Source organism: Anoplopoma fimbria, chromosome 6, assembly GCF_027596085.1.
Source record: "Anoplopoma fimbria isolate UVic2021 breed Golden Eagle Sablefish chromosome 6, Afim_UVic_2022, whole genome shotgun sequence".
In the NCBI taxonomy this organism is placed as follows: domain Eukaryota; kingdom Metazoa; phylum Chordata; class Actinopteri; order Perciformes; family Anoplopomatidae; genus Anoplopoma; species Anoplopoma fimbria.
The window spans coordinates 26,120,527-26,264,705 of NC_072454.1; the positions used below are offsets into that span (position 1 = coordinate 26,120,527).

The window sequence follows — 144,179 nt, forward strand, 5'->3', positions numbered from 1 at the left end:
TCGCCTCTGGAGAGTGAGTTTCCCTGCCGCCTGTTTTCTACCATGCCAGTCTTTTGTGTGCCAGTCACATGTGACCTCTGGGTGGTTAAATCTGAAGCCTGTGGGGGGGGGATCCTCTTTGAAGATCAGTGTAGACTTTATTTCAGCCGCTCTACTATAAGACTCCTTCTCTATTTCAAAAGGTTTTACTCAGTTTATTTCTTTATTATTCTAGAGGGAGACCTCCTGTCTTTTAAAAAATATTCTCTATTAGTATCAGGGTTGTTAATAAAGATAATGCAGACAGTATGGTTTAGAGAAAGCTGGTTACGGTTTGTACACCACTCAGAATACATAAAAACCACCAGTGATCAAGGAAGGCACAGGATTAGTACCATTTTGCCATCATATCCCCTCAAAAACACAAAACGCATCTCTGACATACTTTATTTTTCTTTTCTTTTTTGCCAAAAAATATAATGACTACACTAACTATAAACTATATATATATAAACGTAATCAAAACTATTCAATTAAAGGAACCATTTCTTTATCTCTTTGGTATGTTTGTCATCTACAGATATGCAATGAGGGCTGCTGGGTAATATGTATGTTGATGTCCAATGTCAAGTCTCTATTTGATCATGTGACGACACAATTAAAATATACACTAACTAGTTTAGACATAAAGATCTGTTCAGACTGACTAGCGGAGCACATCTGAAAGCCTTTCAAACTAAAAGCACGGCAAGGCCTCGGCACAATAGCGTGCACTGGGGCCCTTTCTAATTACCTCACTCCACCGATTCATCTAATTGATTTCTGTTATCTGAATGTAAATGCATGTTTTTAGTTTAATGGTATCAGAATCAATGTGTTGTTTGTGTACAACTGCAGAACGTAAATGTCCTCTTTAGGTCATTACAAACATTACAGCCAAATATCCAAACACAATAGTGAGGAGATGAGCCGGGTGTTAAGCAGACACCAGAGACGCACGAGGATCACAAGACTCAACTCAGGTCAACTTTACATCAAAATCATTCAAAAGTGAGATAGATATGAAAACAGATGTGAAAAGTCAAGTTATTTAAGGAATTTCAGACCAAAAGTAACTTGCAGTGAAAAGTCTGAGGAACTCATCAAATAGAGGTTGCTTTGTCATTTCAGTTCTGCACACAGAAATGAACAGTTTCATCACTGCTCCCTCTTCAACCTGTCCTCACCCTCTCTTAGCTAGTGTCAGTCACTGACAAAGCAACATAATGCATCTCTAAAGCCGACCTGCATATTCTGATTAAAGGTTTAGCACCTTGTTACCACTGAATACCTGTGACATCTGATAGGTGAGTAAACATCTTCCATGAAACAGGTCTGTCTCATTCCGGCCGGACAAACAACGCCTCGGCCCTTCAAAATGTTGCCTATATTTGTCACTGCTAACACAAGTGACGTTTTGTCTTTAAAGAAAGACTTGCATCTGTTTTTTATTTAGTGTTCGTGAGAATGATCGGAGCTTTTTTACAAAAGATTAGGAGACAGGAAAATGGGTCTTCTGCTGTCGGCCAGAGGCCATCCCTGCATCCCTGGGAAAAAAAGATGAGAAAATAAGGATGAGGTCGAGTCCCCCAGAAGAGAGATTACCTCCATAAGAGCACTGCCTCTGTGTTGTGGCTTCAGATTGATGAGCCTCTCATACAGATTTGTGGGTCAGAAAGATCACTTTCCCCCTCGTACACCGCCGCCCAGAGAGAACGGCTGATGTTACATTTGTCTCATTTTGTGTTTTTTGGATCTGACATTTCTGCGAGCCTCATCTGATAGAGCCGCAACGTGTTCATTACTTGCTGCGGTAAAATATTACAGGCAAATTGCAGTTATGGCAAACATAACCAGCGATCATGGATCTGTCACCTTTGCTGGAGGATTCTCTCAAGAAAGGTCAAAGTGCTTCATGTGCTTTTTTCAGTTTGTTCAAAATCAAGCACAGATAAAGCCAATAAGTAGTCACCACACAAGCAGCTAATATGTAACACTGAACTCTTTAAAATAAAGACGAAGTCCATGTCCTGTTTGTTTGAAGCAGCGTTACCTTTGCTGTAGATGTGTGTTGAGCCATTTCTCTGGGTTTTTTAAATCTAAAACCATCCACAAACGGGCCCCAGTGTGAGTGGGAGCAGCTCAGTCGGAGTACTGGCTCACAGAGCAACAGCCGTCCCTTTATGAGAGCAGAGCCCAGGTCTAGTGTAAGTAAGGTCCAGTATTTTGGTCAGAATTGTAAATGTGAGTCAGTCTTGGGGGCTAAATCTGCCGTGGCAGTGATGGATGGACAGACGGCCTGGTGTCAATGTGGTGCTGAGAGGCCGGCTGGCTTTGCAGCGAGGGGGGGGGTGTGCAGGTGATGCAAGCCAGTCATTCTGTCCAGTGGTCCCCCCCCTGCACTAACAGCCCACACCACACACACACACACACACACCCCACACCCCACACCCAGCCACACACACACACACACACACACACACACACACACACACACACACACATCAAGGGGCGCCACATGATTATATTTCCAAAATCAAGAGCCCTTCTTCCCTCCCTGTGAGCTCAATATGGCCAACAAGCTATCACTGAGCTAACAAGCTCAGTAGCTGACAGTCAGATGGACGATGAGCTGCTGTCATGGCTGTGATGGTGGCCGACTCACAGAGTTCCCTCTGTGGAACACAAGTCTGGGGAAGTCTAGAATACACATGAGCTGCTTTGGTTACGTTTCTGACCCCTGCTCTTCTTCTGCCATAGTGGATCTATTTCCTGGAGCACTTGTGGCCCTGTAGCAGCCACCACATCCACCTGACAGGCTGCTGGGCCGGGGCCCTGTGGGGCCTTAAAGCCAATCTACACTCTGCATAGAAGCATTTCATCTCATTTAAATATATATCTGCTGATGATAATAATAAGGGAAAAAAACATAATAATGGAGCAAAAATCCTCTCATTTTTGGGGATATTGGCGGGTCCATCTGGCAGACTGCGGGCATTAGTCGGGAATTATTCATAAACGCGTCGGGAATTAATTCCCGGGATTAAGAGTTGATTAAGATGTGTGTCACTTTGCGGTCTGAGAACTTATTAAGGGCCTCCTCGAAGAGGCGGCAGATGGAATTTCAGCCCAATGTTTGTAGATGTTAATTTCCTCCTATAACAGCCATTTGCATATGATAGAGAGAGAGAGAGAGAGAGAGAGAGAGAGAGAGAGACAGAGAGAGAGAGAGACAGAGAGAGAGAGAGAGACAGAGAGACATAGAGAGAGAGAGAGAGAGAGAGAGAGAGAGAGAGAGAGAGAGACAGAGACAGAGAGAGACAGAGAGAGAGAGAGACAGAGAGACAGAGAGAGAGACAGAGAGAGAGAGAGACATAGAGAGAGAGAGAGAGAGAGAGAGACAGAGAGACAGAGAGAGAGAGAGAGACAGAGAGAGACAGAGAGAGAGAGAGAGAGAGAGACAGAGAGAGAGAGAGAGAGAGAGAGAGAGAGAGAGAGACAGAGAGAGAGAGAGAGAGAGAGAGAGAGAGAGAGAGAGAGAGAGAGAGAGAGACAGAGAGAGAGAGAGAGAGAGAGAGAGAGAGAGACAGAGAGAGAGAGAGAGAGAGAGAGAGAGAGAGAGAGAGAGAGAGACAGAGAGAGACAGAGACAGAGAGAGAGACAGAGAGAGAGAGAGAGAGAGAGAGAGAGAGAGAGAGAGAGAGAGAGAGACAGAGAGACAGAGAGAGAGACAGAGAGAGAGACAGAGAGAGAGAGAGAGAGAGAGACAGAGAGAGAGAGACAGAGAGAGAGAGAGAGACATAGAGAGACAGAGAGAGAGACAGAGAGAGAGAGAGAGAGAGAGAGAGAGAGAGAGAGAGACATAGAGAGACAGTGATGAACACAGAGCCTTCTGTATAATATTCATCACGGCCGACCAAAAGACATATTCCACTGATTATCACTGTCCATGATAATAATAACAATAATAACAATAATAACAATAATAACAATAATAACAATAATAACAATAATAACACCGTCCTGTTAGGGGATGATTTAAACGAGGGGATCATAACAGAGGAACAGATTATAACATGTTATATAAATGATGTGTTGATTAACGGACGCGGCCTTACATTACATATATAATTAAGAGAATCTGATTTATAGGTGATTTTTTTTTTTTGTCCTTTTGCAGTTAATAGTTTTCAAATGAATTCAACATTTACAAAATTAAACATAGATTTGAATGTAGGTAAATGTATATTATTGTGCTGCTCATTCGGGCCCGTTTGAGCTCCTCTAGACGTGTTATGATGAGATTTTATAACATTATTTGGAGTAAAGTTCCCACCTGTGAAAGGTTGATTTCTGTCTGATAAACTAAAGTGATCAGTTGTCACAGCCTCGGCCTCTGTCCCGCAGGCCTCGGCCTTCAGGGAACAACAACCACTAAACACATTTACATTCTGCCCGAGGCCAAACGTCGACTTCCATTAAACAAATCTTATTTTCATATGTCCTTGGATCGGATGCAAAGGAGGCATTAACGGAAGGCAGGAGAAATCAAATGATTCTTCAAAGTACATTTTCCTGATTCTTTAAACATTATTATTAAATGAACAGCGGGTTTAACAGCCTGTAGTTTAATGAAGAGCCTTCAGTCCGATCAGGCTTTATATTATATATATAACTAGTCTGTAAACAGCTCGGTATTCTATTAGCTATGATTCGCTATTTATTTAAAGTTCGATTTCGATTTCCACAATTACAGTTTATTTATTAATGCATTTATTTTGAACGAGTATTGTTAATGTGAGTATTGTTAATGTGAGTATTGTTAATGTGATCCAGCTTCCACAATGTTCCAGCGGCCTACCGACGGGTCGGAACATAAGGAACATAAGGAACATAAGGAACATAAGGAACATAAGGAACATTTATTTATCATTATTGACAGACATGTACATATTTTCTAAATATCCACCCGCTGAGGAAGACCTCCTTGTGTATATTTAAGCTTTTATTTTATACAATTTAATTTGTATTATTGTTATTATTATTTTAGTTATCATATATCAACATTATCACTGTTATCATTATTATCATTATTCATGATTATTAAATTATTACTAATAATATTGTTATTATTATAGCATTATTATGTCAAGATTTTTTTTATATATCATATCAAGTCACTCTTATATATTAAAAGGTTACAAACATTATGTGTGAACGGATATTATAAACATAATAAGTAATATTGGGTGTCGTGTCTGTGTTTCTGTCCGCGGCCGTCAGCTGCCACCATCCACGGACAGACATTTATAACAGAAGTGTTAGAAATGTGGAATTAAAACACAGCAAACTTGAAATATGATAATACAGTTTAATGCTGCAGGAGAAACTTTTTTCAGTCTGTCTGTCCTCACAGACACAGACAGACACAGAGAAGACAGAACGCAGCAGCCTGATGTCAGATACAGAGAGGCCCACAGGACACGCAGCCTCTGTGAATACAGAGTTATACATCTATATATATTATATATTATTATTGTATTATTATTGTCTGAATAGAAGATGCAACAAACGGTTGAATAAGTCTCGTTGCCCGACGTCTCACTGATCCAAACCCTCAGAGCACCTCCGGCCGTTCCAATGGCCCTTTTTCTATTTCTTCCACATCCAGAGCCAGTCAACGCGTATCATTGGTTCAACTGTTACACTAAGTGTGCTGCTGTTATGGAAACATGATAATTGTTCCATAAAGAGTTAATAAAGACCTGCTTCAGCCACATCCTAGAGTTCTCTCGACCATTACGCACAAATAAAAAGAAAAGAGAGGGGAGAGAAAAGTGCGGTTATTTGCACTTACATGGAGTCCTGGCGTTGTTAAATTAATCCGTGGACAGGCAGAGAGCTGGTGTGAGTCCTGTCCTCAGGTCTGCTGACATGCACAAAAAGTTCCCCGCTGCGTCAGAAAGTCACAAAAAGGCGTCAGACAGTCAGTTTCCTCTTCTTCTGCTGCTGCTGTCAGACATGAAGGCTGCGAGCTGTGAGGCTTGATCCCCATACAGAGTGGGGGGGGGCATGCTAAATATTGTGTGTGACAGACAGGTCCACTGTAGGGACGGCCCCCTACTCTCTCTCTATGTCTCTCTCTCTCTCTCTCTCTCTCTCTCTCTCTCTCTCTCTCTCTCTCTCTCTCTCTCTCTCTCTCTCTCTCTCTCTCTCTCTCTCTCTCTCTCTCTCTCTCTCTCTCTCTCTCTCTCTCTCTCTCTCTCTCTCTCTCTCTCTCTCTCTCTCTCTCTCTCTCTCTCTCTCTCTCTCTCTCTCTCTCTCTCTCTCTCTCTCTCTCTCTCTCTCTCTCTCTCTCTCTCTCTCTCTCTCTCTCTCTCTCTCTCTCTCTCTCTCTCTCTCTCTCTCTCTCTCTCTCTCTCTCTCTCTCTCTCTCTCTCTCTCTCTCTCTCTCTCTCTCTCTCTCTCTCTCTCTCTCTCTCTCTCTCTCTCTCTCTCTCTCTCTCTCTCTCTCTCTCTCTCTCTCTCTCTCTCTCTCTCTCTCTCTCTCTCTCTCTCTCTCTCTCTCTCTCTCTCTCTCTCTCTCTCTCTCTCTCTCTCTCTCTCTCTCTCTCTCTCTCTCTCTGTCTCTCTCTGTCTCTCTCTCTCTCTCTCTCTCTCTCTCTCTCTCTCTCTCTCTCTCTCTCTTTGTACATGGGGCACACACACACACACACACACACACACACACACACACACACACACACACCACACACACAATGAGTGTAAACACACTCTCTCCCTCCTTCCCCATTGGCTCTCTGTCTACAGACACTCTCCTCTCTCCATCTCCTGCTCCCTGCAGCCTCCACCGTTCAGTCTTTATTTACTTGTAGGTTAGAACTGCAGACGGGACTTATGGCATCTTTCTTCTCATAGTTTTTCTTTTATTAATGTTATTTCATGAATGACTTTGATGGTAAAGCTATCTCTAGGCAACACTCCGATTTAAGAAAATACTGAGGAGAAATGAAAGACAAGAAACAAACAAAGTTTCCTGTTTTTTAAATTTGACACTTATATTTGAAAGGTAGCAAATGGATCGAGAAAAGGTTTAATATTCAGAAAAGATTTTCAGTTTCAACAATTGAAAGTTGAAGATCGCAGTTGAACATTCAACTGATGATTACTAAAAGCAGTAGAAATCATCCAAACCTAATGGATTATTTGAGCTGGATGGAAGCAGTGTAGAGTCACAGAGTGTCTTCACACAGGAGGCCTTTCAACCGGGCGTGCCGTCCATCTCTAGGTGCGTGTCCACAGGGGCATTTTTGGACTTGTGGTCACACCAATTCCCAGCACTTAACCAGAGACTGCTATTGGTGTCCTGTGTCTTTGACCAGAGACTGCTGTTGGATTGTGTACTTTTATGCCTTAAATATTGTTTTATTTTAATTTACAATGTTAACGACGTGTTTCAAACTGCGCTCCCAAACTGAGAAGAATTAATTTCCCTATAACTGTATTTGAGATGGCAGTTTAGTACAAACATCATTTTGAGGAGATAGTGTTTCCCTGAAACAAGAAACCAATACACGTATTTGTTTCTGTGCCTAAACATAACTAAGCATTGACCACGGTGCTGTCCCATCATAAGACAGCTTTCATTTTCAACAGTGATTTGGAACGGTTTTGTATGGAACAGACAAACGATGCCATCCAGTCAGTAAGACAATCACATCATTAGAAGTGTCGTAGAGCAGTTACAAACAATGTGTGTTGTCATTTTATTAAGAGGACTTGCTGATTGTGATTTGGGCCTTTCTACAAGATAGACACAAGATGATGCAGGATCCAGCTTGATATACCGAATATGAGCTAAGATGCATTGATATTGTTCCGCCATAGGCCAAGTTTTAGTTTGGTGAAGGCCTTAATAAATACATTATTTCTTGGAGACACTCCTGCGGAATAGAGGAAGATTTTTTAATGTAGATATCACTATAAACTAATATTAAGACAATTTCTTTTTGTATGACAAATGATTACCTTATTAAATATGCACTGATTTGCATACAAATTTGTGTTTCATTTTGTGATATATTAGAGTCAAAGGATTTTACAGAGGAGATTTTGGATATGTCTTCTTTCACTTCATAAATCTGAAAATATTGTCAACAGCCATGAAATAAAATCTATTTTCTCCATGTTTTTAGAAATAGAATGTTCTATGAATAAGTCTATGAATGATACATGATCAAACCCCTCTGTAAAATCCTTCTGAATATAGATAGGAATGAAAGTTTAAAGTTTGGTTTATGTAAAAGCTACATAAGTGGAGGTTTCTGGCTCAGAGTCTGAGAAAAAACTAATTTGTAGCAAACAGCCTTTAAAGATATGTTTTGTAAAATTACATACATTTTGAAGAAAAATCCTGATTTTGCCTGGTGTGTTTTGACCTAATACTAATGTTGGGCAAAAGTGGAATAACAACGACTTACACATAGTTTATAAAGTGCGCTACAAGATGAGTTTCACAGCTGTAATGCTGAATCGTGTCACATTGTTTATTACAATTCCACCTCAAGTTTATGAAAGACTACAATGAGAGTTGCTTCAGCAGTCATAGGAATGATAGCGGAATACGAAAACAATGATACATCCTCCACACTACACTGAAGTGTTTAAGGCTTTAGGGGGAAATGATGTGGAGTTCTCACCCTTCTCCCCTTAACCTGTGCCTGCATCTCTAAACTGATAAGTCACTCATCCAAATTGTCCCTACAAATAAAAGAAAACAACTTTATACGAGCAAGTTAAGTTTACTTGTGGTTACACAACATAACTGAAAAAATCCAGTTTTTGTATTCTCACAACTGCATGACTGTATTCAAACTTTTTCAGCTACGTCGGTCTGTCAGTCCGCTGGTCCACCACTGTGGTCCAGACTAAAGTATCTCAACTATTATTAGATGGTTGCCATTACATTGTCCACAGGCATGAGCATGGCAGATGGCTGTTGGGTGGATTGCCATTCAGTTTGGTGGACACATTTATCTTCCTTTCAGGATAATGGTAATAGCATCATCTGGTCAAAAGTTTCCATTTCTCCAATAAAAATGGTTTACCTGCAAAATGAATTACAATCCCTCCAGCCTCAATTGTACTTTGCTCTTAATGCTAATACTCAAACTTTAGCATGCTAACACACTAAACTAAGATGGTTAACATTATCATTGTGAGCATGTTATCCTGCTGATGTTAGCTAACAGAACCATTGTATGCAGCCGTACAGAGCTTCTAGCATCGCTGTAGACTCTATCTTTTTCAAAAGCTTAAAAATAATTATTTTTTAAAATATCTACATTTTCAACCCCTGACATTAAGGGGAAATATCTGTTGGATGCACATTAAAAGACTGTGCTTGTTTCTTATTTTGCCCTTTCATTTTTGTAAAAAGGAAAACTGGGACTTTTATTGTAAAGGCAATGGAAGTATATGGTAGAAATGTTGGGAGAGACACTGTTTCAAAGAAAGCTCTGAAACACACTTATTTGAATAGTGTTTACACATTCTTAACACAGCTGTGGGCTTGGAGATATAATGTTAGAGTAGACAATGCTAACAGTTGTCATCTTTCAATGACCTTTGCTAGTGATGCTGGAACTCTGAGGGTTTCAGAATCCACAGACAGAGAAGATTAGGTATGAAAATGACTAAAAACACGAATGCAGGTATATTTGTTTTTAAACATGAAGAACATCTGAAACCTTTGATGAGAGTCGATTGAGCAGAGCTTTATAGTCGTCAACCCCCGGTCAGAGCTGGCTGAAGCCATGCTATAATTGGCCAGTCCGCGTTCTGGGTTCAAGGGCGGGACTTAGCAAAGGGTAAATTATCCTAGCATAGCATAAAGACTGACAACAGGGGGGAACATCTAGACTGAACCAGCATCTTTAAAGCTCTCTCTTTCTCTTTTGTTTAACGCTCTGAGGAAGACTTGTGTAAAAATCAAAATTTATGGCAATAGCTGGAGGTGCATTTTGAGATTTATTTTCTTTTAGAAATAAAACAAGCATGTTTACAACATGGTAGCTTGAGAGGTGTTGTTAGGTGTATTTTAAGACATTTTGGCCTGAGCCAGATTAGCAGATTCCTCATCTATCCAGTCTAAAATAGGCTAATTCCTGCCTATAACTAAACAGGTAACATTAAAGATTAAATAACAAAAAAATAAAATAATGATCAACGTTAGAAGGAAGTGCATTGGGGGTACTTGCACACTTGACTTAGCTGGTTGTTTGCTACAGCCCTGGTATCATTCACACCAATAGAGTTTCAAAGTGTAAGGATCCATTTACTGAGCTCCAGGTTCCAGAGATAATTCTGAAATGCATTTTTCCTATAGACAGTTTTAAATGACTCCCATTTGGATCACTTCTGCAGCTTGGGTCTTGGCAGCTTTGCAGTTTTCTCTGAAATTTACTTTTAATTTCAGAGTCTACTGTGGATGAATTCAGCTATAACTTTGCAAGGCTTTGTTCCAATCTGGTTACAACACAAACCTTTAGGAAGCATAATGTTAGAACTTGTGATTAACAAGCCTCAATTTATCACGTCCACATCTTTCAAACAAGAATATACGCGCCAAATATGACACAATCATTTTGAAACACAAGGCATATGACATTGTCTATGTGTGTATGTTTCATAAATACCAAAATGCTGATTCTTTGTTTTCTTACCAGACAACAGGACAGATTTATAAAACTACACTACAAGGCAAAGCAGACACACAGTATGACATAAGCATCACTCACTGAAGCATAGGACCTTCATCTGGAGCCTGGCAAAGTGGCGTAAATGTATCATTTTGGTGTTTTGTCTTAAGGACTTTAGATAAGTGAGATGGTCAGAATAAATAAAATGTCATTGCTCTTATTATTTGGTGTCTGTAATTAATAATGAGCAGACCCAGGTCAAAGACACTAGCTCACATAAATATTTTCAGTTTGGATGAAAGAAATGTAATCAACAGAAATCCAGCTGTTCCATATGCAGCTGAACAGGGACAGGGATGTGGTGGAACAAATGAGGATATGCAACACAACTTTGTGGTTATTAAAGAGGATTTATTATAAAGATACTGTTTCTTTGATGACTAAAGCTGGTTCTTTAGGCACTGACAATTAAATCAATCTGAGACCATATGTTTGTTTAAACATTGTAAAAATCTATATACATGTGCATGACAAACAGAGTAAAGATAGTTGTTATTGCCTCCGAGGTGCAGACGTTCTGTATCTACTACTGTTGAAAATGTCATGAATATATATTTGCTGTTGAAATGTTGCAATTACAAATCCCACAGGTGATCAAACACTTTGCAAAGAGCAAACACAGGTCTGACACACAGACATTCTACATGCTTTAAACACAGAGCAGTACTTTGTGTGTACATGTTGAGCAAATAACTGCTTTTGATTCCACAGAGAGATAAGAGATTGTAGGATCTAAGCAGTACATGGAGACCTCCTCCAAATATAAAGGCCACACATACATACATTGTTTTGTGAAAGATTGTGAGGAGTTGTTAGATTGGTACATTCCCTGAAATCCTGTATATACTTGCATGACAGTAAATTCTTGTTTAATATTGAAACGACATAACAGAGCATACCAACGAAGCAATAAACATAGGATTAAACAAAGAACTTAAATTCCAAGGCATATACTGCAACCTCAGCATGCAAACACAAATACAAAGTAGACATAATCCCTGTAGTCCAGTATTAATGTAACTTTACCTCATAAAATTTGCAACGAAAGCTTTTTTTCATGTATCGCACCCTTACAGGTGTCCTCTTTCACAGTGTTCATGAGCAATCTGAAAGGAAAATCTTGGAACCGGGAAATTCTAAATGGCTGACATTCGGCCAAGTGACAGTAGTTTGTTCTTGTTGCAATTGGTGTGAGGTTGACCCAAATTTTAGGCAAAATGCCTAGACTAATATCCATCATTCCACCCAATAAGCAAAACGGAGCCTGAAAAAACAACATCAACAGAAACAGGGGGGAGAAATACTTCAGTCAGTACTGGTGTTACTGGAGAACCAAAAAGCATCAAAGAGCAGTATGTAAACCTTTCAGAGGCTAAACACACACAATACCATCCATTGGTTTTATAGTCTTAATGTGGATATAGTATAGTATTTCTTTAATAATACAAGCATTATACTTACCCTATACATATAATAATCTAAATTTGATTATTTGACATTTGAATTATTTTATGTTTCTCAAATTTAAAACAAATAATTTGTCGATTTTGAAAATAAAATGCTTTCTTTTGGTCTTTACTTGGTCAGAGTGCTCTCAACCACTCTTAACATTTTCTCTAGCGTAAAAGGATGCAAAAAAAGAAAACATTGTTGAATTTCAGAAATCAATGGTTACTAACAAAATAAGAACAAATCGTGAATGCAAACAAAAACAAGAGGAAATGTGTTCTTAAATTGATTCCTGCGTGAGGCCCAATCTGTCATAAGGACAGTCCTGGAGAGGACATCAGTTCATGACAAGGCTGACACATTTACGCTCACATTCACACCTACAGGAAATTTGAGAATCAACAATTAACCTATTTATTCTAACCTGCATGTCTCTGGGTAAAGAAGCTGGAGGTACTGGAGAAAATTTACTTGGATACATTTTGTATAATTCAACGTTAAGCTTCAATTTATTTCAGCATGCATACACATTAGAGTGAAGAAATGGCTTTCAAAGAAAAAATATGGGAGAGGTTCCCAAAAAGTCAACAAACATCCTTGTAACAAAAGTATGAGGCTGAGCAAAAAATAAGAAATCCTCTGTCTTCTCAACTCAATGCAGAGCAAAAGGGGACAGTTTTAGAAAGGTAAATCCTCCTCCTCAACAATCTGGGAATGTGTCATGTTTGTCAGGTTACTAGTGTCAAATCATCTGTTGCCACATAGAGTTGTTTTATTTGGTTTGGTAACTCAGGTGAACAAGACATCTAATGTTTCACTTCGGCAGCCAGTGTATAGTCCTATATCCAGTGTGTGCAAGGTTATGTAAACTAGTTCTTTTCTCAATAAATTGATAAATTGTTTGATCTGGTGACTTTCTAGGTTCAGTTAAACACTTCTATAACCTGAGGTGATGCAAGTGATGCTGATGACCAGTCCAAAACCCAAATATATTCAGTTTACCGCAGTATTAGTTCTACACAAGACGAAAAAAAGCAGACATGTTTTACAATGGAGAATCCTTAACTAAAGAATGTTTGTTATTTTTACTTGAAATTGACATAAATCAATTACCAAAATAGCTGACTGACTAACATCAATTGGAGAAAAATCCATCATCCACTCCTTGCACCCGTTTTGCCCAACCCCTATGCTGTGTGTCAAGAATTAACCTCCACGCTCAGAAACCTATTGGGAGGAATGTTCATGTTACCACTCCTCTAGATGTTCAATAGCAACCAGTGTAGATGCAGCATAAACTGATACAATCTAATTGCATTCTGTACATTTTTTATTTGTATTCTTATTTTTTATTTTATTCTATTTTTATTTTATTGTATAATATGTGTATTTATTATCTGTTTCTGTGTAGTTGAGCTGCTGCAACACTTGAATTTCCCCCATGGGGATCAATAAAGGAATATAATAATAATTCATTTGCTCTCTACATACAATACAAAATATTGTCCATACAATGAACAATATTGACCCCAAAAAAGAGTCACTCATGTCGTTGTAGGATGACTGAAGCCACTGACACTCAGCTGAAGGCCTAAACACACTGAGTCCAGCTGTCAGTGAGACTGCTCTCCATGAGCTGCTTTCGTCATCAGCCCGGCGCAACCAACCCTGCTACCTTTGTCCCGCCCACATGTTTCTGTAACACAAGCGATATGTTCCTTTCGAGTAATCCCTAATAGTCTATATGATTACACAATTGCACAAACGCTAACACGGCCTTACACTGTGATTGCTGACATGTCTTTGCATTCTAAAGTGCTATATTAGGCGTAAAGCGAGGGGGTTGTGTAGCCTGTCAATCACAGCTCCGTCATCAGGCTAGGTTGAGACTGCAGAGCTTTTCCACGTCAGTGTGTTTACCAAGAGCAGGCTGACAGCTGAGCAAGGTGTTCACTTATCCACGTATGGGCAGTCTATAGAACAGTGAACACATAAGAGGGTTTGGAGATATTAAGTTATCACGCAGTGGGATGTCCGATCTGTTCAGTGGGTCCTGTCATCGTAGTGAGCTGAACTTTGGTCTTCTTCATTCACTGTTGGCCGGCTAGCCTGCTAGCTTGCCTAACTAGGCTAGCATTAGCAACAGCAGGACTCCATCTTCTGAACACCAGCCACACACAGGTAATACAGTTGTTTCTGGAGAATCAGAAGAGCCTACTTGTATATTTGCCTACAGGCGGTTGTTGTTTTCAGTCAAGGAGGTAAATGACTGTTGTCTGAGAGGCAAACACGGAAGACCCTCTGCTCACAGCTAACACGCTAGCTAAGCGTTTAGCTGAGAGGCTTCTGGCAGGTAATGTATGCAACCCTAGAGCAACGTATTAACTATTCACTCCGCTGATAGATATGAATATAATAACGTCAGTAGTCGTGTATCTTCGTAGTCTGTTGTGTTTGTCCCACAGCACTCAGCAGTCTGTCAAGCTCGTAGTTTGGTGGAGAGCTAGCCTGTTAGCTAGCCTGTTAGCTTAGCCTGTTAGCTAGCCTGTTAGCTTAGCCTGTTAGCTTAGCCTGTGAGCAGACGCCACTGACTTGACCAGCTAGGTTAGTTAATCTAATCAACCAGCTAGGCAGCGAGCATCATTCTAGCTCACCTGACACTTAACTTACTTAACTGTACCAATGTAGTTTGTTTTCTGACTGTATTTCGTTGCACTTATAGAACATGTACAGAGAGTTGAAATGTAACTATGTAGCTCTGGTATCTCTAAACAGTAAAAGGCACAATGTTGTCCTATTCAGCTGGTTGTAAGCATTGACATCTAAAGGAGGGAAGGACCTCTTGAGTTCACTCAACCATGTGTTCGTTATATAGCCTGTACTGCAAACTGTTCCATAAACCCTTCAAATCTGTGATGTGACGTGACTATGCCTAGAAGCAGGAGGCCGGTTGGCCCCTGACCTGTCATTCACATGTAGTATAAACTTATGATCTGGAGGGGAGACATAAACAGTTGAGATTATTTTATGTACAGTTTGAATGAGTAGAAGGTGTTTATCGGAAAACATTTTGAGAATGAGCATACAACACAATGGTGTTCCCATTCCACAGGAACCCTGCAGAACCTGCTCATTTGTTCCTACTACAGAGTAGCTATAGTGAGACAGCACGCAGTGACTGTATGTTAATACTAATTAAATGATGATTTTTTTTTCTCAACGGGAGGTGTTTTTTGTTATATTGTCAAAAAATACATTTAAACAATTAAAGGTAAACTGTTTTTTTTCAGGCAGTTTTTTCTAATGCAAAGCCATTTAGGCTTGTCAAACATTTTACCTTACCTCACTTTCACTAGGTCTACTGTGACTGCTGTGTCGATGTTTACTGTATTATTTTAGAAAATATAATATCAGACTAAGACTCAATACCACTGATTCACACTGGAAGTGGTGGTTTGAAAAACTGAATCGCTAGATAAGATTCATATATATCATAGTCTTATCAGCTATAAGCCTATCACTACGTCTCCACGTCCAGACCTCCATCTGTCAAACCTCCATCCTCTTAGTATTTTGAATAGGCTGCTTACCATGAATTTAAAAGAAAGTGGCCTCTGCCACCTAGTCTCTACATTCCTAAATCCTCCTGTAAAGTAAGAGTATTATCTGGCATGGCTTTTCCGACACAAGGAAAAAGGTTAATCCAACCATTTTGAGGTGTACTGCTTGTCAAATATGAACAGAATGTCATTTTGATTCTGTTTGGTTATCCTTATTGGTTTTGGGCATTTTCAAGGTACACATGGACATTTGCTGTTTGTTGTTCGATTCTATATTCAATTGAGGTTGATAGTTCTTAGTTTGACTTTAAGCTTGACTTAATTTTGTGTACTTCTTGCAGATTTTCATAGAATATTAAATCTAAATGATTGCTTATCCATAGCTTAAAATGTTTTCCAATGTAGACACATGACTTGATGTGCCTAGACAAATATGTTTGGCATGAGAAACATTATCATAGAGTTTTACTTGATACATTGGTCTGAAGTACATTATTTATGGTAGCCAGCCAGTCTCTCTTGTAAATTCTGTATTTTCGTATAACCTAGTTAAGTTCCCCATATGTTTTACATACCAGATGTGGGTGTATGGTTGACTCAAACGTTTTTGTGTTTCATTATTGATTTTGTTTATTTATTGGTTGGATAACTGATCAACGCACCCACTCATGCACTCTCAAAGATTTAGATTATCTACCCCAGAGTGATGTTTGCTAGAATTTTGATTTCTATAATGGATAATGCAAGTTCTAAATAAAATGAATTTTCTGGAAATAGTCTAGGGCTAAACGTGTTTTAGAAATATTTAAGAATAAAAACTGACTGACTGACATTGGAAAACAAAAGAAGGTGTTTCTTATGTTTGTCACATGTAAAGATAAGATCATGTTCTTTGAGACAAGTAGTAGTAATGATTTGGTGTTTATTTACCTCACACCTAACATCACTGGAATGTAAATGCTTCTGAAGCATCAATCCACTCAATCCAAACGGACTCTGAGCTCAGTTACACTGTCCTCCGAACCAGCTGTCCTATCAGAATCACATCTTCTGAGAAGCTGACTTTTTTTTTTTTTTTTTTTTTTTTTACCAGGGGGAAATTCAATGCAGAAAAATATTTTTTAAGTAGTAGAAATGGTATTCTTCCTATTTGGTGAATCATCCCTTTTCCCCCCGTGTGCCCACTGTAGCTCTTATTATGCCCATAGCTAAACTGGGGGCCTTGATTCGTCATTATAGATGTATTACCAACGTATAGACTGAGAGCCATTTTAATGCTTCAGTTATAACAAACGGAATGAGTGATGAGTGATGGAAATTAAAAGACAATAATAAAACAATGCATTTTCTGTACTTGAGTGGTTATGTTGTGATTTGACTCAAATATAATCTGTTAGACATGATAACTATGAATCATGACATCTTGACTGTACAGTTATATAGAGGGACTATAAGTTATGTAGGTTTCTGCCAAAACCAACGATCTCCTCCTCTGTTTTCTCTCAGAAAAGCAGCATGGTGGACAAGAATATCTACATCGTCCAGGGTGAAATTAGCACGGTTGTTGGAGCTATCAAGAGAAACTCCAGATGGAATACCCACACTCCACTGGTAAGTTAAACCCAACTATTATATTTGTTCTTTTTAACTGAGTTAAGGTTAGATTTACTAAAGATATGAAAACTGACTGGCGGGTATGGTAAAACTTAACTTAACGCATGTGTACAGATTGTAAAGCCCTCTGAGGCAAATTTGTGATTCTGGGCTATACAAAATAAACTGAAGATTCACATAGTCACTTATCTTAATTTGGCATCTTCATTTCCAAGAACGTCAAACTGATATTTTATAACTCAGTTCATGAATACTCTGATGTTTTGATGGAAGTTATATTTTTAAAGGAATTGTCAGGGAGAATCACAGGGAGGACATTGCTATTAAGTCAATAATTCCTAATCTTTGTAGGTAATTTATGTCATCTAATTCCATATTTTAATCAGTGCTGGTGTAGGAGGGACAGTATATATCAAGTCTAACGACTCAAGGAACACATTTTTGCTGCTTCCTTTTCCCTAATTTTGTTATGGTGTTATTGTATAACATGTGTTTTGACCTCTTATTCGTAGTAATGTACAAATTAAGTCAAATCAGAATACAGAAACACCTCATTAAAAGGTAATTTTCCATTGATCATTACTGATGCATGTCAAGAACTTGACCTGTTGCAAATTTATGATTTTCTTTAAAGGCTTTTCAAGTCTTGCAGCAGCTTCCTTTGAATCCTCTTATGCAACATGGACGCATTATTTATACTGCTGATAACTCATTATCAGGAATATTTACCTGCCTGGTGATGCTGTACATTATACAAAACGAAAGACTTTCAGAAAATGAATGAACTATGTGTGTTTAATGTGCAATATGTGCATCTTATAAAACATAAGATAAAATAAACCAAAATTAGTCATAAGATAACCGATAGAAATTAGATTTAAGAAGTAATTTAAAAGAAGGCATCTAGTCCATACCACTGTGTCAAAAGCTGCACTCATGTCTAGTAAATGACAATGGAGTATCTCTGGTATCTGCATTCAATAAAATGTTATTTGTGACTCGGTGTAGCTTCTGTGCTATGATTTTTTTCCCCCAAAAAGTGACTGAAAGTTATCAAAAAACATTGTTTCCCTGGGCTTCCAGAGGAAATTAACAGGAAATGAAAGTTTGGAAACTGGTCAGTAGCTACTGTAGATGGAAGGGTTAATGACTGGTTGACTGGTTTTTTGAGAGGAGGCAGTCATGACATAGTCAGGGACACAGCCAGTAGAAAGGGTAGTGTTTACTGTATTGAGCAGAAAGGGGGAAACCACATCCCAAACTTCTTATAAAAAAATAAGGGGGCATGACATCAACTGGACTAGAGGATGGTTGCAAATGAAGTACAATGCCCACAAGTTTGTCAACAGAAATTGGGATAAAATAGATGAAATTGGGGCAGGAAATGTCGATGATGGAAACAGGAGTGGAAATCACGGACGTGATAGGATCAGTTTTGTAAAGAAGGATAATCACTGTCTTGCATTTTCTGTCTGTAATTTTGGCTATCATGAGTGTAAATGGACTGTACTTGTACAGTGACTTTCTAGTCTTCCGACCACTCAAAGCGCTTTAACACTACATGTCATTATTCACCCATTCACACCCATTCATACACTGATGGCACCTGCCCATCAGAACTATCTATCATTCATACCACACACACACACACTGAAGGCACAACCTACAGGAGCAGTCTCGGTTTAAATGACTTTCCCAAGGACACATCGACATGGACTAGCAGAGCTGGGGATCGAACCAATGATCCTCTGATTGAAGTACTACCCGCTCAATAACTGAGCCACAGTTGCCTGGCTCCGCAACATTGTTAAATGGCAAGGCACAAATTAGGCCTGATATCATATGCTGTACGCCTGGCATGTGGAAGTTGAGCTGAGTTTGTAAAGCACAGGGTTTGTACATGGTCTTGCAAGTTTGGAAAATGCTTAACTTTAACCGATATGTTTTCAAGGTTGGATTTACTCCTTAAGAATGCTTGTTTTTCAACATAATCTGTCACCTCATTGACACAAACACTCATTTAAATCTTAAATGTATTTATATTTGAAATGAAATAATTCTGTCGTCATATTTGTTTGTTTGCTGAGACGGAGTGCGGAGCTAGATTGACAGGGGCCTTGAAATTAAAAGGGGATGTTTTTCCCTCAACTTCTTGCCTTTGATGTTGTGCGTGCATGCACCAAGACCCGGGGAAGAGTGCCCGGGCTTTGAAGACAGTTTTTGTAATGGCCAAAGCTGTGATTACAAGTTCTGGGGCCGTCACGTGATGCCATTGGGCCCAAAAAGACATTTTGCCATAGACTTACGTTTGGAAAGAGACGTTTGTAACTCCATGGAAGATTTAATTTTGACTGTCAAGTATAAACACTGGAATAGCCCTTATTTAAAAGTTGTAAAATACACCAAAAGCTGAATCCAGTGTTATAATGAAATCTCAATCATTTGAGCAAGCCGAAAACTTCCTATAAAACAGCTGTGTTTTTGTGCTGCAATGGAGCCAACATCAACAAGAATCTAATAATGGTCTGATGCATATGAAACCAACCGATAAAACCATCTTTCCTACCACATACTGTATATCGCCTGCATCCGCTGTAAGAATGGGGCCAAAACACACACGTTTCAACACTAAGTTAACCATTTTAATTAATCAAATCATTATCTATCTGTGATAGATAATGAGATGATATCAAATCCCCTTATAACACACGATCACTTACATTTATATTAACTCACAAAAAGCAATTCAAATATGATTTGACACTTTTATTTCTGGGTCCTGTAGGAAGGAGATGTTCTTGGATAGACATTGGTGACACAGCTGTGATTTCATTTTTCAATATGATGATATCTATTGATGATTACTTTGCATCAGTGATATTGGATCATTGATTATAAATCCAGATCAATGTATCGTTACATCCCTATTACTTGCTTACCCAGTCCCCTCTATCCCATATAGTTAGTGAAAAGCTTAGCGGGTCATGTGACGGGACACTGGGTTTTCCCATGAAAGGTTCATGTCAGAGCTGTTTTCTTTTAAAATAAACACACGCTATAGAGGGCTGTCTTAACACCAGTCTTTCCCCCTGCTGCTGTTAAAGAACAACCCATCATGTCGTTTATTTGGTTTCATATAGTGTATTTGCCAGGTTTGCCCATACTCCCATCATGTTCTTATCATGTTTTTTTTTTTTCTCTGCCCAGGACGAAGAACAGGACCCATTACTAAACAGCTTTGGCCACCTCAAGGAAATACTCAACAACATTAAAGGTACGTTGGGTTGATGGAGGTTGGGTGTAAGGTGATGGGATCAGTACCAGTTTGAACGGGGCAGACAAGGCAGTTTGACTGAGAGCTTTCACACCAGCCTGGACAATCTGAACCCAACAGCTGTAGTCTGTACTGCACAAAGTAGGTCAGGCGTGTAACTTTTAACCAAAGATTGAACATTGGAAACTAACTGTTACTTAGTTGTTTTTCATCTCCCAATTTTCCTTGTTTTTACACATATCTTGAGTAAACCTCAGTGAGTTAGGACTGTGATTTTGGGCATAATGCATAAAGTGTTACAGGCCGATATTTATGATTTTAAGATCATTTAGAGCCAATTAATCTGCAGTATCAGGACTTGAACCATATGCACACAAATATTTTCAGCGAAAGTGGCCCTTTGATCAGATATGGTCTATATTTATGCTAGGCTTGCACTTACGGCTTAGCCAAATTAAATGGCCATGCTTGCTAGCTTAACAGAGAAGGCGTGCTTTCGGCAGAGCAGCAGTTATCTTAGATCTAATGCATTAATGATGCAATATCATGCAAGTTGCTGTCCAGAGGTACATCCTCTGTCGAAATGCCCGACATATTCTTTCACTCTTTCCTTGATGGGGACTTCCTCTTGACAAAACAACACTTAATAAATGAATCAAGAAAATAATCAGCAGATTAATTGAGTTTGTGACAACGAGAGTTCTCAGCATCTACTGGAGTAAAACGTAGCTTCACTTGGATCTTTTGGTTCTCTCTGCCATGATGTGTGTCTCACGCTGTACTGAGCCGGAGTAGCTGTGTGTGTGTCAGAGTAAAGCACAAAGATAAAGCGACAAAGAGAGGACGTTTGACACGAGGACATTTTGCTCCTTAACTTAACTTAACAGATAGCAGAACTGTTAACTCCATACCGCATCAATACTCCGGGTTTTAATAATTTAGAGCCGTTTCCTGTTTGGAACCAGATTTCTTTTGTGCATCTATATTCAGGAGTAGTCCAGCATTCAGCCCTAAGAGCATAAGTAGGATGAACAGAAATGAGGGTGAAGAAATGGGGTGTAATGCATGTGTGTAAATGCAGTGGTGGTGTCTGACAACACCCGTTCTGCTGAGAGACCCAAGCTGGCCCTGAGGACAATCCTGCATGTTGTCATGCCTTTGCAATGAGAGTCCTGGCAGCTCCCACAGCCCTACAGCTCCAGTTGTAGAAGTCGTGAGCAATGGGAAAGATGCAACACATGGAGCTGCACAATCTGAGCCCCCACCGCTGCTGCCTTCCTCCAGGGAATGCCTCTGCCGCTGTGAGATGGACAGGCACTGCTGGCTGAGGAGAAATCCAGCAGACTGGTTAACCCTCCTCTTTCCTTTTCCTCTCCTATAACCCCTTCAGCCCTCGTATCAGTAAAAGCCCACATTTCTCTGTTACCCTTACATAAACTGATTCCATTACAGTTACTGTATTTGTCCAGAATAGAAGTTGAATATCAATTAGAATTTTTTTCCCAGCATTTTTGGGGCATTTGCATGAAGTAATGAGTCCATGTCAGAATGTTTGAAAGCCTTGTTGCATCCTTAAGCCCAAATCCCCCATGCAGCCAGTCTCTGAGATGTTACATCCATGCCCTGATGGAAGACAAAATGGAGATCAAATAACCACAGTAGAGCTCAATTCTGTGCTTGACAGACTGATCAATTTGTTTTGTTTTTGCAGCAGCATAACAACCTAGTAGATCTCTCGCACAGAAACACAGCCATATTTTGGTAGAAGTCTTGCGGGTGGGCTGTGTTTTGCCACTGCTTCGAGGCTTCTCAGCGGCCCAGCTGTCTGCCTAATGAAAGCCCAGTAATTCCATTCACTCTGGTGTACCTCGCTGTCTCTAACAACTAAAGCCAACCTGCAAAAGAAATATGAATGAGTCCCCACAAGGTTTCTCAGTCCATCTGTCTCTCTCTGCCCTTATTTTTTCTTTCCATATTTCTCTGTTGCTCTCTGTCTAGCTGAGGGTCTCACTGCGCTGGCGGTCCTGTTGTGTTGTAACTATTGTGATTGACAGGAACATGTGCCACAGAGCTGGAGAGTAGTGCAGCTGGAAGAATATCATCTGCAATTTTAGTTGGGTAAATATAGCAGGGAGTCTTGTCAAGCAGAAAGATAAATTGTTCTGGGAAAGGAAGTCTTGTCTCTCTTTTGTGGAAGCAGAAAAAAAAAAAAAAAAAAAAAAGTTTCCATCTGAAATGTAAGGTCCTCCGCTCTCGACTCCGGAACAATGAGAGCACAGTTGGAGAAGCTTTGCCAACGACGGGCCATGTGTTGTGATGCTTCAGCTCCACCTTGTCCAGTCAGTCAGGGTAATCAGTCCCAGGAAGCTGGGGCCTTTCTTCTGATTTAAATGGGACGGTTTGGATTGAGCCTGATATCTAATGCCCCGTCCCTAACCTCATTTGGACCCAAAGAATTGAGTGCTTTCCACAGCTTCATGGCCAGGATCTGTCTTTAAAGCGTAACTGCTAAACTAAATGTATTTTTAAGCTGTTAAATAAACAATATGACTGTACTTTGATGAAACACATCAATGCTGGTGTTAAAATTGATATTTCTGGTTAAATGTGGCTCAAAATGCCATCTTTTGTTTTAAATCAGTCCTAATCTTCAAGGCCAATTCTGAGATAGAGTTGACCGTTTGGGACTTATCTACCTCAAGAAATAAGAATATTAACGGCCTCTCCTATTCTCCTCACTGTGTCTATTATTTCTACTTTTTCAGTAACCACAGCGTTGCATTACAATCACAGCACAAGCCTGTTCTCTCCTTTCTGCGGACTGGAAATGTACCATTAGCACATTACAACATGTGGTGAATCAGTGTCTGTCTCCGAAGATAATTTTTTTTTACTGACATATATATTACAATGTTTGATTGCCACAATTTTTGCCGTCAAATTTAGACATAAAAAAATATAGACACGAACGAAATGTTTTTTACACCACTTTATCGAGCTAGGTACCCAACCTTTTGTGCATACCATTAAACCCCTAGAAAACCTATTTGATCGAAAATTACATATACACCTTGTTCCTTAAGTCCATATGTTATGTCTATATATGGTTCACAGTTATATATAAGTTTGATTTTTATTATGATTTTGATCATTTTTACGACATTTTGAACCTTAATCTAACAAGCCTTTGTGGTGTGACATAGCTTCATCAGTGCTACTTGCCGAATAGTTCTGTAAACAGAGCAGTAACGGTTTGGATGACATGAGTAGCCGTGTAGGTTGTGTTATGTCTAATCCAGGCACTACACTGGAATTTAAAACAAGCAACTGATAGTGACACATGGTCTCTACGAATTTTGTTTCTGCATAGCATCTTCTCCCATTATCAACTACCGAATAAAATAATGCAGAAATACAAAAGTATTATTGTATTTGATGTTCTAACAACTGAAGCATTGTTTTGAGCCACAGATTGAGTCTTTGAATCTAACCTGACATTGACAGGGGGTCTCTCCCGTATAGAATTGTCATCCCACAGACAAATCTGTCTCAATCTCTTGTTGAATAATTCTGTGGCTTTATTTCATTGCTGGGCTATACCTCAGAGAGTAATAGAGCCTGGAGTGCAGCCTTTCAGTATGACATACATTTTATTTCCTCTCCTGCTCACCTATTATTTTTTTCCAGTTGCACCTTTTTATCCAGAAGTCACTGAGCCTCAGCTTTTTTCAAATCTTCAATTCTTTCCTTCGACCCTCCTCTCCCATCAACCCCCTCTGCTGCAGCGAAGGTCAGATTTTTGACAAGTCTGCACAAGAAACAGTCTTCTCCTAAATCCTCTCATTTTTATTCATACAAATACAGGTTTAGAGCCCCTTCCAGCCCCCCAGATACAAAGCCAGAGTGGCCTTTTGACTGACAGCTTTCTTCTTTTCATCCAAACACTAACGAAATTCACAAGCACAGCTCTAATTGACTCGAATCACCAGCACAGCACCAGAGGTGGATATCAGGGGGGCACGGCAGTGGATTTGCAGAATGAACATTGTGGAGGATGATTTGATTACTCTCCCGCTGACCTTTACAATAATTATCCTGCTTTCCCCAAATCAAAGCAGAAAGCAGAGCTAATTTGGCATGGAATAGAAGAATTATGACAAAAATAATATATTTTTAACCACGTAGTTTGAGGCCCCCACATGTAACGCCCATTGTAGGCACTCATCATTGATTTGATCTGTTGCAGTAAAGTGAGGGTGCTCAGTGGCACCGGTATAGTGATACTTGTGTTTTGAAAATGTTTCCTTTTTGTTTTCACACAGCCTAATCCATCCATTACTGACAACCTCACTAATTCATCACATTTTACCGTCATGTCAGTCATCAAGAGAGAATGCACACATGCCGTCTATGTCGGTGTTATTTCAAGGTCAAGCGCAAGTGTGTGTCGTCTTGGTCCCCAGCTGTGGTCAGGCAGGCGCTGGCGGGCCTCGGGGGTTTGCAGCCCCAGAACTTGGGATCTGGTTGGCCTTTTACCCCTCTCACCCCTCCCTCCCTCCTCCCTGCCACCTGATCTTCACACATATATCACTCCAAATTGAACCGGCAGAAGGCAGCTGGCAAATGCCGAGGAAGAGGAACCATAATTCATGTCGCTCAGCCACTTATGCAAATATGTTTACTCATGAAGGCATCCTGAGCAAGGAGAATCTGCCTCACGGCAATTCTTCACATGTCTGCTGCGTGGCCCCGGTGTCCCTTAGCTCTAAGCTTAAGATCACGGGTTAAAATCTCAGTCCCTCTGTCTGAGTTATTTTTAAGACATGGTCAAAAGACAATAAACAGAGTGGGCCGAGTTGTCACTTACATTAATGTCTTGTCTAGGCTTGACGTTGGCTTAGACAAAACGAATGCTATAATGTTTGTGACTACACAGAGCAAGATCATTCATTCTCTTTATTTTTTCATTTATTTCATTAAAGACAGCAAATAATGAAACATGCTGTTCATATTCATGTTGATGGCTTCCAATGGCAAAAGTGCAAATTGTCTCAAAGCCAAAGATATTCAGTGTATTAACTTAGAAGACAAAGTAAAGCAGCAATTCTTCACATTCACATTTGAAAACCTTAAACTGTTGGTATTTTGCCTGGAAGAATTACTTAATTAAATCTTAAAACTCAAGTTTTAAGATTTCATTTCCAAGAGGTCATTCATATTGGACCTTGATTTTGTCATAATGGCTAAAGATGTGCTTGCTTGCCTTGAATTTTTAATAGGCTCTTTCTCATATCAGAATAATTGACAGTTTGTTATGCTTCATCACATTGTCTGACGATTGTCCTTTCATTGACCCTTTAATGCTGACGATAGACCTGAGTGTGTCCCAGGTTAGTCTACTGTAAAAAGCCTGCTACACAGTGAGAATACTGCAGTATAGCTAAACAAAAACATAAAAACTGTCTCAACATTAACAGACTTGACTGCAACAAACACCAGTTGTGAAAGGCAGACATTTTGCACATGCTTATTTGGAGAAAATTATAAAAATGTATTTGTTGCACTTTACAAGACACATCAAATGTGGATGTCAGTATGCCTTAAAATGATGTACCCATTATGGGAATACGGGTACCACCAGGTACGTCTGTTTGTTTAACTGTTGCCCTAGTGGTTTTACCCTTTTAAATAACAAAATTGTATCAATCTTGGACTGTATGATTTTTCCACTGTCATCACATAGGCCTCGACTAATGATTAATTTGTCTATTAATTCATCTAACGATTCTTTTTTTCTTCATTGTTTTGTCTATTAAATGAAAGAAAGTTGTTAGAAAAAAGTCATCATTGCCATCCCCATCTTGAGTTCTAAGAGCTCAAGGTGACAAACATCTGACCCAACAGTCCAAAACCAAAGATCTCCAGGTTACAATTAAAAACAAGAAAAAGCAGCCGCTCCTCACATTTGAGAGGGAACTAGCAGCAAATTTTGATAACTTATCCAATCCATCACTTGGTCAATATAAATGTTGGTTATTCATTTTCTGTCGACTGACTTATTGATTTTTACTAAAAGTTAAGTACTGTTATTAAATTAAAAACAAGCCTTTTTAAATCACTTCTATCTGCACTGAGATGTGGATTATTGGAGATTTAGACCTCCGTTCCTAATTCATTTGACTGTTTTACAGTGTCACCTGTTACTCTTTAACGCATCAAACTAAATGCCACGAAATGGCATCGCAGAGAATATAAATACTATGGCTGCATTGGTGTGCAGTTATGATTGATGGTTGATGGGAGGCGCCGTGGATTATACAGGTGTTACACAGTGGCAAGCCTTTGTCTTACCGGCTGTAAAAGCCCCCATCAAAAGAGCTATGATTAATAGGAGTTGCTCCCTCTCCCCAGACAGGCTGCCACCTAGTACTGGTTAGTAGCTGTAAATCTGGCCAGTTAACAGTGCCCTAACCGGGGACTGACAGACAGGGCTTAGGCCCAGTGTGAAGAGGGGATGCAACTGTTGTACTGTTTCAGAGGCTCTCAACAATGTGCTGAGTGGATGGAGCGTCCCAGCAGAGGGCTATTAATCATGCCGGCTTGGGGGTGTCTGTTGGGTGGGAGGGGTTATCGGACTCAGGCATGGACAAGAGCTGAGGGTTAGATAGAAGAGAGGGTCCACGGTGCCGTGGAGGATCTGGATGTGCTGACAGGAACAGTGGGCAAGATGTGAGCAAAACAAACTAGCCCTCATGAGCACAGAGAGGGAGGAGGAGGAGGAGGTGGAGGGCAGGCTGGGCCAGAGCTCGGACACAACAAATGTGCTTCGCACTCACACATGCAAAGACCAGTTTCAACACAAATATAGATTTATTTTATTTTATTTGATTTTGAACTTTTGATTTATCCTTCAATCATCAGTGCTTCTTGTCACGTCACTGGTCAATCTATCACTTTAGCCTGATTGCATCAACACAGTTCACTGCTCAAGTTGTGATTATGCATAACTCATTCAGTGGCTTCAATACCCCAAAGGAGTCACAGGTTGGTGTCAGTTTGGGGCGGTAAAAAGGATCCGGTCCTTTTCATTTATTTTGCAAGTGTCAAAGGCAGACACAGTCCTTCTGCTGGATGGTGAAGTAGCATTAAAGTAACATTTAGCCCACTGGCAACTTTAAGAGACTATTTTCATTATAAGAATAAGGGACACTTGTGTATTACTATGTACAAACACTGAACAAAGACATTCCCAAAAAGCAACAGGTCACAACAGGCTATAAAACTGGATAGCATCTCTAATGCTATGAAACTAAAAATAATAAATACGGTTTGCTTTTTCCTTATCAACATGATCGGCACATCTGGGTGATGCATGAGCACGTTTGATGTGTTTCTATTCACATTCTACAAGAATGGTGGAGCAGTGCTGAGACAGTCCTCGTCCTATACACAACTCTCTCTCTCTTGCTGTTGTAGCTGATTGGAATTATCAGGTGGGTCTACCGGATCCAATTCAATTCAGTTTATTTTGTATAGCCCAAAATCAGAAATTATAAATTAGCCTCAGAGGGCTTTACAATCTGTACACATGCGACATCCTCTGTCCTGGAACCCTCACATCGGAACAGGAAAAACTCCCCTAAAAAAAAACCTTTAACAGGGAGAAAAAAGGAAGAAACCTCTGGGAGAGTGACAGAGGAGGGATCCTTCTCCCAGGATGGACAGAATGCAATAGATGTCATGTGTACAGAATGAACAGCATAACAGAGATACAACACATTCAATGTATATGACATAAATTATTCATATAATAAGAGTAGTAAGCAGAGTAACGAAGGAGAAAATTAAGACTACTTATAAAAGCAGCAATAACTATAGTAGAATTAAAATAATGATATAGGGAATAGTATTAGTAATGTAACTAATAATAATAATCGAGGTAGCAGTGGGTGTCAGCCGGGTCACAGCAGGAGGCACGGCCAGGGACCACAACGATTGGTGAGGATTTAATGTTTTCCTCTGCGCCACATGGATTCTGATTTAATGTTCTGTTAAGCATATTCTTATGAGGTGGTAATTGGGGTTCAGCACAAGACAGATAGCCCAACCCGAACCCACCTCACTGTAGCTTACTGCGGAGCTAGAGAGCTTTGAGTTAACTGTTGCTTTAATTACTCACACTGAGCTCTGAGCATTTATAAAACAGGGGGTATTGAGGAAGGGTCTGAGATGCATCAACACTACTAGCGCCCGCTCATCACCGGAGGTCTAATCTAAAAACGGACTTGAGCTCTGCACGTGGTGACATGTTGATTGGCCAAACAGCATTTTCAAGATCGACTATATAAGCTTGTATTGACAATTTCTGAGAATGCCAAGTGTCGGTTTTCAACGTGTAAATGATCCCTTACTGAAGGCAGAGTTAGTGAGCATCTGTATTATATTGTCATGACTGAGGTTTTCTGCTTTATATGCCCTGTTTGAGTAGTATAGGCGATTTGCAGTTGGTAAAATAATCTGAAGTAATCCTTTTCACATTATTTTACATCGAAGCCTATGTAGTGATTCTTTTAATTTTGAACCTTCTTTATTTGTTGCAAGATTCAGGTCGTCATCACTGTTTCAAGAGCTTTCAGTACCATGACAATTCAGCAATATCCATCTGCGCATGAGGAGTTTGAGTTAAGATAATTTTTTTCTATATTGTTCTGCTTAAAGTGACACATTGTTTTTATTGATTTAAAAGACCTTGCCATTGGCACACTTCTTTATCATGCTCATTGCTTGAGTTTGTGTGCAGTCCAAGTTTCTTTTTTTGTGCACATATGGTGAAAATAAATTGCCTTACATTCAAGGACTAGACGATTATGTCTGTCCGTTGCGTCCGTCAGTCAATCTTGCACATCGTCCCCGCAGCAGGAGCAAGTCAACATTGGTGTCATGCTTCACCCGAATAAAACTGGACAGGTCTGAGGCACAAGCAACATTTTCAACCCCTATCCTGCTGTAAACCATTAGGCTAAAATGTCTTATCTTTACTAACAATTTTGGAAACATTTTATTGAAATAACAGTATCAGGATACATGCTAAAACTAGTAACAAGGTTCATTCTGCTGAATAAATCTTGCTAACATGAATCTTGCTAGCGTGATAGCCACTTTGTCTGGTAGCTTAGCTTATCAGTTTATTGCTGGAACACAACACAACATAAATAAGGCTAAGCATGCTAATGTCACAGAACTGTAGTTTGACTTGTCAGGGAGCTGTATAATGTGGACAGTGCATAAGTCATGGCTAGATAACGGCGCCGCCACCATTCTGAGGACTGGTATGTTGCCATGCTGGTGGCTGGAAAATGTATTTGTGAGAACAGACTAAAATAGGTCTTTAAATCCTTTGCACTTTTGACAGAGCCCCGTAATTCCATATTGACAGTTATACAGGGTAAAGTGGGTTTCACACCGTCCTGTTGATCATTATCATAAACATACAATGTTCTGCAGGGTGAATCACAATGGAGAGTCAATGCTAAAGTATCGAGGACGGCGTTTATAATCTCCTGAGTAGAACAGCAAAGCTGGTCAAATCAAAGCACACAGTCCACTAGCTGTGGAAGCAGTGCTGGTATAGAGGTGTGTGTGGGGGTGTGTGTGTGTGTGTGTGTGTGTGTGTGTGTGTGTGTGTGTGTGTGTGTGTGTGTGTGTGTGTGTGTGTGTGTGTGTGTGTGTGTGTGTGTGTGTGTGTGTGTGTGTGTGTGGGGCTGTGCGTGTGTGGGGCTGTGCGTGTGTGGGGGGTTTGTTGTGGTAGAAAATAAGGGCCCATATTAGTATTTCAGAGAGGCACCGTCTTGCTGTCTTGCTTGTGTGGCGCTCACATCCTTAAGCCTTTGGTGTCTCAGTGTGAATCCCACACTGCCTTGATGGACTGGGTTAATAAACCTCTCAGCAACCATCCCTCCCACACACACAGGCAGACAGACCGAGCACACACACATGTGGAGTCTCTCGACACACACAGCTGCTTGTTATTTCATGCCCCATAAGGGTGCTGTGACCACGGACATTGTAATACACATATCCAATTAGCTAAGCATTGCATGGCACACTGGTCTCATGCTGGGATTCTCACAGTTACATACATGCTCTCTTGTGCTGGACTTTATTTTCTTGTTAGTCTCTAACTCTCACCCTGAACATTAAGTTGTATCATTTATTTGAGCAGATTTTAGTTGTTTCTTCCAGACTTTTTTCTAGTCTAGTGTTTTTTCTTCTTGAAGTATGCAGATTTTTAAATATTTAGCGGGGAGGAGAAATCTGATTGTCTAAATAGCCACAGCATTGTGTGCATTCTACCTGGTTGCCTTAATGATTTATAAATGAACATAAAAAGCACGTTTGCCACAAATTCAAGTATTTATAGCCTAATTGTTTTATACTTAAATTGTAGCAACACTCAAAGCTTACCAGCATGCACCTGCCCATATTCAAATGATATCTGAAGATAGAATGAGCTGCTAAAGCTGTTGCTAAGGGGATGCTGCTGAACTTTCATCAGAAAAAAACCAATGAGGCTATTTATTAAACCAAACATATTAAAATAAGCAGATTCTGATATGTTCAACATCAAAGCCTATCATGAAGGGATATGTGGCTTTTCTAAATATCCGCCGCACCCAGCCGACCTGCTTTGAGAGCAGATCTGCACCGCCCAACCAGCAAAATACGCTGTCTCCCTGCAACAGTAGGGGTAAGATGTAGGCTAAATAGTTGTTAAAATAATGTTGTTCTTTATTGTTGAATAGCAGCAAAGCAATTACCCCTTCATTAAAGACATGCACTCTCTCTCTCTCTCTCTCTATCTCTCTCTCTCACACACACACACAATATTTTCTTCTTATTGAAGTAACACCAGCAATTGTCCGACCAATGAGAATTGAGGAACAAGAGCATATCGACCCACCAATCGACCAACCAGAGGGTGTCAGCCTTATCAATTTTGTCTTTCAACTTATCATTCCGTTTTCCATTCATTGACTGATATAATATTAAAAGCGAGTCATACACAGCCATAGTTTTTGTCATCAAAGGTTTTTGTTTAGTTTTTATTATGGAAAAAGGTTAGCAAACATTTTTTGGCATAGTTTCTGTTGCTGATTTAAACACTGACGGCATACAGGCTTATTGAAAATGGCAGGGGCTGATTGGAGTGAAGTCACTTGACAAACTCTGCACAACATCCATTCGGTTGTCATCCCCCTCCTGTTGGAGTTAGGAACGGGACACTGGCACAAGGCACTCGCCTCTTGAGTGGACACCCAGAAATAAAAAAAGCTGTCCTATTTCTGGGCTGCAGCTGGGGCTTTGAAATGAGTGTGTGTGCCCTAAAGGTGACATGGGTCAAAAATGTCTTGTTGAGGGATGGTGGGAGGGTGACTGGCGGTCGGTAAGAGGAGGACAGTCCTGCTGCTGGGCATGTTTGAGGGGTGATTAAACAACTGGCCATATTTCATAGCACAAATATTGAATGAAAAAGAGGTGACACATTCAGCAGGAGTGCATTAAACCTGTTGACGCACCCCTTCTTAAATAGAGCGGGATCAGTGCCCCTCCACGGGGGAGGGAGCCGAGCAGGCCGGTGTGGCCCAGTGCAGCTGACGACGAGACATGCTAACAACCCGAGAGACAAAAAGAAGGTGTTGATTGCTCCGCAAGCAAAATAGACCTGCCAATATGTACGACCATGTTCACTCCCTGTTCTCTGGCCCACTGTGCTTTTCACAGCTTTGGACTGCACAGAGAGGTGGTTCAGACAAGGATTTATTTATCTAGTTTGGAAAATCTGAGCTCAAAGAACTTGTATTTGAATATTAAATCATTTTTGTTTGTGTGTGTGTGTGTTCAGAGAGATTAGGAATTTTTAATTTACAGATCAGTTTTGTTCGTTTTACATGAAGGTAATTAATTATGGCACTCATGGCTTAGACTTATGGCAAGATTTAATGTACAAATAAATTCAGTTTTTTTATCAGCCCAAGTGTCAGTTATTGGCACATTCCTAATAATTGCACAGCTGCAAAATGTCTGTTGAATACGAGCTCCAGCTGGAGGCTGTGTTCGTATGGTAAGAGTGAAACACAACGTCTTGCCTAAACAGCGGTGAGCTTTGAGGTACGACCAACTTTGGACCCACTACCTCTCTCTCCCGTTACTCTTTGGTATAAAACTACATATATTCAGCAGGGAAACTATGATGCTTTGGCTCAATTTTCACAATTTCCATTTGCGAAACCCAGTACACAAAATCCTATACTCCTAATGTTTGGTATATCTCATATAGCAGACAACATGAAACCATCTCTATCCAATGAGGTAATGAATGCATCATGCATCAAGTCCATCAGAGCTACACAACATTGTATCGTTATTGCATTTCAAAATGGAATGATTATTATTTCAAAGATTTACATTTGACTGAAAATCTCACAGTTGAATTGTCCCAGCGGTGGGAAAAAGAATTATGAAACAAAGGATCGTTAAATTTCTGGCTATCAAAGGGTGCTGAATGTCTGATTTACACAGTTGCTTGGTTCTCTCCCAATAAATCATGATCTAGCCTATTTTGGATTAAATATTAACCTATTAACTGTTTATAGAAATTAGAAAATAACTCTTTTGCTTTCAATCAATCTCATCATTGTTGGTGAATAAATCACCATGTAGACTAAATGTAGATCTAAATTTCCAGGACCATGGGAGGAGCGTCTTGGCGATAGCCTCAGAAAGGCTGAATAGCAACAACATAAGACTACTGTTTCAATATCGAATACATTTATCAATCAGTGCACTGGCATAAGAATTTAGCACTAGCAGAGGGCTTAATATATCATGGATTTATGAACCTTCCTGTAAAGTCAGATGGGGAGGCACGTAGAAACGGCTATTTGCAGCGCTTATAACAGCCTTTTCTGTTTCTGTCTCTCTTTCTCTCTTCCGTTGACTGTCCCTTTGCATCCTTGTCATTTCCCCTCTGTCTGTGCGTTGCTTATAATACCGAAAGTCCTTTTTACCAGTACAAAAAGCAAGCAGGCCAAGAAATCGTGTCCGTCATTCAGCAACACATCTACCTACACAAACGCAACACAAAACAAACAGCTTGGTTCATTATTCTGAAACCACGGCTAAGCTAATTTTGATGTTTTTACAGTGTATCTAAGCTTCAAACTATGACTCTCAAGGTACCCCTCTAGCGCCAGGTTTGGACGTGGCAAAGCTGACATGTAAGGTTCCACACGTTACATGCCTAGTGTCTTTTCAAAATAAACCTCTGTCTTCACAGGAAGTTAGCTTAAGCCAACAAAAACACTGTTAACTTGACTGGCGAACAACTTACGTGACCCCTGAGTGACGACTGAAGAGACAAAATGTCAAGGTTTTGTAGTTTCACACTGGACATGAATAGCAGTCTCCTGGACGAAAGTCCTGTGTTTCTTTGACCCATCCGCAACCCCTCCCGTCCACCATGCATGGACTATATTGCTCTTTATACTATGTCAGGTTCTCTGAGCGCCTAAAAAGACACCGGGGGGTTTACATTGAGTTAGTTGATAGTATAGTGTGTCAGTATCAGACGTCTAGGGGCTCTGTGATAACCAGCTCTGTGGAAAGAAAATGGCAAAATATCCCTTTAAAAGTAAGAGTTTGGTAACTCAGTGATTAACACTGATAGGCTATGGTACGGCAGCGCATGTAAATGCTGCCACTAGGAGCTCCCATTAGTTTCTCTTAATTTTAGTCTGAATTTGTTGTCTTTTCTTTTTCATTACTCGAGCACTTATGACATATGACAGAACACATTCATCATCATCAGAGAAGGAATTGTGGGCCGACCACCCAGCCAGACCTGCCCGACCAAACGCCAATGAAAGCGGAGTCTAGAGGATATCCAAGATTAAAGCTAAACTAACCGAGCTAAGACCTATGGCCATTTCACCACTCAGTCGGCTTATTTCCATTCCCAGGAATATTCAGCCAACAACGAGGGGACGGTTTCTGTTGTGCGCACATCTTTACCTGGCTCCATCGTAGCATTCAAACTCAAGCTGCTGTATGGCCACATTACCCAGAGAACAGGAATGCTCTACGTTTCATTTTAATGTTATTATTAGATTATAATTTTCATTGAAAGACACTACGCTAGAGCTACAGAGTGTTGATATGAACAAATGCATCCCCACAGGTAGTAATAATGTAGTGAATATCAGCTGGAGATATTTATCCCCAGATTTGTCCATTGTGCTTCATAATCCCTGTGTGAGAGGGGCAACACTCTGGGATTTGCCTCCTCCAAATCTGACCAGCGTCTGAATGCACAAGGCAGCTAGCAGCCATCCCAGCTATGCAGATATGCCTATGTTGGTTTTTTTAACTGTAAAAATTCCTGCTAAACTGGCAGGAGCTGGGCCGGTTATGAGTGGTGAAATGTTACTAAATTTACCACTGTGTAGTGCGGCTGTGGGGGTTGTCTTCTGGCCGGGTTGGTTGACAGAGGTGGGGATGGTGTTGTTGGGGGGGGAGGGGGGTCAGACACAGAGGTCAAGGGAGAATGACCTTCTGAACTAGTGGGCATCAATGTTGAAGTCAAGTATAGGTCAAACTAATCCAGGGCTCAAAGCACAGATTCCTCCAAATTTAACAAGACAGATGTATTGGTCTGAACATTATACTTATTATTGTACTCAACAGGGCACACAACAACTGTAACGTCTCTACTTTTTCATACAGAGGCTGGAGCATTTTTGGAAAAGGATCTGTCAGTAGTTTTTTTTTTTTTTTTTTTTTTTTTTTTTTTTTTTTTTTTACAAAATAAAAGAATGAATTGGGATTTAATGTTGCACAGATGAAGTAGTGAGAACAGTTTGCTCATTGATGATCAAGTATTCGGACTGGACACATTTGGATGGTTCCCACACTGAAACCCATGCGGAATATCTAAAATATTTTATAATATTTTATACAAACATCCATGACCCCCTGATAGTTTACTGATTCAGCTTTTTGAGACTTTTTGATTTGTAATGGACCTAATGGATTAAATTGTTATTTAACAAAGAGTGATTTTAAAAGAAAAAAAAAATATGAGTTATTTGATATTCGATATATGCAGGTACTTTGTCCAATCCAATTATATTCACCTAAATGTTGATTGATTATCTATCTGCCACATGAAAATAACAGCTGTAGACTAAATTGGGCTCAGGTTACTTTTCACAAGCTATCTTATCCAAATACTTAAGGTGCTAGTTATAAAATATTAAGTTTATAAGCATGAATGAATATATATATATATATATATATATATATATATATATATATATATATATATATAATATATATATATATATATATATATATATATATATATATATATATATATAATAAGAATGGAAGTTAATCTTGGAAGTTCTGACTCTTGAAATTGACTTGATCCGCTAAAGGGAAGATGTTTCAGTCTGTTGTAGTTATGTGAACCACAAACTGGTATTTTCCCAGTATTTCATATTTTCTCATCAGACCCGCCTACTAGTGTGCGTCCAAAGTAAAAAAATAACAAAGAAAAACATTTCAAAGAGGACACTGCTTAACTTAGCGGAAGACTGCGGCTGCACTTTGAGACACCATGGTCACTGCCTGGGTCTGTGATGGCGGGGAAACGACAGAACTGTAACATGCTCCTGCAAGCAAAGCAAAACAGAGAGGGACCTGTGGCACAGATAAGAGATGAACCAATGAAGACCCAGATTAATGATGTCGACATAGTGTTTCAGAAGGCTGACACTGTGGTCCACACTGGCAAAGGCTGAGTATTCAAATGTAGTAGAGACCTGCGTACTAGTCATTGGTGACTACATTCCCTCACAGCCCAACACTGAACTGTACTGTGGTGAGCTCTTCACCTTTCATCTTGGTACTCTAACTTAGTGACATTACAACCAGTTTCAGCTGTAGTTTCTGTTTACTGCCAACTTCCATGTCAGCGAGTTGTCATGCTAACACACGGAACTGACATGGTCAACATGGTTAATATTCCATACCAACCACAACCATTTTTACTTCTACTTAATCAGGACTGCTAAGGATCAAAACCACATTTTAGACCTCAGCTTTTCCTCGTCTTGCGGTTGGCTTTTCTTTATAAAGAGTTTTACAGTATCACAGGGTGCTAACATGACCTTTTATTTGTAAAAGTTGTTAGGCTATGAGGGATTGTGACTGTTGTGCCAGTGGACCCCCGATATAGGCTACAGCTGTATAGATGCTCAATAGGTGGAGTCGGTTGTCTCTAAATACATTTATATGGCCATTGTTGGACAGATTGTAAGGGAATCTCATCAGATGTGATAGTTTTGTTATATTATCTCAGTGATTTAGTAGAAATGTTGTCTCTTGCCAGTATTCAGCAGATTAAGGCAAAGTGTGATTATAGTATGTATATCGAGTATACTGTATATCCTATATCCATCTAATGCGTTTTAGCCATACAGACGGTATTTGTCACTTACGCCCACAGACACACCACCCATGCCATTTTCTTTAAAGGTGACAAAAGGGATAACCAATTGTTTTTCTGTTTATCAGAGGTGACATGACCAGTGGCGCAAGGGGGCGAGGAGGCCCTGTGTTGCCATAGCTAAATATACATCCCTGACAGCTCCATAATAGGTTCCAGGAAGTTCAGTCGAAAATAAAAACAAAGCAACATTTCTAGCTGATTGGCTTTGAAAGGCCGTTTTTCCTTGCTGAATGGGAAAAATGTGGACTTCAGCATTCCATGGCCGTGATGCCAGTCGGATTGGATAGGCGCAGCCTTGCGTGTGCAGAACGAGCTCGTGCGAGGGAGACACATTGCACTGCAGAAACCAACTTTATGGAAAAGAATTTGTCTACATGTTTGAAAGAGCTAACGGCACACACAAATAACAGAAATAGGTTGAGCTTTGCACATTGGCCAGCTTTGTGTTACACATTATTTTGAGTCTTTATCTCAATCGAGTGTAATTCGCAGACATTTATGATGTTGACACTTTTTGTAGTGTAGGACATTGGAGAGTGTGAGGCCCACCATTTTGTGGTTTGGCGCTCATCCTGGTAAAGTCTGTAGTGTTAGCCAAAATAACTGGAAACCAAATACTGTTTTCACTTAAAAGTTAAAAATGTTTTATTCAACACCAACGATTTTGCATCTCCAGATGAAAGGCTGATGCATGAAGTAGCGATGTCCCTAAGTTTCTCTTTTCACTCAAAGTGATTTTGCAGGAAGAGGTTAAATGAGAACACATTAAAGCCTGCTGTACACTCTTCATTTTTTGCTCTTCAACATTCTTTTGCAGAAAGCAAAACACAGGACAATGTGTTTACAAACACCTCGACTCTGTCACTTTCAGTGCAAAATCTAGTCATGAATTCATAAAGATAATGCACTCCCTGGATCCCATCCCATTTGCTCAGCTGTCTAACATTACCCCACAGTATCTGTGAGGAGCCACTTACTGCAGCATGGTTTAGAATTACTGCACTCCTGGCAAACAGCCTCAGTATTAGACTCCAACACCCCTTTAGTAAATGATGTTTGTATTCCATTTTTTTCCCTTTTTGCCTCTCAAGTTTGGTTAAATTATGTGCTGAGAGATGTTTTATGACAAACAGCAAGCCCTAGGGAAGTGCACTTTAAACATCAGTGAAAGTGAGCTGCCATGTGAACAGCAGTGAAGTAGCTCATTTTTTTCCTCTCTTCAAGCACTCAGCCTCCTCCTTGAGTTGACACACTGAGAAGAACAAGGAAACTCGGATCTCGCAGAAGAGAAGGCTTCACTGTTCCAAAGCTTGTCTGAAAGAATTTGTATGTGGATGTGCATATGAAAAAAAGCAAACAAAACAAAATGCATGGTCAATTTCTTACTGACACCTCCTTTATGTATAGGTATAGGGGTGTTGCAACAGTGGGACTGCTGGGTGGGGGGGGGCGGTCAGCCGGACAGACAGACAGACAGACAGACCTCTGGCACTGTTGCCCATGAGTTTCCCTAAAGCTGCTGCTAGTATGGCAGACATGCAGGCACACAGGGGAGTCATTTATGACATTTGTCGCCTTGGTCTGCTAAGCCAGCCCGGGACGTCTCCAACCCCTCCTGAGCGCTGCAATTCAGTGCCCCAGTGGGGATAAACCTGATAGGCTTTAATGTCACCCCGCCATGGAGCCTGTGTGGCATCAGTCGTCAGAAATGTCCCCTCTAAGCCTCTGTTGTTTCGAAAGTCACCATGTGTTGCCATGGAGAGGGCGACCTGCCGCATGTGGAGAGCTTACATGACACTAAGGCTTGCGCATGCGTGTATTCTCTGGAAAGAGCTGTTATGAAATGCAAGGCACATTAAAAGAAAATCCAGTGCATTGACACGAGCGTGACTGAGCCCAACCTTAAGCACAAATAACTAGGCTACAATCAAACTTCTTCTCCAAACTGTTTTTACCATTTAATTGACCCAAATGTTGCAAATATACAAATCCCAAACACTACTAAGTACCAAATGCCCCAAATTACACAATCTCAAATCTTAGATGGAAGTCACAGCACAAACGGGGAAAAAGAGGGACTAGACCCACATTTTGTCATTACCCGGCTCCTATGCCACGATATATACTGGAATGGACTCATTGAATGATGTTAAATTGAAAATATTTATTGTAATGAAAAACAATAACAATTCATGGAAAAAAAAATCTGCTTAAAGTGCTATGTATAAATTGAATACAAATGTTTCTTACATTAGTGACATAAATTGTGGGACAAAACATAATCATCTTTTCTCTACTGTTCCTTTTTTCTAATGTTTTTTTTTTTTTTTTTTTTTTTTTTTCAAATTATCATTAAAAATATTGCTCTTATTTGTATATACGTTTTTGGCGTTCCTACATTTACTTGGTGCACTGTAAATCATATCAGCCTTTGTTCTCACTGCACAGTGGCGTTAGCAGAATGAGGATAGCTGCTGGGGCTCAGGAGTGGTCACCGGATGGACCTTGAGGCTTTCAGCTGTGTATGCTCAGTCTCACATTCTGTTTATTTGGGTGTTGATCCCGGCTATACAGAGCACAGGCTGAGGTGCTCTATGTAAGGGAGGCTCTTTATTAATGTGTGTGCTCCGGACTAGCTAAACAGCAGGTAGTCCTGGAGATGGATCACCAGCCAGGCCTTTTCTTTGGCATTGATCAGCATGCAAAACCAACATTGTAATGTACATTAGCCTTGTTTGGGAACTGGCTGACTAGCTGCTGGCCAGGGGAGCACATGCTGCTCCGATGTCCCGTTAAAAGCAGCCTCCCCCTCTGCCCAAGGTAAACTGAAACAGCCCAGATTAATATTAATCCCTCTTAATGCTGCGGCTCATAATATAGTCATTAGGTGACTTTAGACTAAGCCATACTACCTAACTGCTGCCATTTATTAGACGCACACAGAGGATTTGCTGTCAATGCTGTGTGGGTATAAAGCGAGCATCATGTCTAAATACAGTAGTATCAGCCTGTTAGTACTGATGAGATGAGCTGTGGTTCCATTCATATGAGGGCTTGCACACTGAGGCGGGGATGACCGGGCTCTCCACTGAATCTTGCTTACCTGCATGTTGTTGAAATTCCTCAGCATGTTCTACAAGCACATCCCTTATTTGTCAGTAACATAGTGTGTTAAAGGAATAACATATATCAAATCCACCTACATATCCATCCAAACTTTTTATTGTCACTTTTTGAGTCTGTCCTAAATCTGAAATCTAAAATACCATTGAACACAATTCTTAGACTTCAAAGCACAAAGGGACTTTTATTAAATTCAGGGCTTCTTTGTTGATATATCGGCTTATTGTCATCCTCAGCCAGCCTCAAGAGTAGTTAAAGCCCCACCAGTGATGGTACAGCTGGCTGTGACTGTAATGTGAGGGAAATCGACCATGGTCCTCAGTTGGTTCAGTAGAAGTTTTGAAGGGTTTCACTCTGGAGTTTTGGAACTTTTGATCTGATTTGTATCAACTCCTTCGTGCTGTGGGTGGTGGAGGTGTGTACGGTCATGTCATGATACCTGTTTGAGTTGGCCAATTTATCAATATTGATATTGTTATATGGAACCAGGATATCAACCAGAATATTTTTAAATGTGAAATCGTCAGATGAGTCATGTTGCATCATAGTCACATTACTACCTACTTTACTATTCAATTCAATTGAATTTATAAGCCGAATACCACAAATCACAAATTTGCCTCAGAGGGCTTTACAATCTGTTCAGCATACGACATCCTCTGTACTTGGACCCTAACATTGAAAAATTAAAAACCTCCCCAAAAACCCCTCCAATGGTTGGGCAACAGAGGGGGGCCACCCTCCCCGGATGGACTCTGACTATAGTGGTGTTCTTTTAGAGCACATTAACCAGACAACTCAAAGTTTCATTTCGGCCTGTCGTCAAGTCACTTCTGGAATTAACGGCCATCAGGGAAGTTTTTCATTACAACTTGTGAAAGTGACAGTCAACGCTGTCTACAATGAGAGGTATGCTAACATTAGCCAAATGTTTTCCACATTGCTTTTTGCTCATACAAAAATTGAAACAAATGGTCTGATAAGAGACAAGTTATCTAAAGTTAATAAGTCCGGTTCATTTGCGTGTCACAATCCAAATGGAATCAAATCCATTTCTTTCTTTTTTTTTTCTTTACCTCTGAACCTTACCTGTTGTCCAGTTTATGTGATCTTGTGGCCATTGTAGCCTCATCTTCTGTTTCTTTGCAGGCTGGAGTGACACAAGACATCATCAACCTTCTAAGGTTTTTTATTTTATTTTGAGGTTCAGTTTTGCTGCGGTTGAACTAAGATGTTTCAATCATCTTAGTTCAAAAGTATTCTTCTATGAGTTCAGTCATTAAGAAGTATTCTTGCTGACGTTATGTATTTTGTGTAATGCATATCGTTCTGTAAACTCAAGACCCCGTACTGCACAAAGTTACAGGGGGGTGTCTGTTTCTGAGAACCACCACTTCCGGCACCAACCAGCGTAACTGTGTGACAATCAAGAATACCAAATACAGTTGGTACCGTGCGTATCTTAACATTTTGGCATAACCATTGAATAATTATTGGCTAAAATATCAAGCATGTCACATCTTTTGGCCTTTACAATCCTTGCGTCTTTGAGTTGTGTCAGCAACTCAAAGACACAAGGATTGTTGTTGTTCCAGATATGCGTACATTCAATAGAATTAAATGTACCGACATCCACACATATGTCATGCTGACTTTAATATAAATGTATAAAGCAGCTATTTGAGTCCAAAAAACCCAGTTAATGTAATAATGCTTTGTGATAGTGGAGTGTCCTGTGAGCCTCGTCCATGCCACAGCAGTTTTCAAACACTATACATCAGCTTGTTGTCGGTGACCGTGTGTAACACCCGGCAGAGTGAAGTTGCAGTGTGAGCCTCTGTGGCAGTGGGCATTGTGTCCTGTGTGAACATAGTAGACTCGGCCTGTACAGTGCGTGGTTTCTGGAATCTCTCCGACCCCATGGGAATGCCATTAGTGGGGAGCTGAAGGAGTGCAGCAGGTGAAACAAATAAAGAGGATAACTCTACACTCCCTCACGCCACAGCTTTGTTCACTGCTTTTTCTCTCTCTCCCCACATCTGACATATTCTTGCCTGCTTTCTCTCATCAGCTCCTATCTGTCTGCGTTCTGTTTTTATTTGATGTCACTTTGTGTACTTGTTGTGGAAATTATTACAAACACGGAAGTCTAGCCCTGACTTACTGAGTGAGTGATGAAGTCACACCATTGGTGTGTTGGGAGTTTCCCCGTTGGCCGTAGATCTTTCAAAATGAAAAAGAGCAAAAGTCCTCAGTTAAGCTTGGTTCATGCTTGAACGAGACCCCCGTGGTACATGAGCTAAGAGTGTGCACAGAGGCACGTTATCTGTTGCAGTTTTCTCCGAAATGCCAGGTGGCTTGCAAATTTGATCATTTCATTTCAGAGGAACGATGACATCACTTTTGATGCGTGCAGCCGTGTTCCAGGGACAGCGCATAAGCAAAGCTTAAAGCTTCAATGTCCTCAGAGGCTTCACAAAGTGACGCAGATGATCCTCAATTTTTGACTCGCACGTAGGTCAACCACATCATGTCATATCCTACTTTAAGAACAACTATTACTGGGTCCACTACAGAAAATTCCAAGTGAACATTTAATATCCAGGAATTTAAGTTATTGACTCCACTGACTAGTAGGGGTTTGATTCTCTGTGCACTTCACGATTCGTTTATGATGCAGAGGGCTACGATGCGATTATAAAACTAGTATGGATTCATCTTGATGCATTAAAATACATGTGGTAAAACTAAACATACAGTGATTCTTTAATCTTCCCGTTAAAGGTTTTTTTTTAGGGGAGTTTTTCCTGTGCCGATGTGACGGTCCTGGGACAGAGGATGTCGTATGTGTACAGATCGTAAAGCCCTCTGAGGCAAATTTGCGATTTGTGATTTTGGGCTGTACAAAATAAATTGAATTGAATTAGATTTAATAAAGTGCGCGGTTACAGTGACACAACATTCTATGGCAACGGATGTCACGCATAGCGTCCTACTACTATCCACCATTTCTTCAGTAATTCCAATACTTTACTTTACCGTCCAGATGAATGTTGTATCGTGCTTCCAAAGTGCCCAAAATAGCGCGAAAGCTCTGACCTCAATGACTGAGTAAGGACGTAAATCCTTGGGGAAAAAAAGTTGCAATGTACTTTGTGATTAATTTCGCCATTTCCGAGTTGTGCGGAAGAACAATAAGCTAAATGTTTCCATAATCGGCTGCTCAAGCTCCACCGCTCTCACTAAAACTCTGCTAGTATTTAGCCTAGCTTAGAACGTAAACAAGACGCACCTGTATTACGTGTGTTGCGTTCAGGGGCAGAGGTAATGAACGGACAGCCCGGTGTCACAGAATTGTTACAGGCGATCATAACGTTGAGAATTGAGTTTTAAATGTTCGATTATTGAGTTCTCTGCATCGGGTCATAATCGTTCATGAGAGAATCGTGACGCATCTAAGAATACATTTTTTCCACCACCCATACTGTGACTAGCTTTTAGAAACTTGGCCACAATTTAAAAAAGAAAAAGAAAAAGAAAAGCACTTTGACCAGCTAGGTTAGGCTAACCGACAAGGTTTCCATTTAGTTCTGTTTCCCTCTTGTTCCATTGCTTTAGAGGTGTCCAGTTCAATGGCCATATTCCGTGCATTTGTGTGAATTGTTGTCAATGCATTCTAATCTTTCTTGGCAAATTCTACCTTGTAGTTGCTTTACGGGTTCACCATACTTGTCTTGGGCTCCATCCATTATTCTTTCTTGCACTTGTGGATGGCGGTCCTCATCAAGAGGGGTGAAAATCCAGTCCGAGCCCCGAGCATGTGTGCTGGTTTATCCTGCCGAATGGATACCATCTGCAGCTTAACCCTCTACTGTACCCAACTTCTAGCTCTCCAAAACTCAATACCCCGACGCATGTGTCCCCCCCCTCCTCTCTCCCTCCCTCCTCCTGTCCTCTTCCCCTTCCTTCTTTCCCCGCCCAACAACTTAACCAAGACACATGCTGACATTGGCAAGGGTACATGGTTAGAGGATGGGATGGAAATTGTGCGTCTTGCTCTCCACTGTTTGTTTTTCTGGAAATAGAGGTGATAATACGAGCCTGCCTCATCTGAAGGGCACGTCAGTGTGACACTACAAGCAAACACTTATGCATCAATATGAAATGAAATGAAATGATTTGGATTGGATGGCTGCACTTTATGGCAAGGCAGGTCATTCGAAGAATTGTTTAAAGAGCTGATGTTTTGTCTGCTTCCATGAAGGACAAAGATATTTTACCATGAAAGAGAATTAATTTAAAGACTGTTCTTTTACACGAATGGAATCCTGACAAATTACTTCTTTGAGCTCATAGTGTTACAACATATTTCCCTCCTATACAGCACACATTCATGGTCATTTGCACTTCCTCAGGTTTGAATTTAGCATGATAAAACATCCGTTATTTATAAGTATGCTGAGCGTAAAGTATGTCCATCCATCATGAGGGGACAGCAGGCTGTGGAACACATTAAGTGGACGTTGGGGCTCGGCCAGCTCCCCGCTGGAATAATGTGGCCTCTGTTCAAAGTATGCAGCATAGAAAATACATTTTATGTACAGGATAACAGGTGCAAAGCAGCACAGTGGCTGGCAGGCCCCTGACCCAGGCAGGGTTTGGTGATGAAGTCATGCTGTGTGACCGCACCTACTTATTTTTACTGGTTCTGCTTCTTTTTTGTGGTGAAACACAATGCTGCTTAAAAGAATAGTTTTTGAACATAAGAAATAATTTTGCTAAAACCTTTTAGAGATCCATTTCTCCCCCGACAGGAAGGGAACAACATCCCGTTTAATAATCAGTTTCAGTAGAATCAAAATCAGCTCACTAATTAATTTGTTCCCCCGATACCTCCAGGCAGCTGCTGTTAGCATTAGCTACGTGGTTATATGGCGTCACGGGCAGACTGAACAAAAGAGAATCTCCACACTGTTGGGCCGACTTCCATGGCTTCACCTCTGCTGAGCTGAGATAATATCTCGCTGAGAACACAGAAGAAGAGCAAATATTCACTACAAGGTAGCCAGACAACAACAGTCCCTCAAAGTGCCATAGGTGCACATATAGTTTAACTATCCATCGTGACTCCATACAGCCACTGTAGTCAACAAAAATGTCATATTTAAAGGTGATGATTGAGATTGGGAGCACTTCCCAACAGATCTCAACATTGCGATGCCTGAGCCAACATCCAGTAACTAACGGTGCTAACTTGACTAACCGTGTTTACCTGAGGGGGAACCAGAATGTGGGTTCTACGCTCCCGTGACAACGCTGTCGTCTGGACGGCGCTATCAAATGTAACTGTTGTATCAGAGCAGTGAAGAGCGACGGCCGTGAGCTAACCAGTCGGGCACGCTCACATGCACTACCATGCACTAAAAGGCATGCTGCCGCTGGCTATGTGAACAAGGAGAGGAGAAGATGTGATGACACACGCAGAGAGAGAGACCGAGAGAGAGAGACTTAAAGGTTGTAGTTAAAATTGTTGCCTACATTTACTACTTTACTCTTTGTACAGGCCCTGTCACCTGGGCGTAATACCTGCCTCTAACGCATTCATATTCATATCCACACACACACACACACACACACACACACACACACACACACACACACACACACACACACACACACACACACACACACACACACACACACACACACACACACACATACACACACACACACACACACACACACACACATACATACTCACAGTCTCTCATCCCAGTGGCAGGAGCTCCAGTTTGCGTTCATGATCAGCATGAGGTCCAAAGGGCAATTTGAACAGAGCCTTCTGGGTCAGAGGTTGCAGCCGGTGCTGTGTGCTTGTTTGGTCTTCAGTGGTGTTGTCTTTAATATCAGTTGTAGCAAACAAAGAATGGAATGTTGGGAGTTCTGTGACTTTTCATTGAAAGATGATGAGGAGGCAGATCACACATACTTATGCTCCAATGATGATGCAGGTGAAATCTAGAGCTATTCATTAAAGCTCCATCTGTGGAAATGATTTGCTTTCGGATAAGTCATTTAAAATTGTGTCTTACTAGGATTATTTATGGGACTGCAGTAGAGTGTCTGGATGATGCCCCGGCATTAAAGGATGACAGTAGAGTTTGTTGTTGCGTCTTTTAACAGTGTAATTGTCTAATTTAACCGTTTTGTGTCGTGTTAATATTGTCATTAGTGTTATGTTGATTCGCTCTAACAATAAAAGGATGATGCTATTAAGGACTGAAGGATACTCACAAATCTACTCGCCTCTGAACCCAAATAGAGATGTGAAGTGAGACTAGTTATCCAAGTTTCTGTAAGTAAAATTCCTCTTTTGTTTTCTGCATTTTCTGATGATGCAGGTGACAGTTCAAGTTCTAAAAGCTGTAATTACTAATTAATATGCCAATATTCCACTATGCACTCATCTGTTTATTTGGTAGGAATTCATTATTATTATTTTCTTTACCTCTTGGGAGTACAAACATGCATAAAACACACCAACTTTTTGAGAAATGCTTCTTATTTCATAACGAATAAAACTCAAACAACAGCATTAGAAATACAGAACCAGAATCACAACCGGCCCGCACGCTGAAGGTTGAGTTCTCATGTGTTTTCTCTGAGATAAATATAATTAGCAACTGTTCCATTTGTTATTTTTCTGAAGAAGCGATGTGGAAGACATCTTTTGATTGATTAGGCTTCAGGAGCTTATGAAAGCTTGTAAGGCTGTTGGTTCTCTGCTTTTTGAACAATCTGGATACAGTGTTCTTGTAAATACAAATGCAAACTATATTCAATGTAGCCCTTCAGGAAATGCTCCCCTGCAGTAGCCATTACAGCCGCCCTTCCCCAGCATTTTAGAAAGTTTTAATTTCTCCAGGGCTTTCAAATTGCCTGTTTAGGTTGTGCAGAGGCATTGTTCCAAGCATCTATAAAATACCACTGTGGCCCAATGAAATGACCATATGGAGCTCCATAGCATTGTTTCATCCTAATTGCCCCCATCCACAAGTGTCAATTTCATTCAGGAGAATACAGGGACCGAGGGGAGAGAGGGAGAATGAATGAAGGGGGGGCTAAGGAGAGCTGACGTTCATCAAACTTCTCCCGACAGATGGATAAGAATACTGTAGTGCAGGACTTTGTTCGGCAGATGAACAGCAGAATTCTCCCTGGATTTCATTTAGCCTTGCTGGTCTTGTTAAGAGTGTTGCCTCTCCCCTCAGCATTGCAACCAAGGACCCTGACTCTTAATTTTAGCAGCTGAAGAGGTCCAGATCAATAACCATCAGTGTTTGGTTTTGGGCCGCTGCGTCGGTCAAAGGGGGTGGATTCACCCCTCCCTCACTGCTGCTCCCCTCTCTCTGCCTCTCTGTTGCTTTTTAGAGAAGGTGTCATTTAGTTTTGGCTATTTTCACTGAAAGCTTGTCAGCTGGGGGTCAGTGTTGGGGTTGAGAGCGCACAGGTTTCTGCTGCAGTGATGGACAAGGTAGTTCCTTCACACGTTTCTTCTGCTTCTGTCTACACGTATAGATGCATTGACTTTATACATGTTGGCTAAGTCACAGCCGCTATTGTACATCTCTCTGTTTAGTAGTCTTAAATCCTACAGTACGGTTTTACAATCCGACCTTCCTTTGTGTTTCGTCAGCTGTCACACAGGTGTTTGTCGCCAACGCTTCAACTCTCCTCTGTCCGTCTCTCCTCCTCTCCGCTGAGCTCCATGTGTGTGTAAGAGCACAGGCGGCGAAATACTCCCACCATGAACGACAGCAAAACGCAAAAATGAGAAAGCTTATGTCACATGTCTAATTTATGTGCACTCCTTGGGTTTTTGCTGTCAGCTGTGGTGTTTCACAGTGGACAGCACGGACAAACAACCACACTCACCACGCCACTGAAATATTAGACAAGCACATTCATTTCTTCATGCTGTTGTGTTTTTTTTTTTTTTAATGGATCACAAATGAGCTTGGCTAACCCAGCGGCTGCAGTGGTAGTATTCCTTTGTGAATGCCTGTAGCCCCACTGTACCCCGATCAAAATGACAGTCAGTGACTCCTTCACAGCAGCCTCACTACACACACGTTCCAACAGCTTTCTACTTTGGAAAATTGGCTTTTTTGTTTGAGCAGCATCAGACACAGAGAGTCTCTCTCTCTGCTTGTTCAGTGTTATTGTGCGTCAGAGTAAAAATGCACAGTAAATTCAGATCACATAACTTAAGTTCAACCACTTCAAAGGAATAATATTAACCACCATCACTTTTTATAGTAATACACATAAAGGAACTATATCAATCATTTTGAGTGGCAGTCTGAATTATGTGCATGACCTGTAAGTCCAACATGACAGAGCTAGGAGGGTAAAGATTAAAAAGCAATCTTGCTACCTGTCAGAACTCTGTCTCTCCCACACAGGTGCATAGAAATAATTTTTCCCGGCCTGAATATCACTGGCATATGTAGAGAAGGTGCTAGCACTGTAGAGCCCAGATGTTGTGATACACCAATTTAGGATTTTACAGTCGTATAAGCTTTGCAACATTCTCGTACTATTTGGACAATATCCAGTGTAGTTTAACTTGCTTTTGTTAGACAAGGAAGCTACTCAGTTGCAATGCCAGTACCGTAATAATCCTCTTCTGTTTCTGCCAAACCGGCCATCAGAAGAGATTGTTCTGTTTCTGCTCCTCCACACTGACTCTGTGGAAGACGGGCCTGTTTGCACAACCCATGACTCTTTAGAAAGCCCTGCAAAGATCTCTGGAGCCTCCACATTGAAATATTTGTATGATTTCATTAGAGATGGACTGGTTGTCTGCAGGTACTGTTTGTGTTTCATTTTTCGATCTTCCCTATGCTGTGTTTCTCCTCTTGTTTTCTGGACAATACGGTGCATCTGTGTTCTAAGCCTTTTCTGCTCCAGTGCCAATAGATGTGCATGTGTTAAAGATGGCCTCATCCCGAGGTGCTCTCCTGGGGGCAAAGTTCCACCCCCGCCGCTCCTCTCTCTCGTTGCTGGGGTCATTTGGAGAGGTAATCCACACATGGCTGGATACTCTCACTACAGCTCCTAACAGAGAGCTTGAGCTCCGGCATGGTAAAGGTACATAGGATTAGGTTCATGGTGAATCCTAATGGGCTCATTTCACAAACCTCTTTTTTGTCTTTTATTTTTTTACCAATTTAGCTGAGCTGGAGTTGGACTTGTATGCACTCTTATATCAGGACTTGTACCCAGCAGACTCAGCCCTTAGATGGCAACATGCACGCCTGGTTGAGCCCGTTTAATCCTGCGTTTTCTTTTTTCTCAGTTTTTATTTTGGTCAATGTCAGCCAGAGGTTAACCTGGTTATAGAATGATTGCCTCACCACGCCTGTACCCGGTGTTATTTATTTCACTCCACTCCACAAGCTCCGGAGATTGAGTCGCTGTACTGAGCCTGTATTTAGACTTTATTTAAGAAGATTGGTGGTGGCCACCGACAGACCGCTCCTGTCAGCCCCCTGTTCGCCGATGGCCAGCTGGATCAATACAACACAATTGAGTTTTCCAATCTGTGGTCTTTGGGAACGCAGCCATAGCACTTACAGGGTGATCGCCTCTGATGAAGTCTTCATCAGGATCTATTGACGGATTCATTTGAGCAACCTCCTTCCCCTCTTTCCACACTGTAAAGTAATGGGACACAAAAACCCTCTTTAAAAAGTTTTCTGCTAGCTGATGGACAGGTCTCACTCCCTCAGAAGTTATCACTGATATTTATTGTGTATAATTCACAAGTCTATGGTTTTTTTAAAATCTTGCAGGGGTACACGTGTTTATTTTTGTGCAGTTGTTGCTAAATGTACACTCCGGAAAAACAAACTGCTCCAAGCTCTCAGATTTTACAACAACTAAATTAAACACCAGATGAAAAAATATGCAATAAAGCAGTAAGTTAGAGATTTGCTTTTGAAAGCAAGGCCTAAAAGTGAACTGGCGGCCGATAAAAAGACTGTAAATTTCCAAATAATTTCATATTTGATTTCTAAACAAGCTGCAGGGGTATTGGATATCACACGCTAATGCGAGGCGGTCACATGTGCACTCTTGGAAATGGTTGGACACTCTCCGAGGCGCTTTTGAAGTCCAAGTTGTTTTTTTCTTGTCTGGAGTGGAGCAGCTCTTAAGAAACCATAATCCTCACGGTATTGCTGCAGCGAGCACTCCTCTGGCACAACATTTCACAGCGCCATGCGTGACTCCACTAATTTTCCCTGTTGTTGTTTTACCTGTTTTGTATTTTTGCCTCCCCCTCTTGACCCCCTTTTGCTCTGAATTCTCCAGAGAAAGAGAGGGACGATTGAAGTGGGTGGTTTCCCAGAGAGGAATGCCCAGCGAAGCTTCCTCCTCTGGGAACTGATTACAGAGGAAGATCTGTTGGATTCTATTGGCCTTTGTATAGACACTAATGGGTCATTATTGGAAGTTTGTATAAAAAAAAAATATATATATATATATATATATATTTAAGGCCTTGTTTTAAAAAAATAATATAAACTGTTTTAAAAAATGCATTTGAAATCAGTTCAAACCAATTACTCCTTTTTACAACTCTGTATCTAACTAGTAGCTCTGAGTGTTAACACGAGCATGCTAACATGCTCTCAATGACATGTTAATGTTATCATGCTGATTTTTTGACAGTGCTCAACATTACGTTTTGTGTGTTAGCATGCTAACATTTGCTCCGCTAGCACTTAACAAAAAGTCTAGTTTAGGCTGATGGGAATGTCATTAGTTTTGCAGTATTGGGACATTCAACTTTGCCCTGATGGATGGGCAAGATAAAAAATCTAGGCTCACCAATGTTAAGCATGAATGTCAGAACCAAATTGTATGGAAAGTCATTAAGACTTCTTACTCTGAGACCTTATAGTGCTGCTAGAGGACAAGTCAGCGGCAGTTCTGGCAGTTTACCATGACAACAGTGGCTGATTGGCCAAATATAATACTTTTTGGAGCAATACCTACGTATCGGCCAATACCGAGTTCCAATCCAATACCAGTGTGTTAAAAAACAAAAATATGTATCTTATTATTTTAAACAACTATATACACCTCACCCTGTATGGGTGTGATATGATTGCAGCCATTGTTGTAAGGCCTGGTTAAACCCTTTGTGAAACATGAACAAATCCATACAGAGAATGAATGCCATTGAACTTTTTAATGTATTTTCTAGTTTGAAAGTCACGATTGCATATGAACTTAAATAATTCAGTGCTTTGCTCTCGGCTCCTCCAGTCCGCATGTCAAAGTGTCTGTTGGCAAGATCCAGAACTCTAGATAGGTCCAGAGGGCCGTGCCATCGGTGTGTGAGTGTGTGTGAATGAGCATCATTTTTGTATGGGTGAATACTGACATGTTTTGTACAGCAAGTTCATTTAACTACTTATCTTAATATCGGAAAATTCTTCATAACCCCAAAGCAGCAGAGAGCTTTCAGCCCCGTGTGAAGTTAACTCCTCATTGATCGGGCCTCCTCAGGGCAGCAGTGCTGTTCACATAGATATGGAGTGCAGGGGGAGAGCACATTATACTCGTCACAGCACACTCTGTTCCCTGCTTATTTGTGTGTGCAGTAATGTCTGAGGTAGAGGCCCCCACAGAGGAACCCCCATGGTGTGGCTCTTCTATGAGATGTAGAGATGCTGGGGATGCAGGGGAGCAGTAATGATACTTTATTTGAAAGTAAAATCTATCTATTTTTATTGTTTAGGCTTTAAAAAAAACCAATCTATCTGATATTGCTTTATGTTGAGAGCTGAAGCCATTTTCTTTCATCTGGCTTTAAAAAAAAATGTTGGGCCAGTTTCTGAGGTTTACTGTCAATATAGAACCACAAATCAGCATCCTCTACAGCAGCTGCTGGAAGAGATGGAATATCATGATTTGAAGTTAAATAGCATATACTTTGTGAGCACAGAAAAAGCGACAGCTCTCATGAAAAAAACAACTAATGCAGCAGCGTTAGTACTTCCATCATTGTCACTTGGTTCGGTCCGTGTCCTTACCTCTCACTAAAGCTCTCTTCTAAAGTCATAGGTCTGAAGATTTCACTGATCTCATATTGTGTGTGTTGTGTCTTTCCCTTTCTCCAGAGCTCTCTGATGTTGAGCCAAACGTTTTTCTGAGGCCCTTCCTAGAAGTGGTTCGCTCCGAGGACACCACCGGACCAATCACAGGCCTTGCCCTCACTTCTGTCAACAAGTTCCTTTCCTATGGCCTTATAGGTAAGAGATCCTCATCAGAATAGAGAGGAAAAGTCCTGGCCCTGCTGGTTGTCCATTATGGGACCTTTTTTCTGATCAAATATGTACAGTAGTCAATAGCTATAAAAATAATTATTTGATCCTGTTTGAAATGTACCATGAATTACAAATGTGATGGTTTTCAATTTTGATGCCGAGGAAGTTGCATTTTGTCTTAAAACACCTAATTAGGAAAACTACACGCCAGGGTAACAGATGTGCTGGTGGCGTGAATTGTGCAAGTCAAGAGATCTAGTACACTGACCGGTTTCACACAAAACTAAAAGATGCTACAAAAACAATGGTGGCAAACTGTGACTTTCTTGATTTATAAATTATCTTTTATATTGACAAATATCATATGTGTTATTCAATGCGATATTTAAAAAGAACAAATGTATTTTGCTGTTGACTACTGTACATATTTGTTTAAAGAAATAAGGGGGAGAACCAGCATGGTTTCATGTGAAAATGAAAATGAACATAGTTCTTTTTCCAGGAACCTGGTCCAGATATGGGTCTACTTTACGTGGCCATTATCTGTAAAGGTCCACACACAACCAATGACAAAGTTCTTATAGAGGAGTTGATAGGGGACGGTCACACGGAGACCTACCTGCAGAACCAACCTTTTGTAACCAGATGAGTGATGACCACCTTAGATATGTGTCGGTATGGCTACACAAAAAACTAATAACACTCTTTAAATGTAGGATTCTGTTTTTCAAGTGTGTTTCTCTTATCCTGCACTTGAACCAGTCATTCATTTGCAAGACTGTTTTGTTAAATCAGATGTCATCTTTGACTAGTTTGGTCCACCTCCTTAATTTATTTATAATAATATTATAAACTAGTGTTGTATGCTGGCTGATGTCGTGTATCTGGATGTCTTTAATGGTGGATGTGTATGTATTAGGAGAACATCTTTTTAATGCAATGTGTCTGTAGGGTAGCCTAACTGTACTTGTACTTGCAAGCTTCTTGCCTGGCGTCTTCTGAAACGTAGGGTCTAAACATCAGGTGTTGAGTCGATGTCACGTTGCTGTCAAAACAGCTGCAGCCTTCGCTTAGCTAAATATGAGCTAACAGGAGCACTGCGCTCTGTATAAGGAGCTTCTGGGAATGTTCCTCTCATTGTTGAATGTTCCAAGTCTTTTTACTATTTATGTTACTATGTTCATGTTGGAACTGCAATTTCTTTAAAACAAAACCTCGTGTGTTTATGTGAAAGTTCTGTCTGCCAAGGCTCACACAGATGTCACACTATCTGGTCAGAGATCACCTCACAGATCGCTCCCCGTGTCGCTCTAGACCCGACACCAGCTCCCCTGATCCCCCCACCCCATCCCCACCCCCACGCCATCGCACCACCACCAGCATTGTTCTAAGGGGAGCACAACTGTGCCGATGCAGCATGCTGACGAGTCTCACTCTCCAGTTGTTTCCGAAGACGACACAGAAATATGACGATAGTTCCACAACTTTATTAAAGCCGTCGCATCTCGGTTTGACTTTTGTTCCGCAACAGCACAACGCTGGCCTCTCCTCCCTTTACTCAGCCATGCTTCCATTTGTCGTGGTAGTGTGGGTGGGGTAGGGCTACGAGCATCTGATATTGAATGTGAGTTCAAAGAGTAATGAAACCCGATCTGAAGAATGTGTCGTACTCTCCCAGAGAACACTAAAGACATAATTTCTCATGAAAGTGCAGAAAGACCAGATTTTCAAGGAGAGCTGCACTGTAGACATTTTAAGTCAAGTCTGCAAAATATCACTTAGCTTTCCAATGATAATGTTTAATGCCCGTTTTTGGTCTGTGTTTTTATTTTAAGTACCCACACTATTTTTACATTTTGTGTTTGCAGAATGTCACACACATGATATATTTCATATTTGATTGCTACATTTTCTTAACTGAATCGTTGTTGCTGACAGTTGCAACTCAAAATGGAAAATATATTTAATTTCCTAAATTACGGTTTCATTTCCTAAATTAAGTAAGGTAGATAGGATGGATGGATGGACAGAGAGATTGCGGGGGGATGGACAGACAGACTAAAGGCTAAAACTAGGACCATATCCTCCAACTTAAACCTTAACTAACTTTTGGTTAAACTTTACATTGTACAATGATAGTACCCTATAATATACTGTACTTTAGTCCTGCAAGACCACTAATAATGTAACATCCATTCAGGCCACCTCAACAACCATAATCCACACACAAGGAAACGGTACCATTAAAACACTAAAAAGTTAGGTTGTTATTTTTTTATTTCCTTATGTTCCCATAGTTCTAGTTCAAAGCAAATTATGCAAACTATTACATAATATTCTATTTATGAGAACATAGATAACAAACGTATGTGTCTGAAGACAGTACTAACTTTAATTATCAGCACATTGTTAGTACAAGTACCAGTTAGGATATATGTAATTGTCTTCAGAATAGCAGAGTACATATGAGAGTACAACAACACTGGTCTTGTCAAGTACTGCCATCTCCTGGCCAGGAACAAATCATAAACCAAGTGTTCTATGAACTCTTCTCATGACTATCTCTTCTGGATCTAGATTTTCTTAAACAATGTCACCTAGCATTGGGTTTTCATGCGATGCCTCCTTCTCCAATGCGTGTGTGTGGTATGTACCTGCAGTACGGCAGAAGCTGTTTGGAGTCCTCCTGTAAGCAGACCTGATGTCGCTCCTTCATACTTGCTGAATGATTTATGTCACCATTCGATGTCTTGTAAGCTCTAAGCGAAGGATGGAGTGCGTGTTGACGCTCTCAGTCCGTTTAGGTTTGCACACATCACACCATCACGCCTCTCTAAGCCTGCAGTGAGAGAACCGCCTCCAGCACAACACTCGAGTGTTGTGCTGAATATGATCCTCCCCTTCAGCGTGTCACCTCGAACATGTCCCCTGTGTACCTCCAGCATGTGCCCTGCACCATCCTCTTTTTAAATGTTTTGCCTATCCAGGGCCCAACAGAGAGAGAAAATAAATGGTCTCTCACACACACGTTCACTCATCGCACCATTTCATTTATTTTTTGGTATTCCTCTCAATCTGTGGCCTGAGGTCTACTGGCATGGAGGGAGCAGTGAACTAAGCCTCATTGCTGACAGATATCCAGATCTCTGCTCCATCCTCTTTTCCCTCTGCTCCTCTCTCCTCCCCTGTTCCTCCTTGGTTCTCCCTCTTTTTCTCCTGCCCAGCAGAGTCAGCAAAGCCCCTCACTGTGCTGCTCACAGCCGCATGCTCACTAGCCCACACAGGGCTCAGAGCGAGGCTCAGCTGAGGCTTAAGCTGCAGCCACTGCCAGAAGAGATGAGCTTAGAGTACAGCTGTAGCCTGCCTCTGATTTTAGGACTGAATAGATTGTAATTCTTAAATAAAATGGCTGTTTTAATAGAAGAAAAAAGGACATAATAAGCATGAGAAGAAACACCTCCTACTCAAACTCCATGAATGAAAAATCTAAGAAGACGACATCACAGTCAAAGTGAGAGAAAAATAATAGTAATAAACGTTTTAAAATAAAGTCGAAATACTACTGACTAAAGTAGAGAAAACGTCTGAGTCTGAGAAAGTACTTTGATAGTGTGATCAGTGCTAGCTTGGCCTTTTTTGAATTCCCCTCTTTGCAGGTCCCTTAACCTAAACTAATACAAAACAGTACTAAGTACCTCTTTCATGTAAAATAACACAATGAAGAAGGAGAAATGGATCATAATCTACAGGCTCTACATTAAGGACCTCCAGAGACGGTGAGATGTCCAGAATAGACATGACATTACAGAAAAGGTTTTAATATGAGTGAATGCAGACAATGCAGGGTCATTACATTTAGTCTGTCTATTCAGAGCAATCTGTTTTTAAGAGTTCAAGGTTTGGGAAATGAGTAATAATCTGCTCAAAACCTGCACACTTCAATAAAAATGTCTCATCATAGCTTTTCCTGTATTCTTAGTTCTGATTGTGGATTTGCATGAAGAGATTTGAGCTTAAGTTTTCTTTTTGTTTGTTTATAATACTTTGTATTCACACGTGCAGTGTTGTTGAAAGCTCGTCTGTTCAGAACGGGCTGAACGTTTGGTCTGTGGTGTTGCTGCTCATACAAACAACTTCACACTCATCCCTGCTCTTCTTCTGGTCCTCAGCAACACACCTGACATGACATAGATGAGACACACACACACACACACACACACACACACACACACACACACACACACACACACACACACACACACACACACACACACACACACACACACATATATATATAAAGGCTCCTCACGGTCAGGAACACCATTGAAATACACTCCGGTTCAGGAAAACACACCGGGGGCAGACTTTACTGCTAGTTTACCTGAACCTGTTCGAGATTTATTGGGATGTTTATATATGAAAAATACTGAAACTCTTTTTCCCTTGAAATAACTTACAAAGGGCCCCCAAAGCACGTTCAAAATATACAACTCAACTGAATACTACTGTGTACTTCTACTTCAGAGGAAAACATTGTAGTCCTACATTTACCTGACAGAGAAATGTTACTGGTTAAGTTGCAGATTAAGATTCAAAGATGACAATTAGACAATTCAATTAAAATATGATGGATTATTATTCATTAAACTATTCAGGAGTGTTTTAGAATTGAAAGCTCTAAGTACATTGTGCCGATAATGTCATGGCTACTACACCACAGCTGTGAGCTGAGCTCAGCGCTCACTCAGAAGGCTAAACTATTAGAGATGGAAGGAATCATTGCTTAAGATTTAAATATTATATATTTACATAGCAACTCGTTTAGCTATATTAATGTTCAGAATGTTAACTACAGCTCCTTTAAGAAACATGTTGTATTTGTGTTGTTGTGGAGAAGTACTACACTACCCACAATTCTAAAGTGTCACTGCGACATCTCTGATTGGCGGACCTTGCTGTTACCATGGAAATGTTTACTGCAGTTAGCTTAAAAGTTTTTCAAGAGTTTCTATGAGGTGGCAAATCGCCATTAGCAAATGTTCATGGGATGAGTAGTTCCTTCACTCTTAAAATATTTCTGTAGTTATCTTAGTTCCATGCTTTAAATCTGTTTTTAAGGATTCTTTACATAAGGAAACTCAATTGAGTGACTTCTGGAGCCGGAACTGTTGAAAAAGTAGGCGGTCACAGTTGAGCTGTATCGTTTTATGTCTATGATTGTTCTGTTAAATGTTCTAGTTATGTCAGCCCTGTTCTGTCAGCCCTGTCAGCCCTTAAGATATTCAAAATTGCTTTTTCATGGATTTGTCTGGGGGACCAAACACATCCATGAGATCACGTTTGTTGCGTGATCTTTGTAAAAAATAAATGCAAAAACGCCAACCCTTAACCATCAAGACAACCAACTCTTTTAAATATATGCATTCTATGCATTTACTATTGTGCACCCTGACGGTGTAGCTAAAGATGAGATCAGAGCAGCCTGGCTGAAAGGTGATCTTTTACGATTCAGAAAAAGAACAGGTGAACAAACTGATTTTCTCCTCTGGCGATGGAAAAAGCAGCAGCCCCTTTGTTTGGTTTCTAAAGATGCATTGGCCCTCATGCAGAGTGCAGCCTGAGAGCTTTTTGTGTGTTGCTGCTCTTTCTGCTTGCTCTCACTCACGCCACGTCTTTGAATTTTTGTGACCAGAGTTTGATAGTACTTAAACTGCTTTATGTGGCAGCTGGTTCAAACCCCTATTGACTTTGCCCACATACCCTCAGGCGCACACGAACACACACACACACACACACACACACACACACACACACACACACACACACACACACACACACACACACACACACACACACACACACACACACACACGAGCACATACACAGACACACACACACATATTGGGCCTCTCCTTTCCGCAGTGTTATTTTAACAATGCACCCCCCTAACCCGTCCTTTGGACGCCGCTTGTATAGACTGTGTGCCAAGAGAAGGATTAGTGTTTTATATCACTTCTGACATTCTGCCGGATCCCCCTGTGGCTCCAGTTTCTGTGTCTGGACATTGGCTGATTTCAGCACTGCTTCCACGCTTGTTGTCGCCCTCGCCTCTGGAGGGATGTTGGCATTGCTCCGTCTCAACAACCCCAACCACGCATGCACCAGTTCTGAGCAATTAACTTCTGACTGATATACTGTCTACACTTCAGGTTGTCACAACAGCTGCCAATTACCAAAATCTCCTGAACATTTGCAACGTAGTTTCCTAAGAAGTAAGATCATTGATCTAATGTCTACTAGAAATCCCATCTCACACTGAAACTCTGAGCTGCTCATCTTCTCCACATATCTGAGTCTTCAGTTGACTGGCTGCATTCTTCTTTTACTCCCTTTCTCCCTCCCTCCCTTCATCCTTCCGCTCCTTTTTCTCTCCCCCCTGTGCTTATTAGTTAATGAATTGCTGCTCCTGAGGGCGATGGGAAAGGAAAACAGGCCGGCTCCAGGCAGAGAGCTGGCCAGCTGCTCGGGTTTCAAAAACACTGGCTGCTGTTGCTCCGACAGCCAATTTGTCCCAGCCTGCCCCCAACAAAAGGCCACATCTGGTCATTAGATCCCAGGGTTTGAAGGACAATGTGGACAGGTCGTACCAGATTTGTCTACTTTTGTTTATGTGTTGAGCCCTTGGAGCTGTGTTCTTGGTTTCTGAGTTTACTAACAATCACGGCCTAGGTTTACATTACTGCTGGAATGGCAACTCATCCAGATTTTTGTCATATCTGGCAAGGGATGGTTTTAATTGCCAAAAGTGCACCTATTCATTTAAAAGTTGAATTGACACACTTAGAGTAGGCTTCCAACGTATGCACCACAGCTAGTGCTAACGGGGCTCCAAATGCACCTCAACTTTGAGCTTTACATGCACCGTACAGTAACTGAAGACACGGAAAGCGCACGGATAGACAAGACAGAGCCGCGCACACTGCGGTCAGCTGAGCTGTTGTTTACAGAATCATGGTTAAACCATAGACTGTGTATAAGAAGTGGACGTAGTCATCATGACCTTACCTATTGGTTTTGTGCCGTTACGAGTTCAGCGATTTTGCCATAGCCATGTTGGATCACCGCAGTTGCCATGTTGTTGTTTTTTTTGCAGCCAAGGAACAGAAGTTACCATATTTGGAATGCGTAGGAGTGATGTCTATTGACATCTATTGCATTCTGTCCATCCTGGGAGAAGGATCCCTCCTCTGTCGTTCTCCCAGAGGTTTCTTCCTTTTTTCTCCCTGTTAAAGGGTTTTTTTAGGGGAGTTTTTCCTGTGCCGATGTGAGGGAAGGACAGAGGATGTCGCATGTGCTCAGATTGTAAAGCCCTCTGAGGCAAATTTGTAATTTGTGATTCTGGGCTATACAAAATAAACTGAATTGAATTGAATTGAATTGATGTAGAATTGCCGTATACAGCTCTGGTAGCGGCAGCGACCTGTCAATCAGTGTGTAGCCCCGCCCTAAAGCATCCCCTGCTTTATGGTCTGTTTGACTCTAAATGGACCATCATTTACTAAATGAACATCATGCTGTATTGAAGAAGACTTGAAACTAGAGATTGAGACCATAAACTCATGTTTACAATGTTTACTGAGGGAATAAATCAAGAGAGAAGTAGAGTCATTTTCTCATAGACTTCTATACAACCAGAGGAGTCGCCCCCTGGTGGACAGGAGAGAGAATGCAGCTTTAAGACATGAAGCATCGGAATCACTCTTCAGAATCTGAAATTGGTGCCTGAGTTAAAACAGCCAGTGCTTAAGTTTTGATGCACGTATATTTGTGCTGTTATGGTAGTATCGCTTGGAGTTGCCAAAAAGGATGAATTTCAGCAATAATTTCTCAGCTAAATAACAGTTATATACCATCAGTAATTAAAACATCAGCAAAGAAGTCTTGTATTTTAGTAAAACAGTTTTTATGAAAGGTGTGTCCTGAAAAATGGAGGATTTATTTTAGGGACTTGTTGAAATTTTCAATGGAGTCCTCTTCAAAAGAGTCCTGCAGGAAGAGTCCTAAAACCAGGAAATGAGTCAGCCTTTTTTGTACTTCTGGTTCACCCGTAGCATGGCGTCCTTTCAGTGCTCTTTGCTGATAAAAGCTCTCATTATAAAGTTAGAATTTTCTGCGACAGCCTTTTGAGTGAATGCCGTCTCCTGTCTGTTTGCAGATGCTAACCATGAGGCAGCAGCAGAAGCCATCGAGAACATGGCAGACGCAGTCACACACGCTAGATTTGTGGGAACGGACCCTGCCAGCGATGAAGTCGTCCTCATGAAAATTCTACAGGTAAAACACGTTTACTGGTATTAAACACAGAGGTCTTACACTGACCTGATGAACCTGACAAATATTGTTCATGTTGTCCCCATATGTTACATACATGTTCATCCAGCACAGTGAGACCTTTGTTAAACTTATAGCTTACGTATTGTTCAGACTGAAACAGTGAAGTGTAAATTTAAGGTCATGATAATTTGTGGTATTTCTGGACCCTCAAAAACGAACAGGTAGTTGGAAGAACACTTTTCTGAGGTCCAGGTCTCAACAATAGCAAGACGAGACTGACACGACTTATTAGCTCTATATTTCTCAGCCTTCTGACTATCATGCATATTTTGATATTTATACATATTTTGCTCAGAATAACTGCAAAAGATGTTTCACTTTGAGAACAGCAGATTTAAAGGAGCAGTGTGTCAGATTTAGCTGCATCTGGTGGTGAGGTTGCAGATTGAATCTGACTGAACACCTCTTCGCTCACCACCTCTGGCTCAGAGCGTGTAGAGAACTACGGTGGCCTACGTTGAACATGTTTGGAACATAAAAACACAAAAGGCTCATAGAGCCAGCGTTTAGTTTGTCCGTTCTGGGCTGCTGTAGAAACATGACAGTGCAACATGTGCACTCCGTGTGGAGAACCGCTCCCCATGGGGACATGGAGGGCTCATTCTAGGCTAACAGAAGCCTAGAACACCAAAGAAAACAGTGTTATCAATATTATATTCCACTTCTTCTGTTAAATCTCCCTAAATCCTACATGCTGTTCCTATAAAGGTGACATATTGTGCAAAAAGTACTTTTTCATGGCTAATCAACATAAATATGTTCCCTTTAGAGCTGCAAATGACAGCTATTTTGCTAATCGATTATTTGATTAATACAAGATTATTACTTTGATGAATTGATCATTAATCGGATAAAAAGACGAATTTTTTTTCCAGCTTTTTATTCAGAAAACAAATCTTATTCCTTGTCATCATGTACAAAACTAATTAAATGAACATTTTGGATTGCAGCCATGCACTGAGAATAAGTGCAGGGCTGTTCTTATTACTGAGATGATTATACTTAGATGATTTCCTAGAAACAAATGCGCACATCTCTGGTCAACACAAGAGTAAGTGCTTTTGTTTGATTCTTTGTGGAGAAACCTTTTTAAGTTTTACGGATCATTGCAAATATGTTGACGGAGAAGATGCTTAAGACCAAAAACACTGACCAACCACAGCAGACTGGGCTTTCCAGGCGGGGGGCCTTAAAGGGCCAGGCGCTTGGTTGACTACATGTGTATTCCAAATAATGTGTTTTTTAACATTAAAGAGTGTAAAGATTTTGTTGTTGAAGCCAAAAATAGAAGCATGAACATGACAATTAGCACAATATGTCCTCTTTAAAAAAATGTCATTCAATTTGCAGAGGCAAGCACAAAACACACACACACACACACACACACACACACACACACACACACACACACACACACACACATATATATATATGTATATATATGTATATATATGTATGTATGTATATATATATGTATATGTATATATAGAGATATATATATATATAGATATGTATATATATATAGAGATATATATATATAGATATGTATATATATACAGTGGGTACGGAAAGTATACCCCTTTAAATTTTTCACTCTTTGTTTCATTGCAGCCATTTGCTAAAATCGAAAAAGTTCATTTTTTTTCGCATTAATGTACACTCAGCAACCCATCTTGACAGAAAAAAACAGAAATGTAGAAATTTTTGCAAATTTATTAAAAAAGAAAAACTGAAATATCACATGGTCATAAGTATTCAGACCCTTTGCTGTGACACTCATATTTAACTCACATGCTGTCCATTTCTTCTGATCCTCCTTGAGATGGTTCTACTGTGTTTAATTAAACTGATTGGACTTGATTAGGAAAGGCACACACCTGTCTATATAAGACCTTACAGCTCACAGTGCATGTCAGAACAAATGAGAATCATGAGGTCGAAGGAACTGCCCAAGGAGCTCAGAGACAGAATGGCAAGGCACAGATGGCCAAGGTTACAAAAGAATTTCTGCAGCACTCAAGGTTCCTAAGAGCACATCCATAATCCTTAAGTATGGGATGACCAGAACTCTTCCTAGACCTGGCCGTCCAGCCAAACTGAGCAATCGTGGGAGAAGAGCCTTGGTGAGAGAGGTAAAGAAGAACCCAAAGATCACTGTGGCTGAGCTCCAGAGATGCAGTAGGGAGATGGGAGAAAGTTCCACAAAGTCAACTATCACTGCAGCCCTCCACCAGTCGGGGCTTTATGGCAGAGTGGCCCGACGGAAGCCTCTCCTCAGTGCAAGACATATGAAAGCCCGCATGCCAAAAAACACATGGAGGACTCCCAAACTATGAGAAATAAGATTCTCTGGTCTGATGAGACCAAGATTGAACTTTTTGGCGTTAATTCTAAGCGGTATGTGTGGAGAAAACCAGGCAAACCTGCCCAATACAATCCCAACAGTGAAACATGGTGGTGGCAGCATCATGCTATGGGGGTGTTTTTCAGCTACTGGTTGCAATTGAAGGAAAGATGAATGCGGCCAAGTACAGAGATATCCTGGAAGAAAATCCAGAGTGTCAGGATCAGACTGAAGGTTCACCTTCCAACAAGACAATGACCCGAAGCACACAGCTTCTCGGAACAAGTCTGTGACCATTCTTGACTGGCCCAGCCAGAGCCCTGACCTAAACCCAATTGAGCATCTCTGGAGAGACCTGAAAATGGCTGTCCACCAACGTTCACCATCCAACCTGACAGACTGGAGAGGATCTGCAAGGAAGAATGGCAGAGGATCCCCAAATCCAGGTGTGAGAAACTTGTTGCATCATTCCCAAGAAGACTCATGGCTGTACTAGCTCAAAAGGGTGCTTCTACTCAATACTGAGCAAAGGGTCTGAATACTTATGACCATGTGATATTTCAGGTTTTTTTTTTTTTTATAAATTTGCAAAAAGTTCTACATTTCTGTTTTTTTCTGTCAAGATGGGTTGCTGAGTGTACATTAATGAAAAAAAAATGAACTTTTCGATTTTAGCAAATGGCTGCAATGAAACAAAGGGTGAAAAATTTAAAGGGGTCTGAATAATTTTGTACCCACTGTATGTATATGTGTATGTATATATATATATATATATATATATATATATATATAGATATACATATACACAGACAGCACTAAGTCTGGACAATATCACCTCATTTGACAGGAAAGTAATCAAATGACCAAATAATACATAAAGTGCATTCCTAATGGTAATGCTGGGCTTAACTCCAACATTCTTTCATAAAATATCAACAGCTCTAGTTGTGGGAAGAGGAAACTGAGTTCACTACTTTGCCATGAGTGTGACGAGCATCTGTAAATGTTTCTCTCCCTGGGCACAGATTCAGCAGAGGAGTGCATAGTTTCCCTTCATGTTCATAATAAATCCCAGAGCTTGGGAAGTGAACCACACATGTTTAAGCTCCTTTTTTAAAAAATATGCATGCAGCAGAGCAAGTATGAGTAGGATTCCACTAACCAATTCCAGCGTATGATTAGTTTTAATCTCCTCATCGAATGACTTGTTAGACGAAGCTGATTGACTTGGATTTAGAGGATGTAAGGACAGTCATATGTTTCAGGTCCTGAGGACGCTGCTGCTGACACCCGTTGGAGCCCATCTGACCAACGAGTCCGTTTGTGAGATCATGCAGTCCTGCTTCAGGATCTGCTTCGAGATGCGCCTAAGTGGTGAGTCTCAACAAACACTCATCAATCTATTTCTGATATGATTGTCATTTCTAGGAAAAGACTTCCAAGCTTATGTTGGATTATTTTACTTCAGCTACATTCACATCAACTCTTACTACAAACATTTAAGCAACAACTATGGGTTGTGTGCATACACAGTGGTTCACAGCCTGAGGGTTCACAAGATAAATATGAAGGTTAAGGAGATGACTGATTGGATCGGATTTAAAACAAGCGCTGTGACTCAAAATTATTTTCATAATTGTCTACCACAATTTCTATTTATTAAATGATTAGATTTGAAATACTAATACCTTATACCCCTTACAGCGTCCAACATGCTCAAATCCAACAATCCAACAGTGAAAATGACTTAATTAGTTAATACCTAATGTAGTAAGGGTATTTTCAATGGGTCAGATGATTTGTTTCATTTAAAGTGGACACAAGCCAAAATGTCTTGTACTGACAATAAGAAATGAATTGACCCTTTTCTCTTATAGAACATCTTATTCACTCTGTTTCATTAACTGGCACACTGGTTTCACTTCGGTTTGGGTGCATGTGGTGTTCTTTGCATTAAAATGGTCAAATAATGAATGATTGACAAAATAAATTACAAATATCTAAACAGCCTGCATGAGTTTAAACTCTCTACCAGAGTTGGTACTTCTCCCGCTTCTGCTCTTCTAGCTCTAGCTTATTTGGACTAGTTAGTTAGTTAGTTAGTTAGGTAGTCTAAATGTGTTTGTCTCTGCTGTACCTGCTCTTCTACTTTATTGTGTTTGTTTCTAATGTCTGTTTTTCTTCTGTGTTTGCAGAGCTCCTCAGGAAATCAGCTGAACATACACTGGTTGACATGGTGCAGCTACTGTTCTCTAGGTAAATGAATGGGACATTGGTGGAGTGAGATGGGTGCAGTGTTAGTTTAATGTGCAAGACTCAGTATGTTTACGGTAAGTTTTTTCAGGCCTCCGCGCTGGTGACCGCCGTGTCTGGAGGCTTTATGTTTTTGGAGTTGTCTGTGTGTCAATCCTGTCCGTCCGGTCCACTATCACAAATGTCTAACAGCGCTAAATTAGACATGACATTTGGACATACATGATGTAAACTGTAACTTGACTGGTTGGAAACAAACAACTGCGAGGCGGTAATTGTGATTTGTGCTCTGTTAAAATATAACAAATCACTAAAATTTAATTTTGGGTACGGCTTCAAAAGTGTTGTTTTTTTTTAATCATGAACAGGACAGTAAAGAGCAGTTTCAAAACTCAAATCTTAGTTGAAGCAGGCCGGACTGCTGCTGCACTCCTTCATCACCTCTGGATTAGAGATTGTTGGTTTTCTGCATACATCCCTCTCTCAGGCCTCATTATTCCCCTTGAAGCTCATGAATTTCATTTTGCACTGTGCACAGGGTCAATGGGCCACTGATTCACTAATGCCATAACATGATTTCTCCTTTGCCATTTAGCATAAGAGCTCTTTTCTATCCCACCCCCCCCCCATATGCATCAGAGTGCCAGTCACATTCAGTCACAGACGAGGGGATGAACCAATTGAGCTGCACAGCACATGATCTGCATATAGATGAAGCCAGTCTCTGCTTCAACAGCACAGCTCCCAGCCCCATAACTACTAAGACGCAGATCTACACACACACAGGCACACATACAGAACTAGCTTTGCCAGTGACTCCAGACATCAAGCATCATGAAAATCAGAAAAAAAAGACTATAAAAATAATTCTGCTCTTCTGAATGTGAAGTGGCAAACCTGCAAAACAAATAGAGCTCGATTGGTGTTATTCACCTTCTCTGTGAAGGCGTGTTTTTCTCCAGCAGGACTATTTGACGCAGGATTTGTCACAAAGTGATGGGTTATCTTCCCTCCAGTTAAGTCCAGTGGTGGTTTTTGCCAAGCTTGTCACCATTCACCGGTGCTCCCTCCAAACATTCTTGGGCTGTTTTTATTTTATTTACTGTCACCTTGTTATCACTTCTTATCACAAAAATTTACTGTGCGAGCATAGGATTAAAGAAGCCTGGCATCCACAGTGGTAAACAGAGGCAACGCTGCACGTAGCAGCAGATGTAAATCTAGTTTGGGCTTTTTATTACATCCTTCTGATTCTGCTCTCACACACACACACACACACACACACACACACACACACACACACACACACACACACACACACACACACACACACACACACACACACACACACACAGACACACATCACTTTCCTCATGTTCAACCCCCAGCCCCTCACTTGTCCACAGACCCTGGATAATAGAGATGTGAGAGGGTCCCTCCCCCCCCCCACACACACACACACCCGCATCAGAGAATATTGAACAGCAGCTCTCTTCAGCTCCTCAGAAGCAGTCTTAGATTGCCTGCTGATAGTATTAGACATGTTAATCTGTTGGATCCACAGATCATCCAATAACCGTGCTCACAAGACAACACTCTATTAACGCTGAGGTAATGTCAGGAGGGGGCCACCCAATCCTTTTTTGTGTGTGTGTGTGTGTGTGTGTGTGTGTGTGTGTGTGTGTGTGTGTGTGTGTGTGTGTGTGTGTGTGTGTGTGTGTGTGTGTGTGTGTGTGTGTGTGTGTGTGTGTGTGTGTCTGTGTGTCTGTGTCTGTCTGTGTGTCTGCGTGACTGGTGGTGACATCTCATTTTCCAGCAAAGCTTTAGTGTCCACAACAACCTATTGGTGTGCGCACACACACACACACGCGCACACATAAACAAACACTCTTGCGCACAGCAGCCAATATTGCTCATCAAATGCTGGAAAAGTTTATTTATGGCTCAGGTTCATAACGTTGAGACTCCCACCGTGATGTTGGCTCTTAAGCAGCCTCTCAGCTTAGCACACGTTCTACATTCCTTTTGTATTGTTTCTTATGTTTGGGTTATGGTGCTGCCACACCACAGAGCTGCCACACAATTTTTAGCATGAAATAGTTTACCAGCTCAGTTTGATTTTGTTTCTAGTTCAGACATTTGCATCCGTTTTCTCTCTGACATGGAAATTGCTCCCTAGAAGGTTGATGTTGGGATCTTTTTTTAATCTAGCATCTGAACCAGCAAATGAAAGGAAGGAACAACGTAGATTAACAGCTACTGTCTTTATCAGCAACATCATGATTAATATTTGAGTTACAAATCCATTATTACGATATTCCTGGACCTATAAGGATGATGCTGGGACAATAGATTTATGTCAGAAGGTTTTTACCCAAAAGACTAAGTCTTTACTCAATTCTCTGGGTCTTTTTTTTTTTGTCTTCCAGACTTCCACAGTTCAAAGAGGAGGCTAAGAGTTTTGTGGGTGCCAACATGAAGAAGGTAAAAGGACTGAAATGTTGAATGTGTTTTTGATCTGCTCGCTATTTTCGTGCTCCTTTCCGAATTTTCTCTGTCTGGGGTTTTCTCATTATCATTGTGCCATTTTTAAGGTTTCTGTCTGTTTACTGTGAAATCGGGTTGTTGATAATATATATTTTAGCATCACCTAACTAAATGCAAAATGTGAACTTGTCCTGATACCAAGATCACATTATTCCTGCATACTGTAATCTGTGGTACTCTGTTTACTCTACAACATCTTATGTAAAATGTTCACGATTGATTTTTAATGACTCTGGATAAAACTTCACACACATATTTATGGTCGTCCTGCTCCTGTCACTTCATAACATTGCAGCCCCTTCTAATCACTTTTCTGTCCATTCTCTTCACTCTTGGTTTGGGAACTTTTAGGTCTGGGTTTGAGTAGCACAGAACGTCTTCCCTAAGCTGCTTAATAAAAATATTATGGGACTGCCCCCAATGCAGTCAATGGGACATTCCCAAGCAGGGCTTGGCTGAAAGTGGATTTTCATTTTATTTCAACAACAAGCTGCACACTGTATAAATACTCCCTAACTCAACCTTCCCCGTTTGATCGTGTTGTTTGAATGGCCGACGTGTTGCTGTTATACATGTAGTATTTATATTAGACCTGAATATGGAGCTGGAGGCAGTTGCTCCAGCAGTTTTGCTTTTTTGCATGGTCTGTCTGCCCGTCCACTCACACTGCTCGTTAGCTGGCTGCACAGTCTCTAGTGGTTAGACCCTGTAGCGGCTGTCTGTGGAGCCCCCACCCCCCCACCATGCACAGTGTATGTTCCGGTGTGTTTTGTCTTGGTCCCACTGCTGACATGTTACTCATCACTAATCAAGGGCACCTGCTCGCTCCCCTTCTCTTCTGAGGCTTACAATATCTTGTGGAAAAACAAACGAGTGCAGGTAAGGAAGATGACTTTCAGTATTTAGGCTGGACAATCTCTCCCTGTAACCTTTCCCTTGTCCTTTTTTATAGACCTCACTAACCTCCCACTTCTCTTAACTTGGCTAGAAGGGGCAATGTGCTGTTTTTAATAGATTCTCCTCTGTTATTGAAGAACAAATCAACTGATGTAGATTAGTCTTTATCAAGTTAACATAGTTGACTATGACATGTCTGTGCTTGTGAATGCTCACATTACTTTAATAGTATTATTTTATATTTAGTTTTTGATTGAATCTTTTTGGTTGACATCCTCATGCACATGTCACAGCTGCTGTGTATCATGCTACCCATGTACCTTCTCGGCTGTTGCAGGATTGAGCATGTCTCAGTAGTTTTTAAATCAAGTTTAGAAAAGGTATCAAAACAGATTTAAAAGAGTCTGAAACTATGGTTTGAATAAATTAAGGAAAACACCTACACTAAAACAGAACCTTTAAAAAAAACACTACACCACAGCAGAGGGATAGCAGTGGCTCTTCTTAGCTTACAATGTTTGTGTGCATGAACATACAGTGCTGTTTTTTCCTGTATATTTTCTTCTGAAATGACCTGCTGCTTAATCCCCAGCTGAAGCTGGGCTGGTTTTCAGCCATGATCAAATAAGATGTTCTCTTTTGAACCACACTCGGTATCTTCCCAACAGGACGTGAAGATACTGATACACTCATTTCTCACAGAACCAGGGTTACACTGATAACCAGAGGGTTTTTTCTTAATTTAGTTTCTATGTGCATCTACCCTTCAGGTCCCAGTTATTTTATACATTATGAATATGACAGGTGTATGTGTGCTTCAGATATTTAAAATTAGAGGTATACAGATTTCATTTGGAGCAGCCCTGGGACAGTTCAGTATGTAGCTTCATTAATGCAGATAGAGGGAAAATATATACTGGTAACCCACTTTTAAGTACAGTACTGCAGAATAAGTTCCTCATCCCCTTTGTGTTTAGGCAAAGCTTAGAAAAAGCTACAACTAGCGTAAACATGTCACCCTTTAAGCTGGAGGTCTGTCACTAGCAATTCTCATAGCTACGTCTTTTATTTTCTGAGAAAAAAATAAGCATTTTAAGAGAGACAAAGCATCCTCTCTGATCATGGCCTTAATCTGTAGTGAAGGTCCAGTCGTACAGCAAGTTTTGAGAAGCCCTAGTCAATGATCCGCTCTGTTTACTCCAGTTGAAGATGCGCGCCGGGGGGATGAGTGAGTCATCCAAATGGAAGAAGCAGAAACGCTCCCCAAGGCCGCCTCGCCACATGGTCCGAAGTCCCTCCGGTCAGATGGACTCAACCCAGTCCAGCACCCTCAGCAACAACAACCTCTCAGGTAAGAGATGCACTATGGTGATAATACACCCAATCCTCAGCTTTCAGGACTGGTCAAATTCTACAGTTTCCTGTTCTCTTCTTTTTAAATCCTGTTGGGGTCAAAGGATGACGTGCCCTTTTTCTTGGTGAATTGTCTAATGATGGCCCCATTTTCTAGCAGTGCATAAGGAATCTGTGGTGGAACTTTTTGCACATATTGCTGCAGATTTTTGCAAGATTGATGAAGTGAAGAATGTTGAAACAATCATGTTACACCATTGAATGTCTGCATCTCTTTCATGTCAGGTGGCGTCCCCTTCATTGAGCAAGGCTTGTCCACCTCGGGCCTACCAGCTTCAGACAGCGCTGCTTCGTCCGTTTCCAGTCCTACAACCACAGACAGCGGCCTGGACACCTGTTCCAAAGCCACCTCCAGGGAAGACCTCTCTGACCTGGAACAGTGTAACTCATCGGCCACCACCCCTTGCACTGCCACCATCCTTCCTGAGCCTGAGCCCAGCTCACCCGATGCACAGGTAGGGGTGTACGGTTCTTTTGAATGTTATCAACTTTTTCCCATCTCCATTTTCACCTAATGAATCGTGACAATTGTTAGTGACTCTGTGTGTATTCAAGTAGCTCTAATGAGATCATCTACCATTTCTTTGAAGCTGATATGTGTCTTTTGCTTTTATGACAATTGATGATTTGTGATCTTCCATTTGTGTCTAGTCTGAGGACAGGCAGGTTGAACCAGCTCAGTCTACCTCAGTGGAGTCCATCCCTGAGGTTCTGGAGGACAAAGACTCAGACGGCACCTCTATCCATGATATGGACTATGTCAATCCTAGAGGAGTGCGTTTCACACAGTCCACACAAAGAGATGGTAAGGATGCTGAGGGATTTTATAACTCTGATCTCTCTCTACTTTTTGACCTGAAGTCTGTTTTATTTTGCATTGCTGCATTCCACTGTTCCATTGCATGAAATGATGGCTCTCTTGATGCACAGTGTACAATAATAAGTGCATACAAGTTGACTTTGACAGCTCCACTTCGTACAGCAATGGTGTTTTCTTTTCACGCTGAGAACATTGTCTTGAGACATGAAGGCTATACCCACACTAAAGACGTTTCCGTTTAAAACCGGGGTTTTAAAATGAAACTGATCTATGTCCACACACGTCTCTCACTCGTTTCCTCTCGGTTTTCTTGTTGTCTGTTCTCACGCGTAGCTCTGCCAGGTGGCTGAAGTCCCTGTCGTACTGGAGAGCATTTATGCTCTTGATCGTTTACAGCTTCTTTGTGAACTTCACAATAGTTGTGCGAAACAATAATCCATTGATCAAAAAGGAAAGTACTCAGTTTTGTGTCACAACAGCTGCTAGTATCGACAACAAGGTCAGCAGTGCATGTTATCCGTTACCCATCTTAAATTAACCACTAATAGTCGATTGATCAAGGCTGTTGTTTGTTTTCTCCGGCAGCATGACGAATCAGGGGAGGAAACGTCATGACTGCTAAGACCCAATTAAGTAGCGAATGCAGGTGTCTATGTCATCATTTTCAAAGGTCTACGTTTCTCCCCGTCCACACGACTCAACCCGAGAGTTTTCAAACTAACCAAGCATCGGTAGCGTGTCCAAACCCCTCAGTTTTTTGTGGGTTAAAACTCCAGAGTAGTGTGGCCATAGGTGTAAATGTAGCAAAAGATATGTGATTTAAAATGGAAACGACGTAGTGTTGATGTAGCCGAAGTCCTTTCCTAACCTCTGTGCTCCTGCTGTCTCTCCTGTAGGAGCGTCTCTCATCCCTTATGGCCTGCCATGTCTAAGGGAGCTTTTTCGCTTCCTGATCTCACTGACCAACCCACATGACCGCCACAACACTGATGCAATGATGCACATGGGTCTGCAGCTGCTGACTGTAGCACTTGAGTCGGCACACATCACTAACTACCAGTCATTAATGGGACTGGTCAAAGATGAGCTCTGCAGACATCTCTTCCAGGTGAAGTACAATGTAGAAACCAATGCTCCATGTGTTTTTTTGTTTTCAAATTGGCAATGGTTAGATGGTTTCTCTGCATTAGTGAAAGTTGCTATGAGAAATACTTTTTTTTTCTGAAAGCTTTGTTAACAGTTTTTTAATTCATCACCTCTGCAAATTTCTGCTTTCACTTTTGTCTATCTTGGAATTCTGCTATCTGAACTATTTTAACCATAATATAATGGAGTGTGTTGGCTACTTACAAGCTAAATGATTTGGTCCTGGTTTCATACCAGGAGGACCAACACCCACACCTCTCTGTGCCATCCATTATGTGTTTGTCAAGCTATTAGCTGAGAGAAGTTTGTTGAATCCATTCAGACAATCATTTTGCCTTCAGTATTTCATTCCAAGTCAAAGTAGGAACAAAGATTCAGTTACAGTGAATGGTTAAACTGTCATCAAGGACAAAAAAACCTACTTTTATTCGGAGAAAGCTGGACACATTTCCCATATTCATATTTAAATGTATATTTTCTGATAATTGTGTTGCAGTTGCTGAGTATGGACCGTATGAACCTGTACGCTTCCTCCATACGGGTTTGCTTCTTGCTTTTCGAAAGCATGAGAGTACATCTTAAGTTTCAGCTTGAGGTAAATACCTAACTAGCTTGTTCCTTACATTGTGTTTTAGTCATCAAAGATCTTTTTGCTCTGTCAGTATAAATGGTAAGAGTGATCCTGAGGAGCTAATAATCATCATCATCATGTATGTTCTCAAATGACAGATGTACCTAAAGAAACTGATGGACATCATCACGTCAGAGAACATTAAGATGCCCTACGAGATGAAGGAGATGGCTCTGGAGGCGCTGGTCCAGCTGTGGAGGATCCCCAGCTTCGTCACTGAGCTCTACATCAACTATGACTGTGACTTCTACTTCTCCAATCTATTTGAGGACCTCACCAAGCTGCTGTCCAAGGTAACACCCATATGGCATCACTTTTAGCATCTTGCCATTTAAGGATTCCTCATCATGAATTCTCTGTTGTACAGAAGAATTTGGATAAACCAACTTCAATTCAAGTGCTTCCTTTCTATTTTTAACACTTCTTTTCATGAATCTTTAATAATTGACATTCATATAACATTTTTTGTGTCACAATTTTTTTTTGTACAAGAAATAATGTGTGGGTTGGCGAATAGTTTTGCTCTCCACTTTATCACTTGTCATTTTAAAGTTAGTGTTCTTAACCACTGATCTGATGCATTTAAAACATTCCATGTTGAGGTGATCTGCAGGTTTAATTTATTCTTTACCTTTTAATTCACAAAGGACTTGAATATTCTTTCCCGCTGTAGACTGTAACATTAGTTATACACTGTCATTCAAAGGTTTGGACTCTCCTGCCACAGAGCTTGACTGTGTCCAGTCATATGTGTGAGAGTAGTACTCTGTTTGTCGGTGTTTTTTATCTTGTAGAAAGTCTCTTTAGATAAAATGGGACAAACCCTGTCACAGGTAAATAAAATATGTTAAAGTAGTTATTAAATGAAAGGAGAACATCACTATACGAGCTGATTCAAACTTTGATATGGAATCAGCTGAGAACAGTGGATTGTGAGTGCTGTAGGCTGTTTGAGTCTTTTTTTTATGTGGTTTATTTTTCGGTCAGCTCCATCAGACCCTTTAGAAAAACTTATTAACTTTTTATTTAACTTTCTATCTGTTTTCTTGTTCTTTGACCAGTATGACTTGCAAAAGACTCTGAATTGCATTTTTATGTGTCATTTAAAAGGTCTTAAAAAGTCCTTTTTTGCCATCAGAATGCGTTTCCAGTGTCGGGGCAGCTCTACACCACCCACCTCTTATCACTGGAGGCTCTGCTCACAGTGATCGACAGCACGGAAGCCCACTGCCAGGCCAAGGTGCTCACAAGCACTGCTCAACAAGACCAGTCAGAAACACTGCTGGCAGATGGAGAAGCTACCACCACAAACGGAACAGACACTACAGCTGGTATACACGCGCCTGCACAAATCTGTTCTATACACATTACTATTTATTTCTAATATTAATGATTAATACTAAATCGAAAAGAACGTATTTTGTTTTTGTCTACAGATTTTAATAGACTTGACAGCACCGATGATCTTCCACCAGCTGAGGATGCACCAGTGTGTCCACCGACCAGTGGACATCTGATGGCAGAGAAGATGAGACTGGGAAGACAGGATCAAGGGGACAATGACTCTGGTGAGACTTTGATCTTATGCACAGTTTTACTTTAATGTCTTCCTTATCATTGAAATGGAAGCAAATTTAAATGTTAATATTTTTCCATCCAGCTGAGAACAGAGCCTTGAAAAAGCCTCACCGTTTCTCATCATGTTTACCCGATTCCCAAGAGTTGATGGACATTAGAACGAAGAAGAAGGTGAGCAATATTGAATGATTCAGATTTTTCAGATCAACAACCAGTTATAAACTCTGTTACTACGCCTTTTAAACCGCCTCTTTTTATCGTGTTTCCAGCTGCTGATCACAGGCACAGAGCAGTTTAACCAGAAGCCCAAGAAGGGGATCCAGTTTCTGCAGGACAAAGGCCTGCTGAGCAGCCCTTTAGACAACAACCAGGTGGCCCAGTGGCTCAGAGAAAACCCCCGACTGGACAAAAAGATGATCGGCGAGTACGTCAGCGATCGCAAGAACATGGAGCTCCTGGACAGCTTTGTCAAGTATGGTGAACTTCCAGAACTTTCATTTGTTTATCATTTGAGAGTGATTTTATAATCTGGTATTACGGGTGTAGAGGTTTCGGTTTCCATCAAACAAGGGACTGTGTGATGTTCATAAAGTTCTAAAAGACGTTAGCCTGTTTTGGTAATGTGGATCTATTTTGGCAGCACATTTGGCTTCCAGGGGCTTCGTATCGACGAGGCCCTGCGGCTCTACCTGGAGGCCTTCAGACTCCCAGGAGAGGCTCCTGTCATCCAGAGACTCCTGGAAACATTCACCGACAACTGGCATGTAAGGCACATTTGCTCAACTTTATTCTAAGTCTTTATTATAATCTATCAGCACGTACAGATTGTTAGAGGACAAGGTTCTTGGCACAACTTTCCAGAGCTGTGGACCTGACTGTTATACTTCTGACTCAAGTCTCTACAAAGGTGAACTGAGAATGGATCAGAGGTCTCATTAATCATTGTTGCGTATGCACAAAGCTACAGCTGAAAGAGGCATACGCCACTTCCCACACAAAAGTTGTGATCTGTAAAAACAAACTTGACGGGAGACTGTCACAACTGAATCTCTGACCCATGTGTACGAACATTTAGGTGGTGAACTGAAGCCAGACTGTAGAAACGTGAGAGGCATCATTACAGGTATAATGATGCCTCTCAACAATTAATTTTACTTCAGATCATATAGATACTCTTTATCATAAACATTCAAACCAGGAATGTGTTAGTTGCGCTTGCATTAGTGAGCTATAACTAACCATCTCAAACTTAATATTTCATCAGCTCCGTCTGCTCCCCTTCAGCGTAGAGGAGAGCGTCCAACTGATGAAATAACTGTAAGATAACGTTATACAGCGTTAAAGAATTGCAGAACAGAGTGTCAATAGTTTTCATAGATCATCAAGTATGATTTAAATTTTTGGGGAGGAAAATTACTCAGGCGACCACGACTTTATTGATTTATTAATTGTTAAAAGATACAGCGTAGTGTATACAGACAAACTGAAAACAGCTATCTGATGCAACTATCAGAGCTCACTGGAGTCACCATGGTAACTGTCACACACTCTTCCTAATCCAGCACAACTTCATCATCTGCACATAAGGATTGTGGAAATTAGCAAAGTCTGGAAATAAAGCCAGTGATAGCTCTTGCACAAACACACTCATTATCAGTCCTAATCATAATGCCATAACAAAACATGAATAAATATATTTTGTTCACCTGTCAATCTTCCTTTTGATGGGTGATCTACCCAGTCAGGATGTGACTAGAGAAACAACCAATTCACTATGACTTTTGACGTGGAACGACCAAACCCAAAGATATGCAGTGAAATAAGTCACTGTTTATCTGACAGTGGATATTCAGAATCAAATCAGCTTTATCATCCCGAAATCCGTTTGGTCCAGTGCTTCATACAAATAAGACCACAGCATTTCTATAAAAACACATTTGATCACATTGAACAGAGACAAGTAAACAATAAAGCCCAATGAAAACACTCAATGGATTTTAAAATCCACATAAACATCAAATATGATATAAAAATGCAAGTGACCAGCTAAGAGACCTGTTAGTTAAGATGCATGTTCTATAGGCTCATGGCTTATTTAGATTTTGTATGTAGAGGTCTCTTTCCCCGGTCAGGTTGCTGCTGTGTCTGAGATTGGAGCGAAGGGTCTGGGTCTGGGTATATATAAATTATTCCCAGTTTTTTGTGGATTAGTGTGATGTACACGGTAGTCGCTGTTTTCCTGCTGTACTGATTTGACATAGCGACCTGTTTTGGTCCTATTTGTGCTCCTTACCACTGATACAACCAAAAGACAGCATGTAGCATTAATGGTCTTTTCACAGCTCTGGCTTAAGCTAATAGTATCTTAGATGTAGCCTTTTGTAGTTCACTTTTGCAAACTTGACATCAATGAGCCATTAACACATTCAGTGAGGTAACAAAATCTTGGGTGGCCTGCTTTAAAGGGAGCCTTACTTTGCTGCTTTTCCTAATTCCATTATCACATGCTCAGGACAACAAACAGTACGTTCACAAATGGGCTTCTCCTTCATCAGATAATTCCAGATGTGTAAAGGTGGTGAAACTATGAATATGAAACCATGACACTTGATTGACCCTGTGGGTTATAATGGGAGGATGACATAAGTGTTAACACAGACACACATATACACAATGATCGGCCATCTCCGCAGGGGGACATGTGACTTCTGAAAATAGCAGAAGGAGCCATGTGACTTGGAAACTATTTCTAGTAATGTCCTTTTCTTAGGCTGACCACATCCACACAAATAGTGGCCTTGCGAGAGTTGATGAGTAATTTTAGGCAGTGACTCCGTAAATGACTTTTCCACTCTGTGGTCTCACTGTGATCATGTCAGCAGCATGTGCAAGGCGAGATTCAGTCTGGAAACAAAGTCACCTGTCCTGAAGTAATAGACAGGGAAACAGTCTCTCTGTTGGTGTTTGGTTGACACATGTGATGATGTAGCCTGCTGTTTATCCTGTGTTCTCTTGTGTGTACTGTATGTGTGTGTTTGCAGAAAGTGAACGGCTCTCCCTTCATGACCAACGATGCAGGCTTCGCCTTGGCCTACGCTGTCATAATGCTCAATACTGACCAGCATAACCACAATGTCCGCAAGCAGAATATCCCCATGACTATAGAGGTGAGTGATCTCTCTCTCACGCACACACACACACACACACACACACACACACACACACACACACACACACACACACACACACACACACACACACACACACACACACACACACACACACACACACACACAGAGGTTTCTGCAGAAGGCCTTTCTACTTTGACATTGCTTCTTGAAAATTACGGGGTTTTTTGTGCTTTGAGCAGCACAAATGACATTCCATTCTCCTCCATTTCATTTTGTTGCAGTCCAACTTTAAGAGATGCTTCTTCCAAAACTTTTGTACAAATAAACGGCCAGTCTCAAGTCCCTCAGGGAGAATGAGAAAATGTTTGTGTGTTTGATGGTGTCCTAACCAGGTTGAAGGCACACAGACGTAAGAACATGGTAGTGATGGTGGAGCTGTGAAAAGTCATTCGAAAAGTAATTATTGAGAAATATAGTCAGAACTTTGAGGAATAGGTCAACTAGAAATACTTGTGGTGTAAGATAGAGACCGGGCTAGAGTTGTTTTCTATCCTAATAGATAAGTGTCGCTCATGATTGAGGTGTCCAGGAGGACTTTTTGTTCCTGTCAAAACTGCATCAGCATTAAAACTTGAATGACACTAGAGCTTTGTACTTACTCGCGCTTGGCGCCGTAGAGCGAGCCTCTGCAGATGGCACCCGAGCACTGAGCATGCATGGAGGCGTTTATACTGTATGCGCTGTGGGCTGCATTATTCTCCAAAACTCTAGAGGGCAAACGAACAAAATAAACTGTGAAGATTCAAAAAGACAACGAGTCTCTGGCCATGATTATGTCATGTTCTGGGGGGCGTGCATCGCGCCGGCTTTACTACGGCGAGGATTAACTAAGCCTTAGATGAATCAAAGCTGTGTTGTATTCATATATGTATTTTTCTGTCACTTGGCATGCATCTGTGTCTGATGGTATGACATTCCTCTGCTCAGAAAGCCAACAGCTGTAGGCAGTGGTTTTCTGTCTGAGAGGAGAACTCATTGTAAACAGGCAGGGGGGAGGTCCCTTCTCTGTCTCTCCCTTCTCTGTCTCTCCCTTCTCTGTCTCTCCCTTCTCTGTCTCTCCCTTCATCTGCTGTCTCTGTTTTCTCTGTCTTTGATTGACAGCGACTGAAGACTAAACAGAGCCTCTGGGGCAACCCGTGATCAGTTTGTGGGTGGGCCACTCTCACTGACCAACACTAGCAGGCACTTGCTTTGCTCTCTCCGTCTCGCTTTTTTTATGCACACTTACTTTGTAGAAAGGCTCTTTCTTGAGGGGAGTCATTCTTCATCATACAGCTGGTGTTGCGTGGTGTTTAAATGACCCCTACACATTCCTGAAGGGTCAGTTGTGGTTTGATGAAGAAGGCTCATTGACCTCCAGGCTCAGACAACAGGCAGAGGCTTCCACACAATAGTTTGGTGAGGGCCAATAAAAGTGGCGCCAAGCAATGCAGTTACTTAGCAGCTCGCAATGCGTAGTATTCAACAGAGCATGTGTCGGCAGTGGGGTTATTTTTGAAATGGGGAAACTATGCCCAGCATCACTGTGTAAATCAGATCCTATTTCCAAGGATCTGACAATGAGATGACATGTGTTCAGTGAGGTACAGGTGAGGTCAGTCTATAATCTTCAATTAGTCAATAAAATGCAGCACGCTGCTGGGTTTTTGCAGCCTGTGTGTACCAGCAGCTGCTCCAGGAGCTGCTCCGAAAGTGAGTGACTATATGTGCGAGTGTGAGACAGTGTGAGTCCCTGGTACTGTATGAGCATGACGGATAGAAATAGATGATAGAGCTCTGATCCTCGTTGGCCTCCTGCTGTCTGTGGCTCTCTCTCTGCCGGTGTTTATTTCTCTGCGTCCCTGCAGAGGAGCTCCTGTTTCCTCTCCTCTTACCTGCCAGCAGGACAAACCCCGTCTCGTCAAGGCATAAAGCGGAGCCTTGAGGTCGTCTGTCATCACAGGGTGGTTCTGTTTATTTACAGGAGGCTCTTGGATCTAATCCCTGTTTTCCTAGCGCTGCAGCTAAAGCATATTAAGTAACACACAGCGAGTGTGTTTCCACACAAAGCCCTTTAATTGTTGGTTGCTGGATGCTCAGTTAACGAAGCACTGAATGCCAGAGGCTTGGGTGTCTGAGCTAAGCTCCCGTGTTGAGATGCATTGACTGACACGTTGATGGTGGAGACATGACCATTTGTCTCCCAGAATCATGTCAGGTGTTTGAATAAAGGTCTGCCCGAGAAATAAGGCAGATTATTCCATAGCTAACTGCACTGTTTTTTTTCCCCCCTTTAAACAGCAATTCAAGAAAAATCTGAAGGGAGTAAATGGAAATAAAGACTTTGACCAGGACATGTTGGAGGATATCTACAATGCTATCAAGTAAGCTGCCATCACACAATTGAATGTATGTATGTAAAGTAGGGACGCACTGTAAAACCCTATATATTCATATCAAATCTTATCATTGGTGAATCTGGAAATGAGTATGTAATTCATTTTTGTTGAACAAATGATTGCTGGATTATTGCAATTTTGCAGATAATTTTTTTGCAAATCCATTAATTGTCAAGTTTTTCCAGCTCTAATGTCAAACAATAAAAGCTGGAGTTAGATATTCTTTGATCAGGTTGTTCCAACTTTAGACTTTTGCCGTTATTAAGCCAACGGATTTCCTTTACGACAATCATGTGAATATTGCTGAATGTGAAAGGTTCTTCCAGCCTTAATTCATAACCTGACATGAGTGAGATGGTGTTACAGCTGAGATGTGTTTCCTCTGTAGGAATGAGGAGATTGTGATGCCAGATGAGCAGTCAGGGTTAGTGAAGGAGAACTATGTGTGGAGCGTGGTGCTACACCGCGGAGCCACACCCGAAGGTGTTTTCCTCCACGTGCCACCCGGCAGCTACGACCACGACTTGTTCACCATGACTTGGGGCCCCACCATCGCCGCCCTTTCCTACGTCTTTGACAAGAGCCTGGACGACAACATCATCCAGAAGGCCATCACTGGCTTCAGGTATATGAGTTGAAAACAGTCTTCATGCTGAAGTGGTGGAGCAGGAAGATACTTTGAATAAGGACTTCAGAAGGTAGAGCGATTTGATCCCTGGCTCCTCCTGCCCACACATCCAAGTGTGCTTGGACAATGCACTGAACCTAAAGTTGCAAATTACAGGCCAGCGCCTTATATGTCTGAGGCAATATGTTATTGGCTGTTTTAGGTGTCCTGTGTTTAACAGTGTAGTCATATGTGTTTCTGTCGTTGCAGGAAGTGCGCCATGATAGCAGCTCACTATGGCTTCAGTGATGTTTTTGACAATTTGATCATCTCCCTCTGCAAGTTCACCACTCTGAGTAGTGAGGTGAGGCCCTCTCAGTAAAAGCAACAGCATGTTGTGCTAATGTGGTCCAGGTTGTTTTACCAGTATTTAATGTGGACATCAAACTTCAGGTTGCAGTTAAAGCTGACATTTTTCAAATGGAAACATAGGTCAGTGAAATATCATTTTAAGACAGGATCCTATCCTGAACTCCAAAGAGACATTAGTAAATAATGAAATGATTTGATTATAACTTGAGCTTAGAACAGTGACATCCTGATATGTTGTCTTTAATTTCTGTACATTTCTGTACTTAATGTGGCTCAAAAACACAGACAAGATTTTGAAAAAGCAGTGATAAACATCCTTTCTCTTATTTTTCTTTAATTTCTTTTTTTTTCACGCAGGTTGCAAATACACACACATATGTAGATATGTGTGTGTATTTGAAAAAATCCCTCCTTACTCTTACAAGCTCATATTCCTTTTTTTTCTTTTGTTATATTAAAATAGAAATATGTACTTAAACTGCAACAGAGAATTTTGCATATTCTTTTAATTTGATTGAATTCATCAAATTATATAAAATGTTGCATGTAATTAAGAATCAGTCCCTTTTTATTCAGCTGGTCATATGCTGTTGCAACCAAACATCTTTCAGCTGTAGAAGGCAAGTGCTGCTGTTGAAATGCTAGTTTACCGTGACAAATACACACACACACGCACACATACATACATACATACATACATGACACATACGTATTGATAATGGCAATAAAGACTTCATGTCCTCCTGGTACAATAAATAGGACCTATTCATCTAACACTTACTGTAAATGATTGAAAGTAATGATGTGGTGTGTGGAAAAAAAACTCTCCTGTAACTAAAGCAGTTAAGTAATAGTATACTTATGAAGACAGTATTTGTGTCCTCTTCCTGTGCAGTCAGTGGAAAACCTTCCAACAGTGTTTGGCAGCAATAATAAAGCACAGACAGCAGCCAAGACGGTGTTTGACCTCGCCCATCGGCACGGCAACATCCTGAGGGAGGGCTGGAAGAACATCATGGACTCCATGCTACAGCTGTTCAGAGCCGAGCTCTTGCCCAAAGCCATGGTGGAGGTCAGGACTGGGAAACTCTAAACACTCTTTCCACTCTGTCAGTGCTTTGTGATAACTCTGCAGATACTGCGGCTTGTAGAAAGAGACTGCATCCTACATGTTCTGCTGCCATCTACTGTTCAGTGATCAAACACTATGCTTGTTGCCTCAGGTGGAGGATTTTGTGGAGCCAAATGGGAAGATTTCTCTTCAAAGAGAGGAAACGCCTTCAAATCGGTATGTGCACATCTCATCTGCCATCTTATGTTAACATTAGAAGCTAATGGGAAAATGATGTCAAGGTATAAGAGAATATTTTTTCAGCTAAAGCTACAGTGCTTTGTGTTTGTGTCATCACTCCAGTCATGTTTTATTTTTATAAAATAGTCTTTAATTCCTAGCATAAGAGACCAACTTTATATAATAAGGAAATTGAATTTCATAAAACAATCCTGACCGAAAGGGCCAAGAATAAAAGTTAACTGTCTCCTATGTTGCCCGTCAGAGGAGAGTCGGCGGTGTTGAGTTTTGTTAACTGGTTGACGCTGAGTGGAGCCGAGCAGTCAGGACTCAGAGGACCGTCCACGGAAAACCAGGAGGCCAAGCAGGCTGCCATCCTCTGCATAAAGGTACTACTCAGGAAACACTTGACACTATCTGAGGTTCAGACTAATGATGTTTAATAAAAAAATGAAAACACAACGTGCACAACTCCCGGTTAGACAGAGAAGACTAGGTGCTGGATCCTTAATGTAGATGATAAAAAGGTGAGACTAGGAAATGTGTATTGCCCGTGTGTGTCCGTGTGGCAATATTACAAAGTGGGGGAGGAGTGAAATATAATTAAAGATGTATTTGTCATATCATTTGGTTTAATGACAGCATCAATTGTACAATGACAAAAGTGTCCCCTGTATAAAATTCTGTCAACATCACTGATATTTCTCTGTTTCTCCTTCTAGCAATGTGACCCAGAGAAGCTGATTACAGAGAGTAAATTTCTCCAGCTGGAGTCTCTACAGGAGCTAATGAAGGTTTTTATCAATTCTTACCAACATTTCTTTCAACATGTGTAGCTCTTGTCTTGCTGTGAATACATTTTAGTTCAGCCTAGTATGGATACATGGCATTTACAGCCTGGTCATAAAGTCATAAAGACCACAGAAGCAAACCAGATTCTCTTATCCAGGCTCTGATATCAGTCACCCCAGATGAAGAGACCTACGATGAAGAGGATGCTGCCTTCTGCTTGGAGATGTTGCTGCGTATCATTCTGGAGAACCGGTAGGAAGAGGAATAAGACCTTCACAGCACTGTCCCAGGTGGTGTCTGAGTCATTAATCGGCTGTGTGTGTGTGTGTGCGTGTGCGTGTGTGTGTGTGTGTGTGTGTGTGTGTGTGTGTGTGTGTGTGTGTGTGTGTGTGTGTGTGTGTGTGTGTGTGTGTGTGTGTAGAGACCGCGTGTCGTGTGTGTGGCAGATGGTGCGAGACCATCTCTGCCATCTTTGTGTCCACCCCAACGAAAGCTGCTTCCTGGTGGAGAGGGCTGTGGTGGGACTTCTTCGGCTTGCAATCCGCCTGCTACGACGAGAAGACATCAGCTCTCAGGTAAACCAAACATGCACACAAACACACACATGTACCTGGACTCAAACACTGCAGCAGAGTTGGTGTGATGTTACTGACTGAGATAATCATCTCAGGTCAGCAGACTGTCACTGTGGTCAGAGTGAAGGGTCAGCTTACACCCAAACAGCTGACTGTGTTGGTCCACAGATGGGTTTTGTTGATCTCGGCCAGCGCTCTGACTTTCAGTCTGCTTTGAATCCATCTTTTAGGTCTAAATCAGGCACCGACTCTGGTCTGGCTTTGATTCATGACTAATTCAGCGTATTTGATCTATTGTCTTATTATTTCCCAAACACATTTATGTCAAAATGCTGCAGAATAGACAATGCTTTATTTCAATGCTCAGACTTTTTGAGCAAGCATGTATGTTGATGTGTGCCCACCTCCTGCTCTGCTATTGGTCAGGACAACTGCTCTGTCATAGCCCTCTCCAGCTTAGTTTATGCTAACCATAGTGAAGCTGGCACGAGGCGCACGTGCTAGAAAATGAGGTCATCATGGCGTTGCGTGGGGTGGGAAGGACCAACAAGTGGTCACAGTGCTGGGTTGTGCACTTCTGTTTACGTGTCTATTTACATACAAAGAAGGCCAATTGCTTTCGAAAAAGGAGGTGTTAAAAAAAAATCTTTTGCAGCCAAATCAAATAGTTTACAGGATGTTCAACCTTTATTTCTTCATAATATAATGCATGCGATATTTGAGGCAATAAAGTAGTCCATGAATATGAGGTATGAGTTTACAGTTATTAACAATCCCTCCTTGTCATTGTGGAGGTTGGTTTATTTCGTTTTGCCAGTTACACCTACAGGCTAAGGGCAAATCTATGAGTAACACTGGTTGTCTCGTTGATTCTTCACAGGTCATTTTGTGTGTTTGCCCTCTGGTGTTTTGAAAAATAACGGCAATAAAGTAAAGCGAACAGCACAGAGAGTATACACACCTCCGTACATACTCGGAGCGTGGGTGCTGTCTGCGGAGGCTCGCGCTACGGCACCAAGCAAGAGTATAAACAAAGCTTCTTTGGAGAACCTGACATTGACCTTCTGTCAACAAAATGGAGCATGATGTTCAATAAGCTAGCCAATGAGTGACTCTTAGGACAGAGCAGTTCTGAGTAAAGCCAGTTCACACAACACAACTTCCAAAGTGTGTTTGGACTGTTCTCACGTTACAACTTACTGTCTTGTAATGGGGAGACTTGAGGTCATTGAGGTGTTCACACTACTCAGTTTGGATTTATTTTAGTTGTCTTTATTTATGGCTCAAGACAGTGAATAGTTGACACATATCTGGGGCTCTGATCTGGGGCTCCAAACACTGTCCGCGGGAGGAACATCAGGGCTGAAGTTGTGTAGTGTGAGCTAGACATAATGGAAGACTGGGACTCGTGCAGCCAAATATGCACAAACAAAGTCAAGCGTGCATTCCCCTGAGCTGGAGAGGAGGGAGAAGGGCTGAGACGCTGCTGGTTTTGGTCTTTTGATGGGATTTGTTGACAGTAAGACAAATATGCAATACGGCAGCCTTTTCTTCTAACAGGATTACATCAATGACGATACAAACCTTAAAAAGACACAGTCAGATTTTTCGGGGTGGGGTTGTCACCAGGGTCATTAAGCTAATGTTACTCTCAGTCATTAAGTCAGGGGATCACTGACCATAAGGGTGAGTTGTGTTGTCATGATAACGTTGATGACCAACAGTATGATATAGTGAGGTTTTCATACTCATTGCACTGGATTGCACCAGATAATCCAGGTGTTGATGTTTTGTATCCGCCTTACTGTTCCAAATAGAACACTGTCTGAGCACTGATATCATGAAAACTGCTCCATTGTGTCTGAACAAAGACTGTGTGAGATGTGTGCTGATAAGCAGGTAATCTAGCTCTGACCTGACCTCATATTAGGAGGGTGACCTACATTTAAACCCATCATCTAATTAAAAAATCAGCTTTGCGTCTCAACACTGTTTTGTAGTGTTTCTATGTAAAACTGTTTGAAATCTTGATACTATACGGAAGTAAAGTTCACTGAATGTTTACAAAATGGTTATTATTAAAGTCATAATAGTGGGGTTGCTATTCCACTTTTTACATGCATATTTTAGATTGATTTATCAAATTACTTTTTCACTTAGGAGAGTATTTGTAATGTTTGTGAGCTAAAAGGAAAGAACTGTAAAGGAAAATGATATATTCCAGCCCTGATCTTCTCTCTCCATGTGAACACCCCGAAGGTTCTCCTCTCACTGCGCCTCCTGCTGATGATGAAACCTCCCGTGTTGTCCCGGGTCAGTAGGGAGGTGGCCTTTGGCCTCCATGAGCTGCTGAAGACTAATGCAGCCAACATCCACAGCACAAACGACTGGTTCACACTCTTCTCCTTGCTGGAGTGCATCGGAGCCGGAGTGAAACCTCCCGCCTCATTCCAGCTCACCTCCACCACTACTGACAATGACACAGGTGAAGTATTTCTCTCCACATCATCAGGTTAAACACTGAAGACTGTGGCTCAGTGGTAGAACGGGTCGTCCGTCAATCAGAGGATCGTCGATTTGATCCCTGCCTCCACTTGACCATGTGGTTGTGTCCTTGGGCAAATTGATCCATTGGGCTGCAGTGTATAATTGTGTATGACTTATAACTTACTCCTGATGGTCAGGTGGCACCTTGCATGGTAGCCTGTGATTAGTGTAGGAATGGGTGTGAATGACATGTAGTACCATTTAACAATTACGTCCGTCCTGTTCTTGTAAACAACATATCTAAGGACGTTCTTCAAATTTTCCTGTAGAAAGTTTACATTGCACAGTTTATATTGGACTACTTTCAAGCCAACAAATAATGAACTTACTAACCCCCACCAGCACTGTATTCCTAGCACTGTAGGAAAGATAATAAAGTCCACAAAAAATACAATTGAACAGTTAGAATAGATAAAGTATAAAAATCCATATATTTCCCAGAGACTCTCTGCAGTTCAATCAGTGTAATGGTGGTAATACATTCTTGATATTGAAATGTGGAAATACAAAAAGTGTGTGGTCCCTACGTTCCTATTGTATGCTAATGCATTACGGTTAATATTTTACAAGGAATGCCTCCTATGCATTCACATATTTCCTTTGAAATGTTTGAGTTACAATTGGTTGCTTATTATCCCAAAGTTATTTTTGAACTCATAAAAGCTGTCGAGTATTCACAAAACAGAAAGTAGTGTCATTTTTAAAAACAGACATGCAGTCTCTACACACACACACACACACACACACACACACACACACACACACACACACACACACACACACACACACACACACACACACAGCGTTGATTAATGACTGAGACAACACCTGGGACAGTGATGTGAAGGTCTTATTCCTCTTCCTACCGGTTCTCCAGAACAGAACCACCTTTCTGTGTCAAGCAGTCGAGAAAATGAAAATATAATTGTGTACTCTGTGTCTCCAGGAGCCCAGTCAGATAGCGAGCTGCCATCTCATCATGTCAGTGAAGTGAACTCAGACCGGGGCTACACGTCTGACTCAGGGATCTACACTGAGCACAGCAAGACCAGGATCCCTCGCTCCATAACGGATGTGGATGTAGCAAGCAGTGGATGGCTCGTGGTCAGCACACACAGCACACACACACACACACACACACACACACACACACACACACACACTAACAGAATACCTGAATGAGGAGCAGTGAGACGTACTGTATATTGTACATGCACAGCACTGAAACATGTTTTTTGTATAGTTGTTTGATCAAACTCTGATGCATATTTGTGTGTTCTTCTTTCCAGGTTGGGAAAGAGGACCTGGAGATGAGTAAGACCCCTCCAGTAAACTCTAAAGCTCAGTTGAATCATCCACTGGTCAACCAGTACAGTCTGACGCTGGGTCAGGACCTGGGCCAGCACGACACCAAGTCTCTCATCAAGTGTGTAGAGACGCTCTCGTTCATCGTCCGTGATGCCGCCCACGTCACCCCTGACAACTTTGAGCTGTGTGTCAGAGCCATACGAGTGTTTGTGGAGGCCAGCCTCAACGGAGGTGAGATATTGAAATACATTTCAAATTTGATAGGAGCTATTTTAAGAAATCTAGATATAATGAGAACTCCACATGTGCTCTTCATGCATAGCTGCGACCCAAAGCATCCTTTTACTTTTCAGGACTGTTATTTTCCATCTCTGTGCATACACTTTGAATTAAGTAGTATTCAAGTCATAAACCATAAGTCATAACCATAAGGCATAAACCAAATCAGTCTCAATCATCTCTCTGATCCCTAAAAAGCTCCTATTTTCTATGTTGTTGTTATGAAACACTGCAGAGATAAACAAGTTAAAAATGCTCCTGTGTCTTGAGTCTGCCCCTCCGTGTCCTGCCCTACATTCTCTTTCCACTCCCTCTCCTTTAACCTCCTGTTCATCTGCCCCCAATACCTCCTCCTCCCCTTTTTTCCATTCATGCCCCCTGCTGTGTGTGATTTACACAATGACAGGGGTTAAGCTTGAGAAATGGCAGCGGTGGACTTGTGCTTTGGCATAACTGATGTCCTATTCATTTCCTGCTACATTAGTGCTTCAGGCCATTGGATACATGGCGTCAACAGAGCTTTATACAGACGAACAAAAGCGATGGGTCGATCAAAGCGTTGGGCTGAGGCATGGCGCTAATCTCTACGAGATACTAATAGAAAGTGGAAAACCTGCCATTACTCCTTTGAGCCTCTGTGGTCTGACTTCATATCGTTTTGTTGAAGGTGGTTTTCAGATAAATGGGAAGTTTTGGAAATGGCCTAAAGCTCTGTGGTTGTTTTGAGGATGGAGCCATCATCGGCATGATTTTTTTATGACGAGTTTTTTTGGCTTGATAACGGCCGTACCACATAACAGAGGGGCGTGGCCAACGGCTTAAAATGGGGTGTAGTGAACATGTTTTAGTTTTGATGTTTGTCTTTAGTGAGTCTTTCTCAGTGCTTCAGTCAGTCCAAAAGTGAAGTCTATACTTCGACCTGCATATTGGAACTCTCCAAACAGTCATGGGATAACCGTTTATTTTCTCCCCTCCAATTACACCCTCACACCAAAACAGTTTACAACAGGGCATTGATTAAAAGAGGGTTCTCCTCCTTCATCACAACATTCAACCTCCCAACTAACATATATAATTATCATAATTTTATCATTTTTATTATCATTTATCATCGCCCTCCATGATTAATACAACATTTTTCATTGTGATCTGCCACCACTAAAGTCAAGGGTTTGATCAGTCAGGCAACTAAAATACTTTGATACATTTCGGAAACAATTGTCGTCACAGTTAAGCGAAAACAGTGTTGAATGATGGGAGGAAACTCCAGCCCCAAAGTCACACGCTTTGTCCACTCAACCTCAAGCAGCCTCCTCAAGAGATTTTAGGATGTTTTACAGGCCTGCCACTAATTTCACCTTTTTGTCTGAGAGAGAGCTGTCATAATTCTCACTGTTACTGGAGGGCCATCATATGAACAAATGACCAGGGCTGTTGTTATCTGGGGAGGGGGCCCTTACTCTTCACTTGAACTTCTTTAAAACATCCGCTCTGGCGACAGACGTGGCTCATGAACGTGATATCTCAGGATCATGTGGAGGGTTTTTCTTCAAATTTAGCACAAACGTCTTTCTGGTCTCAATGAACTGATTTGATTTTGGTGGTCAAAGGTCACTGTGATCCCACAAAACACGTTTATGGCCATAATTCACAAATTTGTATGCTTTTTATGACAAACGTCTAGTAGCATAAAATGATGAAGTGAATGCTTCCTCAGGCTACCGCAACCATGACAAGAAGAAGAGCCACAAGTACGACTCCTCCAAGTCCCGGATGAGAAAGAAGGCAGGGGGAAGGGACAAGGAGGGGGGAGGTGGAACGAGGCGGGGTGGCAGCCGGGCGTCCAATCAGCGTCCATCGCGTTCCCACAGCGACGAGGAGGAGGATGAGGGTGTCCCGGCCAGCTACCACACGGTGTCATTACAGGTTAGTCAGGACGTAAGTACAATGGCACTCTTTACCCTTCTACCTTCTTCTGAATCGAGCCCAGCATCTTGTGTCAGCCACACATGTTCACATTCAGTGTAGGCGAGCATTTGAGTCCATGTAGCTCTAAAATGATTGGTTTAAAGTCACTAAGCCCCTCCCCCTGTTTTGCATAGTGAACTTTCTTTACAGCTGTCATAATAATGAGCCTGAGTCTTTAGCAGACGTTTTGACAACAGTAAAGATTGATCTGGAGCTCTGCATCTTTTTACAGTTAGATGCATACAGATTGCACACTTAATTGTTTGGATCGCCTAGTTACGGCTACAACATTTAATGTCTATAATATAAAGTATTGATACTGATTGTATCAAATAGTTTGAAGGTACATATGTATTAAGGACTTGAGTACTGACTTCATGTGTTTTTTCAACCTCAAAATCTAAATATTTTAGAGTGCTCATCCGGTATTCTCTTTCACTGGACATTTGGGCATTTTCTGCCAATATAAAGCCATACATCCTGTTATTGTTAACATTGGTTTTGGTGTGTGCAGCTGTTGGACCTGATGCATACTCTGCACACGCGGGCTGCCAGCATCTACAGCTCCTGGGCAGAAGAGCAGCGCCACCTGGAGGCTGCAGGAAGGAAGATCGAGGCCGACTCCCAGACTCTGTGGACCAGCTGCTGGTGCCCTCTGCTGCAAGGTAGACACTGTCACAACATACAGGAGGAGGACCATGTAAAGCCTTCTGTAAAATGTAGCTTAGTGAAGCTTATTACGTGAGCTTTTTTGAGACATGCTCAGTTTTTAAGCTTTCATCTATTGTGGATAAAATAACATTAATAATAAGAGGACAATGCAGTGCATTTGAACTGTATTATAAAACTGACAATATGAAAACATGACTCAGCTTGAATACATTTATTAAGTAATTTACATTGTGCCTGTCAGAGATGATGTGCAATTACACAAATCTGCATGAAAGAACTTCTGCAGAGGTCAGAATAGCAGAAAACTGAAATCCCTCAATGGATTTGGCTGGAAACATGCTCCACACATCACATGAAACTTATTACTTAATATTTTAGCAAGAGACCACATTAATCGAAGGACAAACCTTTCAAACACGACAACACTGGTTGCCATAACTACATACAGATATTTATGAGTTTAAAAAAATCAGGACGATGATGATGATGACGATGTTTAGTGGCTCAAACATGTTTAGTATGATGTTTATGTACTTGACTCATGCCCCATAAATGTGTACAATATGCTTGTAGTTGGTTCTGAGGAGATCAAGAGAGTGATGAAAGGTGGAGAGTAACTCATGCTACGGCTCATGTCTGTCTTATGGTTGCCCACTCCAGGCATTGCTTGGCTATGCTGTGATGCCAGACGTCAGGTCCGTATGCAGGCCCTCACCTACCTCCAGAGGGCGCTGCTGGTCCATGATCTGCAGACACTGGACGCCACCGAGTGGGAGTCCTGCTTCAATAAGGTCAGGAAGAAGGAAGGCTACATGTCTGCTGCTCTCAAATCTTCTATCTGCTCTTTCATTAAACAGAGCAGGTCGATTAAAATGTGCTGATCACGTTGGATGTTCTAAACCAAATCATATATCTGCAGTCCCTTTCCTCTCTCTGCTCATTTGTACTTCCTGATGGTGTGTGTGTGTGTGTGTGTGTGTGTGTGTGTGTGTGTGTGTGTGTGTGTGTGTGTGTGTGTGTGTGTGTGTGTGTGTGTGTGTGTGTGTGTGTGTGTGTGTGTGTGTGTGTGTGTGTGTGTGTGTGTGTGTGTGTGTGTGTGTGTGTGTGTGTACAGGTGCTTTTCCCCCTGCTGACTAAGCTGCTTGACAACATAAGCCCAGCAGATGTGGGCGGTATGGAGGAGACCAGAATGAGAGCCTGCACCCTCCTGTCAAAGGTTTAAACGATACACATTGCAGAACACACAACAACTAGCAGCACACGTTTCCACATGAGCTGTCACACATTTCACCACAGTCTCATGGGAGTGTTTAGCTAGCGTTAGCTTCTGTAAATACCCTTCTTCTTGTAGCTCTGTGCTGTACTTGTGTTTCCTTGTGTTTTGTGGTGAACACTTTATTGAAAAATGCTCAACTTACAGTGTTGCAATATTAAAGATACATAAAGATATCTATTTGAGCATGAGAGGATTGATAAACCAAAAAAGGAAGGAGAAATACACAAACATGTACAAATACAAGCAAATGTCCTTTTAAGAAAAGGTTTATTATTAAAATGATGAAGATGATACTTCGATATACTTAACTTAGATATATGTACATGTAACAGGGGGTAATGACATATAAAACACATTACTTGTACAATAAACCTAACCTGTTGTAACAGTAATGAAGGAGAACACTAACTTTATTATGATAATAATAATAGTGTGGCGTTTATTTATTTATTTTATGCTGAAAGTTGCTGTTGTACTAAATGCCTGAGACTGTTTAAATCAAATACACGTCCATTCTCCTTGGCTGCATCTGACGGTCTTTTACATTCCAGTTATTTCTATAACAAGATGATGAAACCAAGGAGATGATCTTTTTTTCATTCAATCTTTATTTAATCTGGATAGATCATCAAGCACAAGCTCTCAGTAACAATGATGTGGAGAATGTTCAGCACTTGATAAATACAAAAGAAATACAAAAAAAGAATCAACGAAACAATTTAAAAGCAAATGCAGACTGAGGTGAAATGTTTGCTAATGAAGCATTTAAATGATCAGTTTGAATAAACAGTGTTAGACAGTTGTTGATGAACACCACAAGTGCAGAGATCCCCCAGCAATATTTGTATTTCTCTTCAAAGTTATTTGTGTCCTTTAACTCATAGGAACTTTTCATAGCCTCACCATGGAGCAGCACAAACATCAGTTTTACCTAAAACAGAGGTTTAGTAATGAAAATGAAGGGGACCACTCCTGAAATGTCTGTTACCATCTAAGAAGGCTGTGATGTGTGATGTTGGCTATGGCTATGTCCTGGCAGCAGCTGTGGCTGATCTTGTGTGCTTGTTTTACATCGGTCCAGGTTTTCCTCCAGCACCTGTCTCCTCTGCTGTCTCTGCCTACCTTTGCTGCCCTCTGGCTCACCATTCTGGATTTCATGGACAAGTACATGCACGCAGGATCCAGTGACTTACTGGTGAGAATAGTGTTACTGCTAACATAAAGTATTGTAATGGGACTATGGCTAACTGATATATCAGACTAATAGCAGATGCCTTCATTCACATGCAGCTATGAGCCATTCTTTCTTCTCCGCCTCTGATGTATTGCAGTTTAAATATAAGGTGAACTAAGAAAAAGGGGCTAGAAAGTGATTTTTTTTTTTCCACAACCTGGGCACTGCTTTGTAAATGCGTTTTTGCATAAACAATAAACTCATGGATTTTGAGTTAAAAGTTCCCCTCAAATCATAAAAACTGTTTTGTCACAGCCCATAAATGTGAATAGAAAAAATGTAAAATCTTATGTTACTGATGTTGCTTGTTCCTTAATTTATATGAATCTGCATATTCATCTATGCATTAGTATTCTCAAGTTTGAATTTAAACAACTAAATATGGCAAATTATCAGAAAATATTTTTCAATTTCAGTGATTGGCATCAAACAAAATGAAACATACATATGGTAAATTTAGCTAGACATTGATGTGTGAAGCATCAAACATTTCAGTATCCACTGAGTAATCAGAGGATGGGAATCAGGGCTGCAGTATGTAATCCTTCAGGTTATCCAGAAATGTAAAGAACACCAAACGTGGAACAAGAAGGAGTATATATTTTCCAGGGTTCAGGTCTGGTACTTAATAACTGACTGCTCTGTTTCTGTATGTGTAGTTGGAGGCCATCCCTGAGTCCCTGAAGAACATGCTGCTGGTGATGGACACAGCAGGGATCTTCCACAGCGCTGACTCCAGGACAGGATACTCAGACCTGTGGGAAATAACCTGGGAACGGATCGTGTGCTTCCTGCCTCACCTGAGGGAGGAGCTCTTCAAACAGACGGTCATACCAGGTACAGAGCAGACACACAGGGGTGTAGAGGGTGAACAGCTCAACATGTGCATTATGGTTTTGTTGTGGAACAAGGATCTTGAAGCTGGTGTTTCTCCTGAATCATCTTCCTTTTAGATCCCAGTCCTCCGGCAGAGCCTGCGCCGCCGCCACCCTCTGCAGGCCGGCCTTCATCTCCACCGGTGTCTCCGTCACCTGCTCAGCCACCCTCCCCAGTCCCAGTTCCCCCTGCAGAGACACGGACCCCCAGCAGGCCAGCATCACCCCAGGAGCCCCAAGCAGCCGGTGCCAACGGTAAAACATTGAGTGTTTCCAGCACAGTCACATCTCACCACTCACTCTGTGACCACCACGGGTTCATGCACACACATGGCAGCGACAGAATGATCAGGGACTCCTGCGGCACATAGCCGATACAGTTCTCAGTGTCTGTGCATCGAAGCATTTTCATGGCCGGAGATTATAAGCAGTGTTTCCCCTATATAAGGATCTAAAGATATTTATGTAGATAGATCATTTGACTTGAGGTCAGACCTTCAACTGCAGGTGTAATGGTAGCCCCCGCACTGTGTCATCAGTTTGTTTCTTTATGGGGCTAGTGAGTAGAGCAGTGTTGTGCTACACACTTCACTGTCCATTGCAAATGTTTATGTGAAATGACATCATGTAGTTGGTCTTGAATATAATGATCAGTACCATCATGCTTGTGTTTTAGAGCCTTATGGTTATATAGTGTTACAGTTGTGTGTAGTAGCCCCCTACAGTATGTGGTGTTTCATCAGATAATTGTATCAAGTGGTGGGAGGAATAGAAAAACTCTAAACGTTACCCACATGACATTCAGAGCAGGAACACGCTCAGGTGGGTTTGTTTGTTTGGCTCATCCCAAATCACCATCAGGGCTGCATGTTTTATCTACTAACAGTGGTAAACATGTAAAGGACAAAGCTTCAGCTGACCGGGAGATAACGGCACAATGAGGAGGACTTTCCTTAAAAACAACACATAGACTCAATCATCACTTGTGACCCAGTACAAGTGTGTGGAGGTGTGTGTATGAGACCCCGCCCTCTGCCTGGGTTTGTTCACTTGCTGTGTTTGGGACGTTTCTTCTGATCACATATCCCAGTGGAAGCTTCAAACATAGTGGATGTAAAGATCAACCTGTAAGTCTCTCACTGAACTTGAATCGGAAAGCACTGTTCATATTTCAGAGCTGCTGTCACTGTTTCCTCTACATATACGATACACAAACTGTGTAGTTTAACTTAAGGGGGGCGATACTGAGCAGACCAGAGTCTGCATTAATGGCAGAGACGGACACTTGTGAGCAAGCTACTGTTTGTGTATTCATTCTTTGAATCTCTGATACACCATGAAGCCTGAAGACAGACTGTTTGTATATTTAAAGATTCTTCACATGTGACTTCTTTAACATCTCTCATATCTATTAACATCTATCAAAGTAAAGTGGTAGCCTCTAACATAATTAATTAGGATGACATTATGGCATATTGGCAATACTGGGAACAAAGAGAAAACGAGCCTTGAGCAGAGAGAAGCGTCTGCGTCTGGTGGAGACCAAGAAATGTGATAAATAACTTTAGCAGTGTAATAAATATGAGCCCAGGTCTAACGGTAAGCGGCTGTACAGAGGTGTTCTACTGTCCCATTGGAGCACTGAGTGAGTGAACACTTCCTCAGCTCAATTCTTATTTGTCCTCTGTGTTCTCTAGGATCGGACCGCTCGTCTCCGGTGCCATCCTCCATCCCCCCCGTGCCATTGACAACGTCCCCGCCCAGGCTCCCTCACCCCTGAGCCAGTCCCCTCTCATCCTGCAGCCCCTCGCCTCCCCCCTGCAGGTGGGAGTCCCGCCCATGTCCCTGCCAATCATCCTGAACCCCGCCCTCATCGAGGCCACGTCCCCCGTACCTCTGCTTCCCGTTCACAGGGTTACGAGTCCTTCTGACGAGGTCAAGTAAGAGAGCTCATCTCTCACCCCAACACACACACACACACACACACACACACACACACACACACACACACACACACACACACACACACACACACACACACACACACACACACACACACACACACACCACTCTGTCCTCTTTGCAGACCACCCCCCCTTAAACAACTGGATTCCACAGACTTCAACTACAACTTCAAGAGCTCGTCCCAAGGTTCTTTAAATGATGTAATATGTACCAGCAGACAAAATAGATGTGCCACTTCAGTTATACCACATTTTCTTTCAAGGAAAAAAACACGGGACATTTTCTGCTGAACATTGTTCGTTCACAGTCTAATTACTGTATTATGTTAAGATACCCGGGAACAGAAAATGCAGGATAAAGTCATACTATGAAAAGTATTATAAGTAAAACTCTGATTGAGGTGAATTGGGTTGACCATAACTGTAGATAACAGCAGCTTTAGCTTCCACTGAGAGGGCTGAGGTCCTGTTCTCACTGTTTTTTGTAAAGTTGGGTCCTTTTAGAGAGTTTATGTTGTACACATGGCGAGCATTTTATAGGCTGAGTCCAGTCTTTTTAAACTTAATGCATCATTTGTATTTTAGTCCGATACAATAAAATACAAATTCTGATTCAGTTTTCCCCATCACAGTTTATTTTTTAATGTGAGGCAGGGGTCGATGTCTTCTAGATCTCAAAAAAAGACCCAAAGCTAACAATCAGTGAGATGAATCCAGTGTGGGGCTCTAGTGGCTATTTGACTGTGGGTCCAAATAAACTGCAGTGTGTGTGTTGATGGTGATGAAGGACCATCCAGAGCAGTAGTGTGGCTCATTGATGAAGAAGACGCATCAGGCTTAATGTACACACCAGACTTGTGAGAAGGAACTGTCAGTGTGGCTCTGCTGGTAGTGAGACACATATAAACTACCACCATCTTTGGGGACATGGTTCTATACGTCTGTTCAGGCTACGGCCCTGCTTTCATCCCAAAAAACCGTTTTCATATGTGGGAATATTCCTAATCTGATCACCATCAGGTTAAAGTATGTATAATAATCTGAAGCCTGATGTGTAACATGATTTAAAGTGTGGTATAAATGATTGGTACATCAGAACTGGGGTTAAGTGTCCCCCCCCCCCAGCTTTGAACTTGATAAGACCAGGCTGACCTCATGGCTTTGCTCACACACCTGTGCTTCATATTAATCTATAAACTTCAGTCAGACAGGGACAGTAAGTTAGTTATGAGGATTGGCGGTGCTGCATGCTGTTGATTAAATAGGATTTCCAGAGCTTTGAATTCACTCGGATGTTCCAGAGGTCTTAACAGAGCTGTTCTATCACCGCTCCCTCAGAGGGATCACTGTGTGATTGAAAACTGTTCAGAGAAGGACTTTATTTATTTACCAGTCACTTTGTGTCTCACAGAAGCTAAAGACAGAGACACTGGCCCGAGCTGTTTCTTTATTTTTCAATTGTGCATGAGCTCTTTGCCCCCAACAACTAAAAACAAGCTTTGATTTGTGGCACCTTATGAGTTCCTCTCCCACTGAACAGAGAGGGGCCTCCTCAGAGGGACCCGAGATGTCCCACCTACAACATTCCTAAATGTAGATACTGGAGCGTGCAGTAGCTCAGTCCACTGAATGGAGCAGAGCGAGGGATCCAGATCGACTTTATGTCCACACGTGATGAATCCCCAGGGCCTTTATGTAACAAGACTCATCATATCACAGAGTTCATGGAAGCTGATGATAGCAGTAACTTGACCCCTTATGGTTAAATGTAATCATTTCTGAATATTTACTGAAATTATAGCATTGAAATAGGTAGTAATAGTAATCCAATAATTAAAGTGCATGATAATAGAGTTAACAAATTAAGATTGAAATCAAAATTATATATATATATATATCATTATTTTCCACAAATTTGATCTAGAAAGTCAAGTCAGCTAAAATTCTAAATGAGGAAAATAAGACTGGAACATCTGGTCTGCCAAGATCAGACGGATCAAATGACATCGTGTGAAGTGGCTGAACGGAGGTCTGATCCACCTCCTTCAGGCTCATTGTGTTTGTTAGTTAGAGACGGCGTTTGGTGGTCTGAGGGCGCTTTCATGAGCTGTCTGGTCCGACTCACACACACTGGTGTGTTTCCATGTTTTATTTGGGTTGGTGTGAACGCGTCAGTGGACCTCTGGTGCAGATTGTTAGTGGTGTTAACCACAGGACTTTGGGATGAACTTATATTACTCTTAATTCCTCCTACTGAGATCTCTTTGCTGTGTTTAATATAATTTGGTAACCATGGAAACACATATGCATCATATAATGAGAGGGAGGTAAAACAGATGTTTAAGCAGTTCTTCAAGTGAGGTGAGCACACAGTAACTGTCCCCTTGTTTGTCACTATTTATGACTTCTGACATCATTTGTGATCATAATTTTAAGACCTGACTTGAATCGTTCAGAGATCAGAATTTAGCTCATTACATTTGAGCACCTTTAATCCAAAACATAAACTCAGAATCAAGGTTTTGGTGAATGGCCTTCTTACCAGAATGGGATTAGACCACATACAGTCAGATAAAGTCAAATGTAAAATTTCCTCTTATGTATATAGTCGTGGTTACGTTTCACGATGAGGGGTCGAGCTGCTGCAGTTTGCTTCCATAGAACCGTGTGACGTTCTCGCATGCTGATTGTGCCTTGTGTACAATGACATGAACCCTGAAAAAAAAAATGTTTAATGCCAAATATGTGACGTAGAATAAGGTGTAGATGTGGACAGCTCAGCATCTGCTCAGTGTGGCCCTGGGATCCTGTCAGTGATGTGAAACGTTATTTATTGAGTTGTGAAAGAAGAGAAGGACTTTTCCTCCTCAGTACAGCTGGTTAGTGACACTACAGCCTTATAGCGCCACCAACAGGAGACATATGTACGCTGTGTGTTCATTCGATGAAGGGGACTCTTATCAGGTACTGAGTCTTGCTTGAACAGGAAATGACATGAATATAATGTGTATATATATATAAATGAAAGGTGATGTACTTTTTACTATGTAATAAATATAATGTAAAGAAAGTGCTCATTCTGGTGTTTGTGTCGTTTTTTTTAACACGGTGGATCTCATCACAAGGAGTTTCCTCTAAAAACTCTGAGAGCAACTCTGAACGGAGGAACAGAGAAGAGTGCGTCGTGTTTCATGGATGACCTCCTCACTCCACCGTGCACATGGGATAGTTTGTGTCAACGAGGAACAAGTTAATATAGATTGGAAACGTTTAAAATATTTATTAACTGTCACAAACATACAAGCAAAGTCAAATATTGACTACATGTTATTTGTACCACCCTACCAGCTAAACATCTGAGAGATCTCTGGCCTGTTCTGGGACCTCCCATGCTGATTATTGTCCACTTGTCTCATACAATCTGAAGATTGCTGATGTTAAACCCTTTCTTCAAAAAACAGATCTTGATAATTATCCACCAGTCTTTAACCATCAGTTATTTTCAAAAGAACTCTCAGACCATATACTAACAAGGAATCTTTTTTTTCTTTTTTTAAATCTTTGCAGTCTGCGTTCAGAGCTTGCAGCTCCACCCAAACTGCTGTTCTCAAGTAATCGTCAATGATCTTCTCCTTCAGGATCTCAGTAGACCTTGTCGATCACTCTTTACTTCTTTACATCTAAAGCAGATTAGCTGTCTCAGGCCTTACAATCCAACATATACTTTATGAAAAACACACAGCATGTTTATTTAAGTAAAACGACTACAATATTTTGTCATGGCGTAATATTTAGCTAATTTCAACAACGTGGAGGTTACGTGAGGTTTCACACAGGCATCGCAGTCTTTTCACTGTTATACTTCAATACTTTTACAACAAAATGCAACTTTCTGGACTTTTTGAATTGAAAACATCATACGTATGATTCATGGCACACTCAAACGAGATCGACAAGTGTTTGTCTCTCTCCATTGACAACTGTATGTACTGTATCCAAAACGAAGTCCCATGGTTGTCCACCAGGGGGCGGCACTTTGCCTCGCTATAACAGACAGATCAAGCTACAGGTAAAGAAAAAGGTTTTCATTCTCGAGTTTGAGTGAGTCGCTCACTAAAGTGCCCAAAGAGCATGTGACCAGAGATGTTCAGCTTCTGCCTAACATCATGTAATCGTACAGCTCTTCTACACTTTATTATTGTTATTAGACCAAAAGGATCAAATGAAGCTTCAGAGTTCAGTTGAAGTTCAGTCAGGAAGACTATCTTTACGCTCCTTGTCATTCATAATCCCAGTCTCTCTCTCTCTCCCCATGACTACTCTATCAGCTGATTGTGGGTTTCACTTAAAGCTAACCAACCACAGTCTGCCACGGTTTCCTTAAACCAATCACATCGTTGCTGTCAAACTTTAAAAACGTTCTCCTCTCTGCTGCTGTCAGTTGTCATTTGAGCACGATCAGATGCGACCCTCCTCCACCACACTCACCTCCAGTCGGCATCACAGTCATGCTCATCATTCATCATCGGATGCAGCAACTCGCTACATCACCACCACCAGTACCTGTCTGACCTCAGCATCACTGCCCCTCTGTTAGACGGCTTCGCCATGGAGTCCAATCGCCAAAGACTTTGCAATATTCATTTCTTATGTGTTATAAATTATTGTTACATTTTATTGAAGTCCCTCCTGATTGAAATGTTGCCAGTGAAACAAATCATATCACAAGAGTTGTGATGCTCAAGAAAATGATCCACTGTTCTTCCTGCTGAAAGAGCGAGTACTGAGTTGAAACAAGCTCCAAAGTGGTTGTTTCCCCACAGGGCTCGGTCAACACAGTGAATAACCTGATACATGAACACAATACAGTTCATATCCCAACAACAGTGGGAGAGACTCGTGGTCTCACCTTGACCTCTCTCTCTCTCTCAGAGAGATCTAGATCTGGATCTCCGTCCTCCAGGAGATGCAGCCCTTCTTCTCTCTCTCTCTGTTCCTTTTCTTATCTGTGTGAAAGATTTGCTTCAGTTGTAGTCGGTTCTCTTTCTAGGTTCCATGGTTGACAGAAGGTTATGGGGCTCAGGCTCCATCTGTTAGGTGACACCTAGAGCTGCGTTTTCCTCATATGTTCACTATCTATGTGTCATTCTTCCATTATGGAACATATACATTGTGATTTGCAGGGTACCAAAGTACAGAGAGACACATTGTCGGCAAGAGACTTACTTTGAGAAATGTAACATTTTGAAAACAACTGGCGATCCTTGGTGTAAAACATCTGAGGTTTTATTTCAAAGCAATGAGAACCACAGTTTTTTAGTAAACTAAGTGTATCAGAAACTACAGAGGACAGCAAAACTGTTCTATTTGTACATGGAATGTAAAAACATCGTTGAAACAAGGGACCATAATGTCAAACTGTACGGATTGAAATGATCTAATCTATAAAGAATACAATCTCATGAAGGGACATTGGAACATAGATGTGAACAGCACTCCACTCACACATGTTTTTTTCCCTCTTTAACCAACACAGATTCCACAGCAACCCTAACCCCCCCCTCCCCCACCCCCACCCCCACCCATCAACCTACCTAAACCACCTGCAACAAACAACAGTTAGAAAAACAAGCCCCTTAAGCCAGATTTCCTCACTTGGCGTCCAGCTTGGCCATTTCCTGAAGGTATATTCCGATGCTCTCGCTGTCAAACAGAACAAAGTAAATGTTTTTCAGAGAGGAGCTGCTTGACGACACAAAATGGTTGGAGATGGCCTTGAGGATGAGCTGGGCCGCCGTTTGTTTGGGGAATCCGTTCCTGTGGGAAAGATTGGTGTTGTCAGATGAATCTCACAGCACCAAGAGTTCATGAAGAACCCCTTTAACAGTGAAGATTAATGTGCGTCATCTGAGGCTAGAAGCATCAAACCATAACGCTGTGAAATGTCACTGTAAATATAAATCAGATTTATATGACACTACTGATAAAGATAAAAAAAGCACCTTCACAGTCAACAAAATACTGACACTGTAAAATGGATGGACAGTCTCGCCTGACAATCTCCGTATTAGCCATTATTCTGTTGGGAAGGGTTAACAGGCGTTCAGACCAAAAACAGCAGTGCATTCAAATCCTGTGAGGGGCTGAGTTGGTATGACTGACATTAAATATATCCAGGAAGAGCATCTGGAAAAACTTATTATCAGACTTAACACCGCACAGCAGTTTCAAAAAGCTCTGAAAGCTTTTAAGGACCAATAATGAAAGCTATCAATCAGAATTGACATTCTGTGTAAATATATTGATGTCCAAATAAAACAATGTTGTTGCAATTTCTTTTCTTTGTTTTGGAACTGTTGTTTTTGTCTTGAAAACGTTCACACACCACGTGAATAAAAATGGCAAAAACAGCAATATTGTTTTTTGGCAATAAGGTCAATTTTCAGAGCTTTTGAAAATAAAAGCATCAACCAATCACGTTGTGAGGAACAGGCTGAGTTAAAGTTGTATTCTGTTCCTCAACAAGCGACATCACTGATGGGTTTATGGATGACCAGCAGGCAGAGATGGAGGTGAGCAGTGTGTCAGAGTAGAGCTCACCGTCCAGCAGGAAGAGCAGGGAAGGCCACGGACTTTAGCTTCTTGTCCTCCGCTGCTGAGAGGCAGTTCTTCACCGTCTTCTCTAGCTGGTCCTCGCACTTCTCTGATCCCCACTGAGGGACATTACAGTGGATGATGAAGCGGGCTGCCATCCCATTGGCTTGGCTCACTGCCACTGCAGAGCACAAAGACACAAACCCTGAGCTCCACAGTTGAACTCCTAGCTTGGTCTCAAAAGAGAAGGGAGCACATTTTATTTTCAGTGAAAAGTTTAGCTGAGAAATGAGAACGTCTGCTCCTGTCGATGGGCAGAGCTCCCCACTGCAGCTTTAAGCTGGAGACGCTTTGTAAAAAATGTTTTGCCACAGTCCAAGAAATGATTTCATCTGCTCTGAAGTCAGTAAATGGGCTGCACGGTGGTGTAGTGGTTAGCACTGTCGCCTCACAGCAAGAGGGCCTGGGTTCAATTCCCGGGCCGGACAACCTTCTGTGTGGAGTTTACATGTTCTCCCTGGCTCGGCTCCAGCTACTCTTAACTGGATAAGCAGGTTATGGAAAATGAATGAATGAAGTCAGTAAACCATCAGATTCTAAATGTTATCCTTTTACTTTGTTATAGTTGTTTATAGTGTTTTTTCTCTCTATCAAAAAAACACACTAAAAATGATAAGGAAATAAAGATTGTATTTTTCTGGATTGCACGGTGGTGTAGTGGTTAGCACTGTCGCCTCACAGCAAGAGGGGCCCGGGTTCAATTCCCGGGCTGGACAACCTTCTGTGTGGAGTTTGCATGTTCTCCCCGTGTCAGCGTGGGTTCTCTCCGGGTTCTCCGGCTTCCTCCCACAGTCCAAAGACATGCAGCTTAGGTTAATTGATGACTCTAAATTGCCCGTAGGTGTGGATGTGAGTGTGAGTGGTTGTCTGTCTATATATGTCAGCCCTGTGACAGACTGGAGACCTGTCCAGGGTGAACCCTGCCTTCACCCATTGACAGCTGGGATCGGCTCCAGCACCCCCGCGACCCTTAACTGGATAAGCAGGTTACGGAAGATGGATGGATGGATGGATTAAAACCAATCTAGTCTATTATTAGTTTTAATCATGTATTATAATCTCCTTAGAGCTAGTGTTAGGAAGTTATACAGCTCATAATTCATCTCAATATCTATTTTATATTTATGTGAAAACATCTCCTTCAAGCTACTGTTTATTCAAGTTTATCACCAAAACTACATTTTACAAGATTACATGCAAACACATCATGCTAAAGTGATAATTGACCTTCCCCCAATACTCATTTTTACTGAACAGAGCCTGGACACATCATAATGAGACTGAATGGAACCTTCATTCGTTGCTCGTTAGCGGTTCTACCACCGTCCTGTCAATTTAAACCTTCTTATATAAAGTATATGATTTAAACACAGATTGGTTGTTTAGAATGTAACATTATCAGAGATCAGCGACATTTAAAATCATAAAGGATGTCCTGATCTCATATTTTACTGAATATTGGGAATATCGTCAGTAAAACTTTATTTCACATTGTGAGGGTTAACGTTAAACTGTGTAATTAAGCCGTGGTTCACACCAACGGTCCGCTACACCACTAATAGCAGGAGAGGCAGCTGGCCAGCCCTTCTGTGTGGAGTTTACATGTTCTCCTCCCACATTCCAAACACATGCAGGTTAACTGATTACTCCAAACCGCCTGGAGGTGTGAAAGGTTGTCGTCTCTATGTGTCAGCCCTGTGTTGGTCTGCTGACCTGTCCAGGTGAACCCTGCCTTCACCCAATGACAGCTAGGATCTGCTCCAGCCCCCCCACACCCAGGATAGGATAAGTGGGTGCAGATAATGGATGGATGGACAACAGCTCATCATTGCCAAAGAAAGTTCTGTTTGTATTTGCTGATTTCTGGCATCCGGACTGTGCTGAGTGAAAGTCCTCTCCAAAGATGTCCTTGAGAGAGGCCCAAAATGAACAGACACTATTGGAATGCTGTAGCATGAACAATGTTAGACTCATAACTTTTAAGTCTTCAAGATTTCAAAGAGGAACCAAACCAGATCTATGAGAAACCTGTTTCATTCAAGGTTAAAGAAAGCCAGGAAACGTTAGATCACCTGATGACTAAAATGCCCGTGAATGGTAGCACAGGGGTGGGTGAGCACATTTCTGCAGCTCTGAATTTAAAACAGTTTTTCCATGTGTGAAGATGTTGTACCTGATGACACCTCCAAAGGCCCCTGTGCTTTCCGCAGCTCCTTGACTGCCTCCAAGAACTCTCGGCCTCCGGCCTTCTCCAGGGCGTTGCCTGAAAATGTGAAACCGTCAGGTGAACACAAGGCATGCTGGGTAGAGGGAAGTGTGGAGACTCGTAAAGAAGGAAGAGAGTAAACACGAGCTTGTCCTCCTCACCCACTCCGTCTTTGAGGTCCATCTCTGCGTTTGTCGGGTTAATTATCCCCTCCACTTTGATTGTTCCAATTTTGCTGATTTCACTCTCCGTTAGCGACAGCTGTGGATTCACAGAGTCATCAACACAGTGAGAGGAAACAGCTGCGGTAGTTCTATTACTTACTGTCTATGTGATAAATATAGATTAGACCGAGATTGTCACCTAGAAGACCTTAACATGATTTATTCTAATTGATACATTGTTTTATCCTCAGCAGCTTCAGTGCATTAAACATCAGTACTGGCTCTCAGTGAGGATAAAACATGTCATTACCTTTTGGCCAAGGAACAGGCTCTTCGCTGACAGGATGGTGAATCCATCTCCAGGACCGTCTTCCACTGTAGAGTTCGGTACAGACTCGTTGTCTGTGCTCTTTGCCGGATGAGAAAAATGGCACATTTAAAAGATTCTTAAATTATAACTGAGTGTGCAGCTTACATAGATAATAAGCCAGCTGAGCATCAAACTCAGTACTTGCTGACACAGAGTATGAAGAGGTGTGGCGGATCAAAAGATGGCTTTTTTGGGTTTGTTTAAATACTTGATCTGATATTTCATGATTTCCAGTCTAAATGTTTCTAGGTCTTGATTTAACAGATGATACAGCAGTGCGGCATATCTTGTCAAATAAAATGAAGGTTAAACACATTGTGCATGATAGCTCATTCTTGAACGTGGATGCAGTTGACCAAATAATCTTAACTTCCAAGGTCCACATACTAGCTCTTTCCGGAGCTTTCCACCATACCTTATGGTTTTCTAAAGCAAATATATTTGACTGAATCACGCAGCTGCTCACACTTGGACTTGTGCTGGACTTGACTGAATTGATTTTGACCTTCCATGAGAAGTGGTCAAAAGCTCCAGAAAAGGCTGATAAGTGAACCTTGACGGCAATGATTGTGTCACACTTTATAGGTACTGAAAATAGTGTCATTTTGGTACCAATGTTGTCCTGCTGTTCATAGCAGTTCAAACAAGATAGGGACATGTCAGCTTCAGATATGATGCTTAGTCCACTAAAAGTCTCTGTATGTTACTAACAAATGTTGCCCAACCTCGTCTAAAGCAAAGCCGATTCCTGTTCTGATGAAGTCACACATGGGGATGACAACATCCTGAAAATGTCCTCACCTCCACACACCCGGCCAACGCTTATGTTTTACATTATTTCTGGGTATAACATGCAACAGAGGTCCCCGGCTGGAATCAAACCCGGTATGTGGCATGTGCTGTAACAAATCCTCTGCCAAGGCACTCAGTTGGATTGTCTGTTTCAGACAGCTAAATAAATGATTCCGCTGTAAAAAGGTGGTTTCAGACAGTGTTTTTATTTGAAGCATACTGAGGCCTAAACGGTCCCCCATCTCCCAGAGTATTCTGTCCAGTCTGCTGAGTCCACTGACCTTTGGCTTGCGTCCTCGTTTGCCTTTGACCTTTTTGAAGGATTTGACGGGTTTCTTGCTCTTCGAGCGTTCTACCTTCTTCTCGGGGAGGGACGCCTGGCTGTCTACTTTCACCCTGCTCCCCCTCTTCTTGGAGAGCAGCTCTGGGTGGATCCGAGGCAGAACGCCTCCATTTGATATGGTCACCCCCCGCAGAAGCTGATGGAGAAGACATTTACCAGACAACAAGATACAACAACACACCTTACTTCTTCACTAAAGTGATGCTCTCTTTGAGAAACTGTGACCTGTCCCAGATGTCAAAACAGATGTGTCTGTTCCCAGCTGAGGTTAAACAGTGTTGGGATCCTTCGCGTCTGCTGAAATATCAGCTGCTACACACACCATCTGCTGTCAGCTGACACCTTCACCATCACCACACAGGTGCCTTGCACTCCAGGGACACGACTTTAACTCACATTATCATGAGAGGACTGTATTTTGTTTCTCATCAACCATAATAATAATAATAATAATAAAATATACCATTGCATTCATTAAAAAGTGATTTATGTCCTGTGCCTTTTATACATAGTGTCCAGAAAATATCCCGAAATATCTAGTATTCCTGGAAACGGTACCATCTACACCCCGGTTTAACATTCTAGAGTCCCAGCATAGCTCAGTTGGTAGTGATGGAGTCAGTGGTGCATCTGGCAAATGGCCGAGGTCTACTTTTTAGGAAGATAATTGTATGGTCTACAGCCCACAAACAACAGCAGCAATTCACTGTTCACTACCTGTTCAGGTACTCTGTTCTCTACCTGCTCAGGTACTCTGTTCACTACCTGTTCAGGTACTCTGTTCACTACCTGCTCAGGTACTCTGTACTCTCTACTACCTGTTCACTACCTGCTCAGGTACTGCTCAGGTTCACTACCTGCTCAGGTACTCTGTTCTCACTACCTGTTCAGGTACTCTGTTCAGGTACTCTGTTTCACTACCTGCTCAGGTACTACCTGTTCAGGTACTACTACCTGTTCAGGTACTCTGTTCACTACCTGTTCAGGTACTACCTGTTCACTACCTGCTCAGGGTACTACCTGCTCAGGTACTCACTACCTGCTCAGGTACTCTGTTCACTACCTGTTCAGGTACTCTGTTCACTACCTGCTCAGGTACTCTGTTCACTACCTGTTCAGGTACTCTGTTCACTACCTGCTCAGGTACTCTGTTCACTACCTGTTCAGGTACTCTGTTCACTACCTGCTCAGGGTACTCTGCTCAGGTACTCTGTTCACTACCTGCTCAGGTACTCTGTGTTCACTACCTGCTCAGGTACTCAGGTTCACTACTCTGTTCACTACCTGTTCAGGTACTCTGTTCACTACCTGATCAGGTACTCTGCTCACTACCTGTTCAGGTACTCTGTTCACTACCTGCTCAGGTACTCTGTTCACTACCTGCTCAGGTACTCGGTTCACAAGGATGGGATGATCTTCTGCAACAACACATTGTGATTTGAGTGTGAGAAGTTTGCTTAGTTTGTACATGAATGTTTTCTTGAGCAGCTTTATCATATGATAGCCCAGTTTTGACCACTTGAAGAGTGAAGGTCTATATTGGTCACCCAATCATTGAGCACTGTTACCTGGTTGAGCTCCTCGTCATTGGCCACAGCCAGCTTGATGTGCCTGGGAGTTATTCTGCCTTTCTTGTTGTCCCGCGCTGCGTTTCCTGCCAACTCCAAGATCTCAGCTTTGAGAGAAAACACAGTGTGGAAACAAATCAAACATAGAGCGTATGTTCTGGTCTTCAAACTTGTTAACTTTTCACGAACAAGAATATAACAGTCAATAAGTTTACACTGAAATCTACTAGGAGTGTTGTGGACATAGACACACAGTCTTACTAAAAAAACATTAAATAAACCATGTCTTTTTTTCCGATCCTCTTTGTGTCACTGGCTTAAAGGCTTTAATATATATGATAATGGGACTTGTCTTATGTTACACTACTTTCATTTTTTAAATAAGCGACTTTACAACATATGTTATGGATTTATTTTTTGCACTCTTTCAGTAGAACTGAAGAATGTTACATACAACACACAATTAACACATGAAACATTACAGCGAACATGTGTAGATATGTTTACAGCTAGAATTAAATGCAACTGTAACAAACACTGAAGCTGGTATGTTTGAAGCTTGAATCACGTGATCACCCTACCTGCCAGATACTCGATGACTGCTGCCATGTAGACAGGCGCCCCCATGCCAATGCGGTATTTGTGCGTGCCCGTGCGCAAGTACCTCATCATCCTTCCCACGGGGAAGATGACTCCTGCCCTGGCTGAACGGGACAGCTTGGTGGCCTTCTTCTTTCCTCCTCTGGCTGACATCCTGCTCGGGACACAGAGTGAATAACAGACAGAACTTACGCTTCGTACAACACTTACGCAGCGTACAACATCCATATAGTGAAAGGGTCATAAAAAAAAAAGTGGCATCAGTCAACATAAAGTTGTGAATTTATTTGTCCAGGTTTTGACATCTGTCTCTGAGTTTTCAACTAGTCAGTTGCATGGAATTGTGTTTGTATTGGTCATAATATAATAACTGCATTTTTAAAATGTATAGGGAAGATCTCTTTCCAGAAACAGTGGCCCTGGTATCTCTTGATAATCCACTGAACAAAAGGGAGTCAGTTTTCAGAGGGCCTATTTCTCTATTTTAAAGTGTAAACGCCTTTTTAAATAAAAATGTAGGTTTTCAAATTTCAAAACTTAGACAAATAATACCAAAACACAAAATGTTCAAGCCACCTATTTGTAACGAAAGTGAACTGAGCCTTTTCCAATAGCAAATAAAACCGCTGGCATCAGTGGAATTAAAGGTGCTTAAACTTGCCAAAAAGTAAGGAAACAATCTAGTTTTCCCACAAACCCCTCTGCTTTCACAATCAACAGATATTTGCATAACAATTTAACTGCACCAAGGCTCACATTCAAATGCTTTTACAAATGATGTATAATGGTTGAATTAAATCTGACAACAGAGACACTTGTGGCTTTCATACATGTGTTATGACCCTGTAGTTCTTCAACATGTATTCTAACTCATCCTCTCTAAGTGTCCAGTGTAACACACGATGAACACGATGGCTGTGGCGTAGTGGAGAGCAAGGTAGTTCTCCAATCAGAGGGTCGGTGGTTCGATACCCGGCTTCGGCAGTCGATGTGTCCTTGGGCAAGACACTTAACCCCAAGTTGCTCCTGAAGGCCATCGGTGTGGACTGGATGATGAATGTTAGTTAGAGTCTGATGGTGGCACCTTGATGGTAGCCTGTCATCAGTGTGTGAATGGGTGAATGATATGTAACATACTACTGACTGTAAGTCGCTTTGGAGAAAAGCGTCTGCTACATGACTGTAATGTAATGTAATGTAATGTAATGTAATATAATATAATGTAATGACTGTAATGTAATGTAACACAAGCACACACCTGATAGAGGGGGGGTCGTTAGGGGGGGTCTGTCACAGGGTCACTAAACAACAACACGTCACGTCCACTAGCTGTGTGTGTGGGTCATAACTATAACTACAGGTCGGGTGTGTTTTATGTTTCTCCATATGAACACATTGAACACATATGTGAACACATATGAACACATATGAACACATATGAACGCATATGAACGCATATGAACGCATATGAACACATATGAACACACATGAACACACATGAACACATGTGAACACATATGAACACATATGAACACATGTAACCCCCCTCTCTCCTCCATGTAAACAGCTGTGAGGTTGAGGCCTACAGCGGAGCTGAAACTAACCGCGTTATTTACACGACTGCACGAAAGAACACGGGGGGGGTCACTAATGAACGGGGGGGTCGTTAGGGGGGGGTTAGGGTGTTCGGTGGAAGAGCCGAACGGGATAAACACGGTAACACGGTAACGTGACGGAGCTGTGTGAGCTGTGTGAGCTGTGTGAGCTCTCGTACTGTACCAGTGTCACAGAGAGCGACTCCCCGTCACGCAGCTACGCAGACGGGAAGAGACTCTCCGTTACCAGGAGAACACGGTGTGTTCAGTTATTACACCGTGTAGGTAGAACATACGGTACAACATACGGTAGAACATACGGTAGAACATACGGTAGAACATACGGTAGAACATACGGTAGAACATACGGTAGAACACCGTGTAGAACATAGAGTAATAGTAACGTTAGCTTCGCCAGCTCACAACTGTCCGGCTGAGCTAAATGATTCCCGACACTTCACTTCCTGTTCATGTGGAACACACGGCCCGTTCCTCTACAGCCTTCCTTCATGTAGCCGTGTGGAATCACACCAGCGACCTCTCAGACACATGTATGAAGGAAACATGAAGGAAACATGACGGGAACATGACGGAAACATGACGGGAACATGAAGGGAACAACCTCCAGTTTCTACCTGTTCGTCCTCTTTTCAGTCAGAGATGCTCCTGCAGGAGATAACACGGTCCCGCTGAGACGCTTTGTTTGGCTCGGGTTACTGGCTGTCCTTGTCCGTACCCGGGTTATGTCCTTGTCCTCTCTGTTCCCAGCCTTAGGACCCACAGAGGAGCAGGAGCTGGCAGGAGGCTGGAGTGTGTTTGGAGGCAGGAGGCTGGCTCTGTGCTACTGATGCTGAGAGGGGAAAGCACCAGTGAAAACGCCCCCTGACATGTCTCCAGCAGGGACAGGGACGGATGTGCTACACATGAAGTGTTCTGGAGGATCAGTCCTCCTCACAGGTCCAATAGATCCTGAATGCTAGGCCTACCCTAACAGCACCTCTTACAAGGCCCAGAGAGCAGACTGTGTGTATTTCTCTGGATATTGTCCAGCCTCCCAGCGGCCTCTTGGTGGTTTACTTTAGGCTAGACGTATGAATGGAACCTGCATCGGTCCAACAGGTAGTGGCCCAGTACAACATCTCCCTCCTCCAACATCCAGACTGAAGTGAATCAGACACACGATCCATCAGGAGAGAAATCCCAAGAGGCTGAGAGAGTCTCAGCAGCCAATCCCATCAGTTGGCTCCACCTTTGATAAGTCAAAGCCAATAGATCTATGAAGGGAGACGGCAACCACGTTCACTTAAAGTCAGGGGTCACATAAATGAGCCTCTGTACACATGTGAACACAGATACAATAGGTTTGCATTATACAAAATGACACAAACTCAACTTTCTGCTAACTTTAGTTTACAGCTGGTAATTAACATGATATAAAAGGGAAAACAAAACCTGCCTGTCTAATCTAATGTGTTAAAAACAGAACACAACACCCTTTTACCTTGTCAGCTATACAACCTGTGTTTACATGTGGATTTGCATAAATCATGTGGGTTTCTTTGATTGTTATCTGTAAAGTGTAACAAACACAGTGCTATAAAAATAACCCTTGATTGATTGACTGATGTTATATTCTTTATTACACTGTGGCACAAATGGAAGCATTTTACAACTACGCTGAATTAGATTCAATAGAAAATCATGTGAATGGCATGAGGGCTATTGCGCCGTACTGTAGTGCACCACTTCCTGGCACTTCAAAAAGGTCCAATCCGGATTAAGTTTCAGAGCGAGAGCATCAACGTTACCATAGAAACTTAATTCAACTGAACCCCCATCATTGGGGCGGCTGTGGCACATGAGGTAGAGCGCTTGTCCCGTAACCACAAGGTTGTTGGTTCAAACCCCTCTACAGGCAACATGCCGAGGTGTCCTTGAGCGAGACACCTAACCCCAAGTTGCTCCCCGGGCGCTTCATTGCAGCCCACTGCTCCTCCGGGATGGTTAAATGCAGAGAAATAATTTCCCCATTGTGGGACTAATAAAGGCTTAATTATTATTATTATTATTATTATTATTATTATTATTATTATTATTATTATCATCCTGTCTGCCCTACACCAACTGACTGCCTGCACCCCGCACAAGAGAGGGAGCGACCCCGTGACAGTAAGGTGTGCCTAGCCCTTCCAAGACCAATCTTAGGCTACGTAATAGGTTCTCAAACGCACATGTGGGCCGTTACAACTAAACTTGCCTGACTGCACCACAGTTTTCCTGCCCTGGTGCCACATTGCATCTTACTGAATTGATCCGTTGAAAAGGGTCTTTCAGGGTAAGCTGCAGCTTGTTATGGCCTATAGCATTTTATCCCTGTGCTGCAGCTTTTGTGGTGATTCTGATGTTTGTGATGCCTGCCAGTAACCTATAATCAACAAATACCCAAATCATGTCCAACCTGGTCTAACTTTGCCTTTTAAACATATTTATTATGTTTAAAAAATTCTTAAAACACAAATGCAAAACAGAGCATTTCTTATCAGAATAATATCTGTGTGGAGATTTCTGACTTACCACTAATAGCACCTGGGAGGAAGGTGGAGCTGAGACGTGATTTAATGGTTAATTCTTGTTAAAGTAACTGTGAGGAACTTTTTACTGCTTTTGAAACAATGTAGTCTCAATGAACAAATGTCTCAATGTAGTACTGATGTCTCATACGTAAACTAGACCATCAGCGAGAAGATTTACTTTCTATACAGTTATTCCTAATTCTTTCAACGTACCCTCATACAACCATTCGTATGATATCTTACAAAAAGTTGCTCCTCATTTTGGTGCGTTTTCCTACGAAAGCAAGCCACACGTGTCAATTTATGCTCATTACATGCATACAGTCTTTTCAAAATAAACTCAAGTAAGGTTTAAGCAAAGATGGTTGTTTGGGTTAAAATAACTACCAAGCGGCATTACTGAAGCCTCATTGACTAAACTAAACAAAGATAAAAGGATATCCAGACCCTCAAAGTATCTTTACTTGATCTGTCTGGGACTGGGTCCATCGACAGCAAGTGGAGCATCCGGATAGTCAATCACTGAGTAGTCCTGAACTAAAATGATTAACCCATTAATTAATTTACAGTAGACTCTTATTTGAAAATATTTATCACATCTATTTGTCTCTAAAGCATTCCAAAAGTTGACTATTTTTATCTCTGAGCTGTAAACCTGAAATATAGGCGTGTAATTTTCAGTGTGCCTTTCCATAGGGTTGATTTTGTTGTTATTTTCGTTTTGATCTCAGATACACACATGCTTTTGCAAAATGATCTTCTCACTAGAAGTGACCATAGACTTTCCTGTGTCAGACTGCCAGTCACATTCTTGTGCTGATGAGCTTTACTGACAAAGAGGACAGTGAGATTTGAAATCCTCTCATAAAAGATGTTACATGAGTATGAGCCGTTAAATTATTAAATCATGTCATAATAATGTTAGGCTTAACAGGGAGTGTAGGAGATACATTAATGATATCATTTAAGATTGTGAGTGGACATGATTGTGATCTTTTCTGTTACAGTCTGTAGTTCTGGCTTTGTCCTTCACTGTTGCTGTATTTACATATTTGGAATTTTGAGCAGCAGAGGTCAGTACAGGACTGACTGAAGGACTGTGCTGACAAGTGAACCACAGCAGGTATGACATCAGTATCAGCTGGTATAGCCATTGCCCCAAATGGCATGTATTTACATTCAGGCAACAAAGCCCTTATGTGGCAGAGAAATTTTGTCATATGACGTAATTACAGAGACACAAAGTCCACCCAGGTAGGAGCTCAGGGTGGATGAATGGGTCAATAATAAATACATTTTTAAATTATTATTATTATTATTATTATTATTATTATTATTATTATTATTATTATTATTATTATTATTATTATTTATCAACAAAACCTGGACTTTTTTGACAAGAGACTGCTGTTAATTTTCTTTTTTCATCCAAGAATTAACATTTGGTCAATAAATGACCACAGTTGTTCTGTAACCCTAACCACGTGGTTATTACTGTAACCATGACAACGGAGGTCCCCTAAACTTAAGTAGTTATTTTAACTCAAACCCATGTCAACATGTGTTCTAACTTTTTACTGCACACGTGTGCATGACGGCAGGGCAATACGAGATCAAGTTGGGCACAAATTGAACTGGCATGCGTTTCTGCACAGGACTGGCTCATCTCAAACGAGCCTAATCCAATGACTGTATTGATCACACTCTTTTGATACGGTCCCAAAATATAAAATAGCAGCAAGACTACATTATAAATCTCCTGATTGTAAAATTTCAAACATTTAATGTTTCTTCATTGTTCCGTTTGCAGTCAATGGAGCGGGTCTGATCTGTACAAGGATCTCTGTGTAGTAACTCGAGAGGAAAGTTAATCATTCAACTCAAAAAAATCAGATTGGCTTCTCAAACGCAACGACAGAAACATATGTGCATTCTTAAATTAGACACTCTTCCTGACCTTTTGGGAACAGCTCAATGATTTAACATTAAAATATTATCCAGATTGTCCTCGGGTAGCTCACCACAGAAAGCCACACTGATGGCTATGCTGCAGTGGATGGGGTAAAACAGAGCTGTAAATACAGAGGATACACAGCCATGTCTGTTGTGTCACGATGAGCTTGCACTTGTGGGTTTTAGGTTCAGTGACTGAGGGGGATTCTGCAGGATGCTGGATCCACTTTAATGACCTTAACCTACAGGATGTGATCAGTGCGGTCAGTAAGTCTGCTGGACTTACTACTGTAGCAGATGCTGCATGCTTCAGCATCTTCCTTCAGAGAGGCCCGGCAGATGGCTTCCCCAGCCTCACTGCTGCTTCAGGGAGGGAGGAGGCCCCAGGGCCTCTCAGCTAGAGGGGCATGGACACTCTTAATCAGCATTCAATGTGGATGGATAAAACACCTGGATACAAACCCTGTGTCTGGTGTTGAAAAGAGTCCTCTTGGTCCTGCTGCAGGAGAAGGAAGTTGAGTGTGTTGTGGAGTCTATGTGCTCATGACTGAATTTTAACACAGTGATGAATATTATATGGTCAGGATTGACAGGAGCTGGACAACACAACTCTTCTCATAAACCTAAAAAAACAAGCATAGAAAAACTTGAATAGCCGTCAAAGCACAGAGGTCTGACCTCAAACCACATTCAACATCTTTGGGATGAACTGGAAGGCGTTATCAGCCAGTGTCAGTGTTGGACGTCACTGAAGCTTTGTTTATACTCGCGTGAGGCACCATGACGCAAGCCTCGGCAGATAACCCGTGATCGTCAAGCACAAACAAAGGCGTCAAAGCTCAATGCCTCGTTTGATGAAGTAAATGCCAGAGGACGGACAAACAAAAATAATTGTGAAGAGGCAAAAAGACGAGTGTTACCGGCAAACGCCATTAACCAATGTCCTCAATGAAGAGGAGGAATTGAAATGAATGGTTAACTCATATCTCATATTCATGAACTACTTTGTCTTGAAAGAAGTCAAGTATTAAATGCATTATAATGATTAAAAGGTTGATAATCCTGTAAACAATTGGATTTCGCTGGGAAAAATGACCACCCTGCAGCAGGCCGCTACTCTGACGGATGAATTTGCTCTCATGCAAAACGAGATTCTCCTCATAGTTACCAAAGAAATAGTAGCCCATATGTGTCACATGTCAACGGTTCTAAATTGCGTCCTAACGCTGAGAGACCATGTTTCTTTTGCTATGCGACACTGGTGGCTTGCAGTCCTTCATCCTTTTGAGTGCTCTGCCCTTTAGTGCCAAATCTGCCTGTGAGGTGAGTGCAGTGGTGAGGGGTATTGAAATGGGTTTTGTTCCCGTGATGTTTTGGGGCTGTCGCTGGGCAACACGGACTTTCAACTCCCTCCACAGGTTTTCTATGGGGTTGAGATCTGGAGACTGGCTAGGCCACAAACATATCATAAAGAAAAAATAATATTGCTTTCAATTTGCACCCATGACCTTGAGATGCTTCTTACGAAGCCACTCCTTGGTTGCCCGGGCGGTGTGTTTGGGATCATTGTCATGCTGAAAGACCCAGCCACGTTTCATCTTCAATGCCCTTGCTGATGGAAGGAGGTTTTCACTCAAAACCGGGGGCAATGACGGAGGGGATTGCGATTAAAATCGCAGTTAAAACAGTTACTTTAAAATGGAATCCGCATGTCCACCTCCTTCCGTGCTGAGCCAACTCCTGAATGCCTTTTTCTCTCCAATCCGCCACACCAGGTTTATATCCAAGGAGACAGCAGCGCACCTGCAACAGACAATAATAATCATGAGACGCACCACTCTACAGCCAATAATCAAACACAAGGCACGCCAAAAAGAGACTACCCCATCTGCAAAAAAGAAGAAGAACTTCATTAAAATCAAAACTCACACCAATAAATAGTTAAAACATGCAAATAAATAAAGTTAAATCAAGCAGATGGAGTTAAAACATGCAGATAAAAACATTTAAATATATAATTAAACAATAAAAAACATTTAGAGTTTGAGGTGCGTCTAGCTGTTACACTGCCACAGACATCTTTTTGCTTTCTCCATGGGGCTTCTGACATAAACTATGTCAAGGAGCTTTGACTTGCAGGGACTCTCAAATAGGTCTTAGGTGTCATCCTGCCTAATGACATCAGCAACAAGAGTACCATTGGGTCTTTTCTCCAACACAAAGGCATAACTGTCATCCTTCAGGAGAAAGCAGCAGTCACGTGTTTTGGCAGATACATAGCGTCCCATCAGTTTTTGGTGCCCTGTGGGCCCTTTTGTGATATTCAATCTCAGCCAATCTTTTTGTCACCTGAGAAATTGGATTTTTACTGTTCCTCACCATTGTTTTTAATACCCAGAGGTGATTCTCCAATGGAAAAGACACCTCGTTCAGTGAACACTTGAATTGTGTGACATCTTCATGCAAATGCTGCACACTGTGGACATTGTAAACAGTGAACATTGGTCCATACAATACTTCACTGTTCAGCAGGGTGGCAGCATAACCAAGATATGCCTCCCTCTTCTGGGCATCAGACTCCAGGAGGATTGACATGCCCACAGTCAATGACAGAAAGTGTTCAAAGAAGTTGTCCAGCAAGATGTCCCGTAGAACTACCGGCCCTGTGTACAACAGGAACTGGCGGAACTCTGTTGCCTTCCAGCGATCAACTTCCTGCAAAGAACGAGGTTGCCTTGCAAACTCCGAAGGCATGGCACCCTACAGCATCACCATGCGTTGTGAGATTTCCTGCCTCTCGGTAGCATCACCTGGTTAGTTAATAGCGTCACGTAACTTAACCGATCATTTTAACATAAGTGTGATCTGATCAGGTCCCTTGTTTTTAGTTTTAACACCATCTGTAAATATTCACGTGAGTTAAAACCCAATAAGTACATTTAAATGTGAATTCTCCCGTTGCCGGTCCACTAGTCGCCATGTCATTAAAAAAAAAAAAATCAACTTCACCGGCACGCAATGAATCTTGGGATTCACTCCAGTCGGAGAACAACGGTGTGAGAACAGACCATGCAAGAAAAAGATTGAAAGATTACAAAGTAAATGTAATGACCTCAGGTAGGGTAACCAAAGACTGAAATATATTATTAAATCAGGAACATTGATGAACAGGCTTTTTAAAAAGATGAAGAGAAAGTGAAATAAATTACTGTAATCCCCACATACTCCAAGTTACATGATTTAACATTTGTGATATCATTTCTGCAGACTGGTACAAACCCCTCTCCCTTCCACCAACTGCTGTTCACTCTTATGAAGCTGACAATGAAGCTTCCCCTTTAATTGCTCAGTTGTATTTTAAAGATCTCAATTCCAACTGCCAGCACTTGTCTTTTGGCCAAAGTCTGAAGAGTTTAAGCTCTCAATGCCTACTATATTTAGACAGGTCTTTCACAGATATGCTTGTATTATTGACTGCTTTGAGATTTTTATCAAAAAGCCTAGAGACCTAAGAGCAAGAGCACAGACCTACTCAAAATACAAACACCACCATACCATGAAATATCTTATTGGCATAACAACACAAGGGTCAGTTTATTTTATACGAAAGGATGGGATGGCAGAACATCAGACAAACACTTGGTTTGTACTGTGCTGAGCGTAAACTCCCAGTTTTTACTAAAGGGAAAAGCACTTGGATCCAGAGGAACATGACTCACATGTGGATTTGCATCAGTTCAAGACCACGTCGAGCGTTATTGGTGAGGCAAGGAATCGGTACACCTTATTCAAAATACAAGAGGAAATAAAATGTGTGAAGCTGAGCATCCTAAAGGTCTAACACCTCTAGATAAAATACAGGGGTGCAAACTCATCAGGGATGAAAAAGGTGACAAGGATCCGAACCCCCTAGGGGGGTCCGGGGCATGCCTCCCGGGGAATACATATTTTTTAAATATATATATATATATATATATATATATTCATATGCTTCAATGTTATTCCAGTAAAACACAAATAAGCTGCGGCTATTCAGCTTGGATGGTTTTCAACTTTCACAACCCCTTTAACTTGTCTTTGATCCTTTTCTGAACAAGGGAAAGGGAGATGAGAAATGAAGCCAGTTCTTTTTTTTTTTTTTTAACTTCTGTTTATTGGAATTTTACATGGATAACTCACAGAATATTTGATATGATACCACTTGCAAAGCACATGTAAATAATACTTCTTTATAAAAAACAATTTCCTTGAGATTTCCTTGTCTGCTTATCTGGGCTTAAGACTTTAATGATCTATGATAACAACTAGCACATACTGGCTAACCAACACTCACTTCTGCATTTGCTACCCTTTCAAAGAGTGGTACTGGCACCTTCACTCTTTCCCTCATCTGCTCAGGGCCCTGCATTGATGGGCCCTGCTGTGACTGGCCCTGAGTTGTTGACACTAATATACTATGTGTGGTCATAATATTCACCACCTTTTGGTTATGTTTTTCCATTTTACAGTGTACCAAAAGGGCATGGGAGCCCTTGGTAGAATAATTTATCTCTTTGCAGCAGAGGATGCATCGGGCATGGCCTGGTTTCTCAATTTTTTTGAAAAACTGTGACAGTGGGAACACATACAGTGGGTACGGAAAGTATTCAGACCCCTTTACATTTTTCACCCTTTGTTTCATTGCAGCCATTTGCTAAAATCGAAAAAGTTCATTTTTTTTTCTCATTAATGTACACTCAGCAACCCATCTTGACAGAAAAAAACAGAAACTCCATAAGTCCGCCCCTGGTAGTTGCAGCAAATCTGACTGCCACTACAGGTGGCGTGGTCACACCAACGGCCTCCACCTCTTCTGCAGAGGAAGCCAGGGCAGGCCAGCCTCCAACAAAGAGGCCCAGGAATAATAATCTCCTGGAGTTCTTGAAAGAGCAGGCTGAGAAGGAAGAGGAGAAGGAGAGACAGGCAGTGGAAAGAGAGGAGGAGAAAGAAAAGGAAGCAGCAGCTAGAGCAGAAAGATATCTGACTCGAGAGTCTCGTTAATAAGTTTTGATTTAAATGTGTTAATTTAATTGTAAATAAATATTGTTCAGTTTCAACCCAGGCAATTCATTCTTGAAGGCAATAGTGTATTGTATATATTTACAACAAAAGGAAAAGAATCACAAGGTCCTATATTTTAAAGTTATATACAATTATTTACAGCCCTGCAGTGAAATTTAAATTAGCCAGAACAAGAAAAAGAACATATACAACATATAAACTACCCACAAACAAGTCGTTTTCCCCAGAAGAAACTAAATCGATTCGATCATGAACGAATAATGGATTATTCTGACCCACCCCTAATATCTATCTATCCATCCATCCATCCATCCATCCATCCATCCATCCATCCATCCATCCATCCATCCATCCATCCATCCATCCATCCATCCATCCATCCATCCATCCTCTAGTGAGCATGACTACATCTGGAGAGGTTTACTGTCTAGATGTAGTCATGTTCACCCAGACATGCAGGCAGTTCTCCAGAGGAGCAGAAAGCTGGGCAGCAAGCCTTCCTCGGACACCGTTCCCCGACAGCTCCCTCTGAACAACTTCTGCAACATCCTCGCTGTCATCTGGTCCCTCCTCCTCCTCCTCCTCCTCCTCCTCCTCCTCCTCCTCCTCCTCCTCCTCGAGGATATCACCTGCTGCCACACACATGTTGTGGAGGATGCAGCAGGCACCAATCACCTTCGGGGCGAACAGAGGCCGGATCTCCAGGGCCCTCAGGAAGATGGAGCGCCAGCACGTTTTCAGGATGCCAAAGGTGTGCTCAATAATGTTCCTTGCTTTTGCATGGTGCCTGTTGGCTTCAACTTGGCCTGTTAATAAAAATTCACATAGAAAATGTATGCTGTGTTTCAAAGTCACCAAAGTAAAAAATTGCTGTGTTTGTGTATGTGTGTGTGTGTGTGTAAGTGTTCTTACTTGCTACAGGCTGGCGGTATGGTGTCATGATGGCAACAGGACGCTGCAGGCACGGGTATCCTCCATCTCCTAATAGTATGTACCCAGCTGGTGGATACAGGGCCTGCTTGTACATCGGAGATCTTCTAAGTACTAGCGCGTCATGTACAGATCCTGTATTGCCAATGTACACATCCAGAAATGTGTGACAGGCTAATATGGCCCGTCCTCTTCATCCTCCTCCGCATCCTGGCTCTTCTTTGAGCCTCTGATCCATTTTGATGTCTTAATAATTTTGTCTAATTTTCTAATGTCTGATGTTTGATTTAGTTTGTCCTCATTCATTCGTTTGTTCACCAGCGGCCACAACAACCTTTTTCCCGCTATTGGCGTTTTATTTTATTATATCACCGGTGTCATGTAAGACAATATTTTCACGGACCGGCCTTCAAGGTGTGGCGGATAAAAACGACAAAATAGAATGATACGACCGGCATGAAAACAAATATAAAATGCATAAAAAATACAACTCCCTGTAACGCTGAGTCAGTGGGAGCCCTGAGCTTGTTTCTCTGCAACGAGACGGTCCCATCTGGGGGTAATGGGAGACAATGACACCCGAAGTGTGTTCCTTATGTCTAATTTTGTCTAAATTGCTGTCACTGCAGAAAATACCAAATTTTCGCTAGCTTGTGGGCATAATTGTTGAGGTAATGTATCACGTGACCGAGACAAGCATCTTGACATGTGTCAAGAGGCACAGGCAGATGTAATTGGGAGAGAATCCGGTCATTTTTCAAAATAACAACTTTCAGACTCTGATAATCAATAAAATGGAAATAATATAGTTATTTATTCTTTCTGTGCGGCCGGGTACCAAATCACCCATGGACAACAGACCATCCACCAACAGTTTCAGAGAGCACACAGACTTCTCAAAGGATGGTATCTGTTGCTACTCTGAGGGATACTCACCTGAGAAGCTAAGGTATGTTATACATTTAATGTGCTTTTGTGTTTAACTTTTAGATATAGTACTTGCTAACATTGTAGACCTGTGAAATACTCTTATTGGGACTATGGGGGATACAGAGCACTACAGTTTCATGAAAACTCCAGAATTTCATATTTCGGGCTGACATTCCTGTAAACCTTTGACTTTGTTATGATGTTAGAGCATTCTTTTATTGTAGGTTGTGCCTTTTCATTTATTATTATGAAAATGAGGACTGTGAGCAAGCAACAACATCTGCAGGAACATCTGTCTTTAAGTTCTTGTTCCCATAGTCAAAGAAAGGTGAATGCATAGCAAAGCCAGTTAAAACAGACCCTACATACAGTAGGTTGTAAAAAAAAAAGTTTTTTATAACAAACATAATACAATAAACATAAAAGGTCAAATACCTTTAAAATACAAATAAGGAAGGAAGCATACTTAGTTTAAAACAATAAAATGACTTTTTAAATGCTATGTTTTTACAGAGTACATGGATGAACTGACGAGGTCGTCCCATTGTGAGAGACCCTCAAAGGAGAATGTGTTGCCCGCCATGTGTCCCTCTTCTGTCAAGGAGCAGCCTGAAGCCAACATTCTGACCAGCCAGATCAGGAAACTGAAATACAACACATGACGGGATGGCGAGCCTCATGTGTCGTCCTAAATATCACCATCTGACAAAGCCACGGTAGTCGAGATGCCGGTATCGCCTGTATGAAGAGGATCACACATCATTACCATTGCAGCTAAAAACTATCTATACAGTATTAACAAATGTTCTTTTTTATTAAAACATTTTTATATTTGAAAAGAAATAAAGTCATTTGGAGGAAAATAAACAATTCTAATTTCTTCATTTGTTCTTATGATCTTGTGTTATAATGAAACAATTGTGTTCAGATGTAGTTACACAGATTTCATTTTATGTAATAACAATTTATTCCTCTATACTACGCCTCAAACGTCCATAGTCTCCTCTGTATATGTTGTGGATAATTTGAAGGTTGTCTGGATTCAAACAGTTTGGATTGAGGTCAGGATGGTGAACCATGCATGTAGGAGGGACTGGAACCTGGTTCATTTGTTTCAAAACCTGACGAAAGAGGATGAGGAAAATAAAACATTAATTTACAAGAAATACTGTGTTATAGTAAAGCAAATAATGACTCAGGAGGCAACGTCACTCTATAGGACAAATATTAATCCAGGTGTCACGATCTTTGTTTTATTTTGAAGTTCCCTGCCTCTTGTGTCTTGTGTTTATTTCACTTCCTGCCCTTGTATGTTTTCCTGCTTTTGTCTACCCCGCCCCTGATTGTATCCACCTGTAATGTATTAGTCTTGTCAGCCTTGTTCTGTTCCCTTGTGTTTCTCCCACCCATCAGCTTTCAGCCCTCATGTCTGCCCACCTGTGTCTTGTTGTCTGATTAGTTTCTTGTGTATTTATAGTCCCGTCTTTTGTCTGCTAGTTGTTGGTTCGCCTGTTATGTTCCTGCCTTGTTCATGCCTTGTTCATGCCTTGTCAATGTTTTCCTTGGATATTCCTGGTTCCGTTTCTCCTCATGTAAGTTTTTGTTTGGACTTTTGTTAATTAAATCACCGTGAACTACTCCTCTGCTCCTCTTGTGTTACTGCTTTTGGGTCCGTTGCCTGTTGCCTCTTTGACACCCTGACACCAGGAAGCAAAAGATTTACTTCAAATAAAATGGTGTCACCACAGTGGCAAGCACTAGATGCATTGGTCAGGTGCTCTGTCCTCTTTCCAACAATTTGGTTCAGATGATGATACTTTATTTAAACAATTACTTGTTAATTTGTTTATCAATATGGTTGCACCATTAGGCAAAAAAGTCCACTGGTACTCAAGGAATATGATAATTGAGTACTAATTATGGTATAGCACATGCTCCCCAGAGGGTGAACCCTTTACCAGTGTGGTCACTTTACTGCCTTTCCCTCTATTGCGATGAACCATTTGATTTTCATAAACCTTTCCTCAGGCCACCCTTATAATTTAACCAAACCTAATAGTTGCATAATCATTAGTTTGTTGTTTGTTCTATCCAACAAATTGTTAGAACTGTGTGAAATAAACATTAAAGGCTCATGAGGCCACTAGCATTTACATTTCATGTATATATGTATGTACATGACCAATAAAGCTGATAACTAATTCATTATAATTATTATAGCAGGACTTAGGTATTTTAGTCTTTTTTGTACTTTATGGGTAAATATGTTTCAGTTCATTTGTACACAATCCTAAATTTATTGCTCAATTCTTCGTAAAAATGTTGAGGAAATGTAACTTAATCTACTGTTCATTTCATGCACACCTTTGTATATCTCACCCTGGGAAAGTGACCCTGTTGGCCAGCGGGGTGGGACTTCCTCCCATCCTTTCCCCCAGACTAGCTCGTCACCTTCACTCAGCTGACATTGGAGGGAAACCCTGCCTTTCCTCTCCCGTCTTTTTATGGACAAAAATGATGACAGGTTTCGGGGTCACTGTGTTTATTTCAGTGCCTTTGTACTTTGCTGTGTGACCTGTAAGCTGCAGCTCAGGGTGGATGTGATGGAGCGTTAGTTAGGTCCTATCTGTGAGGTTTTGTAATTGGAGGCTTTAGGTACTTTGTACAACAAAGACCACTTAGCCCAGACTAGAGAAGGGAACGGTAAAGCACAACAGCCTGACACTTGTTATTTCCTGTTGTGGTTGAAGCTAATATGTTGCTAACCTTCAGCTCTTGGGTTCAGTTGTTGTATTGTCTCCTCATGGATGGCTTTCCTTTATGCTGGCAAGACACCCATATTTATCTTGGTGGATTTGTGCACCCCAAATTCTTGCCAGTCATGTAATAACTGAGAGGCACGCCACACATAACAATCCAGCCAAGACTTAATTTACAAGATCTAAGTGCAGAATTGCGTGTTTTTAGAATGGAGACTTTCCTTTCCAAAGCTTTAAATTGTGTCCAAATTGGATGATGCCCTCTCCCGCTTTTACGTTGATCTGAATTCACCATTTTATATGTTCTTTCCGATCAGTGCTGAGGGTAAATTTAGTCGACTGAAAGCAAGAAAGCCAAGAGTTGCAAGCACAACACAGTACCACCACAGCCATGAAAAGCAACACTGATCAAAGCATCATGACAGTTAGAGTCCTTTATTGACATTATTTGCACATTAAATCATACTTTTTGTACCACTATTTGCAGACCTTACACAGTAAAGAATAAGAAAATAGTTCAGAGGTCTCTCAACATAAATTTATACTCCTTTACTAAGCTAATACTTTACTGGAGCCTAGCATTTACTGAATGAATGGAATCATCTGAAACCTCCACTACTAATTGCTTATTAATGTAAAATATATCCGCTAACATTAATTCCCGGAAGAATCAAATTCTCTTTCTTTTTTATCTGTTTTTGACTTCATGTGTCAACATGGATTTAAGTGTGTCAGCAGTCCCATGAGCTAATTCAGCGTATTTGATCTTCCCAACATCCTGTGGCTTTGTGATGTTCGCTATAATTAAAGTCAGATGGAGGCCATTTAGTAATCCAGCCTGTGTGACAAACCCAGCAGCAGCAGCATGTGGGATGGGCTCCGAGCAGTTTCCCAGCAGAGGAGCCCCTTGAAAATTCGTCTTCCAAACCGCACTCAGGTGGCAACATTAAGAGGCGGCTGGAAAAGCTATCTGACTGTTTACTTTCTGTCTGTTTGGCCCACTTCTCCCATGCAGTCATGACTCATATAATGATCTAACCTTATTTTGGATTACTTCTGAAAGTTATCAAAGCACATTTTCAGCCTGGGGTCAAAAGTTCTGTAGAGTTCTTTAAAACAAATTTTGCTCAGCAGCTAAAAATCAAAGTGTCATTTAAAGCAGTAGTGCACCACTAGGCCCAAAGTTAAACTTTTTATTTCCACCCAATCACTTCAGGAATTGTCATTGATTAGGTTTTTCTCTGATCTCAGTCATATAGGGAATTTGGAAGGTTAGGTTTCTTAGTACTCACTGACAAACTGAGTTGTTACTTTAAGTAACTCAAGTTCTATGACACAACCCCCTGAGCCCCCACTCAAATCAACAAACAAAATCCTCAATTGAAAGTTTTTTCAGCATATTAAATTCAGCGAATAAATGAGTCAGTCCTTTTTCTTTCTTCAATTAATGTAACTGGTCAATCTTTGAGTGAGGATATAAAATATATGTTTTGAATAATTTATATACAGATTTTTGTATAAATAAATTATAAAATGTGTTTTGATCATTTAAATTATACATGTGCAAATCTAATTTCAGAATATACTCATTTTTTACCGATGGCTTTGTGGTACTGCTGCAGCAAGAGATATTTTACTTTCATGTGGCCAACTCCCATTCTCCTCTACCTTGTTTGCCATGAATTATAACAATTCTTGAAATAATTGCTTCAAAAAACTTATATAGAATTATTTTTGAAATCTTTGGACATCACTCGTGTTAATTAGTTTACAGGGCACCCAAACAATGCTCTTATTTTAGATTTTTCAAATGTACTCTCAATTATTCATGCTGATTAAGATTGGAAATATTGTTTCTAGAGAAGCAACAGTATTGTTTACAACATCAAAGTCACTATATAAAGTCATTAATATCCCACTGGAAACAAATCTAAAATGTCAATAAAATAAACAACATTTCTGAGTGAAGTTCATAAACGATAGTAATCAATAATGAAGACATGAGATAATAATGAATAATGAGTAACATAGAAATGATAGTATCATTCCCTCTGTCTACTCTCTGCTTTTGTAAACATAGCTGTGGTGGATGAGAGGAGCTGATTGAATTAGGTTTCACTTTTGTTTAGATGTTCTTGCTTGTTAAACAGATGTATTGATAAAGTGTTTGCTTTTTACTTGCAATTATTTTATTGCAGTAACACTATGATAAAAGTTGTGCAACTCAAATAATCTTCACTTCACCTGGTTCACTTCACCACTTCACTTGGAGGACTTCAGCCCAAGAGTGATAGCAGAAATGCTTGCTTCAGCGTGATATTAAATAATACCAAAACATGAAAAAGTGCAAAAAAATGCAACATTAACGTCAGAACTTATCAACACTCGGATCGTCAATAATTTAGAGCACAGTTAATCGATTAAAATTCAACAAGGTCCAGTAAGAGAGACTTTCCTCATGCAAAGGTCGGGAACATCACAATATTGTCTAACTTGATTTAGTTCCATATATATTGATGTAGCCTAGCAGTTGTATTAACGTCTGTAAAGTAATAATATTTATTCTCAGATTTCAAATTGAACTGGATGAATTATTAATTTTGTAACTCTAATAATAAATAAGGGCTGGTTTAAAAATAGAAAAGACATGAAAGAAAGCTGTTGAAAAATGTGACTTTTAAAATAAAGTATTTCATTCAAGGAAAATAAATGTAACTGAATTGTCCATGCCTTGCAGCTTTATATACATGTAATTCAGGTGTGAAGTGATGTCAATCAAAAAAGTCAAGATACCCATATTAATCTAATCTTCTAAAAAGCTAAAAAAAAATATATGAAGTGACTATATCTGTGATTATGGAAACCACTTGTTTCAGCTATATTCCCCTCTCTGTTTACAGCATTGTAGTTAAAAAGTATTTCATAATTGAGTGGGCACATTTGCTTTGTCTCATAGTGCGCTTCACATTGCTATTATGATTGCCAGTCTCTTAACATATGAGACATACTTGTTTTAAACTGCTCATATGTATATTCTTAATATATGTATATTCGTATATATATTCTTAAACTTGGAAACAGTAGTTTAACAACAAAATCTTGAATCCATTTACTAGCTTCATCTTGAGTTGTCAACTGCATTTTTCTTTTTTTTACTGTATTCACCAAGACATTTTTTATTTTATTTCTTTGTTCGCCGTAAAAACAGAGTAAACTCAATCTGCTGAAAGACCTTCAAATGGGGCTATAAGGTCACTGTTTAAGTTAGACTAATCATGAGGGGGTCCTCCAAAGGTAAAAGCTTTTTTGATGAAATTCCCTGTTTGTGCTGCAACAAACATTGCAAAAAAATAAATGTCTATTCTCTTAAACGATCGGTGTGGAGAGTAAAAGAATGAGAATGAATTAGCCGAAATGCATTACTGGAACCCACCAGATGTCAGCTGTTGATGATTTAGCTTTTGATAGATTTTATTGGTTTAAAATTAGCTGGTAAATTTAAATTAAGTTTAATTGTGGTTTGGGTGAAAAATAAATACTTTGTATTTATCATAGTTATAGTTACAATGATAAAGCCTTGATTAAGGTTACAGATGGATCTTGGTCGTGCTAAAAATGAAACCACTGAGACTGTCAGTGTGAAACATGAAAATGAACAGCTGTGTTAAAGTCTGATGTTTTGTTGATCCACCCATCCACCATGCCCTTCGTTTTGGAGCCCTTGCTGAAGTGTCTGATGCTGTTCTTGGGAGGACAGTCTCGTTTTCTCACTTAAATGACAGCAGCCATCTTAGCGGGGAGGAGGTGGAGCAGGAAGGGAAGTTTGAAGTTAGAACAGACTGATCTGCTTTAACGTCCAGGCCATCAGGTATTTATAGCCACCAGACGGCTGAGCAATGCTGCATGGCAGACAAAAAAAAAAAAATTCAGAAGACTCTCCCAGAGGACCCCAGGAATAGTGCCCCAAAGTCCCCCTCTCATCTGCTCCTGGAGCCTCTGCGAGTATCCCCTGAAAACTCTCCTGGCGCAAAATAGAAGATTAAAGCGGACCAAGGAGCCGGCTTCGGGTTTCGGCCTGACAGCCCTCTTGTGTAGAAATAGGCCCTGAGAGTGGCGACAAAGCCCGGGCCACCAACCTGTCCCTGCTGCCAAGTTCTGCATTCCAGCTGGGTATTTATAGTAATGGCATTTAAACTTGGCAACACATTACATACCCATACCATCTGCACTATTTCCTGTTCCTGTGAAAGATTGGGCGTTTGGAAGTACACATCACCACCCATTACCAAAAGTGCAGCTAAAAAAAGAAATATAAGTACTCAGTAAAAGTTAAAGGGCACAGGGAGAAAAGGGGGGAAACAACCATTCAAAGTCTCATATCCAAAGGTGAAGTGATATCCATAACCAAAAGTAACTTATTATACAGAACATTTATTATTTTTAAAGCCTACATATGAATTACAATTTAAGAAAGAGTAAATAGATCATATCACACCATTTTCCTTCACAGATCAAACAAAGTAGTTCCCAAAGTCAAGAATGACTTTTTAAACAAAACTTAAAACAAGGTATCAGTTCAATACAATACTAATGAAGACAAATGCAGAAATAGTGGAAACAATTGTTTTAAAGGAATTATCAATTACATCAACTCTCATTTAATACTATTTGAAAGATGAAAAATATCAAGATATCAAGAAACAATTCTCCTATAGAACCACTGAATAGGAAGAAAATAACAGCTATAATTTGGAAACCTCAAAAAATTAAAATCATAAAAACATTCTCCACTTTTGATAGTGTTATTGTCTGCCTGTTTTCAGCATAACCCATATATGTATTTACTCTCAGTAATTTATTATCATTTCCTTCATACGATTCAAAGGTAATACAGAAGAACTGTTCATTTTCTCATCGATAAAAGTCTATCAGTAATGCACCAACAGACAAAGCACTAAAAAGCAGACTCAGGAGGCAGGTCAGTACTTATTAAAAAGTCTTTACTGACTCAATGTTCTGTGCACAGGTTATCAGTCAGGATGCAGCAAACGTATAAAATCACAAGGCTGAGGACCTTACTCTGGCCTCGTTTTGGAAGAGAGCTGTCTCTCTCTGTTTCAGGTCTGCCACAGAGATGTGCCCTCATGTACCACTGTTTTGGAGCACAATATTGACGTCAGTGACGTTTCCCCTATTAAACAACATGCTAACTGGTGTCCTATACCAAAAAAGGGAGCTGATGAAGAAAAAGGTGGGGTACTTACTTGAAAAAAGATAGATGGTTTATTCTCTGTCAGTTCTGACGGGGAAAGGGGAGTTTTTCAAAGGTATGACTGGGGAACGATGCTAAGTCTCTTATTTAAATGCAGAGTAGATCGATAAGAGTAGCTTCATTTAATGTTAGTGGGGTACTCAATCCGGTGAAGAGAGGGAAGATTGAGGTTCATTGATGACTCTAAATTGCCCGTAGGTGTGGATGTGAGTGTGAATGGTTGTCTGTCTCTTTATGTCAGCCCTGTGACAGACTGGAGACCTGTCCAGGTGAACCCTGCCTTCACCCATTGACAGCTGGGATCGGCTCCAGCACCCCACGACGCTTAACAGGATAAGCTGTACGAGGAACAAGGCAAGGCTGCTGTGCCTCACTTCTCCTCTTCACATTGTTCATAGAACCCTTGAGCCAATGGATTTGATAAAATTCAGATTTAAGGGAATAGATATGGTTGGGAGAGCAGAAGTATTTGCTGATGATATATTGGCATATATATATATATACATATATATTGACATATTGGTATACCTACACAGTCACTCCCAAAATTGATGAGTCTACTAAAGAGAATATGAGACACTTTCTGTATATAAGCTGAACATACAGAAAACTCAGGCGATCACATTTAATTATGACCCACCGAACGACATTAGAGTGAAATATAAATTGAATCAATTTGTCCAAAGACATATCCAAATTATTTGACCTACTTATGGTTGATTGAACGCAAAAACTAAGTCAGAAATATTAGAATGGAATGTCATTCCTTTTTTTAATTTGCTCCAAATAATTCAGATAATAGATTTTAAAAATGGATCGCAAAAGGCCTCACTACTCATTATACATTTGTCCACAAGGGGGCATTCCAGAGTTTCAAATCCCTACAAAAATTGCCTGGAAAAGAATGACTTTAAAAGTACCTCCAACTTCGACATAATTTCAACCAGAACCTGGATGTAGCTTCAGACACAGGGCAGAAAGATATCATGAAAATACTCTTTTCAATGTCATATCTTGTAATAAGATTATCTCCAAGATGTACAATGGCATTAGCCAGTCCAGGTCAGGGAATACACTGTATATAAAAGAAAAGTGGGAAAAGGAGGGCAATTTCAATATTTCATAGGAAAGCTGGAGAAATATATGTCAACCAGCTGAGCTATGTGACGAGAATTTGGCACATAGTTATTTTATAACGGCCTTGCAAAAACGACACCAGGGAAGTGGTAGTGGATGTTGGAGTCTATGTAGGATAAATAATGCCAACCATTTCCATATCTTCTGGAATTGCCAGATTATTTTGCCTTATTGGCAAGAAATTCACAAACACATTAATAATGTATTTGGAGCTGACATTCCTTTCAGATGTGATACAGTGTACATGGGCGGCATCTCATTTGAAGGTTGGAATATTAATGAAAAGAAATTGGTACAAATTCTTCTGGCAGCAAGCAAAAAGGCCGTCACAAGGAATTGGCTAAAATCAGAGCACCCCACCAATGAATGGATAGAAATAATATATAAAATATAACTTATAATTTCCCTCAGGATCCAAAAAGATAATTTCTTTCAGATTTGGTCCAAGTGGACTGAGTACATTAAACCTATAAAATCAGACTTTAGCTGACTTCATAAAATAAAGGAGTTAGAATATAATGTGACCTATATTATTTTATCGTATCATATAACTTGCTCTTTATTATTCATTTATTTTAATTTTCTTAACTTCATCGCCCCTTTGACCATTTATGACATCTAAGTGGAAAGCTCCGCATGTTCAATTGTAAATATTTAAACGTTGTATAATGTTGTCTTGAAAAGATTCTGGAAGAGCTCACCTGTAGAACTTTAAATGTTCTGTTTAAACCTGAACAATGATCTGTGAGCAATACTGAAAATGTGTAAATTGATCACTGTAAAATGACTGTTTTTCCAAAAGAAAAAAGATAAAAAAGATGATGTGGTAGAGTACTCCTCCTGCTAGTCTGAAAACATAACCACTTTAACAACTATGTTTGCCCATTAAGCTCAAGCATTTCTGACCTTGAATCTGGCAAAATGTGATTTCAGGGAGGATGTTGTTACCGATCTGGGGAAGCCGGTTGGCCATGGGCAAGTGCGCCCTGTGACTGTAAAAGGTGGATGCTATTCTGCCCTACTCTGTAACCACCACTAGAAGTCAACCTTTTGTGTGAACTTATGACTGTCAAAATGCCTTTGAATGTGCCAAGTCTCTTCTCTGTAGTGCTCCTGTATTGGCTGCCTCTGACTTCACCAAGCTCTTTAAGATCGAGGTGGAGGCAAGTGCTACTGGAGCTGGAGCAGTGCTGCCTCAGGATGGAGCAGATGACATCAGCCACCCGGTCACCTACTACTCAGTGAAAGTGGCCCTATTATGCTTTTCCACTTTTCCCCTCTCCTTTAGTGTGTTATATATATATTTTTTTTTTACATGTAAAAGTTCCGTAGAGTGTAAAACCTGAAGTCCAGCCTAAAAGGAGTCACCCTCCCCCTCAGAAACACTGCTCCTGAGCTGCCTGAAACGGCTCGAATGAATTCTCTCCTTCACTTCCGTAACTTTATGAGGTCATAATGTTAGGGAAGTAATTTGCATAAACCTCCGGCTAGTTTGGCCAGCCCTCAAACAAAGCTACAGAGAGACGGAGCTGGAGAAGGAAGAGTTTGTTTAGCTGGTGTCATGTCGATAAGACTGTGTTCTGCTCTGAAAAAGGAAATGTTCTTTGTATGAACCCCCAAAGGAAGATGAATTTTTTAATGTATTTTACTGAGGACAACTTTCAAAACTGGACACAGTTCACGGCTGGATTTTCGAAACGCTTACTGCTGAAAGATGACGGCTGTTCAGGATCACAACCTGTAAGTAGATTTATTATTTGTGGATGATTAATGTTTAACACAACAAAGGTAGCTAACGTTTCTAGCTGGGGTTCAAATGTTAACACAGTGCTCAGCTGTAGCCTTGGCTGTTTTTTTTCTTTCGTGTTTGGCATATGACAGAATACATTCATCAACATCTGAAAGAATTGTGTGGGGATTGGACTTTGGGACGATCACCGCCCATGGCCGAGCAACCAGCCAGACCTGCCGGACCAAACGGCACCAAACTGCCCCGAGGAGGAGAGGGAAGAGAGCCGAAATGGTTGCTAAGCTAACTCAGCTAAGACCCCTGATCAAGTTGCACTTGACGGATGGACAGCAGGACAGAGAGCAGGACTCTGTGTTTACATCATGATGCTTGGTGCTCAAACATCAATGTCAGTAAAACTGATGGACATTGTTTTCCTCATTTTGAGTTTGAGTTTGCATTCCTTATGATGCAAATTCAAAAAATGCACTACAGGAATGTACTACTGGTTCTGTTCTGTTTTGTTTGTCATGTGTTTGTTGTGCATCCCTGTGTTTCATAATGACAATAAATGATGAATCCTTTAATCCTTTTGCACGTGCACACGGCTAACAAAATGGGGAATTTACTAATGAAAAACTGCTCCATACCGCTACTAGAGGTAAAAAACAAACATTCATGAGATACTTTCGAAAGGTGAAAGTTAAGAGATAGGGGTCATTTCGATTGTCTCTCGAGGGCTTTCAACATGGTGGCGCCTGAGCCAACGGCCCTAACAGTACAAACTGCGGACAAACGTGATGACAGAGCTAACAGAGTTTCCTGATGGAGATCTGGAGGTTGGGAGCTACGCTTCCACGACGACGCTGTCGATTGGTACGGCGTTATAAGCTGTAACTGTCGTATGAGAGCAGTGCAGGCACGATTACATGCACTAAAAGTTACGAGGCCAGCTAGCCTTCTATTTGACGGAGAAAGTATGGAACGAACAAAACACTAACAAAAAATTAAAGTAACCATCTCCTAAACTATGCAAATACACAAAACAGCTGCTCAAGTTGAGGAACAAATACAATTTACTACTTGCACGCACTTTACACTTTTGAATTTAGTGAATTTTGGTGGTTTTGACGGTGGCAGTTATTAATGCTCCTGCAACATGAAAGTGGAATGCAGTGACACACATCATGATATGTCAGCCATCTCACAAATGTAATCCGACTCTTGCTCTGACCCGCTCTGCCCCTGGGAAGGAGACTACCCATGTCCCTGCACTTAGAACTCAAGAAACTGATCTGAACGACTCCCATCTCTCAACTACAGACTTCTTTGAAGTCTTTGTTTACATGATGCACCGCTAGTTTTATGAGAGCAAAGTGGCAGCAGAGATAGGTGGAAGTTAAACATCTCTCTTAATAGTTTAAAATGCCACAACTAAAGGGAGTCATTATTTTTTTTTTAAAAGCACAATTCATATAGAGCAAAAAAAACTCTGGCACTGTCTCCAACATGTAAAACTGCTTATCTCACGGAGACACTGTGCTACAGGCGTGGCGGCTTCAAAAATAACTGGGCGAGTCAGTTCGGGCAAAACCAGGCGGTGCGACAGCAGAATTGGGATGTGTGACCGATCATATGGGAGTACTCGCTAACTGTAGACTACATGAAACTATCACAACATATTATAATAATATAATATAATATATAATTCCCCCTCACCTCTCACATACTCCGAAGCTCTCTCACAGTCCATCAGACAACTAGCTAGCTAACCCAACCACATCTACCAGCATCAAAACAGGAAGGCAGTGGTACAGTAGTAAAGCCCGCCTCTTGCTTAAAGTGATTGGCTGCCTGTACCAAGTGAAACACTGACGAGCAGTGTGATTCAGTACATGGCGATGAAAAGTTTAGAATATTTAAAGTTATGTGTCTCTAAAGAACGCTAGTTTTTATCTATACAGATGCAGATAAAGATCAGGCTACACTTAACATTTTGGTATTATTATGACTATACTGGCTGGGTAGGATTGTGATCCACACATTTCCAAAAACTCCAGAGCAGTGAAGTCCAAAGTAAAATCTGTCAAAATGCCATCACTTTATTTACCTTGATGAAACTGTTATATTTTATAAAGGAAGTGGATTTAATAAAGAAAGACTGACTCATTTAATAAACTGAATCACTTTATTCAAACTGATGATTTTGGTTCACTGATATTTTTTTTTTGTCCATCAGGGATGATAGCTTAACCATCCAGTGGACACCCCAGGACACAGCTGGCCTTCCTGACAAGTTTGTTAAGTCTCTTCCTGTCGGCAGTCGAGATGCTGCTGCTCCAGCAGACCACTCCATGGAAGTCGAAAAAGGTCCTCAGAAGGGCTCCCTGCCTTCCAAAGGACCGCAGTTTCTTCAACAGATAGAGTCTGCTCTGACCCTTTTTGTAAACTGCATATGTGTGATCAGACCAGTCCAGTTTATTGTTCAAGTGAACACCCAGGTAATTATAAGATTTCACAATCTCAATGTCCGTTCCCTGGATGTTCACTGGTACCAGAGCATCACATGACTGGAACACAATATGTACTGATTTTTTAGACTTATAAACCTACAGGATAGTAGTTTCATAGTTTCCTAGAAAGATGAAAAGGTGGGGACACAATAAAGTCAGTTGGTGTATTTTCTGGAGTCCGATTTGTCATATTGTCCTTTTAGATTTCTTTGATTAATGCTGTATAATTTGTGGATCTTTTCGTGTCCTTTGTTTATTATAATCTCTGTATGCACAGTAGCGTGTATTGATTTTACCTGTAATGATAAATGCTACATAAATACAAATGCTTTGCCTTTTGTTTGATGTTCGTTGTCAGCTTTTTACTGCAAACTGTAGAGACTGCAGATAACAGCAAGCCCTTTGGCTGATCTGGTACATATACGTCCCATTGATCATAATTAATGTGTGTCTCCCAGAAAAATAAAGCAAAATAAATGTATCAAGAATATCTTTTCTAAGGCAAGGCAAATTTTATATTTTAGTATCCATACGCACAGAGGTTTCAATGGCTTTTCAGTCATTTTAATGTCAGAAAAGGAATCCTACCTACGCAAGAAGTTATACAAATACATCACAAAATCAATCAGGATTTGTCACTCATAAATCCAGAACTGCAGTCGTCTTCTCTCTGTGAGGCCTGAGTCAAGTTAACCTAGACCTACAGCTTGACCTGCACGTTGAGCACGGTGAGCTTCGCCTCTGTGCATTGTTCCATGACGGCACATAAGTTGTTTTCATGATTACATTCTGGTGCCGCATGAAAGTGACAACTACAACTAATGACAAGGATATCATAGGATCTTCTTAGCGTCTCACTGTCTTTGCAGCAAAGACAAGAGTTAGCCAGTCTGCTCTCTTCATTAAGCTTCCACTGTGCAGCTGTTTAAATCTTTACTGTGCTGTTAATCCCGACCATGTTCACAAGTTGTAACATGTTCATCATGTGTATTTGTTCTGTGCTTTAACTCACACCTTCAGTTCCACTTGCAAATTATGTAGCACACATTTCACTGGATCTAAAGTACACCAGGGTCCAGTTCAAAGTGAACAGGTTATAGTGCAGATCGCTGTGTCGGAGAAGATATGATCAACAGCAGCTGGTCTCTGGTCTGCGCTGTGAGACTGTGATCAACTTTTAAAGACCACTCTGTGAATAGACCTCCTGACAAATGCAGTATGTTTCCATATATATATCTGATTGATTCAAGGAGGGCTTTAGACTGTTCTCACTGCAGACATTTTGACTAGCAAAACTAATTAATAATAGCTCCATACTATTTAGAGTTCCATTATGCATGCTGGCTCAGTATCTCAAAATAATGAGAAACTTTCTCAATATTTGTATTTAATATCTCAAAATACTGTGCAAAAACCATCTCCAGAACGACTGGCAACCATAGAAGGGAGCAACATCCTCGCCACACACACCACCTGACAGGTAAAATCAGACATGGAACAACCAGTTTCTCACTGATTCAACATACAAGCACTGCAAATGAAGAGCCAAATAATGAAATGAATATAATGCTAGCCTGTGATGAAAGAAGAAGTATGCTAGCTGCTTGTGTACGTCCCACAGCACCGAGACCAGGAGGGCCTATTTAATTGTGAACATTATCATATTTCAATAAAAACAAGGCCCCTTAGCTGTGATATAATCACACCACGTTGTCGGCTATCGCTTAAGTATAGCACCAATTGTTTAGTTGAATATTCCTGTTGACCTTCTCTATGGTCAGAGTGTGGTCACTGGGGTGCAACTATTTTTTCTGTGATGTTCATGGCAATGCTGTGATAATCCTCTTCAGTCACATGAATTGAAATCCAGCTCACAGGATGATGCTATGGAGTTTCCACCCTGCTCCCTCAGTAGCTGTGTGGTGAGTCCAGGGGGATTGTTGTTTCCATTCCACACATTAAAAAAAATATGCTCTGTTCACACCAACAACTTCCTGCACGGTGCAAATTCATTACTGGAGCAGACTTCAGAGCTGCTTGGAAAGGCAAACTGCCCGCCTGTCATGTAAAATGAATGAATGATGAGAGGTTTCCTCCTGTGAACAACACTCTCTGAGTGTCACAGATTATTGAATAAGAGCCTGATTTCCTGGCTGTCATGCAGCAACCGAAGTGTTGACAGCATGTTTCCTAAAGACATCTGATTTTCCACGACACTGAGTAATTAGTGATGATAGGCTAAACATAGTGCTGGCACGGCCCAATTTGATTTTATGAGCTGAGCCTCTATCCTGCCAGAATAGTGTTACATTCATTTTTTCACCAAAATCAAGAATTTAAAAAAGTAGCACATTTCCGCTGTGCTGTACAAGTGGATTTCCAAATGAGCAGTTTTACACACATTATAGCTGTTTTCAAGCTGTGTCTGTAGATGTAATACATTCATTTTACCACTGCAGCTGATTTAAACATAAAGCAACCTGTGAGTTACAATATAAAGCAGCTGTGCTATTTCGAAATACAATACTGTTACACTTTGCAGCCTGCATGATTCACCTGTCTTTAATACTCAAATATTGACATATCTCTGCTTTCTCAACCATGTGCTTCATATGAAAAGCCAGTTCATCAAACACCTCCCACCATCCTCAAAGTAGAGGCTCACAAGGAAGCAATGTTATAAGTTATCTACCGACCTGCTGCTCCTTGGTACGTGAGGGCAAAATACACATGTGGACACACAGACACTATGACGGGGTGTTTTGTACCGGCTCCAACAATCTGAGTTGTGGCCAGAGCTGCAGCAGGTAAGATCCTGCAGCAGTCAAGCATCCATCTGGAAAATAAATCATGCTCATAAATCATAATGTGCAGCACTATGGGTAGGCAAAGCATTCTCACCACAGTAAATGTGTGTCTAAAGAAAAAAAAAGAAATAGAGAGAATTTACTGCTGCGACATTCAGAATTGCCCTCATACAAATACAGATGTTTGTTGAAGAGCCAGAGTTCCATGTTCCCAGCAGCAGTGAACAAGGAGGCAGCCTGTGAAAGCGTTTACCTGTGTTACCTAATTAAGGTACTGCTGTTCATGACATTGACATGTTCACTGGAAATCATGCAAATGAAAACAGAATTAAAGGATAATTCACATGTCCCTCACTGCTTGTTCAGTTTTAGTCATCATATTTCTATTTCTTGGTTGTTCCCACTGCACGATGTAGTGATGTATCTATAATGATGATGTTTATACATTTATATTTATACAGCATGGACATCTTTGAGACAAGAATTATTTAACCCAGTTGCCAGAATAATGTTGCCATTGTACGTTTCTGAAAACAACAGGATATGTTTAAATCTCATTGTTTCTGAATCAATTACAAATTAAATAAAACTTCAGTCAGGAACACTCACGTCATAGATTTTTTTGTTGTTGCAACAATGGAAATACAGTTATACTCAGCTCTTAGAATGCTCCCTGGATTACCCAAGCAGCTACTAAGCCAAAACAGGGAGCACCATGCATAGACCCCCAAAACAACGCCAAGTCAGGTATAACACCCATGCTAAGCATCAGCCGGAGTATGAAAATGTATGTGTAACAGCAAGCCTGCTGCAGACCTCAGTAAAAATGATCTTTAGCATAAGGGTTCAAGCATGCTCCCAAAAGAGATCATCCTACCTTTATGTGAACTACCTACTGTATGTGTAACAGCAAGCCTGCTGTGGACCTAAGCTATGAGGTGTTGCTTCTTCGGAGAGATGCAAGCATGCATCTCGAGAGGGGTCATACTACCAAAATCAGCAGTTAAAACAAGCCAATCACTTTCGAATGCAGCATTTTTGTTTACTTGTTTATTTTTACATATTATCTTGCGTGGAGGTACTAATAGTAGTCTCCAAGGTAGTGCTCATAGCTTTCGAGTTGCAATTATCTCTGTAGCTCCTGGGCGAACATAACGTTCATAGGCCGCCGAGGACCAGCGACCAATCACTTTCAGAGTGGATGCTGGGACCGAAGCAGCTGTGGAGGTAGCTGCACCGATGCGGAATGAGTGAGAAGTGTATTTCTGCGTCCACATCGTTTGCAGAGGAGACGGAGTCGAGTTGTGAACAAGGACCCTGACATGGCTTTTCATTTGTCAGTCAGAAACAGGGGTTCTTCGTTGCAGGTACCGGGTCATGGAGGATAGGTTAGTAAGATAACAGCAATCGGGACCATTCATAGTCATACATTTTTATCGTAGATTAACCAGTCCAAGACCCATGTAACGGGATGCAGAGTTCATATAGGACTGTAGCCTGCTGTCTAGTCTAGGTAAGTTTGGGGGAAAGCTGGGCAGTGCAGGCCTTGAGACGCAGCGTGGGGGCAGAGGACTCTGAACACATAGTCGGCAATTATATTATCAAAGCCAGAAAGGAGCGACGCACAGAGTGGAATTCCCCATGACACAGACTCGGTCACCCGCTGAAAAATATATTAATAACATGAATAGGAGAGCGACCTTTATTTAAGATGTTATAAGATGCCTGATTATCACAAAATCTTGCTCAAAATCTTGTTTCCTAGACCATAGGTTTCCCCAGAGAATGCATGCAACGACGATGGGATATATCTCTAAGAGTTCGGTAGATTGTAGATTTGAAGGAAGAGCGGTCAATTCTTTTGGCCAAGTGTCCGGGAACCATTGATCGTTGTATATTCCCCCGAAACCAATAGAAGGAGTAAACATTTGAGAGCGACTGAAGTTTCAGCATTATTGTTTTTAAAAGAACGATATGCCGTTCAAATTATCACAAAGCGACGACCAAAACCTTAGATCAGATCTACATCCTTCATCAAAGGCAAAGATCGTGGAGTTTGAGAGGTCAAGTAATCTAGATATAAAAGATCTGCCTTGGGGAATAAATCTCATAGCAAAGTTGAGTTGGCCCAATAATAACAGCAATAATAACGGCGTATGACTTCCGTGTCCTGCATGAACTAACGCAATGTTTCATGTTTCTTATCAGCTGAAGAAAGGCACAATGCCATGTGGTTTGTGTTCAAATAATAACGTAACAGCTTAACAAAACAACCATAACAATACAGATTTTAATTGGAAGATTAGCAATTTGATCCCCGGCTCCTCTGGTCCATGTGAATGTGTCCTTGGGCAAGACACTTAACCCTAAATTGCTGCCGAAGGCTGTGCCAATGGTCAACTGGATGGATGGTTGCACTTTCTGCCATCAGTGTATGAATGGGTGTGATTTGGTGAATGATGACATGTAGTGTTAAAGCGCTTTGAGTCGTCAAGAGACTAGAAAAGCACTATACAAACACATTTACATGGAGTTTTGTTGACTTTTCGTTTTATTAAAGTATTTTCGTTGTGTCTGCCCATCATCTGCATTCCCGTCTGTGCTGCTGACAGAATAAAAAAACAAAAACAACAACAACAAAACGAATGTTAACATTCAAGGTATTCATGGTTTTCAGAACGTTCAACGTTCAATTCCTGGCGAATGAGCTGGATTATTTGACATAAACGGTAAGGCTAGGGTTATTCCATATTTTTCCTATTGTCACCAAATCCCATAAAAAGAGCAAAACCAAAAATGTGTTGGTCCATTTCTTAATACATTCTGTCCACGCTACTCTGTCCTAACCCCAGTGGTTACCGCTAAAGACGAAGAGTAGTAAATGTTCAAAGGTGTACATTTTAGGAAATACACGTGTGCACCTTCTTTCTGAGAGTTGGCCTTTACACACTGGAGGGTGTTTGATTCGTGCAATTCATTTGAACATCATGTGTTCCAAACTGTTGAAATACATTTTTCCAACTGTTGTTTTTGTCATCAGTGCTTTCAAACAGAACAAAGTATTAAGTAGCAAAAAAAAAGAAGGCAATGTGTAACTTAATTACTACAATCTTGAGAAAAGCAGCCAACCGAATACACTCCTTCCGTTCTGACCTTTCACAATAAAAGACACTGCGTATCTGTTAACCAAAGGAAACTCAGATTCACCCAGAGCATTTGGCTACAAGGAAACTCAATAAAATAGTCAACAGAAGCTCAAGCTAACCAACCATTTAACTCAGACAAACTTTCACCGCTGCTGGTATGAGTCGTTTGGATTTGAAATATTCGCAGGCAAGTTTTTTGCAATTTTGCGTTTATAAGCACGCAGGTGTGTAAAGGACCATAAATAAAAAGTTCAAAACATTTCTCATGTCTATGCTGAACAGTTAACACCAGCCATGGTTAGCTTATTTGAGTATAAACACTGAATATGGGGGAAACATCTTGCCCTGTCCAGGGCCAAGAAAGAATCCACATACAGATTATGTGCTGGATCAAAACGTGGCTCACATAAGCACAGGAACACAGCTAGCCTGGCTCTGTCCACAAATGCTCTAATATGTAAACAACACAATTTGTGGAAGTATTTCTTAAGGTCCTCCCGGCCAGAAAATAAAGCAAACATTTGCCTTGTGCTATTTGCGTGAATTGGACCACTAAACTATTTGAACAGTCTCTATTTTTCTTCTCCCAAAACAGCCAACTGAACAATTTCATTGTTTTTTGTTGCTGAATAAAGAAAATGGTGCCAGGTAAAGAAAGTCAAACTTGAAGAAATTGCCTGGTAAACTGGGATGTGCCTGCCTCTGAGCCAAGCACTGGAGTGATCGATATGCATTTAAATGCATGAATCTGTTACTCCAACCGGACTCCTTGTATTTCATTGTCCCACCGGTACCTTAAACAACACCAGCCTGTGCGCAGTAATAATGCCGGGCCGCTCACTCTCCGTTTAGCTCTGGTTTCCTGTCCAACAAAGTTTACCAAAAATATCTGTCTCTTTAGCTGCTAAATGTTCCACTATGTTCACTAGATGCTTGAACATTAGCTTGATAACTTGCACCTGATGTCCTTTATTGATTTCCTAAATGATGCCTTTTGTGATGTATTTATGATGCATATGATTTACGTTATATCATGTGCTGTCATGTATAGTTGTAGATGTTCTTTAATATCTTCCATACCCCTGTAAAAGTATAGTCCATTTCCTTCATACCTTTGAGTTTATAAATTAGTCTACAGCAAGCATTAAAGAAGATTATTGCATTTCAGAGTATAAGTAAGGCAAAGAAAAACAAATTTGTTTTGCAAAAAAATATGTCTACCAGCAGAGAGACATTCTTCTCTGTGAAAACCAGATGGAGAGTATTTATCCAACAGCAAGTGGCTGCGAAGTTAGTACAAGTATGACAACAACACACCTCAGATCCTACACTTTTGCTAACACAGTGTACGGCTCGTTGGTTAGAGGGCTTCTATTGCAGCCCCCTTATTTGGGGGTGCTTGTGTATGAGCATGTCAGGATGATGGACAGTCGCCCCAACAACGTCAAATAACAGTGTCTGGTTTCAAAGGCTCTGTGGACATGCCAGACTCTTATGTGGGCATCCCTTTGAAGCCCATATCACGTGTACTGAATATCAAAACAATACTAGGTAAATATAGAGGCTGTACAGCAAGTATTAGTGAGTCAGGGTTATTGGAGAAACATCTAGAGCATCTAGAATATATTAAATTAGCTGTCAAAAAGCCCATTAAGTGATTTATTTTGGATAGAAATGTTAGTCTTAGTGAATTTATGTTCACTGTACACCAGGGCATAACTGGTGGCAAAGAGACCTCTGATTACAAGACAAGAATGAAATCATACTGAAAGTTAGAAATAGTGCTACGCTCAATTGGTACCTCTTTGAATGCCGTCGAGAAACAAATACTGCTGCTCTTTAAATGCAGGGGTGGAAGAAACAAATCACATGTAATCCCATTAATATAGCATGCCGATTTTACTTTACTTGTATTTTAAGTAATTGAACTCTTACTCAGGTAATTTCTTTGTGTATTAGTATTGTACTTCACTACATTCTCAGTCACATCTGATACAGAAAAAAAAATCATGTTGAACAGTGTGAGGATGGAACAAAAGAGAAGAAGCCAACACCAGCAACGGCAGAGGAGAAGCTGCTGATGTTTCTGTGGCTGCAGGAGAGAAGGAGAGTGGACTGGTTACAGTGGGACAGAGTTACAGTGGGACAGAGAGGACTGAATGGACTGGTTACTGAGTGGAGTGGGACAGACAGGCTGAGTGGACTGGTTACAGTGGGACAGAGAGGCTGAATGGACTGGTTACAGTGGGACAGACAGGCTGAATGGACTGGTTACAGTGGGACAGAGAGGCTGAATGGACTGGTTACAGTGGGACAGACAGGCTGAGTGGACTGGTTACAGTGGGACAGAGAGGCTGAATGGACTGGTTACAGTGGGACAGAGAGGCTGAATGGACTGGTTACAGTGGGACAGACAGGCTGAGTGGACTGGTTACAGTGGGACAGAGAGGCTGAGTGGACTGGTTACAGTGGGACAGAGAGGCTGGGTGGACTGGTTACAGTGGGACAGAGAGGCTGAATGGACTGGTTACAGTGGGACAGAGAGGCTGGGTGGAAGTATAAATGTTGCCTCTGTGGGCAGAACAACTGCAGAGAGGAAAAGATAAATGAAAAATTCACACTGGGAGACACAGGTCCTGACCAAACTTCAGGCAAGAAATTTAAATGTGACAGAGAGAGACCATTTCAGGATTTATCATCTGTCAACCACACACCTTCAGACTGTAAAAGAAGATGGCATGATCTGAGGCAGAGGAAAGTCTGGGAATGACACTCATTATAAATGCTGTCAGTTTTGAGGCAAGTCAGATTTATTGATGAAAGCCTGATGTATAATGTGGTATCTGTGTGTAGTGACCTTCATTTTATCAGTAGAGAATTCAAGGATGGAAACACCAGAGTAGAATAATAGGGGAAAAAAGGATGAATATCTTGGGGAATATCCCAGTGAGCAGCGCTGTTCTCTTCTTACATAAACTGAACATAGGTCGAGCAGACTCCCCTCGGCTGAAACAGG

At 41.1% G+C, this 144,179-nt stretch overlaps 2 protein-coding genes across 3 annotated transcripts; one reads left to right on the forward strand and one right to left on the reverse strand.

Moving 5' to 3' along the window:
* Positions 1 to 14,182: 14,182 nt before the first annotated feature.
* gbf1 (golgi brefeldin A resistant guanine nucleotide exchange factor 1) lies at positions 14,183 to 99,126 on the forward strand. Its single transcript, XM_054599626.1, is given in 41 exon segments — positions 14,183 to 14,408; positions 17,294 to 17,398; positions 20,609 to 20,675; positions 52,563 to 52,694; positions 60,925 to 61,043; positions 64,713 to 64,821; positions 65,643 to 65,703; positions 68,130 to 68,184; positions 70,348 to 70,495; positions 70,783 to 71,012; positions 71,209 to 71,362; positions 72,274 to 72,485; positions 73,020 to 73,118; positions 73,253 to 73,447; positions 74,293 to 74,485; positions 74,591 to 74,722; positions 74,815 to 74,903; positions 75,002 to 75,204; positions 75,373 to 75,496; positions 77,774 to 77,899; positions 80,204 to 80,286; positions 80,690 to 80,926; positions 81,179 to 81,272; positions 82,176 to 82,352; positions 82,504 to 82,568; positions 82,837 to 82,960; positions 83,294 to 83,365; positions 83,521 to 83,615; positions 83,785 to 83,938; positions 86,198 to 86,423; positions 87,432 to 87,589; positions 87,775 to 88,024; positions 89,790 to 90,010; positions 90,555 to 90,705; positions 91,373 to 91,503; positions 91,827 to 91,928; positions 93,070 to 93,183; positions 93,882 to 94,059; positions 94,176 to 94,352; positions 95,795 to 95,848; positions 95,851 to 99,126. Coding segments are annotated over 40 exon segments (5,598 nt in total). The 5' UTR covers positions 14,183 to 14,408; positions 17,294 to 17,302; the 3' UTR covers positions 96,042 to 99,126.
* Positions 99,127 to 101,648: 2,522 nt separating this feature from the next.
* LOC129092061 (core histone macro-H2A.2) lies at positions 101,649 to 111,887 on the reverse strand. Of its 2 annotated transcripts, XM_054599834.1 has the most exons (9): positions 110,989 to 111,605; positions 108,740 to 108,912; positions 108,159 to 108,265; positions 106,529 to 106,726; positions 105,396 to 105,494; positions 105,083 to 105,182; positions 104,889 to 104,978; positions 102,662 to 102,836; positions 101,649 to 101,878 (listed from the first exon to the last, which is right to left on the reverse strand). In XM_054599834.1, exons 2-9 carry the CDS (start codon positions 108,909 to 108,911, stop codon positions 101,713 to 101,715), a joined length of 1,107 nt encoding a protein of 368 aa, XP_054455809.1. In that variant the 5' UTR covers position 108,912; positions 110,989 to 111,605; the 3' UTR covers positions 101,649 to 101,712. The 2 variants fall into 2 exon arrangements, with proteins under 2 accessions (XP_054455809.1, XP_054455810.1); XM_054599835.1 differs by lacking the exons at positions 101,649 to 101,878; positions 102,662 to 102,836 and adding an exon at positions 103,251 to 104,623 and having other exon boundaries at positions 110,989 to 111,887.
* Positions 111,888 to 144,179: the final 32,292 nt, after the last annotated feature.

What these genes read in the sequence shown, in the direction of transcription:
- LOC129092061 (XM_054599834.1), bottom strand. Translation starts at nt 108,911, where the DNA reads ATGTCAGCCAGAGGAGGAAAGAAGAAGGCCACCAAGCTGTCCCGTTCA. An exon ending in AACGAGGACGCAAGCCAAAG is followed by an intron (nt 105,495 to 106,528) that starts GTCAGTGGACTC and finishes CATCCGGCAAAG; the next exon opens with AGCACAGACAACGAGTCTGT. An exon ending in GGACCTCAAAGACGGAGTGG is followed by an intron (nt 104,979 to 105,082) that starts GTGAGGAGGACA and finishes TCACATTTTCAG; the next exon opens with GCAACGCCCTGGAGAAGGCC.